Source organism: Emydura macquarii, unplaced genomic scaffold (genome assembly GCF_026122565.2).
Source record: "Emydura macquarii macquarii isolate MOO-44397 ecotype Brisbane River unplaced genomic scaffold, CSIRO-AGI_Emac_v2 contig_2890, whole genome shotgun sequence".
Lineage (NCBI taxonomy): Eukaryota > Metazoa > Chordata > Testudines > Chelidae > Emydura > Emydura macquarii.
Window position 1 is genome coordinate 860238 of NW_027133027.1, and position 144179 is coordinate 1004416.

Below are 144179 nucleotides of genomic sequence, written 5' to 3' on the forward strand. Positions count from 1 at the left end.
AATTTCATGGGGTCTTGCTGGGCCGGGGTCTTGTGTTCTTATGACCAGGCTGTGCATGGGAGAGTTTAGTTACTGTTATTCATTATAAATGCTCATACCTGGTGTTTTGGAGTTTTTACAGTGGCTAATCATCAATAGTTACTAATTAATAATAATATGAATTAATTAATTTAATTAATTCATATTATTAATTATACATGATCAATTGAAGCCTAAGGTCCCTCAGGACATGAACCGCCAACCACTGTTCATTGAGCTTATAAATTAGCTAATTTTGAACAGCGAATAGGAAAACACAAGACCTGTATCTTCACACATTCTTTACCTCTGGGCTCATTTTGGGCTCTTCCAGGATCCTTTCCTTCTCTTGTGACTAGCACTCACCAGGCAGGTGGTCCTCGTACAGCTCGTTGCATAAGGAGTCTATATTTTTATGATGGTAGCTCTGTTTTGAGTATGCTATGCTAGTGTTTCATGCCACTCTTCTGCCTTGTTGTCTTCAGTAAAGTGTAGTCCAAGATCTTGCTCCCATATGAAATCTCTCATGGGATTGTTTGATGGTTGGGATATAAATCATTAGAGCTAGCTGAAATTTTTCAATTTTAGATTTTGAAATGAAATTTTCCATCAAAAATTCAAATTGCAATGAACTGCCCCCATCCCAAATTATATATATATATATATATATGCACGCACACTCACACATACACTCCAGTTTTTCTCTATATAATTAATTAATTGTATCTGATGTAGATGGTAGATGCTGGTGAAAATTTTTTTACTTTAATTTTTTTAGGGGGTACCAAAATAAAAAAAAGTGAAAAAGTGTGCATCTGTGCAACTGCAGCTTGCAACCTGTACATTCTTGGTGAAGCTTGTAGATTATGTTAGTGGATTTTCCCTATCCCAGCACTGTGGGTGGCCTAAAGTGAAACCACTTTGATTTTGCAGAAACAAAGCCTAAATGATAGGAAACAGTAATCTTCCCCTCTCTTTTGTCATATTTCACTTGTTTGGTTTGTAAAATAAAATAAAGAGAAGAAACCAAAAATGTTTTTTGCAGTTTCCCATTTTAACAGAAGACTGCAGTATGTCATTTCTACCACTATGTGGTGCTACATGAGATTATACATTAGCTTCCTAGCAAGAAGAGGCACATGATTCACAAGGGTGTTTCCCAGCTGTGAACAGGCACGGCATTGTTCCTGGATCTAGAAAAAAAGGAGATGGTGATTCTCTAAGGTAAAAGAATGTTCAGGTCTCTGTTTCGATGGTGTACTGGACTGGAGAATGGAGAGCTAGTTTCCGGTTCTCTATCTCTTTCTTGGGTCTCCATATTGTGTGCTTGATATAATTAGGAAACCACCTAGTAGCTCACCACTGTAGGACTTTGTGAATTCCCCGTCTCAGAATTGTGGCTGGTCTAAAAATGAAATCTTTTATTTGAACACTCACAAACTTGTGGGTTTTGGATAAAATGGACCTTGGATATGAAACAGGCCTGGTTTTGTAAAACAAACAAACCAAACCTTGTTTAGAGCACAGCTAATGTAGAATATGTTAGGCTTGGTATAAGATTTAGTTTGTTAACCATTGCTTGGCAAACCCTAAGCCACTGCTTGTGTCCACTATAAGGGACAAAAAGAAGATCTCTTATCTGAACCACTCCACAAGCTTTGGTTATTAGAATAAACTGGTGCATGGATTAAAACCTTGGTTTTACAGAAAACAAAGCCTAACTGATGGCAAGCAGTCACTCAGCCTTTCCCTCCTCTATTCTCATATGTCACCTGCTTGGTTTGTAAATCAAGACTGTGGGCTTCTCAGTCTCTTTCTCTAGTAGGAATGCAGTCATCCAATTTATATCTCCGTCACTGCCTAGAGAGCTTTTACACTTTTCCCCTAAAGTCCTACTCATGCTCCTTAGACAATCACATGAGTCAAGCTGTTAAGGGATACTGCAGGATCAAAAGTATTAATGAGTGGGGAAAAAAGTACCTAACACTGAGAAGGCTTCCTCCTTTACAATGAAACAATTGTTGGTCTTTCACATAGTCTCATAGTGAGAACATACGGGAACTAACTAAGAACAAGAAATCAATGTTTATATTATGCTAGCAACTGAAAGCATGATGGCACTGTGGTCATGCTATTAAGTGGTTTAGAAAATAAATTCACCAGTCCAAAAGGCCTTAAAGTTAAAATTCTAACATGTCGACTCTACTTGTCACTATTCCCTAATAAGTTTTTATACAGAGGCAGCCCAATCAACTTTTTGATATCATGTAACACAGCCATGAGCAGTTCCGTAGTTTTAATGTACTATAACAGCACTGGAGTTTTTTGGTGAATTTCTTTTCCAAACCAATTATAATTTTATAGATAAATTATAAAGGTGCTTTTTGTATAGTTGCTAATGTACTACTATAATAGAGAGGGATAAAATCAATTAGCAGTTTTAATTTATTTCTAAAATGTAACTATTTATTTATATTGTCTACAGCTCATTTATATAGTGGTTATCAGTCTTATATTTCTTAAGTGTCCGAAACTTTCATTGGCATCATTGTGAGTTGGGGTTACTGGAAATGAAAATTAATTCTTATTAATAGATAGATATTAATATTTATAAAGGTTTGCATTTTAGCTATAGGGCCAAAACAAACCCCAGATCTGAACTCTGTGTGTGTGTTGACACGTATTCTTTATTTACTGATTGGGCAAGCCTTTGATTTGACCTAAGTTTGAAGAGCTTTTAAATACATGAAAAATTAAAGAGTGCAATGGAACTTCCTTTTTAAAGCTTCTTTTATTGAAAGTGACTGGTGCTCATTGTACCCTCGGACTTGATTAACTTCTTTTTAGAGGCCATCACTTAGACCCCGAACCTGTGATTCCCTAGAAATGGGCCTGGTTCTGTGTCTACTCAGAGCCCCATTGGAGTCACTAAAGTCACCGTGTTCATCTCTGTCAGTGATTTGAGGGCATGGATATTACCAGATATTTCTCATATTAAATCATGTTAGTCAAGAATTGGAGTGGCAGCAAGACTTGTTGAATAAATGCTAAATATTATCATCTGTCATCAAAAGATTTCAGAGTGTTTTTCAAACATTAAATAATAAAACTGTGAGTTACAACACCCCTGCGTGGTAGGAAAATATCATTATAGCCATTTTAATGAGGGTTAAACTGAGGTACAAAGTGGTGAAATGTTTTGCTCTAGGTCACACACACAAAAAAAAAAAGGTTCCATGAGCTAAGCCTTATACCTGTCACAGTTTTCAGAAGGCTGGAGTTGTTCTGTTCTCTTTCACAGCATTCTATCTGCAGCTATTCACTCTAGATATTACATGCAATGTTTTGCAAGCCACGGAACAGCTGCTAGAAGCAAAGCATTGGGGGCATTTGTATGCCAGCTGCAGATCTAAACATTCCACAACTTTGAGCAGAAAAGTCCCTGCCTGTTTACTTTCTTTATTTCCTCTTTCTCTACCTCCCAAAGCAGACACAGAACTCTCACCTACTCATTCTGCTTTACCAGTTAAGGAGAATACTTAATGTTAGGCTAGTTGTTTCTTCTGATTTGTTCTTAGATAGTTTTTGGTATGTTAGCATCTTCACTTCCAGGGAATATCTGCCCTGCTCTACGCTGGCAGATCCAAGAATTCTTTCAGCAGTAAGATGTCCGCTATGAATCAACATATCTGAATTTGAAATGCCTAGGTGAATTTATTAGTCAGGTGGGGTTCTGAATATACAGCAGCTGCTATACTGGCTCTCCTTGTATTTGCCAGAAGACTAATATTCTTGTCCCACGGGCCTGGATTCACAAAGAGACTTAATCACACAGCCTAACTTTTAGGCATTTAGAAAATCACAGGAACAACACTGCAATCCAAACCCTGAGTTAGTCGCCTAGGCTCCTATACGACGAAGAGGGAGAGAGAAGCACCTTACAATGTGATCTGCAAAGTCAGTATGGTAGATGAAGAGCAGCCTATGTTAGCCAATGGCAGATGCTGAGGAGAGGGGTGTGTCCTAAGCCCTATGCCTTTCATGCAGATAGGCGCCTAAGTCCAGGCTGCTGTGAGGCCCCTATCTGTGTATAGCAATCACCAGTCAGGAATCCCTTTCCTGGAGCCAGGTGGATTAGGTTCCTACGCTGTTTCTTGTGAATACCTTATTAAGTGATTGCCTCACTCCACACAAAAGGACAGGAGGGAGGTGCCCACCTTATGACATTTAGCTCAGTGGTTAGCGTACTCACCTGGGATGTGGAAGACCCAGAAGAAGAGATTTGAACACGGGCTTCCCATCTCTCAGGAGAATGCTGTATGGCCAGCGGGCTATGGAATATTCTGATGTAGGGCTCTCTCAAGCTTTCATGTTGAAGCTTCTTCCAGTGTGGGTAAATAATTAGTCATTGGCCGAGAAGAGAGTGAGAATGACTCTGTATCCTAGGGTTAGAGCACCCACCTGGACCCAGTGTCCAGTCTCACTGTTCCAATCACTCTTTCATCCTAGGTGAGGGCTCTCACCACTAAGCTAAAAGGTATAAGGTGGGCAGAGGCACCCCATGCCACCCTCGATTTTGAATGGAACCTGATCACATAGGTGAATGCTTATCTTTCCCTTGTTTGTGGATTATTCTAGGGCCTAGGTGGGAGATGGGCATCCAGATGTGTAGGGTGAGGCAGCAGTGCACATGCCCAGAGGCAGAAATTTAGATGTCAGGGGAACTTTTACTCTGAATACGTAGTCGCTGAGTGAGCCTACAGGGGTTGGTGGGAGTTTTGTGCATCTCAGTAAAACTGGGACTTAGAAACCTAAATCTGGGGTATAGGCACCTAAGTACCTTTGTGAAGCCCACCCACAATCAAATCAATGAATGAAGTTTCACAGAAATTCCCCAACCTCTAAAATCTGAATATTGGTTTCAAAAGATAGTCTGGCCATCCTCAGAATTAATTACTATACATCTCCTCTCAGTCTGAAGTACTGGGACAACAAGCTTTATTTTTATGGGTGTTCTGTGTGGAGCCTTTGCTATTAGAAGTTATCATCCTCTGTTCTGTTAGGTGGCTGGGTTGCAGAAGGGAAGAGTGAAGTAAAAAATTTCCACTAGTACTGCATGCTTCATATTTTTGACCAACTTTCATGCATTTACTCCAAGGTTATCAGATATTGTATGTGGCCCTTGCAAGCATTTTCATACTTTCCTTTTTATCAGGTATCAGTAATCAAGGATGAAAGGTGACAATCCCAGATGCCAGTATGAATTAGCTACTTTTTAAAAGGAATTCACTGCAGGATATAAGAACTCCTGAAAGAATTTAGTTAGCATTTTCCCCTCGTTTTTTTTTTTTTGAGGGGGGGAGGGAACGGTGTGATTTGGAGTTGCCAGTGGGGTTGATTCCTTGACTGTTCTGTCAAATGTTAGGTTCCAGGACAGATATTTGTGTATATATGAACAACTGTTTTTTAATAATCTGCCAAGAAGCTATAATCTTCCCATTGCAGTCCCCCTGGGATTTAATTAGAATGGTTTTCTACAGCCTGACATGTTTATGGGGCATAGGTAAAGAGACAGTTCATAAAGCTGTCAATTTTCTGAGAAATTAAAGAAAAATTGGGTAGCTTAGTGCCGTGGCAATTCCATGCTGCTGATACTAGCATTGCAAACAATGAAATCAAAGTCAACGTAACAAGATACTGATGCATTAGAGACAGGGAGGGTTAAAAATTCTGTACAAGGGCATTTGTCAATTTGAATGCATAAAGAGAGAAATATGGAAAATAAAATATAAACTCAGATAGCTTCACATTAGTCTGTTCAGGTTTCAACAGTGCAAAGCTGAACAATAGTGTCTTCATTGCTTCAACACTAGTGAAAACTTCCCCTCACCTAGGGACAGTGGGAAGGAATGAAACCTGTTATATGCAAGGAAATCCGGTTGGTATCTGAGAAAGTTGCTGTTGTGTATGTTACTTATTTATGGGAATCCTAGCATGCTGTATGATATAAGTAAAGGGTGTAAAATCCTTGACAGAGAGCTATAAAATTCTATTGCCTCTTCTTTTTGTAAATAAAGATGATGACCTGTTCAATGTGGATGGACATTTTGCCTCTCAAAAGGAGATCAGGGATAATGTCTAATATTTATATTCAGGTTTGCATTGTTTGCTCATAACTGATACATACCAAGGCTCATTTCTGTACAGAGTGGCATGGAGGAACATACTAGGTAACAAGTTATGCCCTCATTTGCCTCTTTGCACTATCCCAATGACTTCAGTGCAGCTGCATGGGTATAACTGAGAGCAAAGTGTTGCTTTAAATATTCAGTCTTCAACACAAAATAGTACGTAGATTATATTTCACACTCCCCACCTTCCCCAAACTCCTTCCCCTACACACAAGCATTTTTGTATTTGGTTTTTGCAGATAGATACAGAACTGGATTCTCCTCTTAGCTTTGTGTAAATCCTCTGTAACTTCACTGATGCCAATAGATTTAAAATGGTAGAGAAACAAGTCTGAGTAGAAAGTCTCTCTTTATATAATGGAGTGAACCAAACCCCTGGAAACTCTAGGAGGGGATTTGACATCCTGAACTGAATTTGATGGTATGGGCCCATACTGTATACAATAGCTAAAAATAATACTGCATGTTGATATACCACCTTTCATCCTGAAGGATCCCAAATTGTTATACTGACTAAGGCCTCAGTCCTACAACTGACTTCTTGTGGGTTAACACTGGCCTCATTGCAGCCTCACAGAGCCCCATTGAAGTCTACCCACAGTTGCAGGATGGGGCTTGTATGCAGGGATCTCTTCACCACTGAAGTGCAGCCACCTGAGAATTAAGTGGAGCAATGCTTTTAACCACCACAGAGAGCAGTGCTACACAAAGTGCTAGAGGGGAAGTGAAGAATACCACAACCAATAGAAATTGCAGGCAGAAACTACATAGAAGAGGAAATGGGGGTAAAGAAGGCCTGCTTTTATGAAAAAGTGACTTGGAAGTCATTATGCCTCTTTGACTTTGTTAGATGCCTCTGAGTAATGTAACCGTAATCTAAAGTAAGCTGGTGAATATAGTTTATTTTGATTTCCAAAAAAATTGATAAATTCCTTCATAAGAGACTTAGCCATGGGGCAAGTATAAAAGTTTTATCATGGACTAAGTTGTGAATTGTAAGGGGTTGGCCTCAGCAGCCGGAGTGATATTGTTCTTATTTTCCCATGTTAATATAAAAATGTGGTTTCCCTGTCAATGTTATATTAAGTTACCTTGTGTTATTTTTCACGTTTGATTTCGAAGCATCACTTTCTTCAGTTTATTCAGCTTTTTACTTTTCAAAACTAAGACAGTGGTTTTTTTTCATTCAAAATGTAGCTCAGACTCTACATGACAAAGCTTATACCATTGAGTGAATCATTTTTATTCCCTATCATATGAGTAAACACCTCTTTGACTATTCTTGCCTGCTGCCCATTCTGTAATTTGTTTAAAATATTTATCTGGAAAGTTATCAGATATCAGTGGCAAAGAGACTCTTAATGGCTTTCCCACTATTCCAAAACAAGAGAGGAAGTTTTGACCAAGATTAGACTATAATATAGCCTACCAATAACAGGAGGAATATTGGGGCAGATCCCTAGCTGGTATAAAATGTCAGAGCTCTATTGATGTCAGTGGAAGATCTGCTCCATTCATCATATTACCTGGTTACGCTGACCTTGATCAGCTACCAGGGGTGAAGTAATGAAGAGCAGATCTATCCAAGAAATTGTTTTATGAAGTGATGAGGAAAGCGTATTTTCTCTCTGCGTGCTATAGGATTTAAAGAGGCTCTGCATTTCTCCTTAAAGTTATATGAAAGTCTGGCAGTGGCTAAGTTGATGGCTGCCTGTGACTTTTGAGGACACAGTAACTACTCAAACACCTGTTTTTATTGTTACCTTGTCCTCCTTACCTTTAGCTACATTTGTCTGTTTATTCACCTGTTACATATTGTCAAAATTTTAGATTGTGAGTTCTTTGGGGCAGAGACTATATCTGTTGTCTGTTTATACATTGTCTAGTACAGTCATACATTGATCCTTGATTGGTGTCCTTAGGCACTACTGCAATAGCAATGATAATTAATCTATCACCACTTACTATGGATGCTTTTGTTTGTCTGCATTGTTTTGTTCTCTCTTGCTCTCCCCCCCCATCTTGCTCCTCTGCTGTGTCTTCTCCCCTTTCTCTCATGTATTTATCTTCATTAAGATTTCTGCTCTTTTTTCCCTCACTGTTCAAGTCTCTTCTATTCCCAGCTTTTAAAATTATAGTCATTACTCCTATAAAAGATATTGTAAGAAGCCATCAGATGCAGAGTTTGTGTGATGTGTCTCTTATAAACCATAAACCACCTGAGGGAGAATACTTTCTCAGCCCAGAACATCATATTTTTGTCTCAAGATTATTTAACTTCCTGTCTTTTTCTCATTTCTTTCTAAGTTCCTAACATACTTACTGGGTTTTTTATATACACCTATAAAATAAAACCTACCAAACCATCAGATCTAGTTATTGTTTTATATTCCAACACGTACATAATAAAAAGGGAAAATAAAAGTTTATGGGCAGAGAGAATAAAAAAGGAAAGGAGTAGAAGGCGAGGAGAGTCTGTGCTATAGGTCAGCAAAGTAACAGAGATTGAGTGCAGATCAAAGAAACTTAAAAATTATTTGACAGCATTTGATTTAGAACAGGCACGCTGGGAAGTCTCCTGTAATAATTTATCCTACCTTTCATTCGTAGATTGCTGAGCTGTCTTGAAAGAATTCAGAGACTGCAGAGTGTGGCTACTCTTTTCATTTATGATTTCAGAAGATGGGATGCAATGTAATGTGTCAATGTATGATCAAGGTGTCACTCTATATAAGTACTGCTATAGCTGGGTTTTTTTGTGTGTTTTGTTTTTGTTTTTACAAATCACTGTAAAATGAATGTTCATGAAAAGAAACAGTTTCCTCTATACTTCATGAATCTGATGGAAAAAAAGTATGGAACAGAGAGCCACATACCCTACTTCTGCCTTCCTGCGATACTTTTTTTCTACAGCTGTTTTCTTCTCAGTCCTACCATTCAGCTCTGGTAGCAAGGCCTATTAAAAGGTGCAGTGGTTATTGACCATGCAATATGTTAAGTTCAAGTCCAGTGTCAGTTTAACTTCCGAAACAGCCTCTGCCTTTAGTGTCCTGATTCTAACTGCACATGGGTTTTAGAACAGTGTAACTCCATGGAGCATAGTTGAGTTAATCCTGATTTATAGTGGAGAATCAGGCCCTGTAACTCATTGCTGCTCTGACAATAGGAGGGATTGGGTGAGCTAATAAGTCTGTTCTATCTATTACTACTATGATATAGATAATAATTAGCAGCATAAGAAATTATTCTGTGTGGTTCTTTGGCCTGTGTTAAGTAGAAGATCAGACAAATCTATGAATATAATGCATTTCAACAAGAAATATCCCAAAAATCATTGCCTGTTTTGAAATCATGTATTAATTCATTCTTAATTATTTACAACATAGACTAATATAAACCAAAACTTACTCTTGACCAGATTGGACACTGAAAAGTTCAAAGTAATGACCATTTGGGCAGCAATGTTTAGGTTCTGCCTGGTGGTGGTAAGAGTCTCAGAATAATGCCCAGACAATGTGACAATAATGACTGCAAAAGACCAAGAGGAGTCATTGACAGGTTTGGCTACTTCCAACTGTATTTACTCTGAAGGCAAGCTCTAGATAATAGACTGCACAGTGCTTATACAGTAGTTTTTCTGTGTATGACCAATGCTCCATTGTACGTTATTTCAACACATCTGCCTGCAATGGGAACCTGAAAAACTTGAGATTGTCCTGATGGCTGGCTCTACGCCCCTCTACCACTTGTGTTTCTCTCTCTCCTGTTTAGGAAAAAAAAAATGGCATGAAATAAATTTCACTTCTTTTAAATAGTAGCATAATATTTCCCCTTATAAGTGAATCTGGAAAACAAAGCGGACAAGAATTTCTTCTTTATGGCCTGCCCCCAATATTATATATTCTGCATCAGCAGCCATGCAGTATTCAGCCAACTATCAGCTTTCAAAAATTACAAATCAGGTCCCCTTAAAATCATGAGATTGGCTTAAAAATGGAGATTTTAAGAAATAATAGATTTTGGGTTCTTTTATATGATTTCTGTTTTTTGAGACTTTGGGGCTCAGATTTTCAAGATTTGCTCTGTAACAGCCAGGGCGAGAAACTTACTTTTGTTTTTCTTTAGTGAAAGCTAATATTCTCATGTAATAAGGTGGCTCCAGAACCTGGGGCTTTAAGAAACACATAAAATCTTGCAAAACAAAATAGCAAAACAACGTGAAGGTTGTCAGTAAGCACAACACATGTCTAAACATTCTTCTTTGCGTCCTTGGGAATGGCCAATAACTCTATGGCAACAAATCCAAATATAATACGCTAGACCATTTATAGGATATATGTTTTTGATTGCAGTAGATGCCCATTCTGGATGTCCTGAAGTATTCTATATGAATTCAACTAATTCAGCGCAGACAGTGGAGGTGATAACTCTCTTGTTTTCACAGATGTGAGTTCTTGAACTGATTGTAAGTGACAGTGGAACTAAATTCACATCCAAAGTGTTTCAACTATTTGTCTTAAGAAAAGGTGTCAGACATGTTGCATCAGCTCCTTGCCATACTGCTACAAATGGATTAGTGGAAACGTTTATCCAGACATTCAAGCAAGTGATCTGTGCTATGACTCTGGATAAATGTAGCTTATACCTTGATTGTGAATTTTCTGTTGGCCTCTTGGAATGAAGTACTTGCTACTACAAATCAAACACCAGTGATGTTGTTTATATGGTGTAATTTAAGGTCATGTCTGGACTTGCTGAAGTTGGATCTACAGAGGGGCATTCTTACAAAAACAAGTGTGGTCAAATGGTCATAAATAGTCACACCCGAAGGTGCAGGTTTTGTGTGGAAGAATAAGATTTAGTAAGAAACTACTGAGATAATTCATGGGAAAACTTGGAGTGACTACATCACAGCCTCGTTCTTTCTCTCTCACTGGGTAGAAGTGGCACAGAGCACTTCCTGGGAAGACATGTAAATCAGCTTTTGAGCACAATTTCTACAGGCTGTTCTACTCCAATAACTCTTATTGAGAACACTGAGCCTGCAGAGCAGCCACAGACAGCGACTAGTGAGGGCACCAGTTAGCTACAAGTCCTGGGCTCTCCTACAAGTGACCCTGTCACTACAAAGCTGGAAGATGCTGCAGATATAGATGCACCAGAGAGTTCAGACACCTAGATACTTTGTGATGACCCAGAGAGACGTTATAATCCACGTCTCAGTTTGTAGCATGTAGTATCTTTAAAGGTAGTTAGACCTTTGTAACTTTAAAAAATCTTTTCCCACTAAAGTGGGAGGAATATATAGTGTATAGGAAATGGGTAGTATCCCTTTTAATAGTGTGGGAGCTCTGTAATAGCCTTCTCTGTCTTCTTTGTATGCCAAAACACTACAGCAGAGGCAATGTATGTATGTGGTTTGGTCTGGTGTGTTGTATATCATTCATAGACCTGGTTATTTGAACCCCATTGCATTTGTGTGCTTCCTTTATGTTTGCTGTGTAAAGAGCAAAACATACACTAGGCACATCATTTCCCTTGTGTTCTTGAAAATCTCCTGCTATAAAGCATTACCAAGTTTTGTAAATCAGAGGACAATTATCTTCTCTGTTGCTCTCCATTCTTTTACATGTGAGGTCAAATCCTTCATCCCTTACTTGAGCAAGTAATCTTAGTGACTGGAATGACCCATAGTAAATAAAGCTCTTGCCTTTGGCCTCCATTCTGCAAATGTTTGTGCAGGTGCTTAATTTTACACACTGTACGAAGTTCTGTTGACTTCAGTGGGACTTCTCACAGTGCATTAAGTTAAGCAGATGTGTAAGCCTTAGCAGGGTTGTGGCCTTTGTCACCAGTACTGCAACTTTTATGCTTGTTACTGCTAGATCAAGATTATTTTGCTTTAAATATGTTTATTAAAAACAAACGCGGCCATTTTCCTGGACTTTAGCATATATAGATGGGATGTGGGTGTTCACCCCACACTCGCCCCGAAAGGGTTAACAGAGGCCAGTTGGGCCAATTAACCTATTAGGCTGCAAACTGGGAGAAATAAGGGTCAGAGAAAAGCTCTAATTAGGGGAAGCTCACTTGTGCATGAACAGGAGGGGCTTTTATAAAGCCAGGAAGCTGATAGTAGAAAATGGCTGCAGGGAAGTAGGCTGCAATCACTCCCTGGGAAAAGGGAAGTGTGTTTGGGGCTACAGAGGCAAATAGTCTACAATCACTCCCTGGGAAAAGGGAGTTGGGAGGCTGGCAAACCCAGAGAGTGGGAGAGAGCCAGAAGGTATGGAGAGGGCTCAGGGGAAAGACAACAAGGTTCAAGAGGGTACAGACCAGGGCTGTTGAACTACAGGGTCACTGAGTTGGAATCCAGAGTAGAGAATGGGCCTGCATTCCCTTGCCAGCCACTGGAGAAGTGGCACCATTGAGGCAGTGAATGGGAAGACTGCCTGAGATTGCTAGTTAGGAAAGATTTTGATACCCCAGAAGGGGGAAACCGATAATGACCTGGCCGGGGGGCCAAGTCACGAAGAAGGAGCACCTGGAGTGAGAGAGTGAGAGGCAGTAGGGTGAGCAGACCTGGAAGAAATTAATCCCCAGAGCATCCAGGAAGAGGCACCCCTAGCGGTGAGTGGAACCTGTGACAATAGAGTTTAGCTTGCTTGTTTTTGTTCTGTTAAAATGTAAAAATTGGCTTTTAATTTCATATGTTACTACAGGCTTTAGCAATGTGTTGTTTCTAATCTAAATCAGAGTTGTAAACCTTAGATTTATAGTATTATTGAAGTAAATTTGCACTGGATTAGAATAAAGGATTCAGTTGCGAGCATGTGCATGTCATACTCCTTCGTTCAAATGTAATTTTAAATGTAGCATTTACTGTTTTTTCCTCATTTCTCTTTTGTAAATTGCAACCATCAGGCTTCACAAACTTTTATTTCATCATCTTAGTTATAGAAATATGCTTGTTATATAGAAATTGACCCTAATTTTTGGCCTGCCAGTAGGGCAGAGGCATCCAGCTTAGTGGCAAGCAGTTGCTTCCTATTATACCTGTTTTCCTTTGCTGTCCGTCTCCCTTCAGGGCTCATGCCACGACTTTCACCATCACGTGCTCACCTGTTGCTTTGCACCTTTTATTTCTGTATTTGTTTGCTTGACTTATTCCAGTTCTTAGCTCTTTTTAGTGCAGTTGCTCCAAGCAAGCTGCAAATCTCTGGTAATACTAGAGGTCTCATTTTAAGCTTACAGATACCACACAGAAGCTTGAAAACCTACAGAAACTGATGCCATGACTAAGTGGTATCATTACCTTATAGCAGCTTCTCAAACCTGTTAGCCCAAAACATCTGGCAGTCTTAAAAGTGTCATTTGTGCCATAGCCTCAGATAATTTCCATGTCCTTTTCCCTATTGACTAGGAATCCTATTCCATTTGCCTTTAGGTGACATTCTGCCGCCTTCTTCCTCCTTTATATATTTTACACTGAAGGAAAAGTCACAGGTCAAAGTGAACCCTGAACACAGAGAATGGCTTTTCTCCAAAAGATTGGATGGCACTCCCTATCTTGCAGATTGTCTGGATATATACGACTGTATGCAGTCGAAACTGTATTTTATTAATGAAGGAGCCCAGATAATGGTTTGTTTTAAAATTACTGCCCCGTTGATTGCAGAAGGAAAGCACATTATTTCTCCTAGCGTACACAAATACAGCTGTATCTGGCTCAAATGAATGAGATCATTCTGTGTTTACCACTTGACAAGTGCTGTAGTGGTGGTGGCATGTCATCAGCTACAACAGGTTGTGTGACTCTCATATTGGAAAAGGGTTTCAAAATCTAAAGCAGAAGATAAGGTGTATTTGTGAGGAAGAATGCAATAAAATAACTCATTTTTCAGTGGATCAGAGGAAGGGGTACTGAACACCCTCTCCTGAGGAAATCAACTGCATATCAGTGAAGGTAAAGTGGATATAAGAAAAATGCCATGTGTAGGGAGAGCATTAGGAAAGGTCATATATTTCAAGAAAGAATATTGTTTACAAGGAGTGTTAATAGGTTTCAGGGGAAATGTTAATTTTTTTTCCTGACTGAAATAGCTACTGTAAGTTTTTAATGGTTAATCATTCATTCTTGAATTTTTATATTAAGCATTTCATATTACTTTATTGACTTAACTTTTATGCTCTTCTTCATTTTGACAGTAAAGAATGACCAGGCAATACTCTTTGAAAATTGGAGACCATTTGCAGCTGCTCTCTGCAGAGGAAAGTGAATAATAGGGTGCCCTCAAGGAATTTCAAAGGTATCACTCAACAGAAACTTTTGTGTCTGAAGAAAACTAGATCATTTTATCATGGTAGGCATACTGATATGTTTGCTTTAATAAAATGCCATATTTCTGCCTTTAATCTCTTGTCAACCAGCTATTAAAACCCCAAAGTGTATGTGTGCAGCACATGTAAACACTTGTGGTTTTGAGATTGCCACAGAACATAATAATAAGGCATGTAATTTGTGATTTGTGAACAGCCTGTAATAATTTATTGAGTAAAGAGAAGAAGGGGTTTTTCCCTAGGTCAAGCCAGCAGACCAATTTGGTTTAATTCTGTGACCAATGCAAATGGCTTTAAAAAAATCACCTTACAAAAACCTACTTTGGAATGACAGCCTTTGAAATAATGCTTACTTAGTCCATGTAAATAGAGAGGAGCAACTTGCATATTAGGGAATAAGATAATTATTTGAGAATCTACTGCGTGGACCTGATTTTTCTCCCCACACCAGGCCTCCATAATTTTGCGTCTGTAGTGAATTGTGGCTGCAGGTTGCTCTTTCAGTTGTGTGCCCACAACTCACATGTCTTTTCTTGTCAATTAATTGAAGGCTCAAAATTGTGTCCACAAAAATAGAGGCTTGATCTGAAAATCAGGACCAGCATTTTTCTGTATAATAATTTTTATGGGTCAGATCTTGAAATTATTACACTGTTTACTCAGGCAAAACTCAATGGAAACCAGTGAAGGTTAGCCTGAGTAAAAACAGAGGGAGGACTTGAGGCTGTGGTTCTAATTGTCATAATAAAAGGTAATAAATAACTTTATTTCTAAAGTGCCTCCACACATGCCTGGATGCCCAGGACATTGTATAATATAATACAAATTAAAATACAAGAAATATGTTTTTAAGTCACTGTCTGAAAATTACCAAGATAAAAACAAACAAGGGAATCCATTACCAAAAAAAGGCAAACCATGAAATTGGGCTATCAACAGTCATAATAAAATCTCATCTTTGAAATGCAGACATCTAGAGTTGTGTTGTCTTTATTTGCTGAAGTGGGGAGATATGAATCCAGATGGATTTTTAGGATGCCACAAACTTCACACTCTAGGGACCACCATGGAAAAGGCACAATCACTTGCTGATATGAGAAAGTGGGATTCCCTCAAAGGTGAATGGTATTAGCACAGACACCATTGCTAAGGAAGTTGAAGGAGAAGATTGCAAATATAACTTGGCCTGTACAGTTAACTCTGTATACCATTTATTTTATATACGTCTATCTTGTCACCTCTTGTTCATTTCCTCTCTAAACAAAATAGTCCTAACCTTTTCAGTCTCTCCTACTATGGAAATTTCTTCATGCCTCTAATAATTTCAGTTCCCCTTCTCTGGATCTTTCTATTTTTGCTGCATTCTCCTTCAGATAGAGTGAATAAAAAGGAACTTGATATTCAAGGGGAAGGAGCACCATCAATATGTTTAGTTGTATTATCACATTTTCAGTATTATTCATTATATCTCTTTTAATAGAACCTAGCATCTGGTTTACCTTTTTGACCACAGCTGCTCACGAACAGGATATTTACACTGAGCTGTCCACTGCCTTTTCCCCCTCAGTGATTGCAGTTCTCTGTCTTTTTCCTGAGTGGAGAGAGCCAATTTAAACTCATTGATGTATATGAGAAGTTCAGAAAAATTTTTCTTATGTTCATAATCTTGCATTTGTCTATGTTGAATTTCCACTGCCATCACATTGCCCAGTTGCTTAGCTTTGTTAGGTCCTTCTGAAGTTCCTCACAATCTTCTCTAGTCCTGACTAACTGAAGTAATTTATTGTTATTCACAAATGTTTACACCCTAATGCTCCCCTCCTTTGCCACATAACAAATATATTAAAAACACCAAATAAATTCTTGGGACACCCACCTGCTAATTTTTTTTCAGGTTAAAAATTGACCATTTATTCCTATTTGTAACTCGTTTCTAAATCATGAAGGAACATTACTTCTAATCTATGGATACTAAGTTTCCTGAACTTCTTGTGAAGGACTGGAGCAAAGCTTTTTGGAAGTTCAAATATATTATATCTTCTGGGACTGGTTGTATTTTATTCCCTATTATTATGACTCTCTCAAGTAATTCTAATGCACTGGAGAGCCACAATTTCCCTTCACAGAAGTGTTTTTATAGTTTTTCCTTTGATTTTTGTTTCACCTAAATTACCTGATACTGAAGTAAGTTGATTTCCAGGATCCACTACTAGCATCTTTTCAGTCACATTTTATATTAATGATATATCTATAGAATAGTTTATAAAGGGTAAATAATTGATTAATCATTTATTAGAGTCTAAGTTATAGATTGCTTATCATGGTTTGTAACCATCTAAAATACATTCTGCTGATTTTGCTTATAACCTTCTATAAAACATGCTACGCATTGTTTAACCTGCTTATAACATCTATTAATCATTTATTAATTCTTTATAAACTATTTGAGTGTATCTTGGTCATCTTTTTATTAGTAGCTCAGCCACTTCAGGCAAAATTTTCAAGAGCACCTAAGCTTCCTAACTGAGTTTTATGTTCCAGTGGCCTTCAATGGGACTTGGGGCCTAAGTGAGTTAGGTGCTTTTGCAGAATGTTACCCTTCATTCCTAAATTCATTCCAGTCTGGACATGTGGAATGGAATGTCTAAAATATGATTATTTCAATGCGTCATCTTTTGACAGTGTCTCCTCTGTAGAACTAACAGAAGTATTCCTTTACTGCTGTACAGTGTATAAAGTTACTTGTTAACTTCAGTGAGTAAAAATGTAAGCTTCTGAACAATTGTACATAATTATGATTTTACTAGTTTCAGAATGGTAAAATTTTACCACAAGTATATATCGTGTAAGGTCCAGACAATGTCACTACAGATTTTATTGCTTCCAAATTAGTTTTGTGGTGGGGGTTAATAGTTAGATGATTGGTGTTGGGGAAGAAGCACACCTTTTTGGCTGTCTCTGGAATTCTTTACATTAGGATTTTTTGTCATGTGATTGTTGCAAACAATTTTTAGATGTTCATTTAAAGATGACAGCAGATCTGGCAAACTGTTGATAAACATCTGAAATCCTAAGAAAGGGGTGTGGAAATCTGCCTTTCAAGTTTAACTCGGAGAGAAATGCATGATATTTTTCCACAACATAAATGAAGGATTTCTTGATGCTTACAATCAGAGGAAAACCCAGGCAACAGGAAATCAGGATGACTTTACAGCTAGAGCTAACTGAAGTCTGGCAATTCTATTTTGAGCTGTCTTTTGAGATCCTGAAATTGGTTTCCTTGGAACAAAAATGAAACCTTTTGAAATGTTTTCGCAAAAAATGTGTGTGGGTGATTCATGTGTGTGGGAGGTTTTTCATTCCAGAATAGGCAAAGTAGGGATATTAATCTATGTTTTCCACATTCCAGGCCAGTACCCTAGCCACTGAATTCTAGAATTCTTCTGTTTTTGCCCTGATAAAAGTTTCAGGAAAACAGATACATCTCCACAAAAATGTTTTGGCTTCAATAAAAGGAGCATGTTTCATCAAAAATGTTCTGAGTAGCTCTACTTACAACACAGCATTTCAAAAGCCTTGGTTTTTTTACATGTCTGTGTCATTCTTTGGAACTAACTTATTTGGGTTATGTTTGGAAACTGAGCCAGGAAAACAAAACTAATGTAGGTGTGTTGATGGTTGTAGATCACTTCCTGGGACAATTGAAGCCAGAGTCTCTGCCATCTTTGTGCAAGTGATCTGTCAGTAGAAGGGGACACTGTTGCTAAATGCCGTGGCACTGTGGTTCTTCTGGAACAAGATATTTTTAAATTTGTGGTAATCCTAGGTTGGGCAGCTGTTAACATTTTAGCCTTACTCAGTATCAAGGGCCTGACCTACAATCCTTACTGACGTGAGCAATCCCATTCACCTGAATGGGCCTACTTGTTTGAGAAAGGGAACCTCATGGGAATAAGTGGGTGTTAAAGGTTCAGGTCTGTAATAGATTGGGGTCAACCCTCATGTCGGCCTTGGAGGAAGGCCACGCCTTTTCGTAATCCGCAGTGAGGAGAGTCCCCAGGGACAAAGGTTGGGGAGGGCTCACATCAGTCACTGGCCCTTCAGGCAGGGCAGGGGACAGTCAACAGTTAGGGGACTGGTCTGTAACCAGGCAGTCCCTCCAGGAGTCTATGAGCCCAGGCCCTCAGGCAGTGTGAGGCAGGCCAAAGGTTCGAGCACCACTGAGGCTTCACAGGCCGGGTTGAGGCTGCTACCTGAGAGGTGGGATAGCAAGGGGGAAGGGGAATGCAGGCCCTCCCAACACCACTGCGTCCCAGCCCAGGGCCCTAACAGTGGCAGAGTGCTCTGTCACTGGATCAGTGGGGCTCCAGCCAAAATGCGTTGACCTGTGCTCAGGCATGAGCACAGCCAGACTGTGATCGGCTACCCCTAGGCTACTTCCTCTGCCCCCTTTACAAAGTACCTGTGTCCAAGGGTTATCATCTGCCTCCTTGGGGCATGTCACCAGTGGCAGTTCCAGTAGATCCTTGACGTCTGGGTTGTTGTGCAGCTCTGGCAAGTCAGGTGAGTCCTCGGTGCTGCAGGAGTCCTCACAGGGCTCCCACTTCTGCAGTGGACAGGAGCTGCCGTCCTCCTCCAGCGGCTCTCCTCTGACTGAGCTACTGGGACTGGTGGCATGGATTGGCCCCTTGGCATTGGCCTTGGAAGGAGGCCATGCCACTCTGTTACAAGGTCCTAATATTTTTATGAAGTTTTGAGATTGGGGGAAGTAGTAGTGGAGAGGCAAGATGGTGACCGAAGCTTGAGAGGCATACGAATGTTTAGCATATCTGGCATGTAAATACCTTGCAACACTGGCTACAACAGTGCCCTGTGAACGCCTGTTCGTATTTTCAGGTGACGTTTTAAATAAGAAGCAGGCAGCATTATCTTCTGTAACGATAAACAGTGATTGGCTGAACAAAAGTAGGACTAAATGGACTTGTAGGTTCTAAAGATTTACATTGTTTTATTTTTGAGAGAGGTTTTTTTACATAATTCTACATTTGTAAGTTGCAATTTCAGGATAAAGAGAGTGCACTACAGTACTTGTGTGAGGTGAATTGAATAATACTATTTATCTTTTGTACAGTGCAAATATTTGTAATAAAAATAATAATAGAGAGTGAGCACTATGCACTTTATATGCTGTGTTGTAATTGAAATCAATATATTTTAAAATGTAGAAAAACATCCAAAAATATTTATAATAAATTTAAATTGGTATTCTATTATTGTTTAGCAGTGCTATTAAAACTGTGATTAATTGTGACTAATTTTTTAAATTGAGTTAACTCAAAACAAAGTAATCATTTGGGTTCATTGCAATTGACAGCTCTCATACACAGCCAGCAGAGGATGATCGAGCGCAGACAGTGCACAGTAAAACAAAACAAAACAAAACAAAAGTCCTTGTGGAACAGATGACCTCGAGGAGGAGTGAAGTCCAACACAAGAACAGAGAAATGGCACTTTTTGTAAGCAATATTGGTAGATCAATGACAGCTGGGAATCATGGGAGGTATATCTCAAAAGTTTTTTGTAACCTGCAACACCATTCCAGACAGACAACAAGTTTCAACCTTGCTGACAATGATGGGTCTGAAGGCATACAGACTGCTGTGTGACCTATGGTCTCCAACTGTGCCTGGAATTGCCAGATACACTGCAATTACTGCAGCAATGCAACATTTTTCTCCTACCCCATCAATAATAACAGAATGATATTGGTTTCATCAGTGACATCAGGGAAGAGGAGAGTAGGTAGTACATTTTGTTGCTGCCTTAAGGAAGTTGTCAGAACATTGTCAGTTTGGACAAATATTAAATGATGCCCTGCATGACCGGTTAGTCTCTGGATTATGCAATGATCAGGTCTGGAAGAAGTTATTGACTGTATCAATGCTTATATTCAAAAAGGCTGTTGAAGGTAGCAGTTCCAATGAAGACCACAGAGAAGAATTTAGTGTAAACCAAGAAGTTCATCTCCTGAATTGGTCAGACACAAGACCATGAGAACAAAAGGAATTTCTGTGTGGCTATTGTATGCAAACTACATACTCTAAAAAGGATTGCTGAGCATGTAAGGTATTTTGCAGAAAGTGCAAAAAAAAGGACACGTCATTGTGACCTCTGGCACAGTTCAGTGACCAGCAACACAGAGTAACTATATCCAGAATACACCTATGAAGGCTATACCTAAGAAAAGATCAAAGTTGGGAATTCATAATGTGGAAAAAGACGAGTTCCAGTGACACTGTCCAAGACCTCGCACTACATGTGTTATCGGAATCTGGGTTACACTCTTGATTGAAGGAGTTTCTACAAGAATGGAGCTTGAAATGGACTTGCTGTTTTCTGCATCTACTTGTCACTAGACTTTGTCACCAGTTCCTGAGGAAGAAACCTCCATGATTTGACTTACACTGGAGAACAATTAGTCCCAAAAGGGATACTCCAGGTGAAAGTTCAACTAGAAGGACAATCAGTTATTTTACCCTTGAATGTGATTGAAGAGAAGTATCCACCATTATTTGACAGATCTTGGCTTGAGAACCTCAAAGTGAATTTGACAGAGATCAAGGCAATCATGAAAACACCTCAAAATCTTCAAGAAATACTGGACAGACACTCCAAAGTTCTTGAAAAAGAACTCGGACACATGATCAATGTGTCAGTGAAGCTCACTGTTAAATCTGACAGTCATCCAAAATATTAGAGGCTAATTAGTGCCCCAGGAGAAGCTGGTTGGTGTTAAACTCAATTGGCCCACCAGCCCAGGGCCGATAGGAGGCTCATGAAAGAAGTGCGAGGGGAGAAGAGAGGAATAGGGTTAGCTGGCACTAGTCACGCACAGGGCTTGAATAGGGAGACCTCTGTTGCCCTCAGATCCTGCTGAGAGGGCCTAAAGCTTGGCAAAAACTGTAAATAGGTGGTTGGTATCTTGGGGTCTGTGGTGATATTGGTGAAGGGGACTTGTAATAAAGCATCACTGGGAGCACACCTGGGGGACTCTGTGCCCTTTCTGTGGGTAAGAAGGTGGGGGCAGAGCAGGGACCCTGTGACACCATCGTACCAGTGATGAAGAAGGATGGCTCAGTCTGAATTTGTGGAGATTTCAAAGTGACACGGATTTGCTCAGTGCATACTTACAAATGAAGATTGATCTGGCACCTCACAAATATCTCACAACTAACACGCAAAAAGGCATATTTTGTTCCAACAGGTTGCCTTTTGGTATCACATCAGCACCTGCTCTGTTCCAGAAAGTCATGGATTAGATTCTGAAGGGACTGAATAGAATTCAGGCCTTGTTTCAGGACAGGTTCAAGAGGATCATCTTCAAAATTTGGACACTGTCTTGCAACATTTGGAAGACCATGGACTGTGAGAGCACATAGAGACAAATGTGAGTTATTCAACTGAATGTATGAAAAATTTGGAAATGTAAGTGATGCCATGTGCTTAAGGAAATTGTCAGAGAAAAATAAGGCAGTTCAAGTGCCACTGCCAGAGAACATGTTAACAGTTTCATTCTTAGGACTGCTTAACTACTATGGTAAATTTCTGTCTAATCTGGTGACAGTATTGGCACTTTTACATGAACTGTTACAAGCAAAATAAAAATGGAAATGGACTGAAAAGGAAGCAAAAGAAACTTGATGTCAGCAGAAAATCTTACACATTTTGCACTTGCACTTTGCATCTTACACTACCATTGCAGTTGGAGAAACCAATTGTCATTGCATCACAAACACTCACTACTCCTGAGAAGAACTATGTACAAATAGAGTGAGACACTCAGCATTATCTTTGGAATTTGGAAGTTCCATACCTATGCGTATGATAGACATTTTACCTTGCGGTCTCCCCCACTCCCTAGTGCAACAGCTCACTTTCATGTTAATTTCACTTTTGCTAAGACAATAAAGCAAGCATAGCAGTGAGCTGTGTTTCCATCAGCTCCCCCTGCGTCTATCTCTCTGACTATCTCCTTCTCTGCTGGCTCCAGAAATATAACACTTTCATTTTCAATACATTTACTCTTAGCATTAAAAGTAGATACAAAGATTTACAAAGCTACCATAAAAAACTTACAGTGCATTGGGGCATGTGCTTTGTCAAAGGATAAAAGATTTCCTAATTCCTTTTGATTAGACAATAAATGCTGTGTTATTTATTACTCATATTGCAGTAGCACCTAGAAGCCCTAGGCGTGGACCAGGACTCCATTGTGCTGGGCCCTGTACAAGCACAGAACAAAAAGATGGTCCCTGCCTCAATGAGTTTACAGTCTAAGTATGAGACAATAGGTGGATATGACAGATGGAGCAGCATAACACTGAGACAAAACTGGTTAGTGTGAAAGCAGTGGTCACAGCAAAATAGATACCTGACTGTTTCTCTATCCAACAGGAAGACTTCTGGCTTCCATAGGTTGAGAACGAAATAGCTCTGAGACATCCAGCAGGTCATATATCCTTCAAATGTTCCTCCAGAGTAGAGACTTGACATGCAGGGTACACTAGGCCAGAGAGAGAAAACAGTGTCAGCAGTGCACTGATATTCTACCCTATATACACAAATGATCATGCCAAAGAGGTTTCATCTATATCCTGGTCTTCCAGCTATGACTGGAACTGCTGTAGGGCATGCTGAGCTATAGTTGTCTAGCACTGATATTTTCTTTGATATTGGTGGTTGTTATCTCATCTAGCCAGTGTAAAGTATTAAGTTGGTTGAAGCATTTGTTTTAGAAAGAACAAGGCTTTGGAAGACTCAGCTGGAAAAATTGAAGTCCTGGTGAAAGGAGCCCTGTGTGTGGTGTGAAACTCGCCTGCTTGCTGATTTCATTGCTATTGCATTCTCACCCATATTGCATGCACAATATATATAGGTGGATGGATGCCAAGGTCTCTGCTTAACACCTTGGTAGTAAAAGTAAATAAATAAATAAATTACTGCATATGTGTGATGTCAGCAAGATAATTTTACTGTAAGATCTTTACATTTTTCATTTCTTTCACTTTTTATGTACGGGGGGGAGCCATGGTCAGTATAGAAGCAAGAGGACAAAAATTTCTGGATGTTGGGCCAGTAATGTGCTAAGAACTAGGAGGGGGAGGAAAAAATACCTCTACCTTTCCACAGACTTCTTGTGTGAACTTGGACAAATCAATCTACCACTCTTGTCTCAGTTCCCCATCTGAAAAATGGGATTAATAGGACTTCTCTGCCTCACAGAAGTGTGAGCATAAATACAATAAACAATTAGCCATTCTTAAAAACGGAGGTAGAGTTGCCTTTTTAATACTTTTTTGCAATTATCTGTAGATGTGTACAGCATTACACTTTTTTAAAAGAAACATGTAGGTAATTATTACCCTACGTGTATCTTGGGAAGAGTGGAGGAGAGGAAAAGAGAAGGAAAGATGACAGAGTAGCTGTTCTAGGCTTTTTTGTTGGCACCACAGAAGAACTTGATCTTGAGGAGGGATTTGAAGAAGGTGGTAATTCAGTTTGGGGGAATGTTTTCCATGAGTTAACAAGAAGCGTGTTCAAAGATGTGAAGATGTCTGTGAGAGAAGCAGACAAATTGGTGTATGTAGCTAGTACTGTGAATCCAACACTAACTATATAAGTAATGTGTGTGTATATAATAAATATATAGGGTGAGATGATCTAAGAGAATTCTCCATATGGAATTTGCTGCAGGATGAGGGGCTCAGGTGGTTTAACGGCACCTTTTGTGGCCTCCTGATTCTGGCTGCTCCAAGGCCAGGAGGGCTTTCTGGAATAACTTAGACCAACCAGGAGATCCGTCTAAACTATGTGCCCCTGTCTTCCCCCCCGGGGTTGCATTTTGGAATGTAGCACTACCCAGAATATCCCCTGTGCTACGTGCTGCAGCTCTGCTTCTCATACGATCCCCTCATGCCCAGCCCTGCCCTCAGCACAACCCGTGTGCCAAGACTGAAGAGGGAACCTTTAGAAGGGAAGCTTATGGCTCCCTTCTTCAGTGTCTGAGCTTGGGGAATCCTCCTCTGGCTGGATCTGGCTCTTTTTATAGCCCTTTTACTTTGCTCCTGCCCTTTTATGTGGCAGAAAGTGACTGGACTGAAGATGAAGATCTCACTCCTAATAAATATAATAATTCACTTCTATCAATTTTATTGAAGAAGACAGGTTCATAAAGACAATGGTCTAGATTTTGTCTGGCTGATAAAGAATATTCTCTGCTTGCATTATGTTTTTATGACGAAATATTTTTTTCCTAATCCCGTGCTAACTTTTGTGGAAGAACAAACACATTTACTTTGTCTTGCCTTTAAAAAAAAAAAACTCATTCAGAGATTGATTGCTGATGCCCGCCTTCTTTCTTGCCGGAAATGTCTGGAGAAATCTTTTTTTCCCATATTATTCAGCCAGCTGCTGTAACTTGTCTTACAGGACAGAAAGCAGAACTTTGCTTTTTGTAAGCAATTCTGTGATTGCATATCTCTAACTTTTAATACAGAAGTACAGTTTATTTTTTAAAAAGGCAGCTTAAAACATAATTATTAACTTAACAAAGCAAGGCAGAGCAGCATCCAAAGAATTCATGTTTGAAGTAACTGATAATCCTTTAATTGCTACTTCTCGGTAAAATTCAGAATATGTTAGAGAAAGCCTTCATTTAAAAATGCCACATGCACATCAAAGATGCTTTCCTTGTCTTTTATACAGTAGCTTTCTTTCAAGTAAAGAAACACCCACGCAGAAATGGAAAAGCAATTCCATTGTACTCTGAAGTCAGTTCATTTCTGTTCTAAAGCAAATGCTGGTTTTTGGCAGCCCATAGATGGAAATGTGTTTAACATTGGAAAGGTGAATTGCCATTATAGCAGGAACTGGAAGTGGGTGTCGGCATTAGGGAATTATTCTCTACTCTTTTGTGAGTGGCTCCTTGTTAAAAGGTTTTGAACTAGACATTGCCAAAGTTTAAAACAATGTTTTGTTTTCTTTCATCCATTGAGCTTTGTAAAAATATAATGCAAAGAAAATTAGTCTTACTGTGTGTGCGTGTGTGTGTGTGTGGGGGGGTTTCTAAATGTCTCCTAATCGTAACCATAAATTCCACAGGTATGTTGATACTTTATTGTTAGCAGAACAGTTCATGTATTATTTTGGGCTGATCAAAAAAGATAGGAAATATCAAGGAGGGGAAATTGCTATGAGGATTGTGGGTTTTTTTTCTGTTGAGATTTAGCACAACACCTGAATGTCACCTATGATCTACATTACTTCATTTGGGCTCCAGAAACTCACCTAGTGGAGAACTCCTACAAAACTTCATAAGGATTAAGGTAGAGTTTCTATAGAATTCAGTCTACAAACCTAAAGCATTTAATAGAAGATGACCTATGTGTATGTTTTTTGAACCTTTCTATATAATTCCAGAGCAGGGAATATAATTGTCTATTCAACTCTAGAAGATGGTTTAAAAAAACATAAAGAAGTGTTATTTTCTATGAAATTCCATAGGACTTTTTTTATAAAGAGTCAGCAGGAACTTCTGAAGGTTTTGATGAAATGTGGGATATTGTACACCATGAACTTCATTCAGTATGACCCTGATTCAGCATAACACTTAGAATTCGTCTATACTGCACCCTCATTCACTGTGATGGGCCGAGTACATACGTGGCACATCTCCCTAGCATGCATATAAAGTAAGTAGTTTGGGGGAGGCCCTGCTTAGGTGAGTAAAGACGTGCCAAAATCTTAAGATATGTACCCTACAAGGGGCTCTCTCTGCACCCAGCAGTGCCTCCACTGTACACACTGCTGTTTTTAGCAGTGTAGTATCCTGCCGACTCCCTGCTGTCGGAGCCCTTCCCTGCCCTGGGAAAGGCTCCAGCAATGGGGAAAGACTCTGGCAGTTCCTGTGGCAGGGGGAAGCAGCGGGGAAAGACTGCTGAAGCTGCTGTTGAAGCCTCTCCCCACTGCCTCCCCTCTGCCAGAGCCTTTCAGTGTTGTGTGTAGCTGTGCATGCCCTACATACTGCCACCAATATAGACAAGGCCTTAAGCATGTGCTTAATGTTAAACATATGCTTAATTACTGTTTTGAATAAGGATGTTTTCCTGAATCAGGGCCTATGGGGACAGCTTTCCCTTGCCCCCCATTTCCCCTATTTTTTGAGTCCTGAAGTTGCACTGTCTTGTAAATCAGTACATTGCTTATTTGTTACAATGTATGGGGGGTGGGGGGTGTTGTGCTCCCTGCACAATTAAAAGCTGTTTGCAGCCCCTTGTTGCCTACAGCCTTATACTTGGATTGCAAGATCTTCAGGGCAGGGATTATCTCTTGTATAGTTGTACGGTACCTGGGACAATGGAGTGAGGGGCCTCTAGGTGCTACCATACACAAATAATAATAATGTGAGTATCAAAGGTATGGCCCATTTTATTTGTAAAAACAACTGTTTCGGGACTGTATGGATTTGGCATGGAGGCCAGCACTCTGTGACCTAGCAGACAACATTCTGACAGAGAACAGAAAATAGCAACAGCAAAAGAATGGTAAATTCCCTGCTGTTAGGAGTGCCTGCCTGTGAGCAGAGTATTTGGCCTGGTGTTCTTAGTTCTATCCACCACTAGTTGTCACTAATGAAAACAAACTCTGGAGGGAATGTTTCTACACCTTAAAAAAAAAAAAGAAAAAAAATGGACAAAAGGTTCCTCTTGTAACAGTCACATAGGGAGCCCTGTGCTTTTCCTGTAGCACCACCTAGTGAGAGGAAGTAGGAAGTGGTCTAAGATCATGGAATATCTGGAGCTGAATGCCAGACTGAGTAGACCTCCTGCTAGGTTATTGTTCTAACAAATCTTTGGCCTGTCTGAGCTATGAAAACTGTCTGAGGGATGAGAACTAAACATTCAATGGACCTGGTTATTTGTAAGCATGTGTGTATCTTGCCTGAAATATTAAGAGATTTTGGGTGGAATTGTCAAAAGCATTCATCATTGGCCTAAATTTCCTCTCATTGAAGTCAATAGGAGTTTTACCACTGGCTATATTGGGAGCAGAGTTAAGCCAAAGATGAGTGCCATTGGAAAATATGCCACTTTAAGTTCAAGAAACCCAACAAAGAGTGAATCTGCAAGCCAAGTATCTTTGTGTTTAACTGGAGTATTTCCACTCCTCAACATGCCACACCTTTTGTAGCAACCTTGCTTTCTGGAAATGCTGCATGTGTGCTTCCTTACAGCCCAGGATCCTTGCTCCAGCCTCCTGACCTCTGAAACTACAGTATGTGCCATCATAAGATATTGACTTTGAGGGGGCAAATCCCATTTCAAGGAAAGTGTATGCTTTAGAAAAAAGTTTGAGTCTTGTCCCCAAGCTTCAAAAACTATCCTGTTAGCATAGATATCGACATCAGGGAAACACAAGGATTCAAACATAGAATAGAAAGAAATATACATTACACTGTAAAAAGTGACCTTGGAAATGTGCATATCAATTAGCCAGCATCTGCCAAGAAGTTGTTCTACAAACAGAAAACTAAAGAGCTTGCAGAATTTTTTTTTTTTTGTTGCTCTTTCTGAAATGGATGGCTGGATGCCCACATGAGCATTATATCTCTACCAAAAATGTGTATTTTTATTCTTTTATCAGATTTATGAAGATGAAATTAATCTTGTGTAAAAACACTATTGAGAGCCTAGGAGAATTAAGGGGATGGGTGGGTGGAATCTGCAATTGGAAATCCTGATTAGTGCATTTCAGATGAATGTAAGGCCTGATGAGAGAGAGCAACACAATTCTGTCCACAAAATAATTTAAAAACCCCTCAAATCTCCAACTTTGTCTGAGACTGGGGTGAAGACCTCTACAGCATGTCAAGCAAGAGAGAAATGAATTCTCTGAAAGAACAGAACATATCCCAGTACAGTCAGGTTACAGCAAGCAGCACAGAGTGTCTGATGAGACTTGCATTGTTCCATGTCTGAAATGTGCATATATGTACTGTATATTAAGACCTGCTTCTTCTTGGCAGATTGGGTCTGCATGTCTTTTCATTACAGATACACTGAGCTTTATGATAGAAGTGAATTTCAGGGATTTGGCACACTAGGAGGAGGAGGAGGGAGGTCACATCTTCGAGCGATGGCTTTCCCCAGGAAGCAGGAGACATTGAAGTGAATTGGGATCTTTCCATCAGCTTATGTTGATATAGGTCTATCAGCTTAATGTAAAGCAAAACGAATCCAAGTGGACAGCCAAACTGCCACTCACTTGACTGAAAGGGCCTTGCTTACTTATATAGCTCTTTTTTTTTTTTTCTTCAAATACTATACATTTGTTGTTACTTTTCAACAATGGGAGGAGGAAACCTACAGCATTTATTAAATCACTAAATAGCATATCATTGCCTAGATTCTGAAGGGATGTTAACCACCTCCCCCAGTTTGCTGAGCACAGGTTCATAGCTTACGACCACAAGATACAATTTAATGGATTGAACTGTATGTCAGTCACCACAGTAACTAGGCCAAGTGGAAGTTCCACCTTATTTTTAGGTAGACAATTCTACCTTAATTTCTTGTCATGTTAAGGACTGACAAAGATTAGAAAATATTTTGGGCCATACCAATTTTACATGCATTTCTAATACAACATACTGCATAAAAATCTTGCAAAGCAGTTGCATGTTGTCAGAAATGGCCCTTTTAGCTTAACCCCTCAGAGGCTCCTTTATTAAAAAAACAAAATGCTTACAAGGTTCTTTGTGCTATTTAGGAAGAAATGACTACATTCATTTGTCCTCTGCCTGTTTATCTGATCAAGTTAAAAGTTTGGCAAAAATATTTATCAATAACAATACAAAGAAAACCAACTTTATTTTAAATGAATACAAACGTATTCTGGATCTCTGTTTACGTATTAAATACATTCATTTATTGGTTTGTTTCTTTGTAAAGGGTAAATCCCAAAAAACCCATCTATAGAGAAGTCAATAAAGAGACTTTGATAGGAGAAGGAAGAGAGGAAATTGTTTTTGGAGGGGTTTAACAAAGAATAGTTAGATTTGGATATTCAGATTTATAGCAATCTGTGTAAAATGGTAGAAAGTGTGAAATGTGTTATCAGACCCCCACAGGCATCACATTTTAGGTATGTTATGTACATAATTTCAACTCAAAATGCAAAATGCTTTCTATCTTTGGTACTAATATGGCCACCATCACCTGAGTGCCTCACAAACTTTAATGCATATATCTTCACAACACCCCTGTGACAGAGCACTGTTATTATCCCCATTTTACATTCTGGTCCTGCAAGTCAGACATAAAAATTTTAAATCTTTTTTCACTGTTTAATTTCTGAAAGTGATGTTTTTGGTTCATTCAGGAAATTTCCCTTTCACTTTTTCCTTCCCTCTTTGTTCCTTTTCAGATCAGACCGGTACCTCATGACTGCTTTCCTGGTTAGTGTTCTTGCAGTTTGATGAAAAACCCAAACATGAATGCTATTTATGTAGGTTCCTATCCAGAGCTGTAGGTGTCTTTCCATATATGACACATAAAAATATGAATGTAACCTCACCAAGTCCTCCAAAACCAGAGAAAGCAACAAGATCAAAATGCTCCTGGCCTCAAATTCTAGTCCTCATGACATAAATCCCAGTCCTCAGCACATCCCTTCTCCCTCAAAAGCCTAGGGGGACGATGCAGGGATTTACACCGCTTAATGGCCCTTGCATGGAGTCGCAAAGCTCTCTGAGTCCTCCAGGTGCCTTTTTCTCCCACACACTGATATGCATCCATGTAAACGCTAGGCAGAATCTACTGGTCTAAAGTGTACTGAAGTTATTCAGTTGTAGTGTTAGGGTTACTAGTTAGGCTTACTAGTGGTGATGTGTAAACCCACCTTGACTTTTAGATCTCAAATTGATTGCAAGGCTGGCTGTCAGGAAAAACAAAAATAAATCATCTTTTTAGCTGGTGTATAAATGGAATCAATTTGGTGTGGAAATCAATGTGAAACTTAGAACCCGTTGTGGCTCTGATCATGTAGTGCCACTGAAGTCAATGGCACTACTCACGGGGCATAAAGTAAATGTTTGCAGGATCAGTGCCCATGTCATTTTTACAGAATCAACTTTCAGAGTAAGAAGATAATTATATTGGGTGAGCAGAAGAAAATTCTATAGCCATAAAAATTAGATGGAAAAGACCTAGGTCATTGTACAGTGCTCTTTCTACGTAGGATTATTGCTTACAATATTTTCTCCAGTACTGCAGCCAATCTCATTTTAAATGTGACTCCAGCATTTTCTGGAGGAACCTATCCTATAGGAAAGTAGATATAACCAAATTTTCTGGACATTTATTCTGAATTTTCCTTTGCTTAATATCACCCCATTTCTGCTAGGTGGATCTGTTTTGTATTCACACCCTTCTCTCATTTGTTTGGCTTCTTTCCTCTTTTCTTTCTTCCTCACTAAACCCACCTGGGCCTATGTTTATTGAGCTCCATACATTGTCAAGACAGTATTTATAAATGGAATTTAACTGTAGGTGAGCTGTACAAATGTAATAATATTACCTAGCTCTTGTTTAATTTTGAAGGCTCTGTCCTTGACAACAGGGCTCATAATGGACGGTTCAAGCTGAATTATCCATTATTGCTCCCAAAGTTTACAATTAAACTATCGATCAAAGCTGGCAGAGAATTCTCGAGCAATCTGGCTGTACACCATGATTGTGTCAGACACAGGCTTGGGGAAGGGAGAAGGCGCGAAACCCAAAAGCAGCCTTCAGCTAATCCTCTTAGTCCTAACTAGCTTTGGTGCAGCAGTGATTATGTATTGTGCTTATGCAGTTTTAATAGTGTGCGTCCTATGCAATTTGCGACCTCTATTTCTGCCCAGGAGCATTGGAGCTTAACAGGTTCGGATCCAGGGGGAACCAGCCTCGGCTTTTTAGGCTTCTTCAGACACTGTCGAATGCATCTTTTCTGGGGAATTCCACAATAAAATGACTGTTATTTATCATTACAAACCTCTTTATCATTTAGTCAATAAAAGGCCTCTCTCTCTCACTTTTTTTTTTCCATGGTGTGCTCAGAGTCAGAAATCTGTATTAGTCTCTCCTGGCCTGAAGGCAAGAGATGTCAAAAGCTAAATCATGATCTGCCCTGGCTTTCTGGCTAAATTGTGTATGAAGGCCTGAGGCAAAAAGGTGCACATGCTCATTATTTGAAACAGAATGATTTTTTTCTCCCTTTCTTTTTTTTTTTTAAATACATATTGAGACATATATGGTAACACACATACAGTAAAAGTCTGAAAATTATCAAACATGAAATGAACTGGCCAGAGCTAAATATGTCAACACCCTATGTATTCAGATTGGGAAATAGAAAAAAGGAACTGTCAGAAAAACTCAGATGATGTTCTCCTTCTGAACTGTTTGATAATAATTGGAGGAAAAAGGTATTTGACAACAGGGTGACATAAATGAGGTGAATAATACGTTGAAATAATGTACCCCTTTTTTGTTTTTGAACTTGATCTTGATTTGAAGTTGTTCAGAAGACATTATGGAAACATATACAGCCTATAACGTGTTTGCAAGCTAACTGTTTTGACTGCATCTTCATCACCTTGTTTGTTGCTCATGGTTTGTGATAGATCACCTAATTCACAGGATATTGTTGCTTCTTTTTGATTGGCTATAGAGACTTTACAAACCGATTTAAGATAGTCATCTTTGGGCCAAATTTTTGTGTGAGCACCTTTGTACGTATATTCACAAATCTTTTTTTCACTTTTGTGAGCTTTCTTCTTTTTTTTTTTTAATTGGGAAAAATGTTTGGGAATGTTATTTTGCAGTATTCGCACCGCTGTGGTAGATGATGAGAGCTATCTCCATAAAAGTAGAGTGAATTTCAGGAAAATAATTTTACTTCATCATTTTCCACTTTCAAAACTTGTAACATGGACATCTAAATTGATGTGACAAGTTATTGCATACATACTTTTGGGTTCCTACTATTCTTCCAATCCATAACTCTGATTTTTTGCATTTAAGCAACATTTTTTGTCCACTTTTACGCTCAACTATCCAACTTTTTGAGCAAATCCAAGTTTGGCCGAGTGCTCCAAAATTGTCCATAAATTTTGATATGCAAATATAAAGGCTGATCTGAGACTGCTTTGAAAATGTAATCCTAAAGATGTTCCTCTTCTGAACCCCTCAGTGAAATAATTTGGCTGGTTGTGAGTGTAATGATCTGAGATTTTTAGGTAAAATCCTTCATTCCGATCATGCATCAGAAGAGCATTGTGGGTATATCAGTTTGACATCTTTTTATTAGTTAGATTTCCATATCTCCATCAGTGGTCTTGCTCTTATTTGATAGATGGTGTTTCTTCAAGATGTTGTTTTGTTTAAAAAAGAACTACCAATACTTCTCTGGTTTGTTAGAGTAGCAGTAATATACAGTTCTTGTCTGGTTGGGATTGAGGTTCTTAGCATTGTCAGCTCAATTTTACTATTTTTAAAATAATGTGTATTTAGAATCCTCAAATCTTAATCTTGGTGGTCAGATGGAATTTCCAGTCCGGGTTGTGTATACATATCATTGATTCTGTATAGTGGCACAGTAACCTATGTCAAATTGAAGTTGCTTGAGGTTTTTTCCCTAGCTCTCATAAAGGCGAGAGTAAAATTAAGAAAAGAGTTATAGGCTACTACAGTATCCAAACCAATCCCTGCCTTGCCTTTCGGCAAATACTATTGTATCAGACTGCTTTGTTATAACTTATAAAAATGATGAGAAGATTTGACCACAGCATGAGTGACTGAGACAAAGTAGAGTTTTCATGCTGTTTACAAAAAATTAAAATAACCTAGAACAACCAACACAGACTTTGATTTTCCAGCCTATTGTGAGGTCTGGCTATACTGCAATTGAAGGTGTGATTGCAGTAAGTTTAGGCATATCAAGCTAGTTTTGATCTAGCTAGAGCTTGAGCCTAGACTTGGAGTCAGTGGCAGTGCTTGTTAGCCTTTATTTGTTCAAGAATTCAGTTTGCATGTATGAGTGGCTGTTCAAAAATGAGTGCATACATGAAAAGATAACAACTCTTCCCCAATGCATCTGCCCTCTCCATTCTGATCTGTGCATTCAGTACCTGCTGACATCAGTGCCAATTATAGCAGCATTATTCTCTGAAGCTTCAAGGAGCAGAATTCTTAAATTTCATTTTACTGCTTGCATTCAATATGTGCCGGTCATGTTACAAACAAGTGCTCATGTGTCCATAGAGCACTATACATTAGGCAACTCAGATTTTTGATATCTCAGTATTGACAATGCCCATTCAATACTGAAATTCCAAGGCTGAGATCCCGTACTCAACCAACATAACTGGGCCAGTCCACTTTCAGTTGCACTGTGAATCTGGAGTAAAGCATTGAAATAAATGGAATTACACAGGTGTAAGTCTGGAATAACTGATTCCTCAATACTGCAAAGGCTTATGCACATGCTTAAGTTGAAGCATGTGAGTAGCCCCAAAGAGCCTAAACAATAAAGCAACAGCAAAGTATATAACAACATCATGCACTATTTTGAGATCTCTATAATTACCTCATCTATGTCTGACAAAATATAGTCAGCATTAAAATCTTTACAGTTTTGCATTTTCAGGTAATTTACCATTATTAGTGGATTCCGCAGTATTCCTTTTGCTAAGGAGAAGGAATGCTTTGGTAACATTTAGTTGCAAGGGCCAAACTTTAAATCTATTTAATTGTGACCTCAGTAAGCCTTAACAAGAATGTTCTGCTTTTTTTCGTTGTTAGTTTAACAAGACATTTAAGAATTATTAGACTCTTCAGTTATTTTTAGAATCTTGGTAATTTTTTCTTTTACTTTTGTCTTCCTCTCTTTTGCAAAGTTGGACTCCCCGGCCTTCACCACATCTCTAACAAATCATATGTCAATATGGCCTTATATTTTTATTTGTTTTGTTAGTTGTGCATTAGCATACATAGGTTTCTCATTATCATCAGGAAAATGTAACATTTCAGAGTGGTGTTTGTTGGTTAATTGCTGTTCCTGAGCCAGCATGAGAGACGATGTGGAGTTTTTTTAAGTTAATTTCAGCAGGGCTGTACTGTATATTGTGCATATGCAATTTATTTAGGGCAGTATTTTATTTTATAAAACATAAATCTTGAGTCCCCTATCACACTGGTGTAACTAAGGAGTAACTCCACTGATATTATTGGAGTTTCACCAACATAAAACTTGTGTGAGTGAGAGGAGAATCAGACCCATAAACTCTTTATTAGTTGCACAATAGCAAAATGCATATGGAACTGATAAACTTTTAATTTTTGTCCTCTTGCTTATTCATAGCCTAACTTATTTTTGAGCAATTTAAATTAAAAACAAACAACAACAAAACCCTATTTTGTTTCCAGGCTGAGACCTTATATTGTCAATTTCCATCCTGGAGTGAAATTTTATGGCTTGTTATAAAACATTAGATTTGTAATGGAAAAGCTAACAGACCCATAACTATGGCTATAATAAATGCAAAATCACATTAATATATTCTGCATTCTTTAATGTCATTTTTAAAATCAAATATTTAATTTAAAGAATACAGTTAAAATACAGCTTACCCCCTCTTTTCTGCTGTTCAGCAAAGTGGCTGGGCTCTAATATAAGCCGCTGTAGCCTCCAAACCACTACTGCCTCCAAGCTATGTGTTGCTGTAAAAATATTCAGATTATTTTGCATGCGTGTAATTATATATTTCTCTTAATTTGGTTGTAAATTCATGGTTCTTTTATCTGAATCTTATCCCCCAGCTATACATGAAATTCAGGCTTCCCATTTTGAGGCCAACCCTGCAGTCCTGATTCAGAAAATGTCTGTTATATGGGATCTAACTAAAGGCACGGATTTGAAAAATGTTAATGAGCTTAATGTAGTGATTTTTCATTTTAAAAGTCAACATTTATCCAATTATTTTGTGGTATCTCTGGATAAATGCTGGCTCTCGAATGGTGACCACTATAAGTGACACTTCGTATTTTACTACTATTTGATTAGTAAAAACAACCTTGCTTATTTTTTGTTTTTCTACAGTTCAGGTGACTAAAGACTGAAAGTTGGAATGTGTGTGCACATGGGATATGTATCTTACAGCCCGTAGTGGAAAGATCTAACTCATTCATCATACAGTAGAAATTAATTGTATAGTTCCTGTGTAATAAAATTTCTAGTCTACCATAATATCTTTAAATTAAATCATTTTTGGTAATCCCTGTACTATGTGAATATGAAAATACATATGTAAAGTTAGTACAGAAATTGCACCTTTTTACACCTGAAAAATACCACTGACTTCAGTGAAGTTGCACTGGGTCAGGGCAGAATTGGGACCTAAACATAATGTCAGTGGGAGCTGAGGTCACTCTGCACATTGCATGATTAGATTGTAAGGACCCAATCCTGTACAGTGCTGAACATCATACACTTTCTCTGCAGTTGATATAAGACCAGATCACTACGTGTTCATTACACTGTATGATTAGTGAACACGGCTGAACAACTTACAGGTCCTGTCCATCAACAGGTTACAGTCTGAAGGCATCAGATATAATGAATGAATGCACAGTACCATGTGGTACAATGTCAGGTAATGAATCTGTAGTTAGCTGACTCCTTAATTATTGCCATTCATTGGAGTTGATTTGATTTCTTTATTCTTAAACTCAGTATAAACTTAACACTACAGTAACATCTATGTAAAAGTGAAACCAATTACAGTAAGAGAATAGCTTATCCTCTCAACCCCTCATCCACTGTTTGTCTGATTCTTCCTCCACTTTGCCATAATCCTAGATTGTGAGATTTTTGGGGCAGGCACTGCCATTTTCTGTCTGTCTGTAGCGCCTAGCACAAGGAACTCCTCTGATCTGTTTGGGGCCAGTAAGTGCTATTGCATTACAAATAAACAAGAGAGGAAGAAAGAATGGACATCATATACACTGTGTGAGCTGGATACTGACTGCTCAATGGACTAGTGGTGGAATTGTTTCCTGGCATTTATGTAATGGAGTCACAATCTTTGAACAACTTTTCTTTAATAAAGCACTTCTCTTAAGAAATTTGGGGACACATTGGACCAAAATGCAACAGTCCTCATTCAGGCAAAACTCCAGTTGACTTAAAAGGTTATTTTTATTTCAGTAAAGACTGTGTGATTTATCCCTTTAAGTGTAAACTTCAGTACACCCAGGACCTAATTATCAGAGGGGCTAGCAGACCAATAGCAATGTGCTGCTGAGAAAGGGAGAGGAAAGGTGTGGACAGCTTGAAATATGGTAGTTAATAACATGATTTCAGAGTTGTCTTTCTATACCCACCATCAGGACACTATGCATACAATAAACTGATCAGCTCAGGTTAACTAAACAGAGGCCCGGAATCCGCATGCTACTGGGTATAGCATTAGATACAATTTTTGGCACATTTATGATTACATCTTTTTGACCAGTTGGGAGGTGGTCAGTGCGTAACTGATGAAGGAAGTAGGTGGGTGTCTTTCCCAGTAGGCTGTGGAGACCATAGGTTCAGAAAGTTAGGTTGCTGTTGATGCAAGAATCATCATTTGTCATGGCAATGCATCACACTGCTAACAGGACACAAGATCTTCTTTTGGACTTACTGTAAAATCACTAGAAGGTTCATTTCTTCTTGCTGTAGATGTCTACATGCTTTGTAATGATTGCCACCTATTTATAATCATCAGCTCACCATGTAACTGATATTGTATAAAACTCAATTCTACAAAAAGAGATGTGATCAATTTCTCCAAGCAGAGGACTAGAGAATAGGGACTTGTGATTTCTATTCATGGCTCAGACACTGCCTTCCAGTTTTGCTGGCCTTAGACAAATTACTTTGCTTCTCTTCTTCAATTTCCTCACATGCAAAAGAGGGTGCTTAATGCCTTATCTCATAGGGCTGAACTGTGAGGAATAATTAGGTAAGTGTGTAAAGTACTTTGAATGTGAGGATAAAACATTACAGATGTTTAATAGTATTGATAAATTGTGTTGCTACTGTGACAGGGTCAGACCGGATGGCTACCAGAGAGTGCTACTATTTGAGTCCAGGGTGGGTGGGCAGGCTCAGCACGTTCCTTTTCCCTGGCAGCTGAGCAAGGGCTACTCCTGGTTAATTAACACACCTGGAGCCAATTGAGGTCCTGCTCAGGACTTGTTAAAAGCCTCCCCTCCAGAGAAAGGGTGTGGGTGGAGTTGTGAGAGTGAGGCGAGCTACCAGAAAGTGTGTGAGTAGGCAAGATACTGTCAAGAGACAGGAGGGTTTAGGAGAAGGAACAGAACGCTGGCAGAAGAGAACCCTGCAGATACAAAGACTGGGGGAGAAAAAACCCTGACCAAAGAGGGCAAAGGACCTTTTCCAGGCCTGAAGGCCTAAGGGAAGAGACCCTGCCAGAAGGAATGATTGAACTGGACATTTGGTTTGGGCACCACCATGCCCAGTGGGGCTGTCAGGATCAAGAGCCTTCCCTGGCAAGGAGGCCAGGAAGGATCCCTGTCCGAGCAGGGTACGGACATTAAGTCAAGGGGCACGGGGAAGTAACCCAGGGAAGCTAGCAGCTTTCCTGAAGCCAAAGTGCAAGGCTGCTACTTGTAGGGTCCCTGGGTTGGGGCCCAGAGTTGAGGGAGGGACCGGCTCCCCCACATTCACTAGAGGGGCAAGAGCCCCAGCGAAGAGGCAAGGGCCTGTGAGAACCAAAGACAGGACCAGGTGCCAGTAGGGGGTGGCCATCTTAGAGAGACTGTATTACTCTCCCCCACCACTAGAGGGTGGGAGAACACTAACGAGTGAAACAGTTCCCTGACCTAGCACTAGAAGGAAGTGCTGGACCCACTGAGGTGGAGGAAGAGCTTTGCCACACTACCTATATTCAGGGCTGTTGACTTTGGTGAAGTTGTATGACACAGAGAGAAGTCTAAGGCCCAGAATCTTTAGCTACAAAAACATAAATATCTACTGCTTAAGCTGATGGAGCATCTTTGTTAGGAAACAGTACCTGCAGCAGCACCTTTAGGCCAACCAGTAAAAGGTGATACATTAGAGCAGGTGTAGTACACAGGACCATTGGAATTGCCATTGTGGATCAGACCAGAGTTCACCATCTACTCCAGTATCCTGTTTTGACAGTGGCCTTTACCAGATTATACAGAGGAAGGTGAAAGAACATTTCAGTAACCAGTACGTTCCAGTCACTGGAGGTTAGTGTGCACATGCAAGTAAGTGGCACAAGCCAATGCATTAGTTTTACCTCTGTAATAATTTTCATCTTGCCTTGTTATTTATAATCCTCTTTCAGCTGTATCACAAAGTGTTTGTCATCTACAAGATGTTTTTGAATAGGGTTCATAGAATTGTGGCAAACTAATCAGATGTCTGCTCTGTGTTTTATTGTGAGCACTTAACAAGTGGTCCAAAACATAATAACTATCTTGTAATAATCATTACACATTTTGACAAAAAAAATCTGTTTAAGGCACTTCATATGTGAACGTTGTACATTTCCTGGCTGTATTCTCCTGAACAGAGTAGCAATATTAAGCTTTTTAGCTTTTCAGATTTAGATTCTATTTATTGCACTCACAGATATTTGAACTCACTTAGCATCTCCAATTTTCTGTTGCTTCTTTTCCTGGTAAATTTTTATCCCTCTTCTGGACTATTTCTTCACATTCTCACATATGAAATATTTACTAAGTAATATTTATAACATGAGTACAAACTCTTGTTTTAGTCAACCATCTTTATTCAGCTGACCTGGCCTCCTCATTGCTAGACTGCACTTATCATTACACTTCATTGTTTCACACATACACAGGAAATAAATATTTTTGGAGTGAATTATCTGTGCCATCATAATAACCTTTACTCCATGCTTTGTTTTCATCATCTCCCATAGGAAAATGCATATTCATTAATCTACAGTAACAGAACAAAGAATAACATTTCCTCTTTGAGAACTTATAATTTAATTCAGGAGACTTGCTTAATACTAGATTATTGGGTGAGATGCATAAAGAGAATCATCAGTAGTAAGGTAGTGTCTTAATTTTTAAAAAATATTTTCCAGAATAACTGGTAAATATGGCTAACCAGCTTGTTGTACATTATAATCTAGTCTTTCTTTAAAAATAAGATTTGTGATTTTTAGTAAAAATGCTAATTTTATTTAAGGCAGGTTCAGATGTGCACATAAAACTGGTAACATTTCTGATATTACTATACACCATCTTACAAACTACACCATTGTTTACTGATAATTCAACTGTACCACTTCATACATTGTAGCCAGATTCACAAATGCCATACCTGACAACATTCTAATTTCTAAATGTTCATTTTTTAATATTAAATAGATTTTTTATAACATACTTCGCAAAAGAATGCTGACAACACAATTTTTTTGTTTACATTGCATGATCTCGCTGATATTTCTCCTTTTTTTTCCTTCTTGAATCCCTTATGCTATACTTTGTCATATTTAGTTGCTATAGCTTCATACAGGATGATGTACAACTGAGAAGAAGCACTAAGCTGATCTGATCTTTAGCAATAAGTTTGAATGAAGTTTGTGGGGGTTTTTTTAAGACTGGGTTTTCAGTTTTTTTCAAAAGGCTGTGGATAGCTCTAAAATAATGTTGTGTTACATTTTTACTAGGATATAACTAGTCTAACAAAATATATAGTTGCACACATTTACATAGCCCTATATATGTATGTATAGCTGTGCCCTCTGAGACTGTGATCTTAGAAGAACAAAACGTTGTTGGGCTTGGGTTGGAGACCTCCAAAGAGAAAACAAGCATTGCAGGTAGGTAGTACTGATTTAGTAGGTGCCACTCTTCTTTCAGATGGTTAAAATACAAAATTTAGGCTTGTGGTCATCAGGTGTCCAGTTAAGTGAGATGCTGAGGGCCTCTGGCTCCCTGAAGTAAGTGGGAGCTGATTGCTGTCAGCACCTCAGAGAATTGGGCACTAAGCAATCCAAGAACACACAGCACTTTATACAGTGTAGTGATATTAAACCCTGTATGTGGGACAAATTCCAGCAGGTCTATTTCCTCACTCATCATTGATATTAAAATAGTTGTGAAAATCTTGGCTTCTAGAAAGGGGTCCAGCAGAAGGTAATCACTAGGCCGTATTTGAAAGGTTCTGGGGATGAACCAACACACTTGGTTTCTGGCTATTTTGTGCAACTTTCGTTCATGAAGAGCTTGTTATTTTCCTTTATAGTGTGTCAGAATGTCCCAGAATGGATGGCAGGATGTACTTGTCTTCTCATTTCTGCCTTTTCTCGATTGTAATGTCAATGCACATCCAACAGCGCTTTTAATTTTCCTTTATCTCTCTTTGCCATCAGAATAGCACTTGCATTTTGAGTCTCTACATATTTTGAAGCCTTTTTACTTTTATATTTTGTAAATCCATGTATTTTTTTTCTTTACCTTCTGGAAGTTTTCTTAGTCACTTCCTTTTTAGTCTGCAATTGCCTGAAGTCTTGATTCTGTTTTTGTTACAGTCTTCCAGCTTCTTCAGTTTGGCTTTCAGTTTCTTCTTCATAGCATCTTTTGCACATGTGGAAAAAGTTGGTACATATGATACTGCTGCTGAAGCTTTAGAGATCTCTTTTGCTTCCAGTTCTGCTTTCCAGGCACTGCAATTCTGACAAGTCATAAATTGTCACTGAATAATGAAATTGTACTCTGCTTCATCAGGGTATGTATTGTCTTCGCCTATAGTCATTGCCTGGCCAACCTTGGAATTTCTTGCATCATGTTTGTACATCTGCCTTGTCCATATTAAGGGCTTTCCTTTTTGCCTGAATTGTTTGAATCTTCCATTGGAGATAGGCAGTGTGCTATGAAGTCATAAATATGGCAAGAAAAACTACATTTTTTCCCTTTGTTGGCTGAGCTGAATGTTTTCCTGTGTGTAGGTATAACCCAATACATTTCAAGAATTTTGTAAACCAATTTTAATTCTTGAGACTTGGCCTATTGGGACTACTATCTTGTGTGTGCCTTTAGCATGCACACACAGTGTACATTATTTTCCATGTTCAGGAAACTCTAATTATGCCACTTCCATAGCTTGCCCGATGTCCAAAAGTCTATCCAGTGCAAGCACTGCTTTCTGGGAGTTGTTTTGAGACACTTGGCCCATGAATACTTTTGCCGAATTTGAATTTTGATTTCACAATCAAAGGGCTAGTTTGTGGCTGTGCCATGAGTCTTGTGTAAGGGTCAGGACATAGCTGTGCTGCTCTAGGATTAGATATGGGATCGTACTGTGACTCAGAGTCACAGCATGGTTCCTTATTTCTGTTTCCTCTGGGGGGAGATAATCTGTAAGAGCCCTGTACTGAGTACAGGCTACTTTCCCCTTCATGCTGCTTGAACTGTGCTGTCCAACACGTTGATAGAAGAGGGGTCAATATTCCACCCACTCCCTTACCATCCATGTGACAGTAGTGGCCCTGCATAAGCTGCTCTCTTCAGCCCTGTGAGTTAATGATACAGATAGCAGGCACATGATAGTAAGGAGGCGCCTTATACTCCTTTATCAGTCAGGATACAAAGGGCTTTTAAGGGGGATCTTCGTCTCTGCCAGATTTATTTTAAGCAGATTTATTTTAACCACCTCTTCACCCACATGATGTAGCAGATATAAAACTTACCATTTTAGACTTCCAATTTCATGCCCATCTAACAGACTTCTGAATCTGCTTGCCCATTCCTGCCATTCCTAAGTACCTTTTCCATCCTCATGGAGATTAAATTGGAGTGTGGGTAATGGGAATGCTATGCTGCTCTGTGTGTGTGTGTGTATGTGTTTTTGGCCTTTTAAAAAGTAATGGTAATTTTTCCTAGTTCTTCTTTTATATTTTTTTCGTGCAGACTTTTATCTAACTTAGAGCTGCTTTTTCCGTTTTCATTCTATGTACATTTTACACTACAGATATTGAGTTGTTCCCATTTTAGTATTTCCGGTAGGTTAAATTTATTCAATGTTTCCCATGTTGAAGATGGCTGCCATACATGTCTTGTTAGCTTTTTTGCCCTCAACAAAGATGGATACTTTCGTTTCTACATTAGTAAGCATAGAACTTTGATTAGAAGTATAAAATAAGAAGCAGTTTTCTCCCAATTTTTCTTGAAGGCTGAGGCAGTGTGTTCTCTTGAATGTAGTGTACTGTCTGACTGCAGATTTTTGTGATTCCCCTTGGAACCAAGTTTCTTGTTTTGCTTATCCTTTAATGGTCATCATTTGAAGAACTCCATCGGTGCCCTTCACATACTAACACATCATACACCAAACTTCCTGCACTAATGTAGTTCTCAGACTGCAGGACTAAGGTAGCCTTTAGGGAAACTTTATTACAGTTTTCAAGTAATTAATCCCAACACTGGTCCACCAAAAGTCTTTGTTTTTCTTGTCTTGACTTTTTAAGATTGGCTCACACCCAAGTGTGAAGCTGATAGTTGGTTTTTGATACAATAAGAACCACTCCTATTGCTGTCATCTACTGTTGGCTGGAGACATATTCAAGAAAAGCAGAGGTGATGATAGTGATTACACAAAAGAACTAGCCAAGACCAGCCAATCAACGTCTATAGTGTGAGACTGTTCCACCCTCAAAGATTTTGATGGATTGAGACAAGGCTATGTCAGAGACCTCATCTTCCATCTCTTTTCCATAGACTATCCATTATTCTTATAAGTGGGAGGAGGGTGGGAGGAATCCACTGCTTTGCTTGCACCAGGAGTGGAGGAAGAGAAAAGAGAAGAATAAGAATAGAATACGTTAAATTTTTCTATCTGCCTATGCAAAGAGGAAGGGATGCAAAAAGAAAAGTATGTCTGCCCATATGGATATATAGAATTTTAAGAGGCACCCAGATATTATAAAGGACATTGTATAAAATCTAGACATATAGATAGATTTGGAACAGATACACATTCTACATGCCCTTGTGAAAAAACGAGAGTCTTGTAGCATCTTAAGGACTAATACATTTCAGTGGGCATAAGCTTTCGTGGGCTGCAACCCACTTCGTCAGATGCATGAAGTGGAAACTACAGATAGGAGGTATATATATATACATCCAAGGGTGAGAAACATAACAACGGGGAGAGCAAGTACTAACAAAGTCAGTTCAGTTAGGGTAGATGAGGCCTATTCACAACCGTTGATTAGAAGGTGAGAATGTGTGAACAATGACAATTACTACTTGTAATGAGATAACCATTCCACGTCCCTATTCAGACCCAGTCTGATTGTGTCATGTTTGCATATGATTTCCAGCTCTGCAGAAATTGTTGTTCACCTCAACTACAACTCCCTCCTCCCCTCATGGAAAATCTTAATGTTTCCTCAAATAATGAAAACCTAAAAACCAATCCATTTTGGGCCAAATGCTTTTCAGTCTTCAGGTTATCAGTTTTCCAATAAAAATTCAAAATTTATGTGAAAATTTTCATTTAATTGCAAACCCAATTTTCCATTTAAAAAAAAAAAAAAAGTTTTGATGGAAAATTTTCAACCAGCTCTAGTTAGTGCAAAATGAATGCTGTAATAATGTAATGGGAATTACAAGTTAATTATTTCTTTTCTGAGAGGATTACAAATATTAACATTTCATATGAATCACAAATTCCACTTCTGGATCCAGGTACAGATTCCAATCCCTGCATCATCCAAAATGTGCACATGGAAATTTGGGAAGGATAGAATTCTCAGGGTTGTAATAGTGCTTACTCTGTCCATACAGGACATAATTGTGTAATTCAAATATGGATGTTGAATGCTGACAGTTTAGGGGTATTTGGATTCAGTGTTCTAGTTTTGATCTCTTTCTAGTAGAAAGCTATTTCAGTATGGGCCATTTTAAGACTGAAATACAGATTCCAAAGCTGCTGCATATATTACAAGATTCAAGTCCATCTGCTTTGTCTGATACTACACTAAAACATAAAAGGAAAGATAGAACTAACGGACATGGCTCCTTAATTTATTTTTTTGTGTGTGTGGCTGTTTACACAGAACACCAGGTCTCTAGAAAATGAGCATGATAGAGGGATGATAGGTTGATTATCCTGCTGCTGTCTTTGTTGCAAGGCACTGATGAATCCTTCACGGTTTTTACTATCTCAGTCCAGTGTTGCTGGGAAGGACAAGAAAGACCCATAAAGATGACATGTTTTCTGTCCTGCTCCCTGATGGGGCTTCAATGTATTACCTGGATCTAATTATCTCATCTCTAGTTGACAGAGAGGCTTCCATGGAATGTTTTCCATCACTGGCAGCCTTAGCCACGCTTCCAGTGGGCTGTCTAATAGTTTGATATATTTTTGGACCTCCTGCTCATTGGATGAACAAGCTGAAGTAAATCATGTATTGACCTCAAAGCATTTATAAACTGTAGAACATTATATTCTCATCAGAGCCATAGGGGCAGTAAACTATAGTTTCTCTGCTGTGAAACATGGTTTTGGTTATGCACTGTTACTAGGGCTGTACTTAAACAATAATATATCATTTGTGGCACATGTCGCCTTCTTTATTGAAAGGCAAAACAAAGAGTTGAGGACAAAAATCATTACTACTTTAGCAATTTTTCACAAAATGCTTTTGTTTTGTACTTGACACACAGATGGGACATTGTACTGCAGTGCAAATGATGTATGGCAGCATGACAAATTTCATTTCCTTTATAAAACAAGAATCAGAATAGTGTACGAATTTGGGGAAATTGTGTTAACTTTTTTAAAAAAAATAAATAGTAGAATAAATACAAAATAAAAAAAAATGACTCCAAAGGAAAAGTCCTCTGGCAAACTGTTTGAGCACTTTAATTGTCTTGGCAGATATTGATTGAAGTGCTTAAATGAAAATATTGGAAACAATAAACTGGCTTGGTGTAGAGCTTTTGTATTGCCTTGATAGTGATAATCCATGACTGAGGAAGAAATTAACACAAGGTGATGCAATGCAATAGAAGGAAAACAGAGGAAGCAAAATAAGATCAATGCTGAAGATAGCAGATTGTATTCTTGGAGCTCTGTTCTACCCTAATATGTCCTGTGTGCATCACCAGACTTTCACCATATTTAAATGAAAAAAAGTGGTGCTTCTCAGCCTCCTTAATGAAATTACAGTATGTACAATTTTGGTACATTTTCTCTGTTGCACTGTTTTACACATATCTCAAGAAATTTATCAGTAGATCTGGGAAAGAATTCCAGTTCTTGGGGTAGTTGCCAAAATGGTTTTTTGTTTTGTTTGAATTTGGTTAATTTAATCTAATTTTCTTTTTGAGTTTTGGGTTTAAATGAAATCCACCCAAAATCTTAGCATCAAAATCATTTTATACAGTTGAGTATTTCATGGCTTTCACATTATTTGTATTTCAGTACTTCAGAGGACCCAGTCATGGACCAAGAGACTCCATTGTGCAAGGCACTATAGGGCCTGGTCTACACTTACCTTCAAATTTGGTGGCAGTTGACGGGAGTTACGCAAGTTACTTTGTGTAGCTTGCGTAACTCCCGTCGACTTCGTAACTCCTCTTCTACATGGCATCTTCATTGTGCTGCGCCGATGGGAAATGCATTCCCATCGATACAGCACTATGCCACTTGAGGGGGGTGGTTTTAACACGTCAACTTCCAGATCGATTGAGCGGGTCTTTACTGACCGCTCAATCGATCCAGATAGATCGATCTGACTGCGGTAAATTTGCTGCTGTCAGTGAAGATGTACCCTAGGAATATAACAAAAAGATGGTCTCTGCCCCCAAAGGGTTTACAGTCTAAGTAGGTTAGATCTAAAATCTCAGATCTTTTCCTGAAACCTGGAGAGTGAAAATGGCTCATCCAAATGTTGAGGTGGGCTCACTTGAAATTCAGCCCATGTCAACACAAAAAAGCTCCAGATTAGTTTTTCCCAATACTGTTCTATCTTTGGGTGAACCTCAGCTGAATTTTAGTTTGTAACAAAATCTAAATTTGGGCACATATTGACTGTTTGTCAACGTTGTCATAACATAATTGGCATCTTTGTTATTACAGAGATGCTCAATCCATTAATTTTGTAGCTAGATTTCAAACAACCAGAAGTTTGAGTCTGTTTAGACCCAGGCTTTAATGGTTGGTGCATTACAAAGACAGGCAGTTTGGAGGATCTGGATATGGGTTTGGATTTTGAACTCTTTTTTTCTTTCCTCCACCAAAGTTTGGGAATAAGCCCCGTGTTTACTAATAACAGGAGGGTCTGCAGAGTGGGTGAGGGAATTATACATATGTTGAATAAAGGCAAAGACTAAAAAAAAAGATGCAACTTGTGTACAAGTACTAATTTCATGAACATAACTGTAAAAAAAAAAATCCAAAAATTCTGTAGATAAGTGAAAGGAAGTTAATATTGCATAGAAAATTACTGTATTAACAATATGTATAAGTTGTAGGTTTAAATGTTCAAAAGGCAGGAAACAACAAAATTAAGGTTGCACGTGCAACTGTAACTCTGCCAATTTGTTCATATATTTTTAAAATACAGAGCCTCATTCCATCAGTGTATTACTCCATTTTTACACTGGTGTAAATCTATTGTAAACTGGAATACAACTGAAGTAACTCAATGCTGAATCAGGCCCTTATGCTTTTATTGCAAAATCACCTATTTTTCTGAAATAGATATAGTATGATGTAATATAGTTTCTTCTAAAAACTTGGAAATACAAATATTCCATACTTGTAATATTTTATCATTGTTGTGTACTTCTAATACTTTCGCTGTCATTATTGTGTTATATATCTGTATTGACTTGTACCTTATAGGCCAGATTCTCAACTGGTGGAAGCTGGTGTAGCTCCATTGAAGTCAATAGAAGTACAATTATTTACACAAGCTATATATGGAACTCGGATGAACCTAGTAAGTAGCAATTAGCTTGAAAAGAGGTATCAGAAGAGAACTCCCTGTGTCTGTTATCATTCCTTTAGCTATATAGTTACTATAATGACCTAAATTATTTATCTAAATGAACCCCTGCCCTACAAATATGTAGGATATATGTTTGATGTTATTATAAGGAGGCATCTACATACTATAATTGGCAGTTATGGTCTAAATAAGGGATTGTACAATGGGGATGCAGGAGATGTAGTATGCAGGCACTGTCGTTTTCCTACTTTCTCAACCATTTTCATACAGGGCCCCCCACAAGACTTCTGTCCTATGGAACTGGGATCCTTCTCCCATTTAGCAATATGGATAAAGTAAGATGGTTATGACTCCAATGTAGAGAATCTCTGGCCTATATTGTCTCAGGAAGGGAGCTAGGGGAATTATATAGCCCAGTGTCATCTTTAGACTCCTGAGAGAAACCTCTGTGCTATTATTTTTAGCAGCTTTAATATTCTGCTAACCTTCTACTGATATCTGATCCTGCAATCTTATGCAGGCATTTATGTTAAAATGAGAGGAATTTTTATGTGAACTGGGCTGCAAAGCACCAATAGTTTTATGCATTTGCTTTGTTTTATTTAATTTATTTCATTTTGCTTTGAAATGGATGATAAATTTTATAAGGTGGATCTCTGGGCTGCTGCATTGAATCATCTTGCTAATGGTCTGGGTTTTTGGTTTTGGTAGTATTCATCCATTCCTGTCAGGCAATTTAGGATGACTGTAACCCAAGACAAAGAAAAATTAGTTTTCCTATAATAGTGTAGTTTACAGCAGTTGGAATTGTTGTAATCACCTACATTAGCTGCTAAAATGCCTACTGGGTGGTTCAATTAGAAGAAGAATCCTGACAAGTATGTTCAGGAGATGAGATCCCATGGAGCCCAAAGGACACAGAAGAAAGTAGTAGTAGTTATATTTTGGATCATGAAAAAGAAAAGACTTCAGCCAAACAAATATGCAACATGCCAGCTGTATGTGCTGTTTGCAGGAAAATTTAGCAAGTTAGAACTAATCCCCAGACTAACCATAAATTGTCAGTAGTAGCAAAAATCATAGGAATGAAAACCTGCTAAGGAACAGGCTCATTGAACATCGATACATGGATAATAATCCAAGGAAAACCACTCTTAATTTGTTTTCTTTTTTTAACGTACAGCTGCAAGTCTAAGCCATGCATGATTGCATAAAACATGATAATATTCCACCAGTTCTAGGAACTGTAGAGTGGTGAATCCATAGCTGGCTCAGTTTCAAAATGATCAACATGTCAAGATATGAAATACATCTTTCCTTAAAATGAAATGAATATGTGACGGGAAATTTCATTCTTTGGGTGTGTGAGCAATACCCCCATCATCAGTCAGTTACAATAAATGTTTTTTTGTGTGTGATGAAATGACGTCAAGGCAGACAAGTTGGAAACATGTTTGACACATCAAGCTTGTTCAGTGTTTCTCCTGAATATCTTTCAGATTTGTTCATATGCAGGCATATTGATTCTTACATTATATTTAAGATCACTTAGCTTGTGAAAAACTTGGGTACAAAAAGTATATGCTTTAAGATGCTATAGAATGGAAATCAAGACATGCTAAGTTTTTATGTGCATTGGTTGCCTCCTGTGCACACTTAAGTCACATGCTGCATGTGTTGGATTTGATAGTGATGAGTGAATACTTAACATGAAATTTGGTTGATATTTGTACTGATGGATGCTAATGTGTGCGTAATACCAGAACCCAGGAATCTGAATATCGTCCAGTTCTGAAGGTCAGCCTGCCAATCCCACGTGCAATGGTGGGATTACAACATTACATTATTGCTCCTCCTGTTGCTGACCCCTGGGGCTGGGGGATGCAGTTTGAAGGACAGTGGTATCAAGGGTTATGGTGTTGGATGGATTTGAAGGTTGGAGATCTGTGAGGGGGCAGAATGGAGAAGGAGGGTCCTGAGGAAAAGTGGTAAGGTCCAGGCCAGGGTTTGGTTTGAGTCTTGATTACCATCTCTCAGTGGATGAAGAGCTGCAGTTGCCAGGGTTCTTTGCTCCCCTTCCCAAGGCGAGAGTGAGTGCAGCTGGCATGGTGGTTCACTTAAGAAGAAGGAACATTACAGAGGGACTGTAGAATTTTCATTCCAGGAGAGTGAAACAGATACATATAAACCTCATCAAAGTTACTGGAGCTCTCCTCTCACTGCAGGCTTGGTCTCCCAGTTTACCTCTAGCCTTTTTGTGCTGTGGCTTTCTTTCTCCCCCAACTTCTTCAGAGGCTGGTGGACCCTTCTCCTGTTCTGGATCTTCAGGTTGTCCCACTTATCCTTTCACCTTGATGTGGGGGTCAGCTTGATAGACTTGTTCCTCTCAAAATTTCAGTATCATAGTGAGGGAAAATAGCTTTTCCATCCCAGCACCAACATTAGAAAAGGCTAGATCCTGCTGCTGTTATATATTCATAGATTCCAAGGCCAGAAAGGACCTTTGTGATCACCTCCTTTATGACATAGTCCATAGAAATTCCCCAAATTTCTTGAGTGGGTCTGTTCCCTTGCTTCATGGATGAAGTGGCCCAGAATGAGCCATGCTGTTGAAACCTGTGAACCTATCGCATTCGGGTTGCATTCCAGACCAGTGAAGGGTTGTCACCACCCACTCTTCAACCTTGGGTGCATCACAGTGATTTGCTGCTGTAGCTCCCAATCAGGGGCCCCTTGCATCATTCAGTGCCTGTGTATAGCTGCAGCCTGCCAGTCATGCTCCAGTCACACTTTGGCTTCCACCAGTTTTGTTTACCACTTGCAGGGTAACCCCAACACCCTCCCAGTCTTGAATTTTCCCCCAAATGTACATTCTGCACTATCCAGTCCTCTCCTGGACAATTCAGATATTATAGGTCCATTGCCCCTGCTAGGGGTAGTATGTAATAGGTTAATTGGAGTTACCCAAACAGTTCAGTTTAAACACAACATTGGATTACTTTTGATTAAAGAATAAAACAAGTTTATTTAACCACAAAGAGGGAGTTTTTAAGTGAGTACAAGTAAAAAGGCTTCAAGTCAGATATGGTTACAAGATAAATAAAGTTAATATGCTTTCTAGTAGCTAAGACTTAAGCGATACTTGGTTCAAGGTAAAATCCTTATTACATGTTTCCAGTCACAGGGCTGACCAAATGCTCAGCTCAGAACCCTTCCCAAAATCCAAAGACTGGTTCCTTTTTTCTTCTTAGGTGAGAGAGAAACAGGAGGAGGAAAGAGAATACGTGGGGTGTTTTTGCCTCTCACTTTTATAGTCCAGTCACCTTCTGAAATATATTTTCCTGAAGGTTACCTCTAGATAAAGTTCCTTCCTACTGTGTGGATGGAGTCTCGTCATAACAAAGGTCCCATGCTTTTGTTTGTTAAAATGCAGATTGATCTGTCCTGTTCCCTTCCATTGCCAGAGTATGGCCACTTGACCATTGATTGCCAGTCAACTTTGATGACACCTGGCTAGAGGCTTCTAGCTTCTAGGCATATTTTGTACAAAGATTGCTGCAATATGTAGGGTGTAAATAAAGGGGTGCATTCTGACACAGAACCCACCTGTAATCTCAAAAATACTCACCATCTTTAGAGGAAGGATGGCCTTGCAGTTAAAACATTGGGATAGGCATCAGGAGATCTAGATTCAAATCCTGAATGCACTATAGCTTGTTTGTGTGACACTGGTAAAGTGACTTAATCTCTACGCCTTGGTTTCCCCATTTTTTTAGTATGGGGATTATACCGCTTTCTGGTCACACAGGGATGTTCTGTAAAATAAAACAATCCATAGAGCTCAAAATCTAGGATTTTGACAGTTTGCAACATATGGACAAACAGACAAAGGATGGGGGAGATGAAGGGCCTGGAGAACAGCAAAGAGAAAAATGTTTGAAAAAGTTAATAATCACAGTGGTCACACTAGGCCAGCTCTAGTGGAGTGGCTGAGAATGTCCTGTTTGCTCACACCTTGGCTTTCAACCCTCAGGGCAGACAACAGGAGTATTCTGGCCAATTGTAACTGCCTAGTTACAGTCCATAAAGTTAGTTGTAAAAACTTCTGGTCTAATTAAAATATATGCTCATTGTAGTCTCACACAACAGTTAATAAAAATAAAACTCATTAGGAATACAGCATTTAGACTAGAGTGAGTGATATTTCTTAAATGTCGCACTCAAAACCACATTTCCTTTAATCAGCATCTGCTCTGTGTTAAACTGCCTATAAAATCCGGTGCACTGGTGACAGTGGGGAAAGATGAAAACAAACAAACAGGAAAAACTACAAAAGACATGGTATTAACATCAAAGCGTAATAATGCTGCTCTCTTTTTCTTGGCTTTTGAAAAATGTCTTTATTTTGACCCCAAACGTTTAGCTTTCTTTCCACCAAGCTGGAATTTGGACAACAAGGGAAAAAATAGGAAAGGGAACATTGCATATGAGCTAAAACATGAGATTAAGGGGGCAAAAAGAGGAGAGAGACTAATAAAACAGTATGAATAAATTAAGGATTTTTGCAAAAGGCAAATTGGCTCCATTTTTTGGGACACTGGACTTAAGCAAGGCTCAAAGGGATGAAAAAACAATGAAATTCTCAAAATAGCTACGAAAACCTGGAGCATGTGAGCTCCGTTCCTACAACTGAATTGAGTGATATAGACTGGTTTGGGCATTTTGTGGAATCAGTCCACTTTCTTCTATCTCAGGTATTTCTGAAAGGTTTATCAGCATGGCGTCCAGAATTATAATACAGTAGCATTTCAATTTTACGAACACAAGTCTTCTGAATGGTCAGTTATACTAACCATTTGTCCTAATGGATGGGAGGGGTGAAAAACCCAAAAGTGAAGTTGATGAAGTTAAGTCAAAATCCCTTCATGTTCAGATGCATTCAAAGCATTGGACATCTCTTTGCAGTGGTTTGAAAGACAAGAAGAAAGCAATGCAGTGTGCCACACTGCAATTTATGCATCAAATCTACTATAATTTTCAGAAGTTCAATTTTATATATTTTGGATTTTAAGAAGTTCTTAATCTTAATCTTAGTCCAATTAGTTAATAAAATATGGGTAGTAAGGATTAAAAAACCCTCATGCTTCAGGGCATAAGCAAAACCCTAACAAATGGGTAGTCAGGAACAAGCGTTCACTGTGGGCAGATTATTCCATAATTCCTACTGCAGCATTTCTTGCACTCTCTTCTGACACTGATATTCTGCTGGCCCGTCTGAGGCCAAATAATACATTTGATGGACCACAAGTCTGATCCAATATGTTTGATTGAATGTTCTCAATGAAGCACCGAAACGAAAGTGCATGAGGCAGATAAACATCTTAAAAACTGAGATTTTTTAACAAATGTGAGTTTTTTATTTGATGTGTTTCTTTGAACATTTAGGGTTCATGTAAATGAAAATTGAGATTCTCCCATGAACATCTGACTCCAGGATCTCAGGCTTCAAAAAAAACCCCAACCATATATCAGGAGACTCATGATAACATTTTGAGCTGGTGACACTGGGTGTGCATGAATGACAGGATTAAACTCTATTTGATTTTATATATATATAATATATGTATTGTATATTTTCTTTTTTTTGATGTATGATGTTCAGCACAGTAAAAAATTCAGAACGTGGTAGGGGAATGGATGTTACAATGAGTCAACTGAAGTGAGGTGTAAATTAGTAATGTATTATTTAAGAAGCACATTGTTAAGAAAATAGGAATAGCTATACTGGGTCAGACCAATGGTCCTTCTAGCCCGGTATCCTGTCTTCTGACAGTGGCCAGTGCCGAATGCTTCAGAGGGAATGAACAGAAAAGGGCAATTATAAAGTGATCCATCCCGTCATCTGTTCCCAGCTTCTGGCAGTTAGAGGCTCAGGACACCCAGAGCATGGAGTTGAATCCCTGACCATCTGGGTTAATAGCCATTGATGGCTATCCTCCTCTTATCTAGCTCTTTTTTGAATCTAGTTATTGTTTTGGCCTTCACAAAATCCCCTGGCAATGAGCTCCACAAGTTGACTGTGCATTGTGTGGAGTAGTACTTCTTTCTGTTTGTTTTAAACCTTCTGCCCTATAATTTCATTGGGTGTGTCCTTGTTACGTGAAGGGGTAAATATCCTTTCCTTATTCATTTTCTCCACACAATTCATGATTTTATAGACCTCAATCATATCACCCTTAGTTGTCTCTTTTCCAACCTGAAAAGTCCCAGTTGTTTTAATTTCTCCTCATATGGAAGATATTCCATTCCCCTAATCATTTTTGTTGTCCTTCTCTGTACTTTTTCCAATTTTAATATATCTTTTTTGAGATGGAGCATGCTGCATTCGAAGTGTGGGTGTACCATGGATTTATATAGTTATGGTACTTTCTGTTTTATTATCTATCCTTTTCTGAATGGTTCCTAACATTGTTAGCTTTTTAAACTGCTGCTGCATATTGAGTAGATGTTTTCAGAAAACTATCCACATTCCACAATGATTCCAAGATCTCAAAAAATGATTTTGTAGGTAGTAGATAAATATATTTATAGAAAAATTCTCAAATGCATTTTTGTTAGAATGCACTTTATTTTACATTTCTTCATTTTTTAATTACTCACTGATTTCAATAGCCGATCATCTGAGCTATTAAAGATCTTGGCTGAAATCCTGGGTCCATTGAAGTGTACAGGAGTTTTGCTATTGACTTCAATGGAGGTATGATTTTACTCTGACCTAAAGCCCACTGAAATCAAGTCTGTTGAGTCTCACTGAAGTCAGTTGGCTTTGAATCAGGCCCTAGTTTTCTAGGAAGCACTCCAGAGTGTTCAGATTAGCCAAGTAGGAAGTTGGCTACCTACAAAATTATTTTTCCCTTTCTGGTGATATGCTGTCAATATTTTAATAAGAAACTCCCACAAAAATTTCCCTGTGAGTCTAAGACAAACTGCATCCATTCTACAGACTCATGGCCTCACAAAGAGGAGGCATGAAGGACTGGGACATCTATCCATTTATTTTTCATTTTAAACAAAAGCCATTTCTCAGATCATATGTACTAAGGAGGCAACATGACTTGGTAGACAAATGTGCATTTGGTGCATTTGCTGGAAATGTTACTGTGCTTCTGAAAATGAAATGTAGTAGATACAGACCAGAATGTTCAATTTGTGGAGTTTGAAGCTGGAGTTAAGGTGAAGACCTTAGGGTTTGAGGTACAAGTGAAAATTTCTTAAGATCCCTATTTGACTGCAGCTTGTTTATTCCAAAGTCAAAAGACAAACAATGGCCTCTGTTTCCCAGGGAGAAGTCATCTTTGTATGGAATGTTTCAGCAGTGTACAGATGGGGGGTAACTGTCAGAAATAGAGGAATTGTCCTAACTTCTTTTCTTTAGTTTGGTGGCAAGGACAAGGACTTCCAGGAAGTCCCAGATAATGCTCTGTAGCATATCACCGCATATCGTACTAATGTATTGAAAGTTGCTCATTCTCCCCAGTCTATAGCAATGTATGGTGTCTTTGTTGGTTACTTGTACCCCTCTAAAATTGTTTTCCGTTAGGTATCATTTTAAGATGATGTTTAATTGTACTTATAATAATTAATACAAATGCTGCTGTGATGCTGGCAGACTAGGTGCCAGTTCATGCCAGAGTCCCAGGCCAATTCACTTGTATATTAGTATAGATCAAAGTAGTGGTTAAATTTATAAGAATGTACTTGGTGTTTAAACTTCATAAAAACCAGTAGGTTGTTACTTGAATTGTTTTCACTTATCTGTATCTTGTTATAATGTAGTAGCAAACATTTACATTGTGTATACCTGGGTAAGTAAACAACGCATCAAACAAGCCATCAAAAGAGAGAGAGAAGTCTTGTGGAATACAAATGAAGAATGTTAACAGAAAAGTGCTACTTTCAAATCAGGTTCTCATTGTGTGTGATGATCGGAGGTCAATGACTAAAATGCATTCCTCACTCTCCATCATCAGAGGAAAAGCCCATGGGGACAGTGACCTTGTCAGCTTGCTTTCTGTGAGAAGAAGCCATAAGTATGGATTCAGGGAAGGAGCCTGCATCTCTGGATTGCTTGGACTCTTACAGGGAAATGTACCAGATTCAAAGCAGAGATGACTAGAGACAGACTGGGAACCCTGAAAAGATTTTTGGGAAACTAGCAGTTTATTACACCACTGCCACCATTTGGAATTAGAAACTGTGAATCACCTGTACATGTATTTTACTTGCTTTAACCTCCCAATAACTCTCACTTCCTTTTTTTTAGCTAATAAACCTTTAGTTAGTTTATTATAGAATTGGCTACCAGAGTTGTCTTTAGTGTAAGATCTAGAGTGCAATTGATCTGGGGTAAGTGACTGGTCTCTTGGGACTGTGAGCAACTTGAATGTGGTGTGATTTTTGGTTTAAGTAACCTTTTATCACAAAGTCCAGTTTGTCTGGGTGGGAGGATAGACTAGAAAGTCAAAGGGGACCATCTGTGACTCCATGGTAAGACTGGTATAGTGATCCAGGAGTTCACATTTGTTATTGGTTTGGTGAAATCTAATTATAGAAAACAGAACCATCTTGAGGTATCAGCCCTGTTTTCTGACAGTCTGCCCTGAGGTTGACACTCACAGTTGTGAGCCATTCCAGACAATGTGACAGCTACATCTGCCAGTGCAGGGTTCTTGCACTTTCCTTGGAAGCATCAGGTGCTGGCCACTGTGAGAGACAAGAAACTGGACTAGAAAGCCCTTGGGGTTGATCTAGTATGTCTGGCAATTCCTATGTTCCTCTGCTAAAACAGGGTATATTAGAAACTTAGTATGTGCCATGCCTTGGTGATTGTGGGATCTTTTATTCAAAATACAGTAAGAAAACAAAGGTACTGTGTGTGTCTGGGAAGGTGGATATTAAGTTTTTAATTAAACTACTTTACTTGGTTTGGAACATAGGAACAAAAAGGGGTGAGAAGGAGGAAAGGGAGGAAAACTACGTCAGTGGAAAAAATGATATATTACATTGCTGTATGCCCAGTCTGACTTTGCATGGGATGACGGCAGCACATATTTAGAAGTTACACAAGTAAAACTTTTCATAGTATCACAAGCCTCAAAAGGATTATGAATGTTTTTGTAAATCAACTTGCTTATGAAACATTTTCTCCCACGTTTTATTAACATTATGTGAGAATCAATCCTGCCTTCCTTTTCCTTTGGTACCCAACATGGATTAAAGCCTGGCATTGAAGTTAAAGGGAGTTTTGCCATTAACTCCTGAGCAGTGAGGTTTCACCCCTTGTGCTAGGCTCATTTTTACCCTCTACAGTAGGCACTTATTAATGGCTCGCTCAATTCAACTCCCACAAGAATAACTTTACTTTAGTCACTATTGGATGCAGGACAACAACTGGTGCAAAATGGGGATTCATTTTTTTGCGAACATTTTTGTTAAAAACGTCCCTGGTTTCTGCTGAAAAAATTTGGAGTTTGAAATTTTTCTAACAGCTCTAATATATACCTAAATTCCACCTAACATTTAAGCTTCTATCTCTCTGCAGCTGCATTTGTGGATGGTGTGAGGAGTGGCCCCTTTATGTGTTTGAAAGGGACCAAGAATTGGGGTAGAAAAATTTTACCTTGTGCTTCCCTCTCAAGCGTAGAATTTTCAAGCATGAGTGTGTTGACAATTTCTATTCATCACCCTGCCAGATTAGTTATATGACCACTTTTTAAAGATGCTCTACAGTACTATTGCTTGAAATGGATAAATAACACCCCAGATGATATTGTACTTAATATTGTACAGTGATCTATATTGCTGTCTCTAATCCATTTTTCACTGTGCTACTTTTTAGATACAGTGAATTTTCAAATTATATGGAAGAAGGAAATATTCCCTTTGACTCATTAAAATTCATAGGCCATCCCTGTGATCTCCCCTGACATTGCCATTCCTTGCCCTTTCATGGCAGCACAAAGAAACATAGTTATTTACCCTGGGACACAGGTGACTGAACTTATAAAAATCACTACAGGACAAGATGTATTGAGACCTGGCACAGCATGACAAATTCTGGCGAGGTTCGCCAAGAAGAGATGTATTGATTTTTAAATGATTAATAAGGAGAATATAATTGTATTTCATTAAGATGGATGGGATTTCATTTAGTCTGTCTTCTCCTTTTCCACTTCAGATGCGAAAGGAAATCAAGTCATCATCAATGGCACCTCCTGTTAGTCTGCCATGGCAACGAGGTCATTGATTGAGTAAAAGAAGTTTCAGTGAGGCTAGCCTAGTCCTTTAATAGGGTTGCTAGCACAGATAATGTGGCTAAGACAACAGGCTAAGATTTTCTTATTATTTGGAAATCCACTAGGGAGTAGATGTATGCCTCTGCCACCTTTTGCTAGACCCTGTTTGGTGTCCTTAGTTGTATATTAGCTATAGTAAATCAGGTTGGACATATGAATACGCAAAATTAGTATTTGATCTCTATGTAAATCACTGAAAACAATTCACTTCTCTGAGTCTCAAGGACAGAGAGACAGAAAGAGACGGGAATTCAAAATCCTAAAAACTTAGCCCTGATGTGTTCTTCAGTGTTTAGGCCTTGATACAGGAAATTACTTAAGCACCTTCTTAACAGTAGACATGTGAGTGCAGATGCTTCATGCCAGTGTATCTCTTTAGGCCTTTTAAAAAAGTACTTCAGTAAACACTAGACAAGTGACTGCTTGCTCACTCTCCAGACAAGGTGTTCAGATACAATAGTGATAGGCTTCTTAAGGATATCGTAGGTAGATAGATTAGACAGACAAAGTGAAAGAAGTTTCATGTTTGTTAGCAAAAGAAAGAAGGAGCTTTTTATAACCTGAAAGATAGAGAGAGGAAGACAAGGAAGGATTAAAAAATATGTTGAAACTATGAGCTTCTTCATGTAAATTCAAAATTGCTAAATCTGCATATGTATTACATGGCTTTTGCATTCAGACAGTTAGATTTATTCTGTATTTCAAATGTAAATCTTGTTTCCTGGGTTCTTATACAACGTCATAATCATCAAATCATCAGCTAAAGATCTAGAAACTACCAACCCACTAATACTGAGGACATGGACGGCTATTTTTCCTTTGACCAATGCTGTGATAGGCAAACATTAAGGATCTGTCTACACAGCCTACAGCAGTGATCCTCCAGGTCTGGGTAGACAGGTTTGGGCTCATGCTTTAGTACTAAAAATAGCTGTGTAGACGTTGTAGCTCAGGCTGAAACTCTGGCTCTGAAGCCTAGAGAGTGGGATGGGCTTCTACACAAATATTTTTAGCACAGTAGCATGAGCCCAAGTCTGTTGACCTGGACTCAGAGGCTTGCTGCTGCTGGCGCAGTAGATGTATCCTTAGGTGGTATATCTATGGATCAATACACAGCTAAATATCGATAAAGCAATACGCATGTAATCATCCTGTGTAGAAAATAGTACCTTAAGATTTTCAGATGTTATAGGGGAGCATGTGCTATTGTTTCAAATCTATGCAGTTGCTTATTTCTTATGCAAAATGAGGCTCCTCATACATCTCTGCCTTTGTAAATAGCAGTGAGAGCTACAGATAAAAAAAGTGCAAAATATCCTTAAGCCCTTTTTACTGGTGAGAAAACTGAGGCACAAGTAAAATGAATAATTTGTGTAGGAGGCACTATAGGGTAGTAGTGGGCTTGTCCTGAACATTTACTTTCTGTATGACATTGAGCAAGTCAAATAACCTCCAAGTTAAAATAGAGGTATTATTATTTTACCTACATAACTCACTGGACTCCTGTGAAGGTTATCCGTGGAATTCTTTGAAAAGATAAGGCTCTAAGTGGGAGCAGTTATCACATACCCTCTACAGTGTGAAGGAGCAGAAAGACCCACGAGTGAGGGGAAATGAATCCCTTTCTTGCTGTAGCCTAGGATTGCCGCTTTCCACAGAGGCCAGATTGGTGTGAGAATATCAGGACATACAAGTAGAGAGATCGAGAAGGAAGGGAAGGGAGTTGGAATGGGGAATATTTGCCACAAATATTTTCTGTAGAAAGAGAGAATTGCTGATTTTTAAGACAATGAGAAAAAGATAGTATTAATGGAGCTTTCAGCCTGTGCTGGGGGAGATTGCTTAGTCATGTAATCAGTAGGTCTGAAGTATTTAATCTCCCAAGAGCCATCATTTCAAAGCTAGACAAAGTTGGTTATCGCCTCCACCATTGAGTTCCCTACAGTTTACTGTGTGGAATTAGCAGTCTAGGCCTTAACAGTTCAAGCTAAATTGAATGTGTGGAGACATTGAAGATCCATGATACATTCTGTAAAATTAAGGGATTGCCCTAGTGCCATTGCACACAATGTCACCCCCCACACTGTTCAGCATCCTATGTGTGCTTGACTGATACTCTCGCCTCCAGAGTCTAATGCAGTTCTGAACTGAGGGTGTTTAACAATTAAAGTCCTGTGGGATAAGAGATGGTGTATATATTTAAAGTAGCATTACAACATGTCCTACAATCCACTGAGGCATAATCTAGCCTGGCAGATGGTTTAATGAGATGTCTCCAAGTGTTGGAGGCCCAGTGCAATTTGAGTTGCCCGACCACTGTCCTACAGGCCTAGCATAGCTTCAGTTTCTTGCTTGGCTATTCTGACCTCTGTAGCATGATATCTTCCAGTTGGCAGAGATGAATAGGCCTACTGAGTAACCTTGCAGATGTCTCAGTTTCTGCATACCACGGCACATGACAAGACAAAATACACAACATGTATGCTTACAGCTGCACATAGATAACGGTGATGGGAACAAGAAGTTATCCTTGAACGTCTGGGGGTACACTGTTTCATTGCCTAGAGGCATATTTTTACACCACCCCTCCTATCACCAGATGTTGTTTTGATTACACCAATTATCCTGGTGAGAATGGAATGTAGTTAAGGGTGAAAACCCAATGTAGGTAATTAGCATATATGATAATGAGTAGAGAGGTAAAAGTTGTTTATGGAAGGGTATAAGAAGTCACTATTTAGACAAAGGGGCACGCTCATCAGCACCTGATTCCGTGGGAGATGCTGCCGGTCAGACCAGAGGATCCACTGACTCCCTGGCGGGGCCCCTGAAGAAAGCCATTCCTATATACAGCCTTCTGAGTGACTGCTTAGCTCTCCAGGCTTAGTGAGTATGATCTATTGTAGTTAATTTTAGGCTTTGTATTTAACTAGTATATTTATAGAAAACCTTGCACATTAAACCTTTTTGATCTGCAAATTGGGCATACCGTGTCTCACTGGTATTCACACTGATCACTAAGTGTTCAGTATCAACACAAGGAGCTTGATTTAGCCTAATGATAATGACTAAATCTTGTAGTTAGGATACCAGACTGGGATTCAGGAGATCTAGGTTGCCATAGACTCTGTGTGACCTTGGGCAAGTCATTTAATCTCCATATTTCATGTAAAAAAGTTACATTAAGATTTCCCATCCAAGTCAAGAAATGCTTGTGTTAAGGCTGCATGAACAACCTTAATTCTGCCTCGTGCACTGGCGTTTTGAGGATACTGTTTTCAATCACATGAGCCACAAACCATGTATCTAATAATCTAAAGTTTTTGTACACATGTGTAGCTTCTCTTAGCACTCAGTATGTGAGACAGAGTCCATGAAAATTCTGGTTGGTCCCAGAGCTAGTGTGGAGGGACCTGGAGCTGGCGTGGAGACACCTGGCTCCACCTGGATCTATCCCATAAGATCTTCCATATTTGGTGCCAAACTCCAATAGGGTGACGTGGAAGGATCTCTTCAAGGGGATCCCTGTGGAGAGGATATGTAAAACTCCTTTCTGAAGATTCTTTCTGGTTCAATATTAAAGCTGATGTTCAAAGGATTTTATGTGTTTGTTTATTGCTTATGAAGAAGACACAGAAGGGTGGTTTTTATTTATTTGTTTATTATTAGTTTTTTAAAATATTGCTTATTTTAGAAAGATCCAGTCTGCTCTTCCTTGTTTTGTTTGTTTTAGAGGAAGGTTGGAAGTTTTGTGAAGATTTATTGTGGACTCTGACATTTGAACTGAAGGATTAAGGGATGTGAATGTTTAAAAAAGGCTTCAGTTATTCCATAATATTAATTAGTCACTTTAATTTAGATGTGCTAAAAAATGCCCAGCTTTAAACAGTTTGACTAAAAATGCCTTCCGTTCTGAGCAGCCCAACTTTCACTCTTAGTTCTTGTCATTGCAATAATGTTGGCATCTTCTGGCCTAGTTAGGCCCTGATTTTCTAATTTAAACAAGCAGAATTTAAAATAAACGATCCCACTATTTCAGGCCACCTTTATACATCAAAAGGACACAAGCTGATTGTGTCTTCCTTGCTGATTACCATTATAATCTTTGTGTGTGTGTGTGTGTGAGGGATCATTATTTTCAAAATTTCTAGTATTTTCTTTTGAATGCTGTTCTGGTTCCCCCTTCCACCATTTTTTCTCTCTTCTTTTGGTCCATAATTTATTTTTATTGGTTATAGTAAGACTGCAGGCTTGTCTACAGCTGAGCACAGCTGCTAATGTTAGCTATTGATTCCACATGTTAGCTCGAAAGTGTACAATAATCTGTTTTAATCATTGCCTTTGGCTTTTCCTCTTCCCACTCTCAGCAATGCCCTCTGCCTCTGGCCTGGCCTGGCAATAACCAGAAACTGATCCTAATTACATCAAACTACGCTCTGTCAAAATGCCCAAATATCCGTAATGTGTTTGAATAACAACTGTTAGGAGATGTAACTCCATCCAACTCCTACAAAATGCTCCAAATTATCAACTGTAAATGTGCTGACAGGGAGGAAATGTTGTGGGCATGGTAGAAGGCTATGTTACCTGTGGCCCAAAAGGCAATACTATGGCAGTACAGTTGTAATGCTATTTAAATCCGTATGGCTCTGAGGAAGCTCCAAATTATAATAGTGTTCCTAGGGGAATGGCACATAATCAACCCTGCTGAAAACATTTTGAGTAGTGCGAAATAAATCCCAGTTCTAATTAAGTTACTGAGGCTACCTGGGGACTGCACATCTGGAAGTCCCCCAAAAAGTCCTGTGGCACTGGAGCAAGGCACAGTCACTGTTATGTCAATTCCTTGGATGTCTTTAGCAGCTCCACAGCTATCTCCATGAAGGAATTATGTGAGTCACCTTGCAGCTCAAGAGTTTTCCACATTAAATCGATGCTTATTTAATCTGACAAATTTCTTTGCAGTCTGTGAGTCATCTGCTCTAGCTGCTGTTTAAACCAAGGCCCCTTGTACCTGAAAGTAGAAGTCCACCATTACTGCTAAAGCAGAGTGTCTAACAGCTTTCAGTAACAAAACTGATATCCTTTTTCCACTCCACTAGTCATTAGAGGTCAATCATCAAATGTCTAGATGATGTAAGCTATTTGGGGCTCAGTCCTGAAAAGTAAGAGCGTGAAATCTTAGCCTCACTGAAGTCAATGGGAGCTTTGCCAGGGACTTCAGTGGGGCCAGGACTTCATTCTCAGTGCCTCCTACAGGATGCTGTGTCATTGGCATCATTGGATGTTGAGACCACTTGCAGGAGAGTTTTAGCACATTGAAGGGTCGAGCCCAAAGGGAATAGTATCTTTTTTGCTCACTTAAGGCCTTATCCTGACCTTAGTCAATGGGTAAATTACCATCAACATCAGTGGAGACAAGGTTAGTTCCCAAGAAGGTAGAGAAGCCCTTTCCATTGCTATTATAAATTTAAGTTCTGATCCCGCAAGAAGCAGCACTGATATTAATGGGAGTAGCTCTGAAAATAAGGCCACTTATTTAGGTGCCTTTACTTACAGAGTTTTCTGTGGTTGACATCACTATAGAATCCTTACGTTTAGAAGCATTCATTAATAGCTTTATATTTGCCTAATTTTGAATAAAACCCACAGGTACTAACTAGTGTATTAAAAATGATGTAACAAAGATTAGAAATATTCAAATTTTTTTTTCTAGTCAATAAGAGTTAAATTCAATTGGCCGACCCTCAGAAAAAAGATGGTGTATTTATTACTTATGTGCTTGTTTCTGTACTTGTGCTATTCATTCACTGCTGGCAGTTAGAAAATATACACAATATTATTACGTATTATGTATCAGCTTCTCCTGAAGGTACACAAAGAGAATTTTATTTATATTTTTCAGGTAAACACTGTAGTTTCTTTCCTCCCAAAGGATCCCAAAACACACTGTATATTTAAAAGCTGATTATGCAGACTATATAGTGCAAACACCATACTCACGACTAAAACATAGCTGCTTTTGGGGGAGAACACAGCAACTGTTGAACAGCACACATTAGCACTATATGACGGTGGTGAATCAGGCCACCAAACAGTTGTGCTTTATGAAAGCATCTCCTTTCATCACTGGTGCTTCTAATAAACATCCAGTTAAGGGTAAATATTTAGGGTGAAAGACTAGTGAACTCAAACATGCACATTTGTTGAATAAATGTTGGGGTAGAATTAATACTTTACAAAGCTTGGTCTGGGCAAAGTTTGGCTAAGCATGAGAACTGTCAGGTGCTTTTCAGAATTGAACAGAAAGTCTAGAACTTTTCAGTTTCTCTTGTGACTTGTTTTAATAATAAAAACCATTCTTGTATGTGTATTACAATCATATAATAGGGCCCAAGGCCCCATTGTTCTAAGCACCGTACAAGCTCATAATGAGTGACAGTCTTTGCCGTGAAGAGCCTATCTAAGAGATATAACAGGCAAAGACTGGGAACGGAAACAGTTATGGAAAGGTTAAATGACTTACCGAGGGTCCCACAGTAGGTCAGTGGCAGAGCCAGCAATAGACTCTCAGGTGTCCTTACTCCCAGTTCAGTTCACTATTCACTAGAACTAGTTGTTCTCAACCTATTTACCACTGTGGGCTTCAGATGCAGCTCTCTGTGTGTTATGTGGGCTTCATCCACACAATATGTATATACTACCTGTATGATCCTGAGGATGTCACAGGGGCCTCAGCTGTGTGCTGATTGGGCCACAAGTGGCCCATGGGCTGTGGGTTGCGTACCACTGCACTAGACCATGCTGCTTCTCAATCCCATTTAGATTTACTATTTCTTTAGCTGAGTGAGAACTTGCCTGGTCCGCAGCTGTAATGTTAACATAATTTGAGACAAATAGGTTAGATAACTGAAGACTGTCTGCAGAATATTTGCTGAAGCATGTAAGGTATGTCTACACAGCATTTTGGAACGAGCTGGAGCGAGCCCCCCAGCCTGGGTCCACAGACTTGAGGTAGTGGAGCTTGTGCCAGTGCTCTAAGGATAGCTGTGTAGACAGTGCTTTGAAGTTGCAACTTGGGCTGGAGCTTGGCCCCTGAAGCCTAGAATGGGGGGTGGGCTTCATCAGAGCCAGATCTGCAACTTCAAAGCTCTGTCTACATGGCTATTTTTAGGACACTAGTGCAAGCCCCACTGGCCCAAGTCTGTCGATGCGGGCTGATTGGCTCACTCCCGCTCGCTTCAAAATGCTTTGTAGACATACCCTTAGAAAAGAGACCAGTGGCATTTCTTTTTGGGACTTAATTTTAACAGTCTGTACTAGTTTGTGCAACAGCATGGCTGTGCTATAAAGAAAACATTTTAATGGAACATTTTCTTATGCTGACATGTTGCAGCCAATTGCAATGTTCTTACAGGCTTCCATGCTATCAGAATAGGCTTCATGCTGTTAACCCACTTTGTTAAATAAAAGTTGATTTTATATTTAGCTGTGCATGGAGTGTACAGATGAAACAAATCACTCCTAGAAACTCGGCAAGATGAATAGTTCCTGTTGAAAGCTAGCAAGCAAGGCTGAATGCAAGATTAATATGCAGTCCCAAGTTACGCTTCCCACAATTTTTATTGATTATGTGGAAAGTACTAAAACTCATGATTTCTTGTGTGAGTTAGATTGAAACTCTTGCATAACATTACTAGATGCAATTTCTCAAAAGAAAAAAAAATTGTCTGAGAGGAGAGCTTTTCATTTTGATTCATATACAATATCCGAGTTTTAAAGCTACTCCTTACAGGTTAGGGATGTCAGTTCTGACCTTCTTCATGTAGATGGATAAATCTCTCCTTTCTGTACAAAAGTATGTAATAAAAATCACACTGCTCTGAGGTTTATGCAGCCTAAATTAGAAACAGTAGAAACTAGTGGTCTGTTCGAAGGAAAAGGAGCCAGGAACTACTGAATTTGAATCCCAGTTATGAAACTGACTTTTATTGTAATCTTCAACAAGTGACTTAACTTCTTTGTGAGGTAATGTGGGTGAGATCATATCTTTTATTGGACCAATTGCTGTTGGTGAGAGACAAGCTTTTGAGCTTGCACAGAGGTTTTCTTCAGGTCATGGAAATGTATTTAGAGTGTCACAGCTAAATACAAGGTGGAACAGATTGTTTAGTATGGGTAGTTAATACATATTTCGAGGGACCATTCAACCACTTATGCTAAACAATCTATTCCACCTTGTATTTAGCTGTTGCACTCTGAGTACATTTCCCAGATCTGAAGAAGAGCTCTGTGTAAACTCAAAAGCTTATCTCTCACCAACAGACATTGGTCCAATAAAAGATATGACCTCACCCCCCCTTGTGTCTCTATTATCCTGGGGCTGACACAGCTACAACAACACTGCATTAACTTCTCTGGCCTGGTCTATCCTTACAGGGAAATTTGGCAGCAGTCGACAAGAGTCACACAAGCTATGCTACAAGTTAGCTTGCGTAACTTATGTTGACTTCCTAAATCCTCTTCTGTGCACCATCTCCACTACGCTGCATCAACGGGAACTGCGTACCCATTGACTCAGCACTACATCTTTTGAGGAGGTTGTTTAATTGAATTGACTTCCGGATTGATTGAGTGGGTCTTCCCGTAGTGTCTGTTTCCCCAAATGTAAAATGAGGATGATAAACTTGCACATTCTTTCTTTTGATGATTGATTAATGAATGTTCATAGCATGCTTTGAAGTTAAGTATTCTATTGGATGAGGGATAGATTGTAAATTTACCTTTATTACGTAGTTAGGGGCAACTGCACCACCACAGGAACAGTCCAGGGAAGGAGTTGTAACTCTGAGGCCTGGTCTACACTTAAAAAGTACATTAATTTAGTTACATCATGGAAGGATGTAAAAAATGTCATGCACTGAGCCTCAGAGTTAAATTGTCCTAACCCTGGGAGAATTCTTCTTCGAGTAGTGTCCCTGTAGATGCTCCACTTCAGGTGTGCATGTGCTTCTTGAACAGAGATTTTCAGTTAGCAGTGTCTGTTCGGCCTGTGCTCCGTGCCTCCTCGTGTTGGAAACAGAGACTGTATAGGGGTGCACACACTATATAGGAGTCTTCTCAACCCTCTTGGCCTAAGATGGAGCCTTAGTGTGTCTGCTTGCTGAAAGGCTATACCTGTGAGTGATGGCCACTCTAAGCGTGTCTGTTGCTTGGGGGAAGCCCATGTCTCTCAGAAGTGCAACTGCTGCCTGGCCGTGAAGTCAGGGCAAGGAAGAACAAGGGAGATTAAATTTAGACTTTTAATGAATGCTCCCTTTGACCAGCTTCTGAGTCAGGTCAGGAGATCCCTCACCCCTACATGTATATCTGTCTCCAAATAGATCCAGTGCCTCTTCAACCACTACACAGGCTTCCCTTAAGAAGGGAAAGACTTTGGATTCTTTGGGGAAGGCATCCAAAAAGAGGAGCATGGTCTATCACCTTACGTAGCCCACTCTGGAAAAGCCCAGGTCCCCTGTGAGATCTACGCTCCCCAAAGCTTCAGTCTCTCAACTCAGTAATGTTGAGTCAAAGGACCGCTACTCTGGTCCTGGAGCTTGAAGGAGAGATACGGTTCTGATAGGGCTTCACTATGCTCTACTAGAGACTAGTAAGACAAGCATAGGCACTCTGGACTGCTGCCATCAAGCTCAGTCCAGACATTGGTACCTATGCATTCAGCACTCTCAGCACCAGCTAGCGACGGCACCAGACACCATCAATGTCTATGTCAGCATGCCCACCATCAATGCTATGGTTGGCTTTGGTGACCACGTCCTCGGCTACCGTATCGGTACCACAAAAATTCAGATCTCTGAAGGACTTGACAGTAGAGGATGAACTAGAGTCCATGTGCCTCATGGCTACGGAGCAGCTATCAGTAGCAAGACCCTGATCACTGGACTACCATCCTCCAGTACCACATTATTATTCCATATTACTGGAGAATATGAAGGAGGATGAAGGAGACTACTAGTTGGTCTCCTCTATTTCTATTCAGGGTTCTCCAGCATATCCCTTTAGGACCCCATTCGCTGAGTCACTGGGAAGATCACACTTGTTATCAAGGATGGTGGAATCAGCCTTGCATGTCAACCCCACTTTGGTATGCTGGCCCCATCTCCCATGACTATAATGGTAACCTTTGGGATGCTTATCAGTAGCAATTTGCCAGATCACCAGTACCCTCTCAAAGGGAGGATAGCATTGTACAGCCCTCTCCTTGTCAACCAGTCCCCCCATACACACAGGAGAAGGCATTTGAGGAGCAGGAAGCCAGGGCAGATAAATAGGCCGCTCTTCAAACACCTATTTCATCCGTCTCCAGACAAGGCAGTTATGCCTCTGCTAGCCCCCAGGGCCAATGATTTTTGGCTGTTTCAAGACCTCATAAAAAGAATATCTGCTACTCTTCAAATTCCACTTGAAGAGATCAAGGATTCACACAATAAGCCACCATCTTCAGTTTCTGAAGCACATGGCAGCTCGCACCTTTGTGGCTGATCATGCAAGGCTATGCCTCTGCTGTTTTCAGGATTGGCTCAGAACGGCCTATTCTCCACCTTTGAAAGTAAATGACCGCAACTCTACAAGTGAGGAACTCTCTAGACTGGTGGAAGGATCAGTTCAACATCTGTGTAGGCATTCCTTTCTGTTGCCCAGCTCCATCAGTGGCTTTAATAACAGATGCATCACTGTTAGGATGGGGAGCCCACCTCAATCCTCTCAAGACTCAGGACTGATGGACACTCAGGAAACCAGTCTCCACATCAATCTTTTGAAGCTCAGGCTGACGGAGATGCTTGCTTTTATTTCCTACCCTTCATCAGTGGCAGATCAGTCAGGGTCATGATGGACACTGTACCAGCATGTTCTGTATTAATAAGCAGGGAGGAGGAAGATCCCTCTCCTTGTGTGCTGAAGCCATGAAACTGTGGAACCGGTGCATAGCTAATCAGATCCAAATTTCAGTGGTCTACTTCCCAGATATTCAGAACACTACACAGTCAACATCCTCAGCAGGCACTTCTCTCAGGACTAGGAATGGGATCTAGATATTCAAGTTCTCCACTGCATATTCCAAAGATGGGGACTATCCAAGGTGTATCTCTTTGCCATCTCCAGAAACTGAAAGTGCCTTTTTCTCTTCACAAGAGGGCGCCTGGGCCACTACACTTTGGAGATACTTTTGTTCTATCTTGGAAGAAGGGTCTACTTTATGCATTTCTTCCAGCCCCACTGATCCTAGGGGTGGTGAACAAATTCAGACAGGACAGGGCCAAATTTATCTTTATAGTGCTGTGACCTGGCTGAGACAAGCTTGGTACCCTTACCTGCTTCACCTGTGTCCAACAGCTGCTCAAGTTCCTGACCATTCCTCATCTCCTCTCTCACGATGCAGGTCATGTGCTTTTCTGCCTCAGGGTGTGGTTCCTCGATGGTTCACGGACTTAGAATCTTCCTGCTCTATGGACATATAACAGGTATTACTTAATATAGAAAGTGGTCAACCCATACTACTTACCTGTAGAAATGGAAGAGATTCTTCTGCTGCTGTTATTGTCACTGTATTCTGCCAGGATCTGTGAAGCCTTCAGTCATCCTGGATTACCTGAAGAAATAGGGGTATCAATTAGCTTAATTTTTATGGTTCATTTGGGCACAATGAAATCAAAAGATTGGTCAAAAGATTCTCCATTTTTGCTCATCTGGTATCATCTAGGTTTATTAAGGGTTTGGGGAATCTCTATTCCCAGATTAGCGACCGCACCCCAACCTGGATCTTCAACTTGGTACTCAGTTACTTTATGAGGCCTCCATTTGAACCTATGGCAATCTGTTTTCTTCTCCATTTTTCTATTAAGACAGCCTTTTTTGGTAGCCATGTCATTGGTCCGTAGGATTGAGGGAGATTGGAGCCTTGATTGCAGATCCCCTTCACTACCACCCCACACACTTTATGATCTTCTTCAAAGACAAAGTGTCTTTATATCCACACCCTAAATTCTTATCTAAGATTCTATTGAAATTCCACCTTAACCAATCTGTTCATCTACCTATTTTTTTGTGAAACTGCATATCTCTCTGCAGGAATCCTGTTTTCATGCCGTGGATGTTTGAAAGGTATTGGATTTCTTCTTAGATAGGACCAAGCAATTCTGAAAGTTACCTAGGTTCTGCATTTGCTTCACAGATAGATCCAAGGGGTCCACGATCTCTACTCAGATAATATTGAGATGGATATCTGTATGTATTATCAAGTGTTCTGATGCTGCAGGCATTTATTCTGTCCCCACTCCCCCAAGGGTGATAGCACATTTGACAAGATCATAAGCAACATTTACAGCATTACTTAAGAAAGTGTCAGTATCTGAAATAAGTAGGGCCATTACATGGGCCTCAGTACATACATTTTCGAAACATTATGCTTTAATCCATGCTGCCAGATGTGATATGGCACTTGGTATTGAAGTACTATCTTCAGTTCTAGACTCGTTTCTGAAGGTCCCTCCTCACTCTGAGATACTGCTAGGAAGGCACCTGAACAAGAGCACTCATAGGGATGCTAGTCAAAGAAGAGGTTACTCTGTGCAGCAACTCGATTCTTTAAGATGCATGTCTACTACCCACCTTTGTTCCCCTCTGCTTCAGACTGTTCTCTATGGGATGTTTGGGTGGAGAAGGAACCGAGGGCAGTTTGCCCTCACTACCCTATATAACCTCAGCACAAGGAGGTGTAGGGTGCCTGCCTGGGTCAAACGAACACTGCTAACTGAAAATCTCTGATCAAGGGCTTGACAGGCACACGCACACCTGAAGTGGAGCACCCATGGGGGGGACACATCTTGAAGAACTGCAGTTACTGCACAAAGTGAGTAACCTCTCCTTCTGTCGCCCTAACAACTGCCTGTTGAAGAGAAGAATTAACTACGTAGACGGGAAAACTTCTTCGGCTGATGTGTGAAACATCTATGTTACAGTGGTTCAGCTGCAGTGCTGTAACAGTACTGCTGGAGCAGCTGTCGTGGAGGCACCCTGAGAGACACAGTTCCCTCTCTGGTTCCCTCCTTTCATGCATACAGGTCAAGTGCAGTCTTCACTCAACTCATCTGCAGCCTTATCATACAATCATAGAATCATAGGACTGGAAGGGACCTCGAGAGGTCTTCTAGTCCAGTCCCCTGAACTCAAGGAAGGACCAAGTATTATCATTCTAGACCATCCCTGACTCGTGTTTGTCTAGCCTGATCTTAAAATTCTCCAGTGATGGAGATTCTATAACCTCCCTAGGCAATTTATGCCAGTGCTTAACTACCCCGACAATTAGGAAGTTTTTCTTACTATCCAACCTAAATTTCCCTCGTTGCAATTTAAGCCCATTGCTTCATGTCCTATCCTGAGAGTATAATGAGAATTTTTTTCTCCCACCTCCTTGTAACAACCTTTTATGTACCTGAAAATTGTTATCATGTCCCCATTCAGTCTTCTCTTCTCCAGAGTAAACAAACCCAATTTTTTCAATCTTCCCTCATAGGTCATGTTTTCTAGATCTTTATGAAAAATTCTCAATGTTAGAGACAATTGCTTTATACTGACTTGTTTTTTTCATAAAAAATCAGAGATCAAAATGAAAATGTTTAGCTTTCCATAACCAAAAGATTTTTCTTTCTTTTTTAAGGAAATGAGCATTAATGAATTATTAATTTATTATGATTGCTATATTATTATCAAGAATATTTTTTAATTATTACAGCCTGGATGCAAAGTAAAGTTGTGACCAAAGTATGAAACTATAGAAAATCATCTAAAGATTTTGAAAAACTGCCTTATAAGGTCCAATGTAGGCATTGATCTTACAGAAGAGACAAACCTCATGGGTCAAAGCTGAAGTGATATAAACAAACAAAATCAATAATAATTTTAAAAATAGGCATTTTTTTCTAATTTTTTATTTTTTCTATTTCTTACAAACAATAAGAAGAGGTTAATAGGACTTGCATGTGCGTGGGTTTCACAGATTTTTCCTGATTTTCAGTTATATGTATATATATATCTGCTCAACATTTTAGACTCTATACACAAATGCAAGGAGTATGGGGAATAAGCAGGAAGAATTGGAAGTATTAGCCCATAAACTAAATTATGACCTAATTGGCATCACAGAGATTTGGTGGGATAAATCTTATGACTGGAATATTGGTATGGAGGGGTACAGCTTGTTCAGGATAGGCAGGCAGGGTAAAAAGAGGGAAGGTGTTGCATTTTACATGAAGACTATATACACTGGTTCTGAGGTCCAGAAGAAGGTGGGAGACAGACCAGTTGAAAGTCCCAGGCTCAAGATAAAAGGGGTGATGTCATGGTAGGGGTATACAATAGACCACCAAATCAGGAAGAGATGGTAGGTGAGGCATTTCGAGAACAAATACCAGAAATATCCAAAACACAAGACCTGGTAGTAATGGGGGACATTAACTACTCAGAAATCTGTTGGAAAAGTAATACGGCAAAATACACATTTTCCAATAAATTCTTGGAATGTATTGGGGAAAACTTTTTGTTTCAGAAAGTGGAGGAAGTAACCAGAGAGACAGCCATATTTTACTTGATTCTGACCAACAAGGAGGAATTAGTCTGAAGGTGGAAGGTAATTTGGAGAAAGTGATCATGAAGTGATAGATGTCATGATTCTATGGAAAGGAAGAAGTGAGAGCAGCAGAATAAGGACAAAGGACTTTAAAAAAACAGACTTTAAGTGGGTAAGTTCCCATGGGGAGAAAAAAACAAGTTGTTCAGGAGAGCTGGCATTTTCTCAGGGAGACAATATTAAAGGCACAACTGCAAACTATCCAGATGTGAAGGAAAGATAGGGAGAATAGTAAGGGGCCAACATGGCTCCCTCAGGAACTTTTTAATGACCTGAAAATCAAAAAGGAATAGCACAAAAATTGTAAACATGAACAAATTGCTAAAGAGGAGTACAAAAGAATAGCACAAGCATGTAGGAACAAAATCAGAAAGGCTAAGACAGAAAATGAATTACTCATAGTGAGGGACATAAAAGATGATGAGAAGTTCTTTAAAAGCTGAGGTGTTTAATGCCTATTTTGCATCAGTCTCCACTTAAAAGGTTAATGGTGACCAGCTATTCAACACAATTAATATTAACAACAGGGGATAAGGAATGCAAGCCAAAAAAAGGGTAAGAATAGGTTAAAAATATTTAGATAAATAATATGTATTCAAGTCAGCAGGGTACTGAAGGAACTAGCTGAAGCAATCTTGGAACCATTAGCAACTATCTTTGAGAACTCTCAGAAGACGGGTAAGTTTCCAGAAGACTGGAGAAGGCCAAATATAGTACCTGTTCTTAAAAAAGGGAACAAAGAGGACTGCAGGAATTATAGACCAGTCAGCCTAACTTGGATACCTGGAAAGATATAAGTAATTACTAAATTACTTATAAGCACCGGGAGGATAATAGGGTTATAAGAAATAGCTAGCATGGATTTGTCAAAAGCAAATCGTGCCAGATAAATTTAACTCCCTTCTTTGACCTTCTTTGACTTTGGCCTACTGGATGAATCTGGGTGGGGGGGCGGAACAACGACGACAGCAGATGTGATATATCTTGATTTTCGGTAAGGCTTTTGACATTTGTCTCTCTCACCAACAGAAGTTGTTCCAATAAAAGATATAACCTCACCTATCTTCTCTCTAACAGTCCTACGCGACATTCTCATAAACAAACTAGGGAAATGTGGGCTAGATGAAATTATTATAAGGTGGGTGCACAACTGGTTGAAAGGCCATACTCAAAGAGTAGTTATCAATGGTTTGCTGTCAAACTGGGAGGGCTTATCTAGTTGGGTCCCACATGGGTCAGTCCTGGGTCTGATACTATTCAATATTTTCATGAATGACTTGGATAATGGAGTGGAGAATATGGTTATAAAATTTATAGATGACACTAAGCTGGGAAGGGTTGCAAGAGCTTTAGACAAATTGGAGAGACTCCAGAGGAGAGCAACAAAAATGATAAAAGGTTTAGAAAACTTGACCTATGCGAAAACGTTAAAAAACCCGGGCATGTTTCACTTTGGGAAAAGAAGACTGAGGGGGACCTGATAACAGTTTTCAAATATGTTAAGTGCTGTTATAAAGAGGACAGTGAGCAATTGTTCTCCATGTCCATGGAGGCAGGACAAGAAGTAATGGGCTTAATCTGCAGCAAAGGAGATTTAGGTTAGATATTAGGAAAAACTTTCAAACTATAAGGGTAGCTCTGGAATAAGCTTCCAAGGGGGGTTGTGGAATCTCTGTCATTGGTGTTTTCTAAGAACTGGTTGGACAAATACCTGTCAGGGATGGTCTATGTTTACTTAGGGCTGGTTCACACTTACTGCGCTATTCGGCAGCAGTCGACGGGAGTTACGCAAACTACGCAAAGTAGTTTGCATAACTAATGTCGACTGCCCTGCTTCCCTTCTGCGCTCTGTTCTCACTGTGCTGAGCTGACGGGAACAGCGTTACCATCGGCTCATCGCTACGCAACTTGAGGGGGTGGACTTACTCAGTCGACTTCCTGATCGATTGAGCAGGTCTCACTAACCGCTCAATCGATCAAGAAAGATCGATCTGGTGGCAGCGATTTTGCCACCGTCAGTCTGAACATAGCCTTAGTCCTGTCACAGTGGATTTGATGACTTCTTGAGGTCCCTTCCAGCCCTGCATTTCTATGATTCTATATTAATTAAATATACATTTTAAAGAATGTTTTGCTTTAGTGCATACAAATCTAAGCGAAATGTAAACATGCAAGGCTAGACTGAGCCCTGTGTAAAAGGTGGTGTGTTGTTACTTCATTCCTGCAGCTGTTCCAGGATCAGGCTGTGACACAAAGTCCTGCCCTGCTCACCTTGTGCTGAGGAAGGGGAAGGAAGAGTGGAATTTTCAGTAGTGCTTAGCATTGGCCTTCTTCCTTTAAAAGCAATAGTAAAACTCCTACTGACTTAATGAGAGCAGAATTAAGCAAGTGAGTTAATGCAGCTCTTGAAAAGGTACCTGGTTAGTGAGTGAGGGGGAGCTATGACTTTGCCCACTTCTTGTGTATTTGAGAAAGGGATAGTAGTTACCCCACTTGGGTGGTCTAGGAAAAAAGCTGAAATCTGGTGAAAATCCCCTGCCTTGAAACTATTCCAGTGCTTCATTGAACCTTTGAATTAGTTTTGGATTTGATCTTTCTTTGTTTCAGATTTTGTTAACATTAACTCTACTATAGACTTCTGTTCCCAATGTGCAGAAATTTAACTGATAGCAGCTTAACATTTTTTTTCTGAAGAGAATTAAGTTGGAATGGAGTTCTGCCATCAAAATCTGGTCCATGTCTGCTTAAAACATGTCTGCTGTGTGTCTGTAGGGTCAAAGCGAAACAGAAAAGAACTGTAGGGGGAAAAGGGAAGACCAGGCTCACACATACAAGTTGCATGTGATCTCTTCTCTATGAGTTTGATCCAAAGCCCATGGAAGTCAGCAGCAGATTTTCCATTAATTTCTTTGTGTGGTGGATCAGGTCTTATATCATTATTTTTATCTTGCAAAATTAGGCTGCCCCAGCACTGATTTGGGTGGTAGACTTTTATGTAGCAGGTAATCCATTTAATACACTGAATCTGGCACTACAATACTAACATCTTCAGTGCTGATTAAAATGAATATTATTACTTCATAATATATGCTGAAAATGTATTGCTATTTGCAGTCATGATGGAGATTTACTAGTAACATTAGTTTTGAATAAATTTTCTAAAATATATTTGAATTAGTTAAATAAATTCATAGAAAATGCTCGACTTCTGTCCTCAGTCTTTCATAATATACCTATAGGTTTTGTTGCTCAACTCCCTCCTGTGCCATGTGCTGTGACCTCCCAACCTTATTGAAAGAATATGGACAGAGCCCGAGAATGCTGTGGTTTAATTGTCCATAAAGGTATGGGAGCTGTTAAGCATCGTTATTATTTAAGTGCTGACAATGTGCTCATCACTGATCAGACTGCTGAGGAAGATACAGTCATCACAAAGAGCTTTTTGGCTTCCAACAAGAGGTCTATTGTACAGAGACTTCCTCAAGCCACACACATGATAATTTGATAACCAAAGACCATGCATGTGGAAAAGAACCCCAACAAACCAGAATTAGAGCCCTTTTACTACACAGCATTTAACAACCATTAAACAAACAATTGTTTTATTTCAAAGCTTTTCTAATTAAACATTAGTCACACACTCTCCCTTGCCCTCTATTTTTTGTGTTAAATATCATGATCCTAAAAGAGCTGACTTTAAAGATTCTATAATTGAGCCTCAAGTTAGAACAGGAATGTGATAGTCCTTTTACATATAGAGCACAGTGGACTTCAGTGGAGGGGTTGCACCAGTTTAACTGAGGCAGAATCTTGTCCAAAGTATATATATAAGCCTCTGTCTGCAAAGAGCTATTTAAAAGTGCAATAGGAAGTGGATGGAAGGAGCATAACAGAGGAGATGGAGGGGGAGAAAGGAAAACAATAGGTACAAATTTCTACCAGTTTCCTCAGGCATCCATAGCAGCTGCTTAATGATACATATATCATTATATCCTGGAGTAGTTGGAGGGCAGAAACAGACTTGATTACACTACAGACAATTGTTTCACAATAATTCTGGACCATTTTTCATTAGCTGTCTTCCCTCACAGCAAAACAAGGGATAATTTTTTAGAAAAAAATCTTATACCTCAAGAAGGTTGTCCAGCAGTTAAAGATTTTTAATAATTCATCATGCGAAACATCTTGAGCTAAATAGTGAATTTCCCAGCAATAACAACAAAAGATGAATGGGAGGAACTGAGGTTAACTTGCTTTGATAGAAACAAAAGGGTAAATAAAAAGAATAGTGCTATCACTTTTCCATGATTTATTGGTACTATTTTTTTATTACTCTGCTCTGGTTTGATGCGTTTTGTCACTCAGTTTGAGTCAAACCAGTTCATTCTGAGCAAGCTGATTAAGTAGCTGATTAAAAGAAAGAAGCAGAAGTATCTCCCTATAATCACTTACTATCATGCAAGTAATAGGTGGCAGGCATCACTGTTACGCATTGCTGATGAATTTACCTTTAAGAAAAGTGGGAATTTTATTTTAGTCAATAGGCTTATCTCAGTGAGGCCATCAAGTATTGTGCTAGGTGCTGTATAAATATTGACTTCTATGGCAGCTATTTTATTTTCTTACCTTTGGAGCCTCTTTTTTCTTTTAGAAAGATATTATTAATCCTTAACTACATTTAGAGTTATTATTCCCAACTTGATAGGATGACTTTTATGCACTGAACCATTAGTAGGGATTCCTGACAATTCAAGAAAGCACTTAACCATGTGGTTAATGATAAGTTCCTAAAGTTAACCAGCTGCTTAAGTGCTTTCCTGAACTGGGGCCTGAATATATAAAACCTAATGAAAACACACTCCTATGTAGAGCTGGGTGAAAATTTTCTGGCAAATAAAAATTTCACCAAAAATACGTTTTTCAGGGCTCTGAAACTATTTGTCAATTTGGTTCAAATTTAATGAATAATTTTGGTGGAAAAATGCTAACTTTTTTTTTGTAGAATAGTCAGTGTTTCATTTGGATAATTTTGAAATGTTTCATTTTGAGATTTTTGTTTTGAAACATTTCATTTCAACTTTTAACTTTGAAACATCGTTTCATTTTCAAATTTGGCCAACTAAAACAACCACAACAACAACAAAAGGTGAAAAACAGCTGCATCTAAATGAAAACATTTAAAAAAAATTGTTTTGAATCAACCAACTTGGAACAAATCAAAAAAAGTAAACTGTTTTTTTGTCAATTTTGGCTTGAAATATTTTGGATGATTTGAAACGAAGTATTTCAAGTTTTTTTGATTTGATGAAATTTTTTTTTTAAATTGGTCTTAGTTCAAATTGAACTGGAGGTTTATTGGATTTTTTTTGCTTTGGACCTCAGTTGATACTCACAGGTTAGGGGCCACTTTACGCACCTCTCTGTAGAATAAAGAAGAACAATAAACTTCTCTGGAATTTCAGTATTTTAAAGGAAATATAGGCATACAAATACATATATCTCTAAATCACTACATAGGCCTCTCTTATGGCAACTGTTTAAAAAAAAAGTACTTGTATACATTTTGAGTGGGAAAACAGTGTATTTGCTTGGGACTAAGGGCAATATTCTGCTCCCAGTTACAGTGGTGTAAAGGCATATTAATTCAATTAACTTCAATTGTGTCAATCCAAATTTACATCAATGTAGCTTAGAGCAGGAACTCACTCTTTGTCTTTGACATAAAATAGTAAGCCTGGAAAATTCAAAATAGATTTATTCAAAAGTTCCCTATACAATGGGTAATGTAGACTCCTTCCAGTGACTGGAGAAAGGAAATATGCAAAGATGCTTATACATTATCCTATAAAAAGCATTGATCTGGCTGTACCATTTGATCCACTTCTGACCAATGTAACTTGAGTCTCTGGGCTTTTTTGCTTTTTATTGGGTTTTAAGTACCCTTCAATCTTTCCTAACCCTTTCAAACTTTCAGGGAAGGACAGTAGAGTACTGGAACTGAAGATGGGGATTACTGTGGGGAAAATGTGGGGTCTATATGGTGGAGGAAAGGTAAGAGCATGGGTCTTTAACTTACTTTTTTTTCCATTTTAAATTAAATAACAGAGATATGGGTGCAATCACCTTGATTACCTTGTTTGCATGTTCTGACCCTTTGCCATACCTCTCATCTGTCTTTGTCCCTTTAGATTGTACACTGTTCAAAACAAGGACTATTTTCCCATATATTCAACTGTATTTAGGCACCTAAAGATGCAGATAGGCCATTTTGAAACCCAGGTAGGTGCGTAAGCAGTTTAGGCACGTAAGTGCCTTTGAAATCAGTGGGGAGCTAGGTGTCTGTTTTGCTTATGTGCTTTTGAAAATCCCAGTAGGCCCCCATCTGCCTCTTTAGGCACCTAAATACCCTTTACAATCTGACTGCATGTTGTCCTCTGTATCTAGAAAGTCACTCAGACATTTTGGATGCCATTGCAATTTAAATAATAAATAGTGGTCAGCACTTTTGAAAATCAGGCCCCAGGTGTCTCATGTTGGGAACCAAAATGAGAGGTCATTGTTTAAAATGGTGGCACAAATCTTTTGTCCAAGATCAGAGTGTAAGCTATTGACAGAGATAAGAATAGAGCCTAGCTGTTTTCATTCCTAAGATCATTTCTATTTAACAGACCACTCTTCTTGGCAGAATCCCCAGATATAGCAGATAGCAAACGGCATGAATGTTAGCTGCTGATTCTGCCTCTGGGCCACTAGATTTCCCTTATTTTCTTTTTTTAGAGGGACATGAACATTCATATATATTACATTGGTCTGGCTATGATTTAGCCTTTCAGAAAGACTGGAAGATTGAAATTATTTAGATACCCACTAAATGTAACGCTTCTCCCCTGTAATTCCAGAGTACTAGTGGAGGGAATAGAGATGGGGTGGGTTGAGAGATAACATTGTTACCTGTAACTTCTGGATGCAAGGACTCTGAGAGCTATAGGCAGCAATCTACAGTTGTGGCTAGTGACTGTAACCAAGTGCATTTTAAAAGATGTGGTTGCCTCATAGGGCACACCTGTCTTTAATCTTAGTTAACCCTTCATTGTCTTGTGCAATGACTTTAATTTCCATAGACTTGAAGAGAACGTAAAAATAGCTTCAAGCTATAGAACACAGCAAACTGTAAAACATCTTGCTGTGTTCACTTTCCCATTGTCCCGACAATTGATTCTGCTGCTTCTCTTACCCCATGAATTATGGCTCTAGTAAAGCACTGCCAGGTTTGAATCAGCAGTCATCTGCTGGCACTGCGGAATGACAATCCTTATCTGTTTTCTGTAGCCTGACATTTTCAGTAAGGCCTGGAAGGTTTGGTTAATAGGGTTTGTCAAAAGGGAGCTACAATATAAAACAATGAATTATGGAATGAGAGCAGAACAGAGAACCTATGTCACCTTAAATGTTACCAAAGCGATTTCTGGGAGACTAATTATTCACAATAGATAACTAAATTATAAATCTTTGTTACAAGTGGGGGATTGAATGTGAAAGTTTCCTTGGAAAGCATTTCTGAAAGTCTGCTACATTAATAGCTAATTCATAAGGAAAATGGTAGATGTGCCAGAGGCTGTGGAAGATGAGAGTTCACAGGATGAAAGGAGAATAATTCCCAGATTCATTCACTCAGTAAGTCTGACAAGACATATTTGCATTATTAAATGCCTGATACTTTTAAAAATATAGCCCTTAGTGCTTTCTCTAGTAAAAATTATAAGTAATTATTTTATTAGAACTATTTCAATATTGAATTTTTAAAAGTTATTTAGGTGCCTAAATATGCATATAGGCGTCTAGTGGGATTTTCAAAGTATAGTGGGAGTTAGGTGCCTTGGTGCTTTTGAAAATCTCTCTAGTCACTGTCCCTGGAGATTGTCACAATACCCTTCGTGCTCTACCTGCTGCTCTGGGGAGGGAAGATACCACAACAGTTATGCCTGGCACAGTGCTGCCCGACACACCAGTACCTTTGGGCACACTGGGATGAGACAGAGTCAAGTCTAGGGCTAATTAGGTTATAATCATTTGTGTTCTCCTTGGCACCCAGACTTTTTGTTTAATTAAATACATTTTCTTGGGATATAGACAAAAAGGGAGGTGCCTAATGTTAACAATTTGCATTGTTTTGTTTATGCAAACATCCCTGCACTGATGTGTGCTTATACAGGGCCTAACTGCAATCCTTAGTTGTGTGGGTGAGTCCTTAGTCTCTCTGGGGAAGAAATCCCCTGGGGAAGAAAGTCTAAACTTGGGCTGTGGACCAAAACAATGTCTCCAGCAATTATTTTTCCCTTCCAGGCATTAATTCTAGAATCTGTTAATAATTTGTTCAATGGTCCATATATGTGTGATGGTAGAAAAATGAAAGCTTCTCAGTTTTCTTTGAGTTCATAATTACTTACTCTCCTGTACAAAGCATGTTAAAAGCTGTTGGATAAACTTTTAGAAAGGATGTCCCGCAATCATACAGTAATAGTAGAATCAGCTTCATCCATGCATTTGATGGAGTGTATGTTGGAGAAGTGGGGACATGGGCTACTGACTTAATTCTAGTGTTAAATGTTGAAATCAATGGGAGCTTTTTCCTAAATAAGGACCACAGAATCAGGTTCTAGATTTTGGTGATGGTGTCTTGAAAGATGTGGCACATAATGAAGTACCATGTCCTGGTCAGATCTTTCTATTATATAAGGTTGATTAAAATTTGGGATTATAAATTACCCTCCCTGCCATAATTATCCCTGCTAAATGGTTTATTGGTGTTTTAAAAAAAATACATCTGGTTTTGTTCAATTAACAGAGTGTCATTGCTATCTCTTACACGCATAACCATGTAATGCTACCTCCTATACAAAATAAATGTATTTCATTAGAAAACTATGTTTTTTTAATTTGTGGTCTTAGTTCATTCACTTCAATTATTTAATTATTAAATATAGAGGAAAAGTTGCAGTGGGGTGAAGAGCATTCTGGGTTTTTCAGTTGCCTTAAGTTTTTTTCTTAAATATAATTTATGTTCATATTGTATTTTTGCATATGATTAATATTTTTAAAATCCTTTTTAAAAATACTTTAAAAAGAATCCTTGCCTGACACAGAGAGAGATTTAAATTTCTACAGTCAATGACTCAGCAATTTGTATTCACAAGGAAGCAATCAGTTTTTCCAAATAAACCATCATGTTCAGAGTTAATCTGTTCCAAGGAAAGGAATTGAAATTAGTTACTGACATGCAATAATTCATTTCTTATTTTACCAACAGTAATTAAATTGCCCGGAACTGTTGTCATTTAACAGCCTATTAATTGACTAATGTGCATCGGCTGCATGCAGACTGTAGGTAAAATCCAGGGATTAAGGAGGGGGGAGGTAACTTTGAGTCTCCTAACCTCATGGAAAGTGGTAAATTTACCTCAAACTGGAATATAATTTATGAAACCACTAACAGATTGTGTAGTTCCATCAATAATAGCCCTAAAGAAAGGATGGAGCAGTCACCTCCAGTACTTGTAGAAGAGCAGTAAAATGGCTAATTAGTTGTTCCCCCCCCCCCCCCCCCCCCCCCCAGCTGATCAGAATGAAGAATATATTATTTTTGCATCCTTAAAATGAATATCTTCTATCAGGATCCAGTGTTTTCTTTACTCATTACAAAGCACTCACTTCTTCTAATCATTCAACTGGATCAAATACCTTTTCCCCAAAAAGAGATGTTATCATGTGCACTGGAGTGGTTAATAGCACTTAGTTTCACCCAAATACCAATAAGAGATAGGTAGTTGAGGAGTATGGTACTTTTTCCATCTAGCACTATATCTATGCTGCATTGTAAATCCAGGTCTGTGGGACCCAGGCTTGTGGACTCAATATTTCCAAGCCCATGCTTGAGCGTCCATACTGGATTGCAAACTTGGGTTTACAGTTGCTGGACCCGGGTCTCACAGCTGTGCTAACTTGTCCATGCTGTGCTACGCAGACCTTCTGACTCAGATTTGTGTCTTGAGCTGTGTCCACTCTGCCAAATGACAGAGCTTGGACCCAAGTCACAGCAGGACTCGGGTTCTGACCCTCTCCACTAGGAGGGTCTTAGGGTATGGGTCCTGAGTCCCCAGTTGAGAATCAATCCTATTATAAAAAATGAAACAGAAGCCCTCCACCACAACTGGCACTAATTTGCAACATTGCTGGCTCAGCAGACCAAGATTTGAAAAGGCCTGAAAATTAGGGGTCAGATTTTTGTAAAAGATATTTAGGTGCCGAAAGATGACGATAGTTGCTTAGTGGGATTTTCAGAAGCGCCTAGTGCCTAACTCCCATTGAAATCATGCACTAAATTGAGCAGTAAGTGGGTGTTTGGCTTGGGTTGCCTCTGCAAACGCAAATCTGTGATATCCCAAAGCAGACACTAGAGTATACTGCTCCTTTTTGAAAGGAACCCTACTGTGTGTGCTGCCCATAAGCCACTCTGAGCTATTTGGCCTTATATAATAATGGTATTATGTAGGTAATGATAATTAAGTAAATAAAGAACTTGATCTTATTCCCATTGAAGTAAAAGGCACAGTTCTCATTCATTTCAATGAACTGGAGCAAGATTGGGTCCAAAGGAGCTGGACTTTATGATCTCTTGAAGTCCCTTCCAGTCATTGCTTTTTATGATTCTGTGTTAGCTAGAGATGAACCTGATCCAAAACACTGGCACAAAATATCCCCAGGCTTTGAGGAAATTCAGATCAGGATGCAAACTTCACACAGGCCCATCTCTAATATTGCTCATTTAGCCCCCAGTTTAACAAAGCAGTTTAGTGTGTATTTAATCACCGCACGAGTCCCATTCAGTGGGACTGCATTGACATTATGTAGACATACCCAAATTAGCTTTAATGTAGCTAGCTCAGTACCAGAGCAGAGTATAACCAAAGTCAGGTATGTGAATTGTATGCCCACCTTCAAAGAGGTAAAATTAATGATAAAATCAAACTAGGTTCTATTTTTCCACCATTTCTTTTTCCTAGAATTTACAGTGGAATCTCACTGATTGCTCTAAAAACATGAACACCAACTACAGACTGATTTTTGCAAATTACCAAGTAACTGGAGAATAAAAGTATGCTGCATCTCAAAAAATGTACTCTGCTCATTTAATTTTTGAAAAGCACCTTTTATGATACATCATAATTTACAAATAAACAGGGTGTAGATTATTTTGTGAAAATAATGACATCTAAGGAACGTGAGATATTTTAATTTGCATCTGTGAAATCTTTTCTGAGAACTGGAGAGAAACTATTGATATTTTTGTGTGAGTTATAAGGTTTGCAGAGTAGAATTTCTGCTGCATGTTTAAGACATACTTAAAGGGAAAACTAAATAAATTGGACCAAATTTCAATGGAGCCATATTAGGGATGAATTTAGCTCAATATATGGCTCAATGTTTCATGTTGCCTTTATTCTAGGTGTTCATAAGTACTCAAGATGCAAGATGAGTCTGCCTCTCTTTGCCTGTAGTACCACAAATGTGAATATAGGAATAGTACAGATGTGCAGCTAGAATTACTGGAATTCTCTTGGCTACCACTCAAAGTGCGGTTTCATGTAAGCCCATACCATGCTTGTTTTTATTCCAATAAAACAGTAATTTAAACAATGACTAAATATGTCTGAAAGAATATATTGGAAGGCTATGAAACAATTTATTAATAACAATAGGACACTCTCTGCACTATTTCTACTAATGCATCACAAGTGAGCATGATATTGATTCAGTATCAAAGTTCTGGGAAACAAGCCTCTTACCAATATCTAAGATCAGATGTTGTAATTGTACTAGAAAACGTTAGATTTCCAGCATTACTGCTGAGAATTCTTCCCAATAAATGTATGTTTTCCACTGGGGCTGAAATCACCACAACTAGTAGTTTTTAATTTTTTCTTTTGACATTTTTCCTATCATCCAACTCTCTCTTTCCCCTTTGTCTGCAGAATAGACATAATGTAGACTATTGCTTCATTTTAGGTCCCTAGACTTGTTGGGGGATTATCTGAGAAATTCAATTTAATAATGCACCAGGAAACCACCAGTTACCTGGTCTGCAAATGCTGGTCTTTATGTAGTCCATAGAAAACTGTGTGAAGCAGGTGCTTCAGTTTCCCCATATCTACAAGTCCTGGGTGCCACAGAAAATTCACAATATTTTATACCCTATCATCACAATTAAGATCATTTGGGATGCTCGTACTGATTGTCCCTGCAACTAGACTCTCCTGGAGAAGAAGATGGGCCTTTGTCTTTGCAGTTCTGTTCCCTAGGCAGGCCTTCAAAGTCTGAGCATGGTGGCTTTCAGAGTATTATTAGGTAACAAGTGTTCGTTTGGCTTAGTGTTTTTCTTTTTTGCTTGTTCCTGGCAATTCAGTGAGTTGTTTGTTGTTACTTACATAATCCGTCTGTCTACCAACTTACGCGGTGCCCACAGATACCATGGTATGTGAGTGCCTCCCCACATTTTTTAAGTGAACACAAAAAAGATCAGTGTGTATGTGTCTCTCACTCTCCTTCACCATACTCCATTTTTGTGTGGGTGGGCAGGTGGAGAAAAGGGTGTTGGCAGTGAAGGGTTTTGTTTTGGTAGGCTTTCAGGATGTCCACAGAAGTCTTGAATTTAATGCAAAGCTAGTAAAAAGAGCAGACCACTTGGGTGATGTGTTCCCAGCAGCCTGTACTCCCAGGTAAGTGTTCTGAATCCACTGGGGCTGTTCAAAGGCTGTAGTTTCATTCCTTGTTGCAGTGCATTACAGTCATCAAGCCTGGAGGTCATGGATGCATAGATTATTGTTGCTAAGTCTGATTCTAAGAGCAGGAGGTGTCATTTTTTCCAGCCATGGTTATTGGGGCATCCAGAAATAGTGATGACTCCAGGTTTTAAAGCTGCTGGTTATATTAACAATCTGAAGGCAGACTTGTATAGGGTCATGTTATGGAAAGCACAAGTTTTTCAGAGTGCTTTCCTCTCCCCATGAACATTATATCAATGTTTCCTAGGTTCATCTTCAGCCTACTGCCCTTCAGTCAGATGCTGTTCTCCTCCAAGACCTTAGGGAGCTGGGAACTGGTGATGTTTGCATCTGATGTGGGGCTAACATTCACCTTGGTATTACCGACGTGTTTGGTCACATAATCTTCCCTAGTGAATTTACACAGATGGTAAGGTAGAGGATGGATCTTTATGAATCGTTGTGCAGGAGGCTGAGTAGCAGGTGCCAGGCACATTTTTCCTTTTTTATTTTAGGGGAATACGGGGTACGTAAGCCTTCTTAAAGAAGGGCATTTTAAAAAGGGCCTTGAAGGAGGGATTCCAAACAGGAACAAAAAGGCAGCTCTAAGTTCAGGGGTCCACATGGAAGAAAGCATGTATATGAAAGTGGGAGGACATGAGAGAGTGGTTTGGACTGGGCTTAGTAGGTATGTGATGGAGGAGCAAAAGGAGACAGGAGCAGTGTGTTAGGAGGGAGCTATGGTAGGATATGCAGGGCTTTCAAGGAACATATGAGGAGCTTGAATTGTTACAAGGAGGTCAGAGGGAGTTAATTGAATAGATTTTAAGAAGAGTAGAACATGTTTAGAGGGATGTTTATAGCAGGTAACTTTTGAAGCTATGGACTGGGATAGGGATTGGAGAGAGTTAGGGAGGCTGGAAAGAAAGAGGCACCAGATAATTAAAGATCGGACAAATGTCATTTTGGTGGGAAAGGACAGTAATGGATGGATTTTGGAAATATTGTAGAGAGAGACCTAATGAGATTCAGTGACAGCGTCAGTGCATGAGGAGAAGGGACAGAGAAGAGAAAAAATGAAATCTATGTTGTGGGACAGAGATGGTTGTGGGGTTCTTGACACAAAGGAAGTAAAGACAGAAGACTAATCTTATATGGTCATAAATATTGGATAGTTTTAGAACAAGCCTAGCTTTTGTATAGGTCTACTGCAACCTTCCTTCTTAGGTCCAAGTTGGGGACAACTAAGTTACTGAATCTAGGGAATGAAGTATAGCCCTTATTGTGACTTAGCAAAGTGGAATGAACTTGCTGACCGTTGCTGAATGCTAAAAGGGTTAACGATGGTTGGTTTCTCCTTTGAAGCCATTTAGATGCAAACAAAACACAAGTCAACCACTTTTTAATTTATTTTGCTTTGTTAGACATCAGTGGTAATTAATTTTTGCTGTGTTGCCTCACTTTCCTCTTCATAACATTCTTTTTAATAGCACCAAAACCTTGCAAATGTCAGGCAGCAGCCTGACTCAATAATGGTGTGCTGCCACACGAAAATACATTAGAGTTTGGGAGGCACTGCAAATAGCTACGTGTAGTGGTGTGGTGGGGGGAACGGGGCAGAAAATTTAATAACTGTAATTATATTTGAGCCTGCCAATGAGGCTGAGCTTTTTTTTTTTTTTCTTTTCTTTTTTCCAAGTTACACTAATTTGTTTCACAAATTGCAGTGATTGTGGTACTCATGCAATTTTGCAGGTGCTTCCAGCCTACAGCAAGTCCATCTGTTAAGATACAAATTGAAGTAAATCAAGTGATGGGGTACTGACACTTGTTCCTACCCACTGACTTGCCATGGTGGGTGGATTTTATTTACCTACAGCTAGCTGCTGTTTCTCTAAGGGTCTAATTGTGTGTTTGAATTGTGTGTATAAAAGCTTGTGCTCTTGATTGGAAACTAATATAATAGGAAGGTTTTGTGTGTATGCATGTGTGTGTGCATGCATGTGTTCCCCCACCTCTTATCTGCATATATCTTGCTAGGTATATCAATCCAGAAAGGTCTATAGCAGGTGAATAGGTAGCTACTACTATATATGAGTTGCTAGAAATGTATGTTGTAGCACTTAATTATTTCTCCCTAACTAGTTACAGTAGGGCTAGCAATATCATATGTATTACAGGTATATAATGTGGAAAAAGTTATTTATCCTACCTGTTATTCACCCTTGACAGCTCTTGGTCAGAGCACAAGCATTTATACATAACATGTACCTATGCAAGTCACACACCAAAACAGCAGCAACTAACTGAATTAGATTTTTAAAAGTCTGAGCGGCTTTCACACAGCCAATGAATTGTACATAAAGGAAAAAAATGAAGAAATGTTTTATTCTTTTCCCAAATGCTGGTTGCATAAAAGAGGGATGAAAAATGTCACTAGTTTAAGTCCTTGCAGAACTGTGCTCTGGACCAATAGCTCTGCTAAACCCAGAATTTCATGAACCACTATGGCTAGAACCACTTCCCAAATCTCTGTGATGTTGTCAATATTGAGGCTCTTCATAAAGATTCAGGGCTCTTCTGCTGCCTCTACCTACCCTGCACAGACATTCAGAGATACTTCTGCTGATTTATTACATTAGGTGAGTGTTGTTAGCTCCAACCAGGATATATAAGGGGTCTGAATACCTATAAGGTAGAGGGAACGAGGGACAGGGTCAGAAGGTCTTGGCAGGGAGAAGATCTAGATACAAGCCAAGCTCATGAGAAATCTTAAACTAAATTTTGTGTTGCACTTTAAGGCAGTGGTTCCCAAACTGTGGCATGTGTACCACCAGTGGTACGCAGGCCACCTCCCAATGGTATGCGTCCACTGACTAATTAAGGCCTGTTCTACACTTACTGTGAAATTCAGTGGCAGTCGACGGGAGATACACAAGCTACGTAGAGTATTCTAATGAGCGCGGCCTCCCCACTATGCTGTGCCAACAGGAAATGCCTTCCCATCGATGCAGCCTCTTTTTCCAGGGGTGGATTTATTAAGTCGACTTCCAGATTGATTGAGCAGATCTCCACTTCTGCTCAATTGATCCTGAAGAACATACCCTAAGACTGCAGAATTCTTTTAAAAAATTGTTTCACTCTGCCATCTTAGATGGGGTAAGTTTATAATGCATTTATTAATATTTTGCAAGACTACAGCTTTTTATATACATAGCTATGCTATTGATACAATGTGTTTTAACAACACTTAGGTTTTAAGATGGTTTTCGAGATAGTCTGTTTATTAAAAAATTGGTGGTGGCATTTTATGTTGGTGGTGCGCAATGTGGTAGAGTTTAGGAACTGCTGCTTTAAGGTAATAGTAAGGTAATATATAGCTGAGGTTAGTCCTGCTTTGAGCAGGGGGTTGGACTAGATGACCTCCTGAGGTCCCTTCCAACTCTAATATTCTATGATTCTATGATTCTAATAGTGAAGGCAAACTCCAAGAAGGGACTTAACTTTAAAAGTAAGCCAGTGTATATGTGTGCGTGCTGTGTGGAACAGTGGCGTGCAAACTCTGCCCATTTCACAAACTCACTAGAAACATGAGGTTTCAGGGCTTCCAGGGTTATAGTGTACTCCTTTCTAGCCCTGACAAATAATGTGATATTAGACCTTAAAATTCTGTTAGAAACTGGTGATTTGTAAAACAACTATTTTAGGTAATTTTGGAGATTCTTAATATTGTATTGGGCCAAGTGATAGCAAATGCTCAACACTTGTCATTTTTATTTGTTTTTTTTTTTCTCTTTGTCTTGTATAGTTAGATTCATGGTAGAAATTCCACCTCATTACAGCTGGAGGGAGTTATGAAACATAACACTCATAAAATCTGCTGTGTTGAAAGCGTCTCTGTAGTAGTATTTACATTGGAGACTAAAATACCTGCTGAGAATAACTGAATGAAGCTGTTTCTTAACCAGAAAGACCTCCTTCCTCTTCCTTTTCTAATTTTTAACCCTCTGGGCAATCAGAAAAGCATTCAATCCCATAGCCTGTTTATTTTAGAGCATTCTTCCTAGTATTATACGCACAAGCATGCATATATAGAGAGAACTTCTAGTTCCTCTGCACAAAGCAGTTATTCAGCATACAGGTTTCTAGTTGCCACTTTCTGAAATTCACACAGTCATAAACTAACAAAGGGAAAAAAGAATACACACAACAAAATGGGATTCAGGAATAATTACTGATGATTTAGTTTAATTTGAGTTACTATAACCCTAAAACTCCATTAAAACCCAAAATGAATGCTATTTTCTCCTGAGAGTAAAGAATGACTTGCTAACTTTTGCCAAGATGAGAGCTATTATGGTGTACAACGTGAAGGCATATAAATTACAAAGTTTATGTTTGCTGTTTTCCCTAATGTTAAGTTTGACTGGCATGTCAAATTAAAAGCAAGAGGGGAAAAAAACCTCATCAGATTAAGAAACATGTAAGGGAGTATAATTTCTAACTACAAAACACAAGACCTTCACACTTCAAACAAACCAAACAGGTTTTCTTTTAATGATTAGGTTTCACTTCTTTCCCTTTATACCAGAGATGCAGAGAGAACTACTGTATTTGGAAATAATTCAGTAAGTCGGGTATCTCCGTTTTTCACAACTCTAATAACACAGGGGACATTTTAGTGTTCCCACTGTTACTGCTTAGTGCAATGAATACTGCAAAATAAAAGTAGGGAAAAATACTGATTAAAATAAATGCACAAAATCAAACAAATTTGATGTGTTGGGTTATGATATTTACATTGACATGAATATACTTCGAGAGCAGCCTGAAGCAAGTACATTAATATGATGTGGCTTTCTATTAAAGAAGATAGAGACTTCAGAGAACCTGGGTCCAATCATAGCAGCTGTTCTGACTATGAGTTAAGTGGGCAAGTTGGGTCCTGATCCTGCAATGAGATCGATCAGGAGTCAGAATGTGTCCAGATGATTATTATAGCAGGAACTGCCAGAGTCAAAAATTGTGACTTTTTTTTTGCAAGTTTTCTGACCATAAATATTTCAGAGGTTTTTTTTTTTGTTTGTTTTTGTTTTTTAAACATTGGATATAAAGAACCTCAGTTTCTGCTGATTTAAATTCAGCTGTCTTCCCCTCCTGTTGTTCAGTGCATTTCATTTAGATAGTTGAATTTACCTGTTCTCTTATACATACAGCTACTGTGTTTATGGGTAGTGAAATGTATATCTATGTGTCAAATGAGCTTTTTAAAAGTAGTATACTCTACAGGCAGGCAGGGAATGATGTTTAAACATAGCTTCCCCCATGTAGGCCTGCATTTGATTGAATTTTGTATCTCTCCTATGAGCTAAAAAAGTTGATTCTGAAACATTTGGATAGCACTTGAAATGTATTTATATAGATATCTAGCATCATATGTTAACAGCAACATCATTAAAAAAAAAAAACCTGAATCCAGGTTGTTTTTTTGTAAGGAGATTACTGGGTTGGGAATAGCTAAAAGATAATTGCTGATATTTCCAGCATCCTGTTGAATATTTTGACTAGTGAGAAGTGGGTATCTCCCTGAAGGGGTTATATTACTGAAAATATGAACTTTGATCGATCATTTAAGATGATCAAAGAGCTGACTGATTTATGGGCTGGAATTGTCAGCAACTCCTGCTGCTCTACATCTAAGATAGCAGTCAGAAAAAGAGAAGCATATATACTGTGTTATGACCATTAGCAACAGAGACCAAGCCATGTTAACATAATGCCCACAGGAATATTTGTAATTGTATTCTTACAATTGGTTTTACAAAGTATCTGTGATCAGTCAAATGTTAGCATTAAAAAAACCAGTTTGAATAATTCAATGTGGATTTGTTTTGTCTCCTTCCCCCACCCACTCACCTCCTTTTTATTTCATTATGGTATCCAACCCTAGGACTTTACCATTCACTGCAGTGGGATCCATATGGGGCTTCATTGGACCTTCCATTATATACAAAAGGAGATCCAACTTTTAACATTTTAAGTGATTCTCTAAAAAATCTTCCTGATAAATTAATTACACAAAATTAATTCCTTTCAAACATAAAGCTCTCAATCTCAACCCTTTGCCTACTTTTTGCCTCTTTTTTCTAGTATCCCAAATTCACTCTTTCTATAACTGAAAACTCCTGGTATTATTATTCCTGTTCCAAATCTGGCTGCTTCCAAATCCCCAGGGTTCCAAGTCAATATGTTTGGTAATGACTTTGCACAAAGGAAAAGAAAAAGAAACAGAAATTCTCTTTCCATTGTTGTGATAAATGCATATCTGAACTTTCCACTGGGTTTGGCTTCAAAGAACAATATAATTAACTGTCCAGGGTAGGAATGTGGTCTGAGGAGCAAAGGATGTCAGCGGCAATATTGTGCCTCCCTGTGTTATTATTATTATTTATTATTGTTTATTATTATTTTACTTTGAATGTGTATGCAACTTTCCAGGGGTCCACCTGACTGACACTTCCATGTCTGAAAACACAGATAAGATATCCAGACCTACAATACCCATGATACAAACAATTCATATGTTTAATTTTTCTATTGATGGTAATGCCCAGGAACTCCAGACAGAGATTAGGGCCCCATTATACTAGGCACTGTATAAACAAAGACAGTCCTTGCCACGAAAGGCACACAATTAGGCCTGGTCAAAAAATAAATAACTAAACTAAACTAAAATAAAGACATTTTCCCAACAGAAAATGAGATTTTTGTCAAAACTGACTTTTTTTTTTTTGTGGGGAAAGGTCTATTTTGGCAGAATTTCTGTCAGGAAAATTGAAACATTTAATTTCAGGTTGATGTTGATCTGCAGCTGCCTGAGCCACTGTGGTGCATCATGGGAGTTGAATTTCCTGGTTTCTTCTGCCACCATGGTCTGTGCTCCCTGGCCTGCCTATTTCTCCTTGAGTGTTGATCTGTGATAGTGTTTTACAAAGGTCATAGAGTACCACTCTCCCACCCCTTTTCTCATTACATTTCACCTTGTTGTTTAAAAGATGTAGGGCCAACTTCTGCTCTCTTTCATCAGTGAAAATCTGGAGTTACATCTGATTTTACACCAGTGCAAATGAAAGCAGAATCTGACCCTTCAAGAACCACCAAACTGAAAACTAAGCTGCTATATAAAAACATATATGGTTTTCTACACCAGGTGCTTCTCAACAATCTGCATATAAAGCTGTATACGCTGGACATACAGAGTTTTCAACCTGGCTAAACTCCTATCAGTGCCTATAGAAGAAAATATTTACTGAGTTCCGGAAATAGACTATGAAGCCAAATCCTTGAAATTGATTTAGAAGTGATCCCTTCTATCCTGAACAGGGAGAAGCTTGTTTGTAAGCAGAGCAGTTTGGACTGCCTGGGCAGTCCCAAGGGTTATCTTTTCTTTAGCTTGAACTTTTTCAAATGGATTGAGGGAGTCAGTTTTGGGATTTAAAAGTATTAAAACCTATTTTTAAAAGTATTAACCTAGCGTCAGGTATTAACCAGTTGCTGCAAAAGCTATTAATGAAGACACACTCTTGAATTAGTCTCTTTGGAAATGAGAAAAAATCTAGATTATCGGATGTGTGAACGAGTCATGGGTAGAGCTGATTGGAAAATGTGTGTCTGTTTCTTTGTTTTTTCCTCATGGAAAATGTTGACTCTTAATTGAAATAAACCCCCAATGTTTTAGTTTTCAGCTGTACACTTTTTGGATTTGTGGCTTTTGGATGAAAACAGAAAGTTTCTGTGTACATTTTCATTTTGTTTAAAACCCAATTTTCCACTGAACAAAAGTGTTGACTGAAAAGACCAGCCCGAGTCATAGGTAACACAAGCTGATTGATTAAGTTGACTGGAGTGGTAAAATCCTTGTGGTTAGTATTGGCAAGATAGGCATACAGAGCTTCCTGAGAAGCCCAGTTTTGAGCAGAGAGGGACTGCAGACAGAGTGACCACAGGAGAGTTTAGCACTGTGGTGGAGCAAGCTTAAGTAATTATTACTGGGGTATAGCAAAGAAAATGTGTTAAATAGATAGATAGGATAACAACAACAGCATCCAAAACCATAGTTTCTAACCTACTTCAACTTAGTATCCAGTCACAGAGAAAGAAAACTACAGTTTATCTATGGTGATAGTAGATTAGAAGCAAATTAATCAGGGTGAGGGGTCTTCCATTTACTACCAGAGCACAGAGTATATGGCTATTTGCCTTGTGGCCAAATGGAATATACATATATGCACTTGGTGTAAGCACCTCAGACCCCAAGTAAAACGTCCTGAACTAGAGTTGCTGAGCTGGAAGAATGGAGAAACATTTTTTTTAGGAGACAGAATATTGGGCTCTCATAGAGGAGGCCTACCTCAGAATTACCTGCCTGGACCATCCAGTTGTGGAAGATGGTCTCACAAGGCAAAGGGACAAAGTGGAATGGATGGACCTAATTCTGTAGGTAGGACCCAGGTTGTGAGAGAGATAAAGGAAACTGATCATTCCTTTTGTTCCAAGGAGGATGAGCCCTAAGTAACAGTGACCTCAGGATAATTCAGCTCAATGTCCTCAGAGGATGATGAAAACTAGCACACTGTACTAAATTTTGATATGGAAGGGTTAAAAAAGATGAGGAAGCTGGTAAAAAGATGTTCAGGTGAAAAGTGAGGAAATTTAAATGTTTAAACTCCGCTACTTAAGCTACTTAAACATACCCTACAAATCATACCCCTAGAAAATCAAAAATTAAAAAGAAATGGATAAATGGCAAGGTTCAAGAAGATATTTAAGCTAACCAGGTATCCTTCGGGAAATGAAAGCTTACCTTAGTGAAAAGGAGTGTAAAACATGGCAGGCAAATGTATGATAGAAATTAGAAATACTAAGAGGGTTTTTGAAAAGCAAATAGCCAAAGGCATATAAACAAATAACAAGAAATTGTTTAAGTGTATCAGAAGCATAAAACCTACTGAAGCAGACTGGTCTGGAGTCAGCCAAGGGACAAAGCTCTGAGGCCGGGGCAGGAAAGGAAACAGTTGCTCAGTGGCTTTCCTAGCTCCCTGCTTTGGCCACACTCCCTCCTGTTTCTAAGTACTCATTGCTGAACTCCTTGCTCTTGCCACAGGCCTTGTCATGGGTCTTTGCATCCCAATTTTGTTTGTCCATAGACTTTCTTTCATCACAGGTCACAGATCTGTGGGTCATTCCTCAAACTACTCCTGGAGAAAGTGATACTTTCCCAATGATTATTTAACTCTATCAGTATCTTGACAAATTTAGTGTCTGTAATATCCAGACCTGAATTTAATCCCTTTTCAAAATTTTCTTTTACCTCCTTTGCTACTTATATTGCAATGATTGAAATATGAGCGCATATGGTATAACATAAGATATTAAAATGATAAAGAATACATAGAGCATACTTGTAAGAGCTTTGTGCATCTGCCCCAGTGTCTATACTATATTCCAATATGAGTTATTTTATTTCTAAATTCCTTTATTCGTTTATAATTGGTCCTGTAACAGGATTGAATTACCCCTATTCTAGCGCCCACTGTATCTGTGCCTCAGTTTTCCACATGTGACTTCCTCTGATTAGAGAGATGATTTAGAGATTAGCTCTTCAGGCAAACTGATAAAAGTCCCCCCCTTCTGAGGCAAAAGAAAGCAGTCCAACTAAATCAATTAGTCTTTTCGGCCCCTCTCCAGGGCTCAGTCACTTTCCTCCCTGGGTTAGCCCTGGGCACCTCAAATTGATGCAGGGTGGAAGCAGATCTTCCTCTCACCCTCTCCAGAAGCCCCAGCCTCAAAAGCCTTAGGCCTGGTAAAAGGGTGCCAGCCAGATTAAAGGGCTTGTATCCTCTTTGACAGTCTCTAAATTGTCTGCCTTCTTAACAAATGTTTTGCTAGCAGCTCTGTAATGGATGACACATGCCACCTTAAATGTAGCTGCATTTAAATGGTGTGTGAAGTGAAGCATTTAATAATATGCTGTTCTCCAAAGTGATTGGGAATTGCAAAAGATGTGTGTGTGCGTCCTCATTCTCTATATATTTATTATTATTATTATTATTAATTTTATTAATAGTAATAAGGAATATACCTCGCCGCAGTTGATTAGGCAGTTTTCTTGTCCATGTCTTGTTTGGAAGTGGATATCATTTATGGGATCAGGAAGGCAAGGCTGAACCTGTAAAGACCATTTGGAAAGGCCACAGTACCAGAAAAAGCTCATACAGTTCAGGTTTGGCTGGCTGGGTGTTCAGTAATGAAATTCAATATATAGAGAGGGACGGGAAAGGAAGACTGACACTTGTTTGTGAAGATTTTGGCTGTTATAATGTGTATTTCCACCAAAATAACACTTCTGCTAAAATAGTTTGAAAAAACGCATAAAAAATGTTTATCACACAAAGAAATTATGTAAGTAAGTAGGTGGGGGGAGGGGGCGCGAGTGAGAGAAATAATGCAATCCATTGGAAAACTGCTTATAGATCATCTATTATAGATTATAAAATAATTGATACAATCTCTTCTCCTGTGCAAGGGGAGAAGTTAGACATGGTTTTTGAAATGTACCTTAAGGGAACGGCTGGTAACAAGGCTGCTAAAAGCCAAAGGTGCTTGCCAGCAGTAACTGGCTTTTGTTTGTTTTGTTTCCAGTTAAAAATCATTTTAAATTTGAAATGTAGATATTAATCTCATTGGGAATTTCAATCGCCTATGAAGCTAAATCTTAGAATTTTCACTTGAGAAAAGTGGAGATTTTTATTACAAAGCATGTTTTAATGGGCTGCAGAAATAACATGCCTAATACAGGGTGTGTGATGTGGGGAAGAGGACGTGCTGGCAGAGAGAATTTCCAATAACTCAACAGCCATCAAAAAAGAAGCAATCATTGTAAGTTAAAATTCCACACTAGGAAACTTAGAGAGAGCCAAATCATGCTCTATGCGCACAACTAGACTAACTAAGCTGTGCTGTGGAGAGTCCTGAAGGCAAGGTGGGAAGGAATTGTTCCACCCAGATGTTCTATAGTTGCAGTGGTGTGGGCAGAATTTGCCTCTTTATTTTTAAGGCATGGTTATCAGGGCAAACTGTGAGGCTGAGATTTTCAAAGCTATCTAATAGATTTTGATGCTCAATTCCATTAACTAGGCATCAAAATCCCTTTGGTGTCTGCAGATCTCAGCCCTAATTGGTACTGAAAGGCAGTAATCTTTCTATGAAATCATGTCTGTGACATGATAGGGATTGCTCAAAGCCCCAATCGTGCAGCCCTCTACTTCGACACAGCTCCCCTTGGAGTTAATGGATGCTTTGCCCAAATATGGATTACTGAATCAGGCCTCTAATTATGCTTTTGCGTGACAGTTTCCCTTGGCAGAGAATGACACATGTGTTTCACGGTCCCTCGTGCTGAAGACTCCATATTCCATCTTCATAAAGTATCTGTGTTTAGTAACATTATTCCAGACGAATTCTTTCTAAAGAAATTCAGCCTATAATAAAGGTAGGGGCCAGATGCCAAGTTTGGATCCACATCTGAACTTCATCAAAATTCAGTAGTGTTCAGATCTAGATTGTTGGTTCAGTTCCTTCTTTTTTGAGAAAATGCTTTAGTTGTACATGCAGTACTCCGAGTTAATGAAACTGTACATACTGCAAATCACATTATGTTATCACAGAACATAATGGTGCCCTCTCTTTTCCTTCTCCTACCTCCTTGCTACCTTAGCTTTGCAAAGACATCTTGATACTCCTGTGATGGAATTATTTATTATTAGTTCACACAAACCACTTTAGTGTGGTGAAACTTAAAATAACTGCTCCTAAAAGAATTTATGAAAAGGATTTCTGTTTCTCAACCCCCTCCCTATCTCCCATTGATGATTATAACTGTTAATGAAATGGATGAAGTCACTCCATTATTTTGTTTCAATTTTCAATTTACTTATAATAAATTCTTCACAGAAATAATCATATCCTGATTTTGCAAATCTTGATGGAGGAGGAGAAAGTTGTAGCAGAAATAGAGTCACGGGGGAAAATAGGAAGGCAGCATGGTCTAGTTTTAGTGGATAGGGGACTGGACTGGGCAAATTACTTCGTCTGTGCCTGTTTCCCTTTTGTCTCTCTTGTCTAGATTTTAAGGTCTTTAGAGCAGGGACTGCCTCTTACTCTGTGTATGTACAGTGCGTGCGTAACACACTGAGATCCCAATCTCAGCTGGGGACTCTTGGCAATGCTGTAATGCAGATAACAAAATCATGACAATACCTTTTCAGGAGAGGAAAGCCCACACGCCAATATGCCAATCCTGGAGTGTGCTAAAGAGAACAGGGCTCAGACTGTGGCTTATGAAGAAGAGTCCTGGATCTGTGATCAGTGAGTTCTTATTTGTTAATTTAAAAGTAGCAGAAAACTCATTTAAGAGTAATGGCCAAAATTTTCAAACCTGGGTACCTAAAGTTAGGTGCCTAAAATAGCGTCCTGATTTTCAGAGGTGCCCCACACCTGCAGCTCCCATTGACATTAACACCTTCAATTTTGATTTCCATTGATCTGTGAGGGCTCAGTATTGGTATTCAGCTACTTCTATTAAAGTACCTAACTTAAGAAATCTAAATTAGAAACTGTCAGCTGAACTAAAGCATGAAACATCTTTCCAAGAACTTTGTATTCTTCTCTCAGTCTCTCACGTGGTTCAGTTGTTATTACACGTAACTGGTCCATTCTTGTGAAAGTCAATGAACTCTGCAGATTTGTGATGTTCTTTCTAATCACTGTGTTACTCCTCGCATCTGATGTTGCACACAGGAGTAGCTAGAGCAGCATGCAGGAACGGACCTGATGGATTGCAGCAACCACATGAAAAAGAAATTGCTTTTCTGTATGACTGATTGTGTGATCCACACGGAACCCATTTGCAAGGTGAATTCTGAGGAGATTTGGCCTCTGAAAAGGGCCTCCCTGGTATTTCCTGATTCACAAACTATGGGTATTATAGTCACAAGAGTGAGGATATTAGCAGTATCCCACAGTCACATGGACACATGTTCAGAAGTAAACACATTTTTGTCAAGGATACTAATGCTTTTTTGCAGATTTCAAAATCACTTTCCAGACCTAGACTGAAAAGGGGTTTTGATAATTTATGTTACCCAGATGTTTTAAAATTCAACAGCTTTCACTACCTGTAAATTTAATAGCATTAAACACCTGCTGGCTTGCAGTAGCGAACTCTTGCCAAAAAGGAAAGCAGGAGCAGTGAGATACACTACTAATGTGCTCTGCTCCTCACTGTCAGAATTAAGGCTTTGAGCTGTATCCCAGAACAGCAGCATTACCTCATGCAGAGCAAGTTTTTCTGTCTCTGTGTGTCAAACTCCTGAGTAGAGGACTTACAACAATCCTTGCCTGCTCCCCCCTCCCTCCAAAAAAAGTAGAGGAGGAAGGAGGGTACTTTAAGGCCATTATTGAAACTTGTGAAGATTTCAGTCAAATAGCTATAAATCTGGGCAATGCTGCAATGAAATACAAAAATATGAGGCCAAACCCCCTGCTCGTATAAATCGGCCTAATTCCATTGCAGTCAATGGAACCACATTTACACTAGCTGAAGACTGGATCCAGGATGTTAAGAAAAGCATAAAGGTTCTGATTTTTACAAAAGGATAGCACAGAGATGGTGAACTTTGAAAAGGCAGATTTAAAAGCTGTGAAGCAACTGGTAAAAAGCAGGCTGAAGGACAAAGTAAAATGCTTAAACCATTGAATGAGCTTGGAAACTATTTGAGAACGTCGTATTAGGAGCAGAGGAGAATTTATATCTAGAAGCTGAACCAAAAAAAAGTAATAAGTGGAGAGTTTAATACAGCAAATAAAAAGTATTCACAAATGGCCTTGCAAACAAAACCTGCCAGTTGGCTTTGACAGATTTGCAACCTCTTTATGCACTTTATAATGAACATTTGATTGCATACTTATGAAGAAATCAGGGCTCCAAAGGAGATGTGTGAGGAGAGAAGATTCTGCCATTGCCTGTCCCTACTGTGTGTGTGTGAGAGAGAGAGAGCGCAAGAGAGAGAGCTGCTAGATGGCTGGCAGTGGGGCGGGGAACAGGAGAAAGTGCAATTGTGGGGGTTGTGGTTTTTCCTTGAAATTCTTGTGATTTTTAGGAGGAATTACTGTACCATGCTTAGGAGCCTACTGATCAGTGTATGCTTTGAAGGCTGTCTTCATTAAATGAAAGGACTAGAAACCTTTATTAGTTAAAGCTTTGGTTGACTGGAATGGCACTTGTAATGTTTGCCAGATTTGACCATGAAGTTATATCCTTTATGGAGATCATCTTGCAGTATAAGGCTTTATCACTCCAAAATAGTTTTATGTGCTTACTCCTGTGTGGTGTAATTCTTACACTGGTGAGGCCTCAACTGGAGGACTGTGTCTAATTGTGAGCACCACGATTTAAGAAAGATGTGAATAAATTGGAGAGAATCTACAAGAGAGCAACAAAAACGATAAGCGGTTTAGAAAACCTGACCAATGATGAAAAGTTGAAAGAAGTAGGCGTGGTTAGTTTAAAGAAGAGAAGGCTGAGAGAGACATGATATGTGAAAGGCTATTATGAAGAGGATGATAATCAATTATTCTCCATTTCTACCAAGAGTAGGACAAGATGTAATTGGCTTAGTTTGCAGCAAGGGAGATTTAAATTAGATATTAGGAAAAGCTTTCTAACTATTATAGCCCAATTCTTCAGTGGTTATTGATTTCTGATTAATACTAATTTAAGAGCTGGAGGATTTTAGGATTTTAGTCCCAGAATCAGGCACAACAGAATCAAGGCTATCGATTTCAGTATCTGATTGGGAACTCTGGGGTGCATAACAAAGACACGTTGAGGTCAAAGCAAAGCTTTCATCACTTTTATTAACACAATTAGTAAAGACACAAAAGCTCCAACCCGCATAAAAAGATAACAATAGTACAAAGATAGTGTTATCTCTTGTACCATTCTTTGCATATATACTCTCACACTTCTCTGGGGATCTGATGGTGAAAGACACACAACCCTGCCTTACATGATGGTCTGCCCTATTATAGGGCAATATATGTATTATAAGCAGCTAATATCTTACAGGCCTGTGTAGGTTCTTTGTGTTACTATTAAGTAAAATAAAGTGCTAAAGCTAGTTCGTTGAGCTACACTAGAAGGACAGCTAAGCACTGGAAAAGGTTACCTAGGGAGGTTGTGGAATCTCTGTCTTTGGAGGTTTTTCAGAACAGGTTAGACAAACACCTGTTGGGGATGGTGCAAGTATACTTAATCCTTCCTCGGGAGGATAGACTGAAGGACCTCTTGAGGTTCCTTCCAGATCTATATTTCTATGCTGATTATAAATTGACAAAAAGCTAGAGTAACATAACATTCATCATAATACATTTGCAGCTTGTAATCTTGTAATCTCTTTCAACTACCCATGGGAATAAAAGCACTTAAAAAGGGATGGTGACATTACAGAAAAGTTGAATGGAGCTACTGTAAGGGAAAGTTGGTAAATTCTTTTTCCAAAGGTACTTTTAACAGAAAATCAGAGTGTATCATTAACAGAAACTTTAAGGGATAAATTCTAACCTTCCCCCTGAATAACCCCATTTCTAAATAAATGAGGATCTATCATTATGGTTTGCCATCATTTGGTTGCCTTTATAAAAGAGGCCCAAGCATCCTCCATATCAATGTAATATAGAGATATTTATGCTAGTTTTTATTTTATAATTATAAATTTAAAGTTTATATGTTACGTTTAAATTAAATTTTATGTGTGAGATTATTCATTGTCTCACCTAACCCTGTATGCTGCTCTGGCCTTACAGTGATTGCAGTTTGCTTGGTTCTTTGACTAAAGAAGGTCTTGGGATAATATATAATTTTATGTGGGTTGTGGTGCAACAGATGCATTTTAAGAGGCAACTGTGGTATCTAAAATTCTCAACTGAATTAGCTCCTGATATATGTGAAGTAAGCAGGGGTGCCACTTACTATCTGCAGAATGTGGGGGATTATAGATTAGCAAAGTTCACTGAGCTGTTCAGATGAAAGTCACTGGATAGTGTAAAATATTATTATAAGGACTTATTATAAGGGATGGAATTTTTCAAAAACATATATGTGTCTAAGCTCAAGTCCCATTGAAAGATGCTGGATCTTATGCTCCTAAATGACATAGACACCTTTGAAAAATCCCACCCAGGGAAAAGATTTCAACATTCTCTTAGCATTTTTTGTTTTGAATAGTTACAGACCTATTTCTCCATTGCATATTTGCAGGAAAAAATATACATGAAGACTTCCACCATGTTACATTGCAAGTATACAGTAAGGTCAAAACCTGCTATGCATTACTTATGTAAGCAGTGCCATTGACAGAGAAAACAGGGCTACATTCTCACACAAATAAGGAGATTGTTTCAATGCACATTGAAGTCAATGGAAACACTCCCAAGATGAGAAGGATTCAGCCCAAGATATCATGATCCTTCCCTGTATGCTAATATTAGCACATCAAAATACCAAGAAATATATCAAATAAATAGCCTTTTCTCCTTGATTGCTGTATGATTAACAAAACAATGCAACAAATTCTAGCTAGAGAGATCAGTGGGACTTGAACCCTTGGGTGGAGGGCTTCCAGGTAATTAACATCCCCTTACTGCTCTCAATCAGGAGCTGTAAGGGGGGGTGGTTCTGCTCTTAGTGTCCTACAATCTGCAGTAATTGAGTACCATGGGATGTTCCGCCTTAAGTCATCTGACTGACAGTGGTTTTAGCAATCCCTGACTGGCTCCTTGACCCTATATAAGCTCATGGACCATACCAGGAAGGTTCCAGACAACAAGGTGAATGGTTAGTTTCCTATTATGTGTGTCTTGCTGTGCTGTTCCTGAATTCGGGGCACTGACCGGAATTCTGACTCCAATCTGACCCCTAGAACCTCAACATGGACCCAAGATGCCAGGTATTGACCCTCAGCTTGATTCCTGACTTTGTTTCTGACCCTTGGCTTAACTCTTGACTCTTCAGGCTTGATCTTCAGCTTGACTCTTGACCCTGGGAATAGCTCTGACCCCTGGCTTCAGTTCAGGGATCTCAAGCTCCTGCCCTTAGTCCTGCCTGCCTTTGCCCAGGATCCTGACACAACCATTGAGAGTAGTTTAATATGTATCTCCTGGTCGTTACCTTCTCCAGTAGAGTATAATAATAGGGATATAAAGGTTGTAGCTCTTTCAGGCTACTTTTCCCTGAAGAGAGGTAGAACTGGAACAAAACTGCTTTTAGTAATTGTTTTAGGTGTGCTTTTTCTACTGATTTGTCAGTCAACTAAATAATTTATTTAAGTGCACTTTTCAGTATAATCTATGGTTGTCCTGTGCTTATATTTGTCTATAAATAGTTACTTAGTGAAATTTGTGTACAAAAACAGTTTTGAGATTTTATTTTAAAGAAAAATCTCCAGCAAGGAGCTATAATTGTAATGCTCCACAAACAGAAAGCAGTTGACTTGAGGTTTCCATTCCTGGAATAAACCGATAATGTACCTCAGGCTCCAAAGGTGAATGTATTGGTAATGGAAAAATTGTCTTCATCCTCTTTTTCTGTTTAAGGCAGCCTTTGCTGCCATTTTATTATGAACATATCAAGGTCTAATATACTACGGATTAGAAGATAAACAGTGAAACAGCACCGAGGAATCCAGATGTTCATTAGTACAGAGGCTATTGTAAAAGGCCACTAAGGAACTTCATCCATTCTGTTCTCTCAAAAGGTTTCTAGTCAAAATATTTTTTAAGATGACCCATTGGCAAATTCTATTGTATTTTATAAAACATTTTCCTAATGTCAGCCTAATATCCCATTGCATATGATAACACAGCTGTGATGCCAGAGGTGAATTTAGCCCTATGTCATTGCACAAACACACTAAAAAGATCAATCAGATTGCAGTTATAGATGGAGTCTTAAATTTTTATTGTCCTTAGTCTGGAAAGGTAAATGGTAGTCAATTCTGCATTGCACTAACATTTTTAAAGATAAAGGGTTTGTGGACTCTACATGTCATTCCTATATTTTTCACAAATCCTAGCAGGCACCAGCATTTAATGCAGAATTTAAAGGACTACATTTTTGCTTAGGAAACATTTCCTGGCTATGTATGGGCAAAATACATTCAAGCTTAAATTCATATTGAGCCTTACTCACATTGAGTAGCATCTAATTCTGCACATAGTCCTATGAATGTAGAGGGACTACTCACAGAGGAGACCATCTTCAGCATGAATAAGTATGGCAGAATCTGGCCTATTATGTCTCAGTCCAAGTATTCACAATTTACACAGTGCAAAAGGTTTTGCTTTACAAAATGCTAATGGTAAACCTACACCTATTCTCAAAGGTTGCGGAATGCAGAGCATTGCTGCGGCTCCATTAGTTTCTACTTCTGCTACCTTTCCATTTTGTAAAAATATTGGACAAATTCACTGGAGCAATGTTTGTTTATGACAACACTTGTTTGGACTTGCAAAAGCTAGGACAAGAGGTTTGCTAGACAAAATAGGGAATTTTTTGCCTGCAAATAATTGCTTCTTATTAGTGATAACTTGAGGTGGATATGCAAATTTTGAGTCCAGAGAAGACCTATATTTTTGCTGGTTTTGTAAATCTCAGAAAACTCTTTGCAGAGCTGTGCTTACAGTTAAAATGTATTTATTCGTCATTTCCAGAAATTTCACATTTTTGAGCAATTTCTCCATTTCTTTAAAGGCTCAAAAGGAGACATTGGCATAAAGGGAGTGGGATGTTGAGCACTACAGGCACTTTAGGACCTAAAAGGGAGACCTTAAGGGTCTCAAGGCCAGATCCTTAAAGGGATTTAGGTACCTAATTCCCACAGATTTCAATGGAAGTAGTTGTCTAAATTCCTTTGGGGATCTGGGCCTTGGTTCCCAGACTACTCAGTTTCTCTTAAAAATGGAAAAAGTGGGAATCTATGAATCAGAGGAGTAATTTCCTCATGTTCTCAAGAGGGAGAAAGGAGGGTAGCTGGAACCAGTTACTAGCAGCAGATAGTGAGGTAAGCCGGAAAGTACCTGCTACTCTAAGGAGAAAGAGTATCTATTACTTGAGAGGGAGGGTCACCAAATGTATTTAATTTGTTTGGGATTTTGTATGTGTGTTGCGAACCTTGTCTTTGAAGAAAGTAGTCTAAAGGGATGGTGACTTTTTTGAAGAGACAACTGCCCCTCTTAACGTAAAAAGACCTCTTTCCCCAAATTTTGACTAGAAACCTTTTGAGAGAACAGAATGGATGAAGTCGCCTCCCTCCATTTTGACTTTCCTTTTTTCTTTTCCATTTGCAGAATTGTCAAGTTCTGTTAAGGATCACAGAAGTGGATGCTTTTCCAACACTAAGACAGACACAGGAAAAACCCCATCAGGTTAGTTTTCCAATGCAGGATATAGACTCCAGAAAAGTGATCTATCAGAAATGGGGAGCATCCTGGAATGCTATCTTATTTATATTTAATAATGACAAGTTTCAAAAGCACTTTCAAAACCACTTTGGCATCTTTCTATGATAAAACCAGATAAAATATTGTTACTGTTTTTAATGGTAAAAATACTTTGGTTTTTTTCCTTATAAAGAAATATTGGTTATTTGAGAGCGGTTGGGGGAACACTAAACTTGACTAATAACCCTTCATAAAACTTTTACTATTGACTAAAATATCACAAATCTGCCACCCTTGCTATTTTAATTTATAAGAGACCCATTTTCTAATGATACCAGTTTTTAAGACACGTACATCGAGCCCTCTAACCTTTACATCAAAATGTATTTTATTAATCGGCCTGTAACATGCCCTTTTGTTACAGTCAACCGAACCCAATTACTAAAAAATTCCATTTTCCTTTGTTTTTGTCTTATTTTAATCAGTTTGAAAGACAAAAGAGAAGATGCACTTTTCAGAAGTCTCTTATCTCAGTCTTTGATAATTGTATGTGATACTTTCACAATGTTGGGCCATATTCAGTCTTCATATATGCATGTAGGACTCCCTTTGATTTCATGGGAGACTTGTGGGTATGTATTGGAGGACAAAAAATGTCTTTAAAAGCTAGAAACGTTTTCAGGCTGAATTGTCATTTCAGGTAATGACTGAGGCAAACATGATACAATTAAGAGGGGAATGCCAGGTAAAATACATTGTGACAGAACCTTTTCTGGTTTAAATAATGTAATTCCATTAAAGTGGATTTACACCAGCTGAGGATGTGATCCATTATGGGATGTCCGTACCAAGTATCTAGCCCAGTCTAATGACCACCCCAATTAAGGTAGATCTGTACCATGCTTCTTTTTGTAATTTAGCTGAATTGCATTCTTCACATGTACATTTTCTTTGAAAGTATATATGTGACACTAAAACATTAATTGCATGATTGTAAATTAATTTATAATTATATATATATATATTTACAAATAGAATAGAGATTTATGGACTCAATTCTCTAATATAAAGATTCTTGCATGTTAAGATAACATAATAGCAAATGGAATTCAGGCATTTTAAGGCTAGACAATAACTGATCATATTCTCCTTATTTTAAAATTATTTTATGTGGAATTATGTATCTTTAAATTGTGCTTATCATATATCACTGAGATGCACTTTTTTCCTGCCCAGAACCCCTTGTTAGTAACCATTAGCCACGTTATGGGCTGTACAAATGTGTAGAGATTCTAAGAGTAAAAAAAATCTGTCACTTTCATTCATGAGTGTGGAATATTTTTTCCCCCTCTGGTTTTCTTTGTTGGTTTTGTTTTTAGTCCTTTAAACAATGTGGGATGAAATGTCAGAAATATTTAATTAAAACATAATGAAATAAATCTTACTGGAAATAATGCTACTATAGAGGACTGCTCTACAGGCCATGCAGCTTAGAAACCCAACACCTTTACCATAGTTCTTTGCCCACTCACAGATAGTTCAATGATAAGAGAGAGATTCCCTGTTGTCTTTTCTTCTATATTTTGAATCAGTGGTCCCTGTTCTTCTGTCCATGACTGCATAACTGTGCCAATGTGGATGAGTGAAAGGGATGGATCCAATGGACATCCATGGGCACAAGAAACTTACCATGGTCAAGGACTTAGGAACTTTTCCAAGGCTATTTTGAAGAAATTGCTGGTCTCTACAGAATCTCAGGTTGTGAGCGGCCCTTGTGTGGCCGTGAAGGGGTAGAGGAGCAGACAAGAAATCTTTCCTACTTGTAGAGCAGCAGAAGAGCTTCCTATGGAACCACTCCCTGCATTTGTATAGGGACAGGAACTCTTCACTCCTGCTTTCCCTATGGAGCAGGTAGCTGAAAAAAAGACTGGGGGAGACTAGGGGAGGGGGCTGTGTCATGGCATTGCTGCTCTCCCATCCTCCTCACTGGCTTGTGAAGTGGAGTCAGCATACCAGGAGGAGTATTGTGGCTACACACTTATGTACATGGAAGAGATCACATCTGCCTGAGACGCAGCCTTTCCACTGCTGCTTCATCGTGACTCCATGCCACCCTTTATGCAGGGCTTTGGCTTAAAAGCCATAGGGTTGCCCTAAGCAAAATTGAACAGCTCAAATTCTGTTTTCAAAAACGTCCTCTGACTTTGCGTGCCTGAATTTTGGGGCGGCTCTTTTGAAATACATTGGGCTTAATTCTTCCAGAGGATCTGGGCATCCAGTTGGCCTTAGGCCATGCTGTCTTATGTTAGACACTCTGAAATAAAGCAAAAACAGCTTGAGTTCTGTAGCACTTTAAAGACTAACAATTTTAATTTCAGCAGGCATAAGCTTTCGTGAGCCACAGCTCACTGACTCAGATGCAGTTGGTAGAAATGATACAGCAAAATAGGAAACAGAAAAGATATAGAAGGCAACATTTACATCTCCAAGGGCATAGATAACAATGGGGACGCCGGGTACTTGAGACTTGATGACAACCATTGAATAGGAGGTGAGCTCAATGGAGCTACTCAATGGTTGTCATCAAGCCTCAAGTACCCGGCGTCCCCATTGTTATCTGTGCCCTTGGATATGTAAATGTAGCCCTCTATATATTTTCTATGTTTCCTATTTTGCTGTATCATTTCTACCAACTGCATCTGAGGAAGTGAGCTGAGGCTCACGAAAGCTTATGCCTACTGAAATTAAACTTGTTAGTCTTTAAAGTGCTACAGAACTCAAGTTGTTTTTGCTGTATACAGACTAACATGGCTACCCCTCTGGAACTCTGAAATGAAGGAATCCAAGACTAGGAGGCTTTTGAAGACTTGGACCAAGGGGCTGAGGCTATTCAGCACCTCCCAGCCAGCACTTAGCACTTTCCAAGACCAGGCCTTTGATTAGCCAAGAGGAAAGCAGAATTCCATCTAAAGCTTGTGTGCCCAATATTCACAGGTAAAGGCTTTACCAGCTGACTTAAAGCTGACGCTCTAGCAGCAGAAACCTGCAGCTAGTGAAAAATACTTTTATGTAGGACCCAGAAGTTGTGACGACAAGTGAGTAAACATTTGCAAAGGAGATTTTTTTTTGATCATCTTGTTTGTCTGGTTGATTTATCCTCCTGTCCTCCTTACATGGTCTACACTTTAATCTCTTTCTGGTTTATGGGAACTAGTAAAAAAAAAAAAAAGGCTTTTACGCTGAGAGTTTTACTTTATTTGAATGCAAATTGAAACTATTACTGTTCAGTTACAGGCCAAAGATTATAAACAACCATTACTTCACAACTTAAATGCCAATCTCTTTTTCCTCCCAGTAACTCCATATAAACTGTTTGGCTGAAGTAGAATTGTACTTTTTTTCTTTTGCCAATTATTAATGTATTTTGTGCATTAACTTATTATTAAGGAAGATAAGGGCTTGTCTACATGGGGTAATGAGCCCTATGGGGTGTGACTTTTTTAAGTGCACTAATGTGTTGCGCATTAATTGGTCCATGTAAAACCTGCTGGTGTGCACTAAAGGTTCCCTAAAGGTGTGCTTTAATATAGAGCTGTTTGAAACAGTACTATGTTAAAGAACACTAGGGTACCTTTAGTGTGCGCCAGCAGATCTACATGGACCAATTAATGTGCAACATATTAGAGAGCTTTAGAAATGATTCCGCCCACACTGTAATGCACCTCGCTGTTCCGTGTAGACAAGCCCTAAGTTATAGATAGATAATATACAACAAAGGGGATTCAGATTTGGATGTGACTAAATGACAGTATATTTTCTTGATTATAACTGTATTAAAATACAACTTCAGTCCAGTCATCACTTAGTGGAAATCAGCATAGCTCCATTAATGTCAAAGAAGCTATGTCATCTTATATCAATTGCGGAGCTGGCCCAATATTCGTAAAAGTAATAGTTACAAGCAAATGAAAGTACCATGCAGACCTCTGATTACATTGAAAAACTAATAAGGAGAAACAAAAGGAACAACACTTGATACCTTTTTATACACATGATGATCTAGCTCATGTTGAAAGATGGCAGGAGGGGAAAACTCAATATTATTTTTTTCCAGTCTATACTGCTGATCTTTTTTGTATATTCTATATATAACAAGTTGTAAGAGAGAGATAATTTGCTGCAAGCACTGGAGTAAGAGGCTTTTTTCTTTCCTTTTTTTTTTTCCTTTTTTTGCATGGTTGAACACCTAATGATCTAGCAGCTAGATGTGTGGTATGCATGTGTGCATATATGGAATGCTAAAGAGAAGAGTGTGTGCTAGTGCTGTTACTTTATGCTGCATAACACCTTCCCCAAAACCAAATTATTGTATATTTTGTCATTTAAAGACTTTTCACATTCTTTGATTTACTTTTCTGTTTACATGCTTTTCTGGATTGTGGTCACAAAAACTAGTGATGGATGTATTTGTTCAGATAAAATCATCTTTATTCTAACTCCTCTCTCCCTCCCAAAAAAACCTCAAAACATATTAAAAAACAAAACACCAAACTTTGCCCAAAACTCATATTAAACTGTTCTATGGTTCCAAATTGCTGGTGGCTTTCCCCACTTATTTTTCATTTGTCTGTATCCTTGCATGGCAGGGTCTGGATAGGAATGGAAATAAAAATGTTGAAAGTTGGTTCTTTTGAGATTTTCTGTTGGTTAAACTCCGGCAAACACATGTACAAAAACTACTAATAGGAAAAAGATAGATAATAGGGTATTACTCTTGGAATTGGATGAAAATATGCCAAAATATTCAGACTGTTATGAACTATATGTTGAACTGGTTGAATAATGCAAACATTTATTTACAAAACCTCTATGAAAAAGTGTCAACATTCTCAACAAATTATTCAACCAACTGAATACCTAAACACAAGCTAAATATCTGTTCTTGACCAAAAATGTACTAGGGCCTTTAAAATTATACAGTCCTCCCAAGTGTATTTAGTCCTCCAATCATACTATAATCTACTGCACAGTGGGCACTATTATAAATTCAATCAAGAATTGCCATACAGAGACATCTGAAATGCCCTTAGGATGTTCCAGGTAACTGTGTGGTAATTCTGGTAAATGTGTGTTTTTTATTATACACCATGTAACAGGTTCAATCAGGTCAGTCAACTCTTTTGTGCTAGGATATGTAAAGAGATTAGTGAAAAAGAGTTGCTTCCCTGAACAAGGACATGTGAAAACATAGTTCAAATAATTCTAAACAACAGTCTCAATTCTTAAAACAGACTTTTAAAAAAAAAATGTTTGTAGTAGAGTAGTACCTAGAGGACCCAACCAAGATCAAGGCTCCATTGTGTTAGGCACTGTACAAACATATAAGACAGTCCCTGATTTAGAGTTTGCAGTCTAAATAGATAAGACAAACTGAGTGGGAGGGGACACAGAAGCACAGAAAGATAAAGTGATTTGCTTATTGTTACCCAGCAGCTCAGTAGTAGAGCTGGGAATAGAATCTAGGTCTGTTGACTTGTAGTCCAGTGCCTTAGTCATTAGGTTATGCTGCTTTTTGCTATTATGTTTTTTTAATCTGAAGTACCATTCCTCTAATATGTGCTGCAGATTACTATGGGTCAACAAAATAGACTTGAGAGCCTCTCTACCCCTCTCCTTCCAGAACAAAGTCACATACCTGAACAAGTCAAGCATGTTTTCTCTTCTTTCCTTTTCTGCCAGAGATAAGGCTGGTTATTTATTTCAAATTGCCTGCATGGCTATTGTCACTGGGAGCACAAAGTGCTCTCGTATATTGTGTTTCTCTAGGTCTTTTCATTACAACACATTACTGGAATTACCGACACGGAGAAAGAAAAAACAGTTTCCCTCAATTGGATTAACCTTTCTACCTTTGGCAGCCAGGGTTCAGACATAAACCTGCCCTCCAGGTGAAGTAATGGATGGAGTATCAGTAGATTCCTAGTGCAGATAAGTCAGGAACTATCCATTTCTGGGAGCGAGCGAGCGAGCGAGAAAGAGAGAGAGAGAAATTAGAATGCATGCATGAGAAAACCAGTAGTCTCGCAATACCTCTTGGAAAGATAGATTCCAGGCTGCCACACCTACCAGAGACACAACACCAGCCTGAAAGGGTACTGTAAATGCATGCTGCACAAATGGTGAGCTGTAATGAGGGTGTCCAGTTCGTTCACCCATTGAGAAAATAATAATTATATGTGCACTTGAGGCCCACATCAGCTGTGGTGGACAGACCTTGTTTTGCAGGACTGACAGGTGCCAGGCCTATTCATGACAGAAGAAAAGGCAATTGTAAAGACAAAGCAAACCCCATTCAAGGACTTTTTGCCAATCCTGGCATCCTAATTAGCTGATTCAATTAGATGGAACACTTTCATAGTTGGGGATGGAGGGTTAATAGAAATTATTTTTAGGCAAAGGTATCTCTGTTTGGTTGTTAGTATTTTATTTACTAAGTTTGGCCTTTCCCACCTGTTGTTTAAAACCTAAGCTAGCAGAAAGCATTAGCAAGCTGTAATAACCAATGTGTCTCATGTCTAAGAGAAACTATGACTTCAGTTGAAGTGTTTTTTTAATGACATTTTTTAATGAAACAATAAGAGTGAATTTTTTAAAATCTTGAATTCCCAAACTTTCTTCAGTACTTAAGTAGAGAACACAAGATGGATTAGTTTAAAAAAATAGTTATAGTAGTTATTAACAAAACAGAGCCAGATTTTCAGGTGGTGTCAATTCTGGTCCACAGTATTTAATGACATTTGGCTACACCATTTACATTTCTAAAATAAATCAGTTAGAAACTGTAGAAAGAAATAGTAGCAATTGTGCAAATAGTTTGGATAAAATATGGCAAATCACCCCCACAATCCTTCGCTTAAACCCAGACCAAACAATCTGGAAAAGAGCTTGGTTAACTCTTTTCATTATTGTGCACTTCTTGGTTCTGTTCAGAAGTGCCAAAATACCTCAAGAGAAGTTACTCTTCCATAGTTTTTGTCTGAACAAAAGCAGGAAAGTACAGGAAATCTTGAAAGCCCATTCTCAAGATTTCCAGTCCATTGGCCAAATCATGACATGCTTACTAAGGCAAATGTCAATTGAATTCAATGGAAGTTGACTAGAATAAGACTGAGTAATATTGATTTAGCCCTACTTTTTCAGTCTTAAGTGATGAAAATACAGTAAGCATCCAAACATGCGGCTGTTTATCCAAACTGAATTAAATATCTAAACTTTTCGAGAGCTTCCTGTCAGTGCTATTAGACAGAGAAATTTAAGAGTTCAGAGACATCAACTTTTTATGACTTACTATAAATTGATCATGTGGACTGAAGAGCAATACCCATATGTCTATACAGCATACCCATCAGTCCTGATGAAAATACTTGTAATACTAAAAATTCCTTGAGGGCCAATACATTAAATTCAAGATTGCTTTGCTCTTCCTGGCTACATGGAAATCTAGTGGGTTTTACAGTGTTTTTGGAAGTCTTTCATCGCTATACAGTTTGATGATTGTTATCCATTGGCATATATTTCATTACAGCCTAGCAGCATTGAGATTGAACCTTTCTCTCTGAAAACTGGAGTTGACTTGAATGTACTCTAATAAAAAAAAAACATATTGGATTGATAATTATATTTACACCACCTTCCTTGTAGTTTTAGCCTAGGCTGGAAGGAAAAATATTGAAAGCCTGATCCATTGGGATTTCCAGCTCAGTTTTGAAGTCCAAAACATCCACACAGTCATTGTTATACATACAAACTTCAAGGTCAATATGAGTTTGGGATAAAAATTGCTCATTTCAGCTCTACTATGAAATAGCATCCAATACACATAACGGTGGAAAGGAAAAGCATACCCTATGCACTCAGGAACTTAAGTGTAAACAGGTGTATGCTCAAACACAGTGGTCTATTTAGGTGAGTTTTTTATGACTCTGGGAGTTTCATCTTTACATTTATTAGGTGTCTGCCTGCTTGCCTATCTGAAGTCCTCCATTTTGGAGATAAATTTCAGTTCAAGATGCCTGATATTACAGAGGTCATTGCAGGTACTGTTCTTTCCCATAGATATTTTACATTTGTTCTTTTTTCTTTAGTTTTCCTTAATCTAACTAAAAGCCATTCAGACTAGAACTATACAGTGGCTTTTTCTTTATGAAAAAATATAATATGCACATTATGTTGCTCTAATTTCTCATTTCTTCTTTCTTGGAAGACCCCCCCCCACAAAAAATATCTTCTTTTTGGAGAGGAGAGCTGTTTGAAATTGTTCCATGCAGAAAGTTTTCCTGCTGAAAAAGATGGCTTCGTGAACATTTTTTCCCAGGAAAATGTCAATTTCAGTGAACAATTTGGGTTTTCCAACAAGAAATTTTGCAACAACAAATGTTTGTTTTGAGTCAATATTTTGAAATGAAAATGTTTGTCATTTTGACTTAAATTGTCATTTTATATCAGTTTTTCAGTTTAAAATACCCCAAAGTGACATTTTAAGCTGAAATATCAGTACAAATAACAACAAAAATTGTTTCAAATGGACTCATAACTCCCATGGCAAAATGACTGAAAAATGGTGGTCAGGCAGGGGCAGTGAATGTCCAGTAATGGTTAATACTTGTATTTTTCATTGGGTGACCAATGTTTGCTTTGGAGATGGCCTGGGGAACAGATGTAATCTGAGACAGCACAGTGTTTATTTCTTCTTTCACTGATATGCTGGGCATGTTTGAAACCAGCAAGAAAGAAAAACAAACACATCAGAAGAAGGGGTACCTGCCTGCACTCACTGTAACCCAGGCTGCCTCCACGGGCTCCAGCCAAAATCTTCACATACGCATGCACACACACTGACAAGCCCTCAGCCACTCTGGTTCCAAGAACACTTTCCATCTGACAGTTGATCCCAGGTGTAGTTAAATCACCCCATGGAGTGGTTTTGCTAATGAACTCATAGACTCACAGACTGTAAGGTCAGAAGGGACCATTATGACGATCTTATCTGACCTCCTGCACAATGCAGGCCACAGCACCTCACCCACCCACTGTTGTAACAGACCCCTAATCTCTGGCTGAGTTATTGAAGTCTTCAAATCATGGTTTAAAGACTTCAAGGTACAGAGAATCCACCAGCAAGTGACCTGTGCCCCATGCTGCAGAGGAAGGCGAACTCCCCCCCCCCCCCCGCACCCCAGGTCCTCTGCTAAACTGCCCTGGGGGAAAATTGTTTCCAACCCCAAATATGGTGCTCAGCTAAACCCTGAGCTTGTGGGCAATACTCACCAGCCAGACACCCAAGAAAGAATTCTCTGTAGTAACTCAGAACCCACCCCATTTAACATCCCATCACAGGCTATTGGCATATTTACCGCTAGTAGTCAAAGATCAGTTAATTGCCAAACGAGGCTGTCCCATCATACCATCACCTCCATAAACTTATCAAGCTCAGTCTTGAAGCCAGCTAGGTTTTTTGCCCCCACTGCTCCCCTTGGAAGGCTGTTCCAGAGCTTCACGCCTCTGATGGTTAGAAACCTTCGTCTAATTTCAAATCTAAACTTCCTGATGGCCAGTTTATATCCATTAGTTCTTGTGTCCACATTGGTGCTGAACTTAAATAATTCCTCTCCCTTATTAATAAATGCAATAACCTCAGGGATACTGATCTGTGGCCTCCTAACCATTTTAGAGGCCTTGTTAAACTTCAACAATTTTCTGTTTTGTACAATGAATTGTAACACACTTTTGAATTTTTTTCCCCATTTTTAACCATGCTCTATTTGTCCTCTGGTCCAGCATGTGTCATTTCCGACATTGCCAATAAATATTAGTGCAAGGTCATTGAGGCACTCACCACACTTGTGGCTGCGTGGGACATTCTGATGAATAAGACAATCTGGGGAGCAAGAATGGAAGTATTGCAGTATAAATGAAACATTGAAATAATGTGATTGTTGTCCTTCCATGTTCATTTAAACGATATTTTTCTATCTAAATAACCTACGGTCAGCATTTGCATGCAGCCCTTAGGAAGCAGACACCTTTTGCAGAGAAGGAAATTTGTTTTTTGGGGGTGGAGAAATGGCAGCAGTCTACATATCCTGTTTCTCTCTTTGCATGGCCCTCCTGTGACTTTCTCTGGGGATTTTGTTTAACAGATGACAGCACGCTTAGCACTTTACAGGATACAAAGATTTGCACCGATAATCCAGTAACTGAAAAATGTCTGTCCCGTTACTCTTTAATTAATTTTCAAGGGAAACATCAGATGTCCTTATCTTATTATTGGCAAAGGAATAATACATGCTTCCAAGTTTTCCAAAGATGCCAGAAAATCTTCTTTGGTCCAGATTCTCATCTGGGGTAAATTGGTGTTGACTTGAACTCTATGAAGCTAAATTGATTTACACTAGCTGAGCATATGATCCTTTATGCCTTGCCTCAACTAGCCCATACATCAATCCATGTGTATCTTTCCCTTAATTATAACAGTATTCCCTTGTCTAATTATTTAACTTATCATACATACAGAAGCAAGTGCAACTTGATGCTAGGACTGTTAAAGCCCTACAGGGTTTGATTTGTAAAATGAAACTCATTTGCGTTTACCGTAGTTGAAAGAGAACACAACTCTGCAGGAGGTGACTCAAATCTCCAAAAGTAGACTCACAATGAATGATTTTCTACTCCCAGTTACTCACTTGGTGCCCTCCCCCCCCCCCCACACACACACTTATTTTCAGAAAGTTTCAGGACTAGTGGGAAGACAATGGAGAGAGTAGACCATGGGTTTTGGAAGCAAAGTTTGCAGACCTGCCTGCTGAGCAAACACCCTCATATCATATTCACCAAACTTTTGTGTTACAGATACGCTGTAGACACTGTGTTTGATGAGTACTGTTTCGTGGGGGAAGAAGGGGCTGAGGTTCCAATCCCATCCGTTCTTGAATGCAGGATACATTTCAAGGGGGGTTTAGGTTCAGTACAAATATTTCACACAGCTGTGCTAGATGCTATAGCAGCTGCTTTGTTGGAAAGCTACTGAGACCAAATCCTGACCAGCAGAGGCCTCCATTCCATTCTCAAGTGGCATGACAATCCCCATTTCTAAAATATTTCTAAAGCAGAAAACCGTGTAGTAAAAACTGGATTTTCTTTATCAGCCATGTTATTGTCAACATTATATAAGGATTTTATCAGGATAGATACAATCAGATTCCCCTTTCTTGGTTTATTTGCCTTCGTGCTTATTGGCAACTGTCCCAGAAACAGTCTGAGAACTCAATCTGGGCCACTTGAGGGAGGATATGGGTTGTGTGTGTGTGTGTGTGGCGGGGGGGATACAGGGATTTCATTGTTTTTTGTATTTCTTAAATAAATAAAGATGTAGCTAGTAGCTATCATAATAAATCCATATGGCTGTTCCAGGAAAAACAAATACCTTATACTGAAATAACAAAGCACTGCAGCAGTTTGCCTTGTCAGGTGCTGTGGCAGGGTTGAGACCTTTTTCAATAGTATTTGCTAAAGATAACCTGAAAGAGAAGGTGGTGTTTGGAAATGCTTCTTGTAGACGAGAGTTGGACAAACAATTCATAACAAACAATGCATTCTGCAAACTCAGTCCTTTTGTCTTGTTCATGAACTATTCACAAAGACTGTTTTTTTATTTATTTGGGTTTTTTGTTTTGTTTACTGTTTGCAAAACTTTTGTCAAACCATTTCAAGGGGAAAAAATCATCCTGTTTATCACTCACACACAGGTCACGGTGAATGTTCCTTCACGTATTCAATATTTGCCATTTGCTAGTCAAACTTTATGATTACTCACCTAAGTCACATGATATCGTTTGTGTTAAATGACTGGCTATCACCTTTATAAATGATCACTGCTTCCAGTGGAAACCAATTTAGCTTCGTAATTAAGCAAATTGTGGTTATGGACCTACTTGCCACATTCACATAAACAGAATTTTACGTGCAACAATGTACATGCAAAAATTAATAAAAAGAGGGGCACAGATGGACAAAGTTATTTTCTGAAGTCACCAGAATGTTTGTGATTTATTTGTCTGTTTGCTCAACTATCTGGTAGATGGTGACTCACAGTTAGAGGTGGGCTATTAGTGGCTGAACTCTATTTTTAGCATGCTAGCTTGATGAGACCTAATACTGGAAGTTTCCTTGAGGTGTAAACATACCTTTATTTGTTCCTCCCCTTGCTAAAAACAGGTTCATTTTAAACAATGAGTTTTTACAGCCTTTAGCCCAGAATGAGGGCTAAGGTCATTTGGAAGTTTTTAAAATTGTCATATTGCAGATTGACTACTTGAGCATACACAGATATTTTGCCCATAATTAGTTTAAAGTGCATATCAGCATTAACAACTTGATGGCATCCATTCATATCAAGATTGGAGGAAGGCAAGGAGAAGGAAGGAAGGTTTGCCTGAAAAAATGTTCAGTATGAAACTGACAAATGTTTTGACTTTGCAGGAGTCCAACATAAACCTTGATAGCTGACGGGAACTGCAGGTGGTCAGTTCAGTGAAAAACAATCTACTTATTTAGGTGTCTAACTGTGAATTTAGGTTTCTAACTTTAGGCACACAAATTTGAAAATTTTGGCCATGAATCTACTCATGAATCTACCAGAGCATTGCGTGTACACTCTCTCTCTCTCTCGCTCTCTCTCTGCCCTCCCCACCACCAGATCTCTGAAATACCTCAACATAACAGGTTTGTATGTAGTCAGATTTTTCAGCCTTAGCCCTGAATTTCCTTGCTTCTCCTGCTTAAAGTCATAAGGAACTTAAAGGCTCATATTTTAACAGTGTTTTTGTATTTGTTTCCTTTTTTATTTTTCTAAAAGGATGTTACATTTTTAAAACAGACATGCATTGAAATACTCTCTTGCGGAAAAAAACCCAATTGTCTACATATGCTAAGCAATCAATTTTGAAATATGCTGTGAATAATTTGCCTGTTTGCATATAATTTTTGAATATCAAATGACTTCAGCCAATATTTTGGTCTAACAACCTGCCAAGTACAATTTTAAATTTGCTTAACCATTTGTCTAAAGAACTCTTTAGAAGGCTATAGGCAGTATTGGTATCTACTGGGATATAAAATTTCTTGGACTAATTTTCTGTCCCAGGAAGAATGCTGGCTAGAACAAAACAGCAGGACACATCACCAAACTGCTTTTGGGTTGGTGTTCTCATAATCAGCAAGAGAACATAGAAAAGACACTTGCAAGAAATCCTTAACTACGTGTCCATATTGTTGTTTCAGTTATGCTTTCCAGGGCTTGACCCTACTCTAGCTAAAATCATTGGGAGTTTTCTATTGGCTTTACTAGGAGCAGGATTGGAAATAGATATGCTTGTGGATTTTTACTTGGGCAGCTTCTTGTCAGTCCATTGTGGCATAATGTTCACTAGGAGATAGAGCTAGAGGGAGCAAAAAAAAAAAAAAAAAAAAATTTTGAGGTCCAGATAAGCAGTTAAAAATATGTTGAATGGACCATTCTAACTTCTTGGGGATGTAACACTGAGGTGCAAATCACAGAAGAACAACTTGTCCTGTAAGATTTCCAGTATTTCATGCTTCTGGTTAAATTCAACATGTTGTATGAATTTCTTTTGTTGCATGTCTGCATTTGTGTGTTCAGTCTGGAACTAAGGAGAAGAGAGGAGTGTGAAAATGAAAAATGAGAATTAACAAATTAATTAAATATCTTCTGTCTTAAAAGAGGTTTGGATGGAGTTTGGAGATCAGTTTAATTTTCTCTGATCTGGTTATAATGGTGAAGGATTAAATGATCTAACAGGTCTGTTCTATTGCTAATTCCTATGACTATGAATTCATCCAGTCCAGGGAGCTGAAACTCAAATGAACCACCAGAAGGTTAACAGAACATCCCCATTGAGAGGCTGGTGACATCAACCCCTGTTGAAATTGATGCTTGGGACCTCACATGATCAGGCCTCTTTTAAAAAATGTAGTTCACACTAAACAGCTCAAACACCTCAAAATTGTATTTTTCACTTCTACCATAATCTAAAATTGAAGTAGGTAAAGTATTACAATGTGTGGGGAACCTAACGGTATTAGTTCAAATGAAGGAAATACTACCTAAAAAGCCCTCAGAAATTCTGCTGTATAGATATATTTGTCTTCTTATCTCAAGTATTCAGAAGTCTTGCTTGCCCTGGTAAATACGCTGTTATGTCCCCAATCCCCCTAAGAGGTGCAGTTGTATCTGTCTTTCTACCTGACTTAGCTGCTACGTATATGGCACCTATCACCTTGATGTCTAGGCACATCACCTTATTATTTAAGTGAATTTATGCTTAGAAAAGTGTATTTATGGTTATACAAAAGACCATAAATGGAGACTTTGAGATTAAATGGGATTATTTAGTCAAGGTGAAGAGTTAAGCAAAAAAGTAGAAAATTCCCAAAGTTACACACAAGATTCTTAAATTGGCTTTTTATTTTTTATTTTTATTTTTTTATTGTTGACTGTTGAATTCATTCTGATCAACGTGTGTTCATGTTAGCCTTTTTGAGAACCTGCTACTTCACATTATTTATATAGTTACTTCAGTGGCTGATTATTATTAATTACCATCTTGACTACTTTGCAAGTCATGCTGGACACCAAGTGAAATTTAGTTTCCAAAGTAATTAGCAGTTAATATTGCTATATGTGTTGCTCTTTGTATTGTGGTTACTTCTCTTGTTCTAATATCAACACTGACCAGGTTGTTCATTTGCTTAAAAACCTCTGAAAATGTGGAAATCATTTGGAAAACATAATTTAGATTTAAAATCTAAATTTAAAATCAGATCTGTTGTCCTGTGTGCTTGTTTAGATGAAGAGGATAAAAGCAATGAACCAAAATGAGACTCTCTTCAGACCGTGACTTCATTTGACAAAAGGTGAATAAGTGAATAAGCTGCAAGTCTGAATTGAATTTACGCTGTAAGAATACATTTAACATTGTAAAAGATAATTTAGAACAGAGAACCCTAAACTTTATACAAACCTGCAAAACAGCTTTCCCCTAGAATTGTTCAAAGAAGAGAGATACTCAATTCACCAACACTAGGATCCTAAGATCTGTAATTTCTTTCCAGGCATCTCAACACCTGAACTCTTGAGTCTATCTTGATCTAGTTGATTTTTCTAGCCGATTTGGAGACAAGATTGGTGAGGTGATATCTTTTATTGGACCCCAGCTACTGTTGGTGAAAGAGAACCTCTGAGCTATACATATTTGAGGAAGAGCTCTGTGTATCTGGAAAACTTGTCTCTTTCACCAACAGAAGTTGACCCAATAAAAGACATTACCTCACTTATATTGTCTCACTAATACTGTTGCCTGAGACCAACACCGCTACAACAACACTGCAAACTAACAGCCGTTTGCCTAAATTTCTTTTAACTCTGTTTTTAGATACAATCAAACCTGGTTAATCTACATTTGGCATAGTCTGTTTGGATATATAAACAATCAGAGTGTCCAATTGGATTTCACATTATGAATATTTTCCAGCAAAACTTTTAAATATACCTGAAATTTTACATTTTTCACTAAAAAATTTTAAGTGCAGAAATTAGCTCAAATTCATAGATTTGATTGTGTAGTAGTAGACTGCCAAGCAGAAGTGTATCTCAAAGCTAAAGTAGTTAGTAAAGTAAAAAGCCTTTAGCTTTCACACGCTGTCTAATGTGTTCTGATCAAGATCCCTTTTTTAAAAATGAGCAGTTAATTGTTTCGGTGCTCCTTGTGCATGTGCTCAGGTGTAGTGAAAGCCCTCTATGTAAATATGTAGTTTAATTGGACTTATTACCCAATTATCAGTGTGTATAAGGGTTTCTTCTGTTATCTACATTATGTCCGCATAAACCCTTGCAAAAATGGAAACGGGCAGCAGAACTGAAGTGTTCATAAGTTATGCTGCCAGCTGGTCCTATTTCTTTACTATGTCTGCCTATGACTCTGCAATTGAGTTCTGGGTCAAAGGTTGGTAGAAAAAATGCAGTGACCTTCTGGCCTTTCTTATCCATTTCCTGTAAGAGAGCAACATTTCATCCAGCTGTGGGTCTCTTAAAAAATGTTTGTTGTGATTTCATGTCTGAAACTCCAGAATCAGCCTTCAGAAGAGAAAATTCTAAGGTAACCATTCTGCTTAACCTCTAAGAATATATTTGGAGATCATAAGACTGAAGTCCTACGTCCTCTAGACGTTTACTCTTTGATTCCTATTACAATTCCACTTGGTTTCCCAAGATATGCAGCCACATACACACATGACAATTTAATTTATGGTTTGGAAAATGCAGTTCCTATTTCAATTGGGCAAAACATAGACCTACACAGCAGTAGGAGGACACATGAAGCAGTCTTATTGTTGGACTAACATACAATACATGTCAATACTTCACAAGAAATACTTTGATATTAGCTTAACGTGTCGCATCAGGTGAATAAAGTTAACTGAAAATCTTGAAGAATGGTAATCTTGTCACCAATTTGTTTCACAAGGGCCTTTGAAACCACTTATTTTGAGGTACAAAATCAAAATGGAATCTCTCTAATCACATACAATGATATGATGTCTCTTGCGGTTATCTTGTTGGTGCTATATGTATATGTATAGTTGTATATATGGTGCTATACTCACAGTGTAGTCCGTGACAGCCATTTAACTCATAATCTATTCCTTACATTAGAGGGCTCTGAGCTATGCACACCAGGAAAGCATATTCCTGGTGTCCCTATTGTGTTATTTACCTCTGCTCTGAGCAGTTAAGTCCACCACAGCCATTTAGTAAATTATCAGTTTTCTTATTGGCCCTAAATTGTGCCTAATTAAAAATCTGACCTCCACAAAATAGTCCTCTTCCTAAAGAGACAGAACATAAACAGGAAAAATCAGCTAATTGCTGCAAAAACTGCTTTTGTGGCACTGTAATTGGACCTCAGTGAAACAAATGAACCCACTGGGGATTCCCTAATGAATGTTTAACTGCAAACAGTAGTCGGGCACTTAAGCAGCTAGGCTGATGGTCCCTAATGAAATCAAATAAAATCAAATAAAAGAATCTGGCATTTTTACTAACCAGATTTCTTGGCATTGAGACATGAAAAATAATATATTTCTTGGTAAATAAAATGTAAAGAAAAGTTATAAATGAAGCAGTGAAAACTTAGCTGTCAAACCCTGGATTTACATTATTATTATTATTTATCAATAACAACAATTAGACATACAGGTTTAATTTTGTCACAAAGGACTTTCTCTTGCATTTTGTTCTGAAAGCTCTGAAAAAAAAAGCCCAAACCTGGCTTTTGTTAAGTCACTTCTTCTGGCTGTATTCATCATGACGTTTTCTGAAGGACACTCAGGCAGTTGTATGATGTGAGGAACTGATTTGCAAGACAGCAGACATTTACCAAGCAGAACAAATAGATCCTTTTGGCTTTCCAAACCCACCAAGATTCTGATACCCCTAGTCATACTAAACATTACTTTATTTCAAAGCCCCTTTGAAATCAATGGGACAATCCTGGTCCTGTTGAAGTCAGTAGAGTTTCATCAAATGGGATTATTCATGGAGGAAGATATTGCTGTGTGAGTTACAGGTGGCAGAATCTGGCCCTACTAAAGTGGGATTTCTAATCATACGTCCGTTTTAGAATGTTGTTAAAGATTGAGTGTTACAAAAATTCTTAATCTTTCAGTATTGGTGATATGAATAACCAATAACATGATTAAATTAATAAAGAACCTCACTTATTCACATGGGTGGCAGAGGATTCCAAAACTTTATTCATAAGTAAAGCAAGTATTACAAATATTTATGAACCTAGCATCAGAAAATGTCTGTTATTTATTTTTGCAAGTTTATTCTTAGATGCCACTGTGCTGACATTCTACAAGTGCCATAAATTAAGGCCAGTTTGGAACAAGTTTTGTTTAAATTATTTGTGAGACTACTTCATAGTACACTACTTCATAGTAAATATTCTATAATATGGTTTGTATGATGACTCATTGATAAGAATTTTCACTTTTACCCTCTGCTATTAAATCTTTGCTGGGAATTAGTGAGACCATAGGTAATTTTGTGAGACTCACAATTGCAGTTTAACAAATTGAGAAATAGGGAGATTCAAATTAATGATGTATTGTCTATTTCTTTAAATAGAAAAATGTGGTAAGTATCACTAGGGTTGTTCATTTGCTGGCTGTAATTTAAAGAAACCTTATTGAGGGCACAGGAACAAACCATCCTGATGTGCAGAAAGAATAGCAAATATGGCAGTTGACCAGCTTGGCTTAAGAGAGAGATCTTTGGTAAGCTTAAACACAAAAAGGAAGCTTACAAGAAGTGGAAACTTGGACAGATGACCAGGGAGGAGTATAAAAATATTCCTTGAGTATGCAAGAGTGAAATCAGGAAGTCCAAAACACAATTGGAGTTGCAGTTAGCAAGGGATGTGAAGGGTAACAAGAAGGGTTTCTACAGGTATGTTAGCTACAAGAAGAAGGTCAGGGAACGTGTGGGCTCCTTACTGAATAGGGGAGGCAACCTAGTGACAGATGATGTGAAAAAATCTGAAGTACTCAATGCTTTTTTTGCCTCTGTCTTCAGAGACAAGGTCAGTTCCCAGACTTCTGCACTGGGCAGCATAATATGGGAAGGAGGTAAGCGGCTCTCAGTGGTGAAAGAACAGGTTCAGAGCTATTTAGAAAAGCTGGACATGCACAAGTCCATGGGTCCGGATGTAATGTATCGGAGGGTGCTGAGGAAGCTGGCTGATGTGATTGCAGAGCCATTGGCCATTATCTTTGAAAACTCGTGGTGATCAGGAGAGGTCCTGGATGATTGGAAAAAGGCAAATATACTGCCCATCTTTAAAAAAAGGGTAGAATGAGGATTCTGGAACTACAGACCAGTCAGCCTCACCTCAGTCCCCGGAAAAATCATGGAGAAGGTCCTGAAAGAATCAATTTTGAAGCACTTGGACAAGAGGAAGGTGATCAGGAATAGTCAACATGGATTCACCAAGGGCAATTCATGCCTGACCAACCTGATTGACTCCTAGGATGACATAAATGGCTCCGTGGATGTGGGGAAAGTGGTGGATATGATATACCTTGACTTTAGCAAAGCTTTTGATATGGTCTCCGACAGTATTCTTATCAGCAAGGTAAAGAAATATGGGTTGGATGAATGGACTATAAGGTGGATAGAAAGCTGGCTAGATTATTGGGCTCAATAGGTAGTGATCAATGGCTCGATGTCTAGCTGCCAACCGGTATCAAGCGGAGTGCCCAGGGGTCAGTCTTGGGCCAGTTTTGTTCAACATCTTCATTAATCTGGATGATGGGATGGATTTCACTCTCAGCAAGTTCAGAGATGACACTAAGATAGGGGAAGTGGTAGATATGCTGGAGGATTGGGATAGGATACAGAGTGAATTAGACAAATTGGAGGATTGGGCAAAAAAAATCTGATGAGGTTCAACAAGGACAAATGCAGAGTCCTGCACTTAGGACAGAAGATTCCCATGCACTGCTACAGACTGGGGACCAACTGGCTAAGGAGCAGTTCTGTAGAAAATGACCTGGGGGTTACAGTGTACAAGAAGCTGGATATGAGTCAACAGAGTGCCCTTGTTGCCAAGAAGGCTAACAGCATACTGGGCTGCATTAATAGGAGCATTGCCAGCAGATCGAGGGAAATGATTATTCCCCTCAATTCGGTACAGGTGAGGCCTCATTTGGAGTATTGTGTCCAGTTTTGGGCCCCTCCCACTACAGAAAGCAGGTGGACAAATTGGAGGGAGTCCAGCGGAGGGCAACAAAAATTATTAGGGGGCTGGGACATATGATTTGTGAGGAGAGGCTGAGGGAACTGGGCTTATTTAGTCTGCAGAAGAGAAGAGTGAGGGGGGATTTGATTGCAGCCTTCAACTATCTGAAGGAGGGCTCCAAAGTGGATGAAACTAGGCTGTTCTCAGTGGTGGCAGATGACAGAACAAGGAGCAATGATCTCAAGTTGCAGTGGGGGAGGTCTAGGTTGGATATTAGGAAAAACTTTTTCACTAGGAGGGTGGTGAAGAACTGGAATGGGTTACTTAGGGAGGGAGTCTCCATCCTTAGAGGTTTTTATGGTGTGGCTTGACAAAGCCCTGGCTGGTATGATTTAGTTGGGGTTGGTCCTGCTTTGAGCAGGGTGTTAGACTAGATGACCTCTTGAGGTCCCTTCCAACCTACAAATTAAGTCATATGAATGTCAAGACCAACACACGCAAAAGTTAAGGCATATGAATATCAATGTAAAATTAAATGACATAATTATCACCTAAAAATACCTACTGGCCATTTTTGAGGCATTTCACCTACTATGTCAAATGGCTTCTCACACCTATTTATTAACAGTTAGTATTTCGTCTCTTTCTTACCATTATATGGGGAAATGTTTTGCCTGATTAATACATATGAATGAAGACATTTGCTGAAGGGTTGGGGTTGTTGTAATGCACAGTCATTCATGTGTGCTATGTAGGCTCCCACTCTTTTGTATTAGAAGCAATTTGATATATATATATAGTCCCAAGATACTGCGTAGATAGAGTATATAAGTGGTCTTGGCAGCAATGAAGGTCTGAGTAGCAACCTCACCTAGTTAATGAGTTAGTCAAATGGGTGGTCATAGTGTAGGAGGGACCCAGTAAACTTGGCAGTTTTTCTTGGGTTTTTGTTCCTTTGATGTCTGATAGTGCTGTCACCGAGACCTAAGGCATTAGCAACTCTGAAGTGCCTGGCAGCTATTGAAAATAATCTCTGAAGTCCAGTGGAGAGATTAATAGGAGAGAGGAGTTTGGGATGCCTCATTCCAGGCTTAAAGACAGTGATGTGGATTGACAAAGCAGTGGTTTGGGGTGGGAAAAGTCTAAGGCTAGGATTATTCTCATTCCTCTACTGCTAATGGCAGAAGGAGCATAGGGGTATGAAAGTGGACCTGGTTCAAAAAGGTAGGATGGAAAGTTACAGGCTTTAGCATAACTGTTGAAATGTGCTGCTTCAAATTCAATGGAAAAAAATGTGCATAAGTAATACAGCTTGACACTAGTTATTGCTTTTGGTTGTGATTCTTTCTGGTGAAAGGTTACTTCTATTGCCAGAACACTGAGTAGCCCCACTGGATTTGCCATCTGTTTGTAAGTCATGTCCTACAGACCCAAGGAACTCATGTAAATACAGTCTCATTTGCAATAGCAACCCGGAGGGAAAAATGTGCTTTTAAAAGCCTTGATGGAAATATTGTTATTTGCGCCAATTGCAATAGCATCAAGAGCCCACAGCATCAGAAAGTAGCCAATGAACAGTGGCAAGGGACACCTGAGACCTGCATGAATCAAAAGCCAGGAACTCTTCCCTGCGATTGACTAGAAGTAACACAAGTTTTTGAAGTCAGCCATGGGAACTCTAAGGTGACTTTTTTACATGGGGCAGAACTTCAGTCTAAATCAACATCAGGTTGAAAGCCTCATTAAGGAAGTGTAAAGCATGTGAAATTGAAAAGTATGCTAAGGAATATGAGAAACACAGATGTAAACTCACTTTCCAAAATTCATGGAAAGCTAATTATCCATAGGTTTTGTATGTGTTGTGTAATTTACAGAAAGCAAAAGAAGTTTTCTGATAGGGGCAGTCCTCTTAACGAGTAGGTAGAATTGAGAATTGAATTCAGATTTGGTTCCCTACATGTACATGATTCTTTTGCTGCTCATACGGGAGCAGAAAATGAGTCACTTTGTCCACAGACACTCCTATTATTCACTTGCTGCATAAAATTCAGCAGAGATTCAAAAGTTTGCTACTTTTTAACACTGCTTACACAGATATGAAACATGATTTCAGTTTTAAGAGAGATTTAAATATTCTGCAGCTCACAGAACTGGCATCATGTTTGTCTTCCTTTATGGACCAGAATAATGGAAATCTACAACAGAATTAATAAGAAGATTAACTCATTCCAAGATAAATGTTTGTAAAGAGTTAATTGGAAAGAGTTTCTTGCAACATCAGAAATTCTAAGGAGAGCATGCCCACCTAAAGCATTAAATAGCATAAGAAGATGATGATAGACATATTTAGGATATGCTTTAAGGATGCTACCAACACCACTTCCACAAGTGATACCACCTAGAAAGAGAAAAAGAGGGTGACCTAGAGAAACATTACATAGAACAATAGAGAAAGAAGCTAAATCCATCAACATGCCATTCAGAAGCTTGAACAGACCAGCACAAGACCAAAATAAATGGTGGAAACTGGAGGATGCCCTGTGCAACTGAGTGTGTGGGAGGATTAAGCAACAGAGAAAGAACTCACAGGCCAAAAATGGCTTTAATCATGGGTCAAATTATATTAACACCCACAGAGTTTAAGGCTTTATAGAGGCAACTGCAAAATTTCATAGGGAAGTGTCTTAGAAATGCATGAAGAAAATTAGGTTTATAACTGTGCTTATCAAAGGACCCACTGGCAGGTCTGTAGCTGAGCATGAATGTACATCAGATTGTACACTATAGGAAACTTTTTGTATTCTTTGCTGACAGAATAGATGTGGAATTTGGGACATCTGATTGTATGAGACAGGGATTTAAAAAGAGTTTAAGGAGTTGCAGGGATGAGAGTAGAAGAGTTCAGATCAAGACTGGCTGACCTGAATGTAGATTATGAAACAGTGAATATGGCCTGTTTGGAAGGTGTGTAGGCTGAATTTAGACACAATTCTCTCTGTAAAATTTTTGAGTGAAAAAATTGTGGGGTCTCAAAAGTTCTCTCTCTCACAAATATGAATGTTTTTGAAAGGCTTTTTCAAATGTTACTGTTTACATTTGAAAAGATGATAGCAACTTTGAGCTTTTGCTGATTCCTTTGATGCAACTACGAGCTAATTGGAAGATGTTCACTATGTGCATTGTATTGGTACTCAGGCCGGAGCCCTGAACACAATGATAAAAAATAATCAACAGCTGTCACCCATTTGGGATTTATTGCAGTAACAGAATAAATGGTTGATGTAGTTCGCAGTAAGGGGATGGGCTAAACTGGTTCTTTTAAATGTATCATTTCCATCTCCTGAAAAATACTGAATGCCCTAAACTCACACTTGGTTTCACTGGGAGTTGAGAGTGCTCAGCATTTTGGAGGTTTGGGCCTTAAGTGAAACAGCTTCGAAGATTACCAAGGCTTTGTGTAAGACACTGCTGAGCACTCACTTTCTTCTTCTGGACACAATCACTACACATATTGGTACAATGTTTAACTCGTTGTAAAGTGCTTTGAGAGACCATAAGTATTAAAGGTATAAATAATTAAAATTTAAATTCAGTTCCAGTATGTCAACATGGCATTCTTGCAAGAGGGTCATATAGCTACTAGCGAGAAATTGGGGTGTATTAACAGCCAAGTTTTGCCTTGCTTCATTGGTAGCAAACAGCAAAGTCAAATAGATGGTAATAAAATCAGTGATGGTATGTGATGTAAGACTACTTCAGGTCATTAACTATGGTAATCAATCAGTGCTATAGAATAATGTCAGTTTAAGTATGCAAATTCAGATGGTCCCACAATATCAGTGACTAATTCAGACCAAGGTCCAGCAGGTGATAGGGCTGGAATAGCACAATTCAGCTCTTTCATGAGATGGCACATTCCCAATTTCCATGACATAATCATTTTTAGGCCACGCACCATCGGAGGAGATAGCATGGTCTATGAAACAGAAGCTTTGATGGTGAAAGCTGCAGTTTTCAGTATCCCATGTTAAAAATGTTGACAACTCTTTAAGTGACCAATTTTAAATAGGAAATTCTTACAATGATTATTAGAGATGGCCTAATAGTATTCATCTAACAATTATTGTATGAATTTTATTATATATCTTGAATACATTATGATATATATATTTATATATGATAGTTAGATAGATAGAAACATATTAAATTATTCACCTAGCTTATAGGTCTAGACGAATTACTAGTGCATATTCAGATGTCAGGAATTCATCGAATAAAATATTCACAACACTCTTTAATCGGTTTCCCAGTTTTTTACCACTGGCTCTGATTCTGCACTGTGTGAATGCAGAGGTCTGCACATACAGAGCTCACTGCAGGATCAGGACCTAAGTAAACTACTTTTTGCCTCTTGGCAGGAGAACATAAGAGTAAATGTAAAGACTTCACACAGCTTCTACTTCTCGTCCAAGTGTCCAAATTTTCTGTCAGAGAGGGACTCTCTTGCACCTCCACCCCCCATTGTGATACCCTCTGTGCTCTATAAACTGTCTCACTCCCTACTGCTTGCTGATCCAATTTTTCAATCCCAACTCTCATAATAAGATAGCCGAGATCTGTCTTGATATAGGAGTACTAATATTCCTTTTTGAAGGAAAGTTCTAATAAGAATCAGACTTGTTATAAACACAATTTCATCCAGTATAATCTTGAGTCAATAATATTTGACTGTGGCCAGTTGGAGATTAAAAAACAAACCATGAAACACAGCGATTCCTTTCCATGCTGCTACAAAGAGTGTTGTGATGCAGAGAGCACTTCTCTTTGGTGTATAGGAGATGTGGAGTGCAGCAGATGACCCTGATTCTGCAAATGACGCTGCATGCCCAACTACATTGAGTCATATGTAGAATCAAGGTCTGAATACGATAGTGTGGTCTTTCTATTGTCTATCCTGTGCAAAAAGCACCACACTGGTTCTGCTACACTTAGGGCCTTCAACACTCATAAGTGAGGGGGAGTAGGATAACAAGATTTGGCCCCAAATAATAATATATTACTAATCAAGAAAATGGAAAATTTACTTTTCCTTTAAAGTAAATTTAATTTGGTTTAGACTGGCAACAGTTATTTTTGTAGTAATTCATATTTGATCCAGAGTGAAATTTCATCATTCTTCACAAACAAGAATAGTTCTTTACAGTGACAAAGGTGAAATTCATCCCTATGGGGGAAATCATGAACTGGAGATGAATGTGCCTAAGACAGAAATTGTTCATTGTCACATTTAAAAATAGTTTTCCATGTTCAAAAATGACCTTGCATTTTTTTACTTACTTTAAAAAAATATTTAAGACCAGAATGCTTTTTGGCAAACCAATGACCTTGTTTGATTGCTAATGAGATGATTTTTTCCCCATACAGATCTCTCATATAGGCTGATTTAGATTAATCAGATGTGGAAGTGTGAAGATGTAGCTAGGAAATTCAAGAAGTGAAGTGTATTATGTGCAGCATTTTTGTGACAGAAAGAGAGGCCTTTCTTTTGTCTTGGGTCAGCACAATAATTAAGGCATGCCAAATCACACGCCATTTCATGCCAAGTGTGTACTTTGTGTCTCCCCATCATCCACGTTGAATGTACTCTGCTCTCACGTGAAATGAAAGTTTTCTGGAGGATTAAGTGGCAGAGCCAAATGATTCTCCTTTCATAATTAATCTAAATGTGGAAACAGCCTTTAAAAACATGATCCATGAACATTATGGCCCTGACCCTGGTCCCGTTGAAGCCTATAGCAAAACTTCCATTGACACCAATGGGAGCAGGATTAGGTCTTGTATAGGGAGGTTTGGGAATAGCAAAGAGAAGTGTACATATCATTGGAAAATACATGAAAGATGTACCAACAGTGAGCTGTCTCCAGTTGTCCCCATGTCCAATGTACTCTTCAATTGTAAAATCCAGATGTTTTACATCTCTTTTTGAATTCACAGCAAAAGAGAGAACATGAAATTAACCCCTTTTTGCCCCTCTCCTCCAAATTAAGACAAAAACTACTTAAACATTTTAAAAGGCACCTAATGCTCATAAAGAAATGTAGGAAATGTTTAAAATTAAATCATTTTAATATAATCATGTCATATGTCAAAATTCATTCAACATACTATATTTGATATTTTATTAGTATACTTGGTCCAGATTCTGGTCCTGATTGCCCCTGTGTACACCACTCCATTAGTTTGAATTGAATGACTCTGGTTCAGTGAGTTGGAGGGGGCTTACAGGGACTATGCCTGACCCCTTTACTAATAGAGCAGGCCCCTGGACTCCATGAAGGAGAAACTCTGCTTTCATTTTTAAAGAAGTAAGTTTCTAGCCCCTTTCTTTGCAGAGATTACTTTGAAAATGAAAACCAACATAAACTGATTGCCAAAGTTGAAAGCCATTGGGATCTGTAGCAGTGGGCTCCGTTGAACCTAACCCATGTATGGAAGAAATGAAGGATTTAAAGATTTATGTAATTTGTGGATTTTTGAGGGTTGACTATGTGCACTTTGGGGAAAGAGAATCTGGAACTGATTGATTTTTGGCGGGGGAAGGAGGGAAAGAGTATGGCATTGATGGATTTTTTTTTAGGAGCAGGAGAAGGAAGAGAATTTAACTCATATAGTATTATATGTTTCATCGACTGAGATGGGAAATTTTTAAGGGAGTCCTTTATTAAAATTCTGGCAGTGCATAACTGCTTTGGATTTACACTAGTGTAACTGAGATCAGAACTCCTTATGTTAGTTGTCATTAACAGAATGACATAATCAATTAATCATTAAAATTTGTAATTAACTGAATATTTTCAAGAGTAGCATGTATTGATTCTCAAAATCTACATTGCTCTTTATGTCAACAGCTGTATAATAAATGAAAACAATAGGCAAAAAAGGAAATAAAATTAAATATTTCCTGCATGTCTTTGCTGTTTTGACTTAATGCAAGTGGTGATGAATGTAATATTAACGCCACTGTCTTGCCAATATTATACCTCTTTTATTTACTGTTGCAAAAGGCAAGTAAAGCTAAAATGTAACATAATTATGCAGCAGTACACCCTCTGGAAGAAAGGAAGCACCTTGATATGATACCATGATAAATACACTTCCTAAGACCTCTGCATAAAAAAAGGAAATTAATTTACAATTTTGGGAGAGAAGAAATGGAACCTTAGTCATATCAAATACATTTTAGCATAAAAGAGAAATTATTTCAATTTATTTTCTTCATTTTAGGCTTCTGAGATTAATAATGGGGAAATTGATAGCTAAATTTTTTCATTTTAAAAGGCTCATTTGCAAAAAGACAGAGTAAATGGAAGAAAAATAATTTATGCAGCGAACTGCTAATCCAGCTGTTTTGCTTCTGGGCTTAATTGGATTTACCTAGAATTGATATTTGGTGTCAGCATGTGTTATATCATCAGCTCAAGCAATGGTTACCAAACACAGAGAATCCCATCTAAGACAAAATATTAATTTATTTGACTTATTGTAATAACTTTTTATTCATGTGTGCTAGGCTTAATATCACTGCCTCATGCTATGTAGTATATATTGTCTCCTCTTAGTTATTCTGTCTTAATATATGAAGCACATCTGCAGTGTAGGAATGTCACAGCCCAATAAAATGGGTTAGAAAATGGATATTCATCTCTTGTTCAGCCTTCCAGGCACCTGTGCTAACTACAGAAAGATGTGCACTGTCTAATAGTAGGCGTATGACACCTAGAGTAGATCCCTCAGTACGCACTACAATGAGACCTTTACTTGTTCTGTCTGGAAATATGAAGATCTCTTCAGTAACTGAACCAGATCTGTCAGTTAAAAATTCTCCTGTATAAGTGTACACACACATTTCTCTAATGAAATTGGAAATTTCCAAGGTGCTATTTTTATAGTATATGTGAAAGGTAGGCTGTTTGGAAGAATAAAGTTAATTAAAGTGTTTAATACATTACATACAGTCACGAGGACAGCTGGTTAAATCATCTGTTGTCACATGATTATCTGACAAATGTAGTTTTTTTCTCTATGTGAGATTATTGTGATTCACTGTATTTAAGTATTCATCGCATACTTGGATGAACAATTTCCAGTCTGTTTTTATTATTTATTGTTTGTATTACCATTGTGCCTTATAGATTGTTGCTAATCTGTTTTCTTTGACTGTTTGCTATTCATTATTTGTTGCATGGGATTGGTTTCCTAAGTCACTTATTTTTGCTACCTGCTCAGGTGGCTGAAAATCTTTTAAAAGGGAGAATAATGAATGTTAAATAACTGATCATGTGCAATAAATAGGGAATGCTGTGGTTCAGGCAGGAATATCCTTTTCACATGTGAATATACTATTCACACAAAGAACAGCCATTCCCCCAGACATTTATACAAGAACCGACCCAGGTACATGAATGGTCACAAAAGATGACGTTACACCCCGGTGCAGAGGGCCAGTATGGTCTGTACAATGTCTGTGCACCACTTATACCCTGCGGAACTTATGTGCCATATAACTCTTAGCACAGGTTTTAATTTTACCCAGATAGTAAATAATAAATTAGGCATCATCATGGGCGAACCAAACATTTGTGAGCATTGATTCTGCAGCGTTTGACCAGCTGTGCTTATGAAATGCCTTTAAATTCAAACTAATATTATGGCTCCAATAAAGAGATCATTGTGTTGTTCTCCTTTCCTTTCCAGTTTTTCTGGCTTGCACTCTCAGCCTATTTGCTGTCATTTTAGCATACAATAGATTGGATAGCAGTTGGAGGGTATGCAAAATCTCCAACTTGGTATGGCCTAACGTCCTGATGATTGTGGAGCTTCAGGGCCTGCACCCTTCCACATAAACTCTCCCAGAAAGCAGGCTTTCTTTCTGCATTTCTAGCTGTTTGGCTTACATAGGATCATCGTGTATGATGTTCTTAGCCTTACCCATCCCTCCACACTGAAATACAATGAGAAAGCTGTTCCTTAGCGATGTGCAACAAACTGGGCCTCATCCAAGTTTCTGATCTAGCATTGATTGCAACTCAGGCAATGTTATCTGAACAGACATTGTTCAGATGAGTTTGAAATACATGCAAACATGATCATCCCAAAAGCAATACAAGATTATTGTACGTGATTTTGTTGTGAGCTGGCAAATAGGAAAACCCAGAAGGCCCATCTTTTAAAATTTCTATCACCAAAAGCCAAACAAATAGAGCTGCCACTCCTTATTAAGCATTATAGGTAAATTTGGCTGGCTCACCAGCTGCATAATGAAGGAAGCATTTGGATATTTGCTATTGCTCCTGAGAGACCTTTGGCCCCTTTCCTTCTCTGTGGGAAAAGAGGGGCGGGTGGAGGGTGATGTTTGCATTTTAATAACAACTTCTGCCTTTGGGCATTCTCCAGAAGTGTTGCAGCCTTTGATCTTCCATAGATGCTCTGTAGGAGTTAAATTTTAACTTCACAGATGAGTCTTGTTCTTCTGTTGTAATTCACAGTGTTAATGGAACTCTGCTGATCAAACAGCCTCCTGTCAAACTACCAATAGAGGAGGACAAGGTGTGTGAGGTAATATCGTTTATTGGAGCAACTTCTTTGTTGGTAAACAGAAGTTGGTCCAATAAAAGATATTACCTCATCCATCTCGTCTTTCTAATATCCTGGGACTGACCCGGCTACAACTACACTGCGTATAACAATAGAGGGGGAGGTATTTAGCAACTTGGTTCTGTGATGCTTAGTCACAGGAAATTATTTGCTGTCCTGCATTGCTACGTACATGCTATTACCCCTGGACAATATGGAGGGTGAGGATGAGAAACACTGATTAAAAGTAAGATTTCCTGATCATAGAGAGATTAAGCATGAGTTTACAACATCGTCCTTCCCAGAGCTTTTCTAGCTGTTAGGAAAATAAAGATCAATGGACACTGCGAAGTTTTGATGGAAGATGAGACAGTGGGAGTAAGCATTTTGCTACATACTTTGCTTTTGTTTACCAGCAAGCCTCATTGACATAATTTACTCAAGTAAATGAGAGCAGAATTGGCCTTATGTTTCTTACAGAAGAAGAAGTGTATTTTTGCAATTTTTTTTCTGCAGTGAAGTAAATCTGCAGATGACATTTCAGTACAGGGAACTGGTGTGTCAAGAAGTTAGGTGGGAGAGGGCAGATTTGAACAGCTGTGTTCACTATGAATAATATGGATATCTTTAATCAATTCTACCTACAGCCTTTCTTCCGTTGTCTCATGCCTCTGGATACAAGATGGCATTTTTGCCAAACTTTAATTCTTGAGCTTAGTATTTTAATGATTAATCCTGCCATCTATTAATTATAATTTAAGTTATTAAAATATTCCTCTTTTTATCACTTGGATAGATCTGTCCCACTTGGTCACATGATGATGAGGCTATCTAGAATTGGGATATTGGTTCAGGCTCATTCCTGCTTCTGAACAAAAGTTTGAAAAGCTTCCAAGTAGCATCTTTTGAAATAATTATTCTGCATCAGAGATGATGTGCAATAGGTCTTCAGAGAAAGTATGTGTCAAGTGTGCATATTGTTTCAAAGGTCTGTCTGACTACTTCCCCATACGGCCCATCACTGAGGCATCTCAGCACCTTACTATGTTATTCTTAGCAGAAATGTTGAGGAACAAACTGTGATACTTCCAAGGTGATTAGAGGGGACTGGGAAAATACATACATATTTTAGTGTTTGTTATTTTTTAAGGATAACAAAAAAACTGGAGTGATAAAAATGAGAAAGTACTGATTACATATGTATTTATTTGCTCATTTTAAAGATACAGAAAATAGTGTACCTGGAGAGGCATGTTCTGTGTAGCGGATGGGAAGGAATTATGGGGTGTGTTTAGGGCTCTGAAATTTAGGGGGAGATTGCCTGTGCAAAAAGGAAACCAAAGAAGGAAACCTTGATCAAACGTGCAGCAGATAACTGCCAATGCTGTTCGTTACCATCCAAGAAATAGTTGTGGTGGAAACTGGTGCCAACTCTATGTTTCTAATGTTTCAATTCCAGCCAAGGCTATAATTTATATTCCTGTTTATTGACCAAGAACTGCTTCATTTACTGAACTAAACCACGTTGTGAAGTAATCAGTCCTGTGGTTTTCTTTGACATTGGCATGCAAAGCAATACCCTCTGAACCACTATAGATGGCAGCATTTCACAAAGAACTTGAATGACAGGGTCTTCTTTTTCTTTCTTTCTTACTTTCTTTTTTCCTTCTTCAAAAAGAAAACTGTTCAGTAATCTGTTGACAGGATTAAGAATTCCTGTTGTTTTACTGGAAGTAAATAAATCCTTATGGTATTTTTGAAAGCTCAGAAGTATAAGAGAGTGGTTAGAAATTGTTTATACTATGGCAAAGGTATCAAATGAATATTTACAGCATTTAAACCATTACCTCAGATTGATGTGGATTGGTCTGAAAGACCAGCCTGTTTGCATTATCCATTTTTGTAACACTTGTCAAACTCTTGTGTGATGGTTATAGTCTTTAAGGGCAGGGTTTTCTTCTTGCATAGGTTTACTACTTCTAAGAAGGGACAAACTCCAGGTCTGAGACAGGGCCTCTAAAGTTGGCAGCAGAAATGAAATATACAGTAAGTGGCTCAAAGTCAGTTATTCCTAACTAAAGTTTACTCCTAATATGTAGTAGGTGAGTCACATTACGCAACCACACAAATCTGATCAGAGTGGAACATAATGGTTATGAATGAAGAGGCATATTCATTTTATAAATTCCCATTTTCAAGGCCTTATGACTTTCTCCCTCATTACATTTTAGGTTGAAATGTATCATACTCATTCTCAACCTATAAGTGATCTCTCTTAAAGCTAAGCAGAGAGCCATGCAAATATTTTGAACGATTGAAGCATGAAGAAAATGATCTCTAAGCAATAAAAATGTTGTTACACTGTTCAATCAGATAACTGAAGATTTGGGTTTTAAATTATATGAGTACAGCATGTAATTAGCCCCCAGTGAAGCCTGTGTGTTTTGCTAAGATGGAAAATAATTAGCTGAGAAACAAAGAATTTATAAATGTAGAAAATACAGTACTACCAATGCACAATACATGTAGGCACTTAACAAATGTGGTTATTCAATTATGCATACAAGCAAACTTTACCAGATGCAAGCAAACATTGCTGTATCTGAATATCTGCTGAAACCCCAACCAGTGCTAGATTCTGCATTTCTGAGACACCCTAGCAAGCTACTCATTTGTCCTTCTGTCTTTCTCATACTAATCACTGCTTGATCCCATTTAATTCTTCAGTTTCACTGAAATTTCATCCAAGAGGACCCAGCTATCTAGACAGTCTCTCTGCTCATCATTTTCATATTTTGTATGCTGTGTTGGCAGAGAGCATGAGGATTTTGAGTTGAACAGTAGAGATGTGTAAAACCTCTCACTTCTAAATACTCACAATGCACCTCTCTGAGTTTGTTGCACTTCAGCTGAAAAGGCAGCATTTGACCTGAAATGTTTTGGAAATGTTTTGGATCGGAGGGTGCAGTATAACCACTCTCAGGCAAATCTCTGGTACATTTTCAAGTATCAACCTGACTTGCTTATTGGCAGAAATCTTGTGATATGCCATCTGCTTCCCTGATTTGTTGAGCTTATACCACGTGCTCAGGAGAGTCAGCAGAATGTATTTTGATTTGCTTTCTCAGAGGTTTCGTGTGCTCTTTCTGTGCCAGTGGGGGGAAATAGACAACTTATGACTGGGTAACTTTCCCATATTCCAGACTTCAAATACTAGTATGATTATGCAGCTAGGGAACTGATTAGGTTTTCCATCATTAGAGGTTTTACCTAGGCCATCACATGCGTTAGTCACATGTATTTTACAAGGGGAGCAGCCTCTCGAGAATTTGTTCTGTTCTGTTGTGGTTCTGTTTATATTAAGATTGGCTATTGCCGTGCTCATTCTCTCTTCTTTCTTATACAACCTGGAAGCTGACTTCTTTTTCTCCAGTATTTGATCCTCTAATTAAGCCTCACATATATTATTACTAGATTGTGTTGAAAGGGGAACATAGTCTGCTCTGTGTAGGCCTGCTTCTGTTATGTTCTGGCTTCAGACTCTTTCCTGACAAATGAAGAGGTCAGCAACAGCGGCAGTACATAGCAGAAATAGTTCCTACCTTCAGACAAGAGAAAGCATTTCTCCCAATAGGCACCGTTTTCAGGTGGCTGTAACTGGACATGACAGTCCACAACATAGGCGCAGTGCTTAAGATCTGACCCTTCAGTTCCGCTTGAAGACCTCAGATAGCTGATGGCTACAAATTTAGGTGTAATCTGCTAATTCTAACTGAGAGGTACAAGTAGTCTCAGATGCAATGGTCAAATCCAGAGGCTATGGCCCAGGTGGTCCACAAATAGGATGACAACTGCAACTGCTGCCATATTTGGAGGTTTCTTCTGAAGGGGCAGAGCATCTGGAAGTAGGGGCCCTACTGCCACAGAACCTATGGGTAGTAATGATATGGAGGAAGACAAGGAAAGTACTGATGAAGTACAAGAACCAAATGTATTTCCAAGAAGAAACTGGAGTGGAGAGGAACACACCTTATCTTAATGTCCTGAAATTAGGCCTGTCCCTCTGTTGCTCAGAAGACCGAGCAGCAGCTTCAGCTGTATCAGCTACACCAAACTACTGCTGCTGCAGCTATTACTCTTGGTGCCTTCTAATGTCTATCACTGATGTCATGATGTAAATTGGCAGCCGCAGAAGGAACACGGGGAAGGGAAAGCTTATCCTCAGGCCTTGCTGCCATGTCTGTGTGTGGAGTGAACAGGTCTGATTCAGCAATGCTTATGTTAACAACTTTGGAATCTTGCTCAGGAACAAGGTAGAACTCTGCAGGTGCTGCAGTATTTACTGCTGTGGCTTTGTGTTTGGAGTTGTGTGTGGATCTTCTCATGGACTCTGACTGCTTTCTTGGTCCTCCTCTTGGTAATGTTTGCTGAGGTATAATGCCTTTTACCTTATTGTTCTGTTTGCCTGGGTTAAATTCCATAATACTTACTCCATGTAAGTCCATTGCTTGGTCCCAAGCTGAAGAAAAATGTTGGCTCAGTTTACTGATTTTCTTATTAATTGGTTGTGGTAGTGTTTGGTCACTGGTCACCTCACAGTCTCAACACATATGCGGACCAGTTGTCAGATCACTGACCCTACAAATGAATATCCTTTCGCTGGCAGTGAGGGAAGAAATGTAGGCAGGGAAGGTGGAGGAGGTGTGCGTGTGGCCAATCCTGCAGCAAAAAACAGCAGGTTGCCACACTGTGTGTGCAGTTCCTATGATTCTCTCCAGGCTTGATTATGATACCTCTAATTGGGTTGAGTAGTGTTTTATTTGGTAGGTTTCCATGGGACCACTTATAAAGTAAGGCACTGCTCAACAAGAGTAGGGGTTTTAGAATTGGTACCACACTCCATATAATCTATTTCACAAGTTGAGGTGCTGATAGATAAATTGATCAGCTCCTTTCTGTCTCCTGGGTTTGTTGCTTCAAGAAACAGGACCATTTTTGGTGTAAAGTGAATGCATATCAGTGGCTTTGTTCCTGTATCCTGTTTTGCACACTTTATGAATTCAGCTGTGTTTTTTAAAAACCCAACATGGACCTACTTGAAATGTTGCACTTTTTGAATGAATGTATTTTTCAGTTTAACATGCTTCCATGTGTAAAATACCCAGCGTGCTGAAGTTACTCAGAAAAGCAAGGCTAGGGAAGGAATGATATTATAGTCAAGGCACTGGACTGGGACACAGGAGGCATGGGCTCAAATTCTGTCTCTACAGAGTCCTCATGTGATCCAAGGCAAAGACACTCAATCTCTCTGTTTCTCCATCTGTAAATTGGAGATCACAATACTTTCTCATACCCTTTACCTATTTAGACTGCAGGAATGTCTCTTACTCTGTATTTGTGCAATGCCTAGCACAATGGAGCTTGGTTCCAATGGGGGACTCTAGGCTCTACTGGCCTGCAAGTAAATAATAATAAAATACTGCAATAAAATACTGTGCTGTCATAGTAATTTAACTAAAATAAACTGCTCTGTGAACCAAAATTAAGAGTTTTCTACCTTAAAAATCTTAGCCATAATATTGACGTGTTATAGAATTTTGCATTGAATATATTGCAGCTTAAACACACAAGTCAACATTACAAGCCTGCCTCCACACGGAGGGCAACTGGATGTTGGTCTTAGGATATCAGTGTTACGGAATCTTCAACCCTCACTCATGTTGAGAAGCACCTTCACTAGTCAACACATGTACAACCCTATTGATCAAGGGACACAGTAGATTGGAACACAGTCACAGAGATGGATTTTAAAGCAGAAGCTGCAACTATATTAAAATGTTCTTTAATGGGTGAAAAAAATCAGTCATTTACTTGGATCCAGTGCGGTCTTAAATGAATATTTGATATTCAGGATTGGCCCTTTTCCGTTTAACCCTAAGATTCAGCTCAACTCTGAATCCTCTTCCCCACCCCATCCTAAGGGGGAATGAGAGTACGCCTGAGGGATACCTCAGTCTGTGAAGACTAACAGTTTCTCCTTCTTCCTGCAGGATAATGGGGTCCACCAATTATCTCCTGGGTCATATACTCATGTTTACCAATGGGAGTGAGCCCTTGAGCCTCTCACTTGCATTTGATGCCAGCAACAAGTTGCATTGAAGTTACGAACTCCACTCATACATGTACAGTTTTTACATTCCTGTTTATATGCCTTATTCATTAACCTAAAATGAGGCATCAAGGCTGCTGTAAAGAAGCTGAAAAAATCCACTGGATACCCTGCCAGTTTTAACCTGAGGGGGAATCCTTCCTGATCCCCGAAACTGGTGATTGGTCAGACACACTGCATCTTGAAACACAGTTCAAACTATACCTCTATTATAGAGTAGAGAGGGCGGGACAGCAGCTACAGCAGTATGTCTGTATGTCAAGACCAAATGCGAGGGGGTGAGAGACAAATCAACTTGCTGATCTGCCCCACAGCCTACCCACTGGTAGCAGGGAGAGGTGGAAAAATCTCTTCCTCTTCCATTGTCCTCCCACACATACATGATACTCAAATGCACTTGGGGAGAGGGTGGGAGAAGACTCGAGAGCAGCTGAACCTGTCCCTTGCTCCACTCCCTTCTCTCAGGAACCCAGGGGTTTTCTATCCTGTGTCAGTCCAATCAAACATCTCCCTTGTTGAGGTGGTCTGGTGGAGTGGGAGGGCATTTTTCAAATATTTGTAGAGGTACTCCCAAATAAAAACAAACCGGGATTACACATGTATGAAAGATTATTTTTGGTCATATTCACAAAATTGTCGTTGTCCATATAATGACTTTGAATCAGGATCTATAAATGTTTCATATCCCACAGATTGAAAGCTTTCATTCTCCATGTATTACTCATGTTAATCTGGGAAATGGAAATGAAAAAGGGTGTGAGGCAGAAACACAATCCACTGATATGCTGAAATTTATATTAATTGCCAAAGCTAAAGGTATGGTTGAGCTTCTTTATACTTTGAAAGAAGGCCTAAGGTCTGTCAGTTACAACAAAAACATTTGACTGCTCAACTTACTTTTAGATAGGACACTTTGATCACATGCTTGACAATGCAGATAGGTTTGTGGAAGGAAAGAATGATCTGCTGACATAAGCATACTGGTTTAAGTGAAAGCTTATGATCATGAAGAGTCATTTTTAGGTGTCCTTTGTCTGTCTGTATCTCTCTTTCATCTACACTGAAACCATATCATAAAAGGAAAAGGAAGAGTATGAGTTGAAGTGAAGAAACCCGATTTCTTTATTTCATTAGAAAACAAGGCTGCTGTTTCAGATGACATATTTGGTTTTGACAAAATTGTCAAAAGAGATTTAACTCCTCTTTTTTCCAGATCAGATGATTTATGTAAAAACAGCAGTGCCCTGCAAAGGAATTCCTCTGACTATTATTAAAGACAGATCTGATTTTGCAAACTCTGTGTTATTTTGAGATAAGAAAATTGCACAGAAATAAACAACTTGACATTTTACTTCCTCTTTACACTCTGCCTCAGATGCAAACCACATGAGCTAGGCACATAGGTTTGAAAATATGAAACATGACAAATCATTGTTTTTTTTCTTTTTAAACTTGAAACCAAAGAAATTGTACACTTCCCAATGAATTACACGGTTGAGATTCCCTAGGTAACCTTTGGTTTTTCACAACCTATTTTATTGCTTAGAAAGTTGTTAAGCCACTACAGTAATTGTTTATTAGGCCTCGGCATATAGTACAAGCAAAATAATATCAAACACACCCACTTTTTAAAAACTACCGATCCTGAACCGAGCCTACTTCCTCTGAAAGACATACTATCTTATTGAATTAGACTATGACTGATAGACAGAATAGGTGAAACCCTGGCCGCTTTGAAGTCAGTTGGAGTTTTGCCATTGACTTCAGTCGAGCCAGGATTTCACCCAACATGCCTACTGTTTCGGTGCAAATACCATGTGATTGCACTGAAAAATCAATCTGTTATAAACCAAACAGCAGTGTCAACATGCTAAGCACTCTGCTCTTAAGCAGTAAATAGTTTAGACTTTTCAAATTTAAATGCAAAAGATTAGAAGAATAATTTATTATGGAAAGAAATTTCCCCATAGCTGAAGTTGAAGCCATCTTTCCATTCATTATAAGCCTGATTTTGAATTTTCCTCTCCACCAGCTATCTTTCAGTCTGGCTGAAATTTCACTGGCAGGATATTATGCCAGGGTAAAATTTGTCAGGAAAGTCTGAGCTAAATTAGATATGATGATTTTGTTCACTGTGCAAATTAATTTCTAGGGAAGTTTCCTACTTATTTTGGGAGGGGATTGTTTTATCTTAAAAACATCCTAGTCTAGAAACTTTGTTTTATCTTGTTGGCATCAATAAGAAATGGTGGCTTTCAATATCGTTGGACAATTTAGCAGCAAATTAATAAAGTTACTCACTGCAGATTATGTTAACATTTGAACCCCTCGTGTTGGTAATGCACCTCCTGAGATGGGAATAGCTTTGATTTTGCCTTGTCAGCTCATGGGCTACATTTTGTGGGAGTGACGGATTATTTCAAGACAGCATGGTTTTAGTGGAATGAGCCCAGGGCTGGAAGTCAGAATCCCAGCTGTACCATTGACAAGGTATGACTTGTGCTGCTTTAATAATCTGTGCTTATATAGTGTTTTCCAATCAAAGAACTCAGTGTATCCAAATAACAGGAAATTAAATCTCGTAACTCCTTTGTAAGCCAGGCAAGCATTTTACATCTCATTTTGCTGAAGGGGAAAATGAGGCCCAGCATTGAAGTAGCTTGGCCAATGTCATAGAGCAGATCTAATCCTTGGGCCCAGAACTCCTGATTGTTAGTTTCATGCCTAATTCACTAGATCAACTCTGAGTTGCACCTACTTACACCATCTCTGATCTTAGCACTCTATAGCTCTTTCCTCCTATGTAAAATGGAGATAAGACAACTTAATAATAGACAGAGGGTGGATTAGTTAATGTTCATATTGCATTTTGCAAATTTGAACATTGTTACGGACGAATTGTAGATTCTCCATAGTTAAGGTTATGACAAATGGCTGCATGATTTGGAAAACTCCTATCCCCAGTCCTCTCTATCTATAAGAGTAGGTCCTCGCATTCTATGGTACTGGAGGCCATATAAGTACTGAGGTAAAAAGGCAGATAGGTAGACACCCTTTCTAAAGTATCTCACATACAATACACTGGAAAGGCTAAATGTGTAGAGGTATCATCCTCTGGTCAATGATCAACATAAGAAAATAGTTCCAGCAATGGGATAGCTAATGAAGAGTTCTTAATTTGGTTTAAGAAAGAAGGCTTTATGCTTTTGGAACTGGCATTTCTAGAGTCTGTCCCCAGTGATGACCATGTTGTCTGAATTATTGTTGCATGGGGGATTATAGTGGTTCTCTCACAGAGAAGTATATCTAAGGAGAAAGTTTCTGGGTAATCCCTCAAGGCAGTTTTCAGAAATCACAGTTTGAAAAATTAGTGATTTGAACTTTTGGAAACATTTCCTTGAT

At 38.8% G+C, this 144179-nt stretch overlaps 1 long non-coding RNA gene across 1 annotated transcript; it reads left to right on the forward strand.

Moving 5' to 3' along the window:
• Positions 1–1169: 1169 nt before the first annotated feature.
• LOC137166605 (uncharacterized) lies at positions 1170–108220 on the forward strand. The gene is made up of 4 exons (XR_010923746.1): positions 1170–1242; positions 14418–14518; positions 105003–105080; positions 107897–108220. It is a non-coding gene; the product is annotated as an uncharacterized lncRNA (long non-coding RNA).
• The last annotated feature ends 35959 nt before the right edge of the window (positions 108221–144179 follow it).